The sequence below is a fragment of the Oncorhynchus nerka genome, linkage group LG16 (genome assembly GCF_034236695.1).
Source record: "Oncorhynchus nerka isolate Pitt River linkage group LG16, Oner_Uvic_2.0, whole genome shotgun sequence".
Lineage (NCBI taxonomy): Eukaryota > Metazoa > Chordata > Actinopteri > Salmoniformes > Salmonidae > Oncorhynchus > Oncorhynchus nerka.
Genome location: NC_088411.1, coordinates 4835385 through 4979563, shown reverse-complemented (window position 1 = coordinate 4979563; position 144179 = coordinate 4835385). Strand labels below are relative to the sequence as shown.

Below are 144179 nucleotides of genomic sequence, written 5' to 3'. Positions count from 1 at the left end.
AATAGAAAACATTCATTACCTTTGACCATCTTCTTTGTTGGCACTCCTAGATGTCCCATAATCACTATTGGGTCTTTTTTTTCGATTAAATCGGTCCATATATAGCCTAGATATCGTTATATGTAGACTGTGTGATCAACAAAAAAAAACAGCGTTTCATAACATAACGTCATTTTTTAAAATTCAAAAAGTCGACGATAAACTTTCACAAAACACTTCGAAATACTTTTGTAATGCAACTTTAGGTATTAGTAAACGTTAATAAGCGATCAAATTAATCACAAGACGAAGTATATTCTATAGCTGTCCGTCTGGAAAAATGTCCGGCTAGAAACTCAACCAAAATATCCGGTCCTAGACCTGAAGAACTGCGCTGCCTTGCATCTGTTTGACCAAGAAACAAATCGTAGGCAAATGACAAGACTCTAGACACCGTGTGGAAGCTGTAGGTACTGCAACCTCAGCCCCATTAATTGTGGTTCACCTTTATCAATGGGTTCAAGTCGCGCAGCAATATATTTTTCCATTTTCAGTGATCAGTTTTTCCTGCGCTTTCCGATGAAACGCACGTTATGTTATAGCCACAGCCGTGATTTAACCAGTTTTACATTTACATTTAAGTCATTTAGCAGACGCTCTTATCCAGAGCGACTTACAAATTGTTTTATAAACGTCTGAGTGTTTTCTATCCACACATACTAATCATATGCATATACTATATTCCTGGCATGAGTAGCAGGGCGCTGAAATGTTGCGCGATTTTTAACAGAATGTTCGAAAAGGGGGGGTAGAAGGAAGAGTTTTTTATAAATTTTTGCTATTTTTGACTTTTGACTTTTGACTTCCTATGAAATCATATTGCAAATGGACAAAACATATGCCTTATGCGCAATTTAAATAAAAAAAATGAAAAAATTATGATAATAAAATTGGACAAAAGTATATTCATACAGTTCTTACACATGTGTAATTGACAAAAAAAATCAAAAGAATTTCGAAAAACGGTCCAGAAAGCACTTTTTTAAGGGGTGATAAGTTTTTGGAAAAAAATTCACTTTTTCAAAATGTTGCTTTTGAATGTTGACTTGGGTTGCATTTGCAATATGAAAAACCATGGTGTAGCGCGCTCGCCACCTGTTGGATTTTCAAAGTGTTACACCTGGCATTTGCCATATGGCATTTGCAATCAACTTTACACGAATCAACGCCACATTGGGTGGTATTGGTTTGTCCAATGCCAATGATTTCCCATTCATTTTTGTCGATTTCAGGGGGGTATTACCTTACATATGATTATGTTAGGTCTGAGCCAAGTCAAAAAACACAGCCATTTTTCCAGCCAAAGAGAGGAGTCACAAAAAGCAGAAATATAGATAAAATGAATCACTAACCTTTGATGATCTTCATCAGATGACACTCATAGGACATCATGTTACACAATACATGTATGTTTTGTTCGACAATGTGAATATTATTATCCAAAAATCTCAGTTTACATTGGCGCCTTATGTGCAGTAATGTTTTGATTCCACAACATCCTGTGATTTTGCAGAAATACTCATAATATTGCTAAAAGATGCAAGTGTTATTCACAGAGTTAAGATAGACTTATCCTCTATGCAACCGCTGTGTCAGATTTTTTTTTAACTTTACGGAAAAGGCCAAATCTGAGAAAGGCGCTCAGAGCACAATCCAGCCAAAGAAATAGCCGCCATTTTGGCGTCAACAGAAGCTAGAAAAAACACTATAAATATTCACTTACCTTTGATGATCTTCAATCGGAAGGCACTCCCAGGAATCCCAGTTCGACAGTAAATGACTGATTTGTTCCATAAAGTTTCATAAAGTCCATCATTTAGCCACTTGTTGTTAGCGTGTTCAGCCCAGTAATCCATCTTCATAAGGCCCGAGCACTTCCTCCAGACAAAAACTCAAACTGTTCCGATACAGTCCGTAGAAACAAGTAAAGGATGTATGCAATCAATCTTTAGGATGTTTTTAACATAAATCATCAATAAGGATCCAACTGGATAATTTCATTGTCTGAAGAAAAGCATTGGAACGAGAGCAAACACTGTCGGGATTGCGCGTCATGAGACAGAGGCTCTCTGCCAGACCACTCACTCAAAGAGCTATTATGAGCCCCTCCTTTATAGTAGAATCCTCAAACCAGTTTCTAAAGACGGTGACATCTAGTGGAAGCCCTAGGAAGTGCAACCTCATCCATATCTCAATGGGATTTCTATAGGCACTGTTTTGAAAATCAATTTCTCACTTCCTGTTTGGATTTCTTTTCAGGTTTTTGCCTGCCATACGAGTTCTGTTATACTCACAGACATCATTCAAACAGTTTTAGAAACTTCAGAGTGTTTTCTATCCACTACTAATAATAATATGCAGATATTAGCATCTGGGACAGAGTAGGAGGCAGTTCAGTCTGGGCACGCTATTCATCCAAGAGTGAAAATGAGACTCCCTATCCCAAAAAGGATATCTTGAAAACTTGATGATTGCTGACATGTAAAACATTGTGGGACTATATCAACAAAGAACTAATGAAACAAATACCAAAATATTGTTTTGGGATGTTTTCCTTTAACTATTCTTAACCCACAGCTAACCCACTCCTCCTAGGCTGTCATTGTAAATAAGAATTAGTTCTTAACTGACTTGCCTAGTTAAATAAAGGTTAAAAAAATCCTGACTGGTCTCATCACTGGCAGCCTCCAACTGAAAGGCACTACAGAGGGTAGTGCTAATGGCCCAGTACATCATTGAGGCCAAGCTTCCTGCCATCCAGGACCTCTATTCCAGGCGCTGTCAGAGGAAGGCTCTAAAAATTGTCAAAGACTCCAGCCAGCATAGTCATAGACTGTTCTCTCTGCTATCGCACGGCAAGCGGTACCAGAGCGCTGGGTCTAAGTCCTAAGTGTAAACTGCTTCTACCCCCAAGCCATAAGACTCCTAAACATCTAATCAAATGGCTACCCAGACTATTTGCATTGCCCTAAACCTTTTTACACCGCTGCTACTCTCTGTTGTTGTCATCTATGCATACTCACTTCAATAACTGTACCTACATGTACATACTACCTCAACTAACCGGTTCCCCCGCACATTGGCTCTGTACTGGTATCCCCTTTATATAGTCTTGCTATTGTTGTTTTACTGCTGCTCTTTAATTACTTGTTACTTTTATCTCTTATTCTTGTCCGTATTTTTTTAAACTGCATTGTTGGTTGAGGGCTCGTAAGTAAGCATTTCACTGTAAGGTGAATAAGATATTCACTTGCTAGAAACAGAAAAACTCCATCCCCCCCAAACAATGTGAATATCAAACTCACGAAAAAGGATAATTGACCTCAGAGATATGGACGAAGAACTGATGTCCACTAGAGAGGACAAAAATGAATTGCTGCGTTTCCGGAGGATACGCAGCATAAATAAATATATAAATCATTGATTGACACAATCCTCGACCACTTGACCACTTATCAGTTTCCGGGTTCTGAAGGAGAGAGGACCGTCTTTTGCTCAAACGAGAATCTCACTAGGATTAGGCCTAGTTTATGTTTGAAGATTTCATAGGCCTAATGTTATCAGCTGTCCAGTAGATTAATTGCAATCTTATTTTGCCTTACTACCTACAGACTGATGAGCCTACAAATTATTTTCCAGCTCTATTATGAGCACGCCACATATCATCAGTGGTTTCCACAAATCTAATCACCTATTACATTTGACGCAGGACAAGTTTTGCTATTCTTTCACTGTTTCTTGACAGAGTCAGTTAGGTGGGTCTTAGGTCGCCAGTTTGTCTGTGTATTTTGAGTTGTTTGTAGCCTATTTTGTTTACTTTTGAGTTTGTTTAATTAGTTACATTATTAGGGAAGGTTTGTTATTGAATGGCCTACTGTTGCAACTGCGAAGCTTGGTCAGAAGAGGGCGCACTCTACCCACGTGCATGCAGTTGTGGAACTTCACTCAAAGGAAGGTGCCAAAAATGAAGCGAGGCAAAAGCCGGAGGCTGACATTTTCTTAAAGGTGTCCGCTGCAGGGAACCCAAAACGCTGGACAACGAAGCTTTGGAAAAGTCCCTGGAGGTTGTTTTTGAGACACATTCAGTAATCCAAGTGCAGCAACACAAAGGACTGCAGAGCACCCCCCGTTTGGATTCCCTTTGACAGCAAGTGAGTGTGTGTTGCCTGTTCTTACTCTTTCTTTCATTCCTCCTTTAATGCAGCCTAATCGGTCCCTACTTGTAATTAGAGTGAAAATCTACCTAGATTAGTGCCTGCCTAGTTTAAGTTACATTGTCCTGGACAAATGGGACAGTTACAGTGGGGTGGAGATGTTTGAGTGGTGCATGTTTCATGCTGTCAGCATGCATCGGTTCATAGGCCTACTTATCTACAGTATTAAATGTTACTGCTTGTTAAATGTTTACTGCATGGAGACCAGGCTAAACTACATCATGGCACACTGTTTAGTAGCCAAATTCCTATTCAGCGTATGACTGCTTGGTTTAAATCATTGGCATGATCACCCATGTAATTAAATTGTTGTTCCATCATAAGGTAATGATTGGGGTGGACAGATTGATGGGTCAGCAGTTTAGTGTTAAGGTGCTTTCAAATGATTACAGAACTATACAGATGTAATTAAATTAATTAACAAACTAAGCAGATTTAAAACTACATTATTTTTTACAATAAAAACCTCAACAAGTTTGTAAATCCTTGTAAGCCATCTATTCCTTCACAAATACACTGCAAGATATCATATTATTGTGACAGAGATAAGGTCAAATTAGTAAATGCAAAAAGTAGATGGGCATTTTTCTTGATCATGGTTTTGTAGATGTGTGTATATAAAACAAAATATCGATAAAACTTAGAGATTAAGGGCCTATATAGCAAATATACAGCTTTAAATGTATCATTTATCAAGTTTTACATTATGATGAGAGGGAAAGTATTTAGATTAGTTAACTGACAAAAAGGAGAAGAGGGGAGTGATAAAAGAGAGGCAAATGTGAAGGAATTTTAGAGTGAAGCAAAGAAAGCAAAAGCAGAAGGGAGAGGGACAAGAGGAGATGAATAGCAAAGGGCCCTTTATGGAGTGGAAGAGGAATGAGGAGAAATTAAAGGGTGAAAACATGGAAAGAATGTCTTCTTACGGCTGAAATCCCGTTAACGGGATCGATTTGACAACAGCCAGTGAAAGTGCAGGGCGCCAAATTCAAACAACAGAAATCTCATAATTAAAATTCCTCAAACATACAAGTATTATACACCATTTAAAAAAAATACTTGTTGTTAATAGCACCACAGTGTCCGATTTTCAAAAAGGCTTTATGATGAAAGCATACCATGCGATTATGTTAGGTTAGCGCCTAGTCACAGAAAAACACAGCCATTTCTCCAGCCAAAGAGAGGAGTCACAAAAAGCAGAAATAGAGATAAAATGAATCACTACCCTTTGATGATCGTTATCAGATGACACTCATAGGACTTCATGTTACACAATACATGTATGTTTTGTTTGATAAAGTTCATATCCAAAAATCAGAGTTTACATTGGCGCGTTACGTTCAGTAGTTCCAAAACATTCAGTGATTTTGCAGAGAGCCACATCCATTTACAGAAATACTCATCATAAATATTGATGAAGTATAAGTGTTATGCATGAAATTAAAGATACACTTCTCCTTAATGCAACCGCTGTGTCAGATTTCAAAAATACTTTACAGCGAAAGTACACCATGGAATAATCTGAGTACAGTGCACAGAGACCAAAACAAGCCATACAGATACCCGCCATGTTGTGGAGTCAACAGAAGTCAGAAATAGCATTATAAATATTAATTTACCTTTGATGATCTTCATCGGAATGCTCTCCCAGGAATCCCAGTTCCACAATAAATGTTTATTTTTTTCTCGATAAAGTCAATAATGTATGTCCAAATACCTCCTTTTTGTTTTTGCATTTCGTTCACAAATCCAAATTCATAAGGCGCAGGCACTTACTCCAGACGAGAAGTCAAAACAGTTCCATTACATATCGTAGCTTCTCGGCCTTAGTAGTAGGTAGTTTACTCTGGGCACCTTATTCATCCAACCTACTAAATACTGCCCCCCAGCTATAAGTTATAAAACATTATAAACCGGGTAGTTTGGGTCATAGATAGGGTTGGGTGATACTGTTTTCATTTTTTCATATTCATGGTCGATTCATGATATATATCTTGATTTTCTATGTTTCTGTAATTAAGCTTTGATGTACAATAAAAGGTCAAATACACTGCATTTCAAACAGTCAGAAATAATCAAGGCTTGTGAAATCATACCAAGGTTAAGTCTAAGCTTTTAATTTTACCCCCTTCTTCTCCCCAATTACGATCTTGTCTCATCGCTGCAACTCCCCGACGGGCTCGGGACAGGTGAAAGTTGAGTCGTGCGTCCTCCGAAACATGACCCGCAAAGCCGCACTTCTTAACTCCCGCTCGCTTAACCTGGAAGCCAGCTGCACCAATGTGTCCGAGGAAAAAAAGTTCAACTGACGACTGAAGCCACCATATGGGTCCCCCAGTCACGTCCGGTTGTGACACAGCCCTGGGATCGAACCCCAGGTTGTAGTGACAATGCAACATTGCAATGCAGTGCCTTAGACTGCTGCACCATTCAGGAGGCATGACAAAAATAGCTTAATCTGCCTTTTGTCAATAATCACTGATCTGACATTCAAGACTATCATTGAAAATGCCATTTTTGTTACAAATTTAACCAGAAGCATGCATAATTCACATGGACTAATAATCACTAACATCTTGTAGCAGGCATTGTAGAAAATTAACACAGGTCTCATAAACAATCTCTCAAGCACAAGCCCAGGTGCTACTGAGTAACCAGTTCATCTTTATATTCCAAAATTAGACAACTTTGATGTATTTGCTAGCTAACAGATTCATTGTTTTGAACACACCCTTCTGTCCATCTCCTACTGATTGAACAGCATGCTAGCCTGTCCACTTTGTTCAGATATAGAAATCAAATGGCCTACGTTATTTCTCAGAATGAGAATGAGTTGCCAATTCCTTTTAGAATTGTGTTTTATGGTTATTGCACATTTATAAAACACAGATTAGATGCCTAGTATATTCCGTCTTTGGTTAAAATGCTGCTAGCGGTATGTGGTACATTGACACGCTCGACAAACTGAGTAGAGCATACATTTCCCAGAATCAATGTTCATTGATAGGACTACTTCCTTTTAGTAGTGTCTGCTCTGCACGTAATTTGAGGAGTTGAGACATGAAAAGGGTATCGTCAGAAAAGTTAATTTCTCTTCTATTACAGTAAAATAATTGTGTTTCGGTGTCCATATGACCAATTCTGCTGGACCAAACCTGAAATAGCGAGTTGAAACCACTTGTCGGAAAGGAAGAAGTGATCTCTCATCTTTGTTGTTTTGAGTGGCAGGGGAGGTGCTTGGCCATGTGTAAATTGGGAAAGTGCACACAGCACAGAAGGAGTGAAGGAGACGAGACCAAAAAGACAACATGAGAACAAGCGGATTTACTGTAAATGCTAATAACAAATATATATATATTATTGCCTTTAAGCATTTGGAATATTGCGCTTAAACATACATTTTAATGAATCAAGTCAATTTGATATATCGCCCAGCCCTACAATAGTCCTGGATGTTGATTGGCTGAAACAGCATTTCAGCCGTGTGAAAATCAAACAATGCACGACGGGTATGACGTAAATATACTTGTTTCCTGTTCTACTTATGTTGGAAACCTGTTTATAATAGCAATAAGGCACCCCAGGGGGTTGTGGTTTATGGCCAATATTGCTTAAATAGAATGGAGGTTATTCATGCATTCACCTATAGTTGTTAACTATGAGCCTCTCACCCTGAGAAGAAAATATAGGGGGAAGGGAGGGAGATGAGACTGGTTTAAATGTCTCTGTGGGGCAAGGAAAATAGGAAAGAATATACACTTTTTCTGCCCTCTGTATTTATTTATTTACTTCTCCTCCACCCCTCTAAACCTGTCCACTGTGCTCTATTCCACTGTTTTATGTACTTCTCCTCCACCCCTCTAAACCTGCCCACTGTACTCTATTCCACTGTTTTATGTACTTCTCCTCCACCCCTCTAAACCTGTCCACTGTGCTCTATTCCACTGTTTTATGTACTTCTCCTCCACCCCTCTAAACCTGTCCACTGTGCTCTATTCCACTGTTTTATGTACTTCTCCTCCACCCCTCTAAACCTGTCCACTGTGCTCTATTCCACTGTTTTATGTACTTCTCCTCCACCCCTCTAAACCTGCCCACTGTACTCTATTCCACTGTTTTATGTACTTCTCCTCCACCCCTCTAAACCTGCCCACTGTACTCTATGCCACTGTTTTATGTACTTCTCCTCCACCCCTCTAAACCTGCCCACTGTACTCTATTCCACTGTTTTATGTACTTCTCCTCCACCCCTCTAAACCTGTCCACTGTACTCTATTCCACTGTTTTATGTACATCTCCTCCACCCCTCTAAACCTGCCCACTGTACTCTATTCCACTGTTTTATGTACTTCTCCTCCACCCCTCTAAACCTGTCCACTGTACTCTATTCCACTGTTTTATGTACTTCTCCTCCACCCCTCTAAACCTGTCCACTGTACTCTATTCCACTGTTTTATGTACTTCTCCTCCACCCCTCTAAACCTGTCCACTGTACTCTATTCCACTGTTTTATGTACTTCTCCTCCACCCCTCTAAACCTGCCCACTGTACTCTATTCCACTGTTTTATGTACTTCTCCTCCACCCCTCTAAACCTGTCCACTGTACTCTATTCCACTGTTTTATGTACTTCTCCTCCACCCCTCTAAACCTGTCCACTGTACTCTATTCCACTGTTTTATGTACTTCTCCTCCACCCCTCTAAACCTGTCCACTGTACTCTATTCCACTGTTTTATGTACTTCTCCTCCACCCCTCTAAACCTGTCCACTGTACTCTATTCCACTGTTTTATGTACTTCTCCTCCACCCCTCTAAACCTGCCCACTGTACTCTATTCCACTGTTTTATGTACTTCTCCTCCACCCCTCTAAACCTGCCCACTGTACTCTATTCCACTGTTTTATGTACTTCTCCTCCACCCCTCTAAACCTGCCCACTGTACTCTATTCCACTGTTTTATGTACTTCTCCTCCACCCCTCTAAACCTGCCCACTGTACTCTATTCCACTGTTTTATGTACTTCTCCTCCACCCCTCTAAACCTGCCCACTGTACTCTATTCCACTGTTTTATGTACTTCTCCTCCACCCCTCTAAACCTGTCCACTGTACTCTATTCCACTGTTTTATGTACTTCTCCTCCACCCCTCTAAACCTGCCCACTGTACTCTATTCCACTGTTTTATGTACTTCTCCTCCACCCCTCTAAACGTGTCCACTGTACTCTATTCCACTGTTTTATGTACTTCTCCTCCACCCCTCTAAACCTGCCCACTGTACTCTATTCCACTGTTTTATGTACTTCTCCTCCACCCCTCTAAACCTGCCCACTGTACTCTATTCCACTGTTTTTGTGTCATTCAGGACCAAAGTGTGAGCATAATTCTCTCTCTGTGTTCTTTACTATCAAGGTGAATATTTTCTGTTGCCCATTGAGCTTCTCCTCTCTGTGTGAGAAACTGTCTAGAGGTAGACCTAAGGCTCATACATCAGAAGTGGGTGGCAGGTGTATTATGGATCAAGGATTCATGGATTCCACTCTCTGATTTAACCCTTTACACCAGCACTGTTTGATCCTTCCTAAGACAGACAGACAGACACACAGAGCTATCTCTTTAACTCATGTTCAAACGTTTATAATGTACGATTTTCTTCAGGGTTAAGAATATTAAAATATTTTTTAGTTCAATTAGTTAAAAAGGAACAAATGGATCAGTGGTATACCTAATACTGTTACACCCAGTGGATGGTACATTAAATAAGGTAGGAATGTTGATCATTTTACAATGGAGTTAGGACACGCTAAGGATTCGAACGAACCACATGGGGTGCAGGCCCACAAAATAACGGTGTGTGCAATTATTCATTGCTACAGTACACCTGCAATAACACACCTGGCGGAATATTATGTGTGCGGTGAAAATGAACGGTTTAGAATGAAACCAAACACGCAATTGTGCGCTGTTAAAACCAACCCGGTTTTTAATGAAATAATGAACGCATACTCTCGCTGACAAAGTATATGCCAAATAATATATGGCCTATTAACAAATTAACCACGAGGAATAATGGATGACCTAGAGGGGGTCCGTATTGATGGATTGCAGTTATTCTTACCCCTAGCCATAGTGAGACATTGTGGGCCTGAAGGTACCGATCTGGAATAGGCCTATAGAAAATGCCTCTAATATCTGAACATTTTCACAATAGGTCTGTTCTTGGATCATCAACCAAAGACCGTCGCAGAAAACAATATATAATACCCGTTTATTTAATAAGGTTCCCTGTTCCCTTGAATGTCATAATACTCATGTCCTATTATGTGGCTGTGCTGGCGTTCCTTTTAGCATCCTCACAGTATCACAACTAGTAAAGCATCTGAGGTAGAGCTGCAGTATTTGCTGGTTGTAAAACTATACACGTTGTTTCGTTTAGATATAGCTCTTCGTTGTGTTATTTAGCCTACTACACGTTATGTTGAGGCAAAGAAAAAGTTGCCTTATTATTTCAAAATGATTTACTCTCTCTCTCGCTCTTTGTGGTCGCCAGACGCTCTTGCGCGCAAGGGTGAGAAAATCTGCAATTGATTTTAATGGGGAGTAGCCTACTTTTCAACACTATGGGTGCATTGGTCTCTTTTCACTTTGTCTGAACGGCGCGGGCGAGTGCAGTGTCGCACCCCTGTACTGTGTACTTGCTCATTATATCTGTCGCTATTTGGACAGTACAGAAGAGCCTCTGTTTCTTAACGGCTTTCTATAATGTAGCCTACCTCCGCAGAACGCTCGAGACTGGGCAGACGGGACTCGTCAGTTGTGTTTGGGAAGTTTATATTTTCTTCCAACAGATGTGCATTTTTTTGTATTGTTTTGGACCTCAATCATTGCACCGTGTTGTCGTTTTAAGATTCGCCAATACACCGGTCTTCGGTAAGTTTGATAGTGTCAATTTCACGCATTTAACAGGTGAGTTTATGAAGTCAATTTCAGTCATTTCCAGTAACCTTAATGTTTGTCTGTCTTCACATGCTCTATTATTTAGCTCGCTTTGGGATTTTTTCTTTCTTCTGATATATTATAAGGCTGAGTCACTATGCGTAAAGCACTGTTAATTACGCAGTTGGCGACTTAATATTTATAAGACCTCAAGTATTGAGTGAATTCAAGTAACATTATTTCATTCTTGCAGTACGATTTCTAGTTATTATTAAGATATCGTTATTAGCTTGAAATGATGGCGCAACAGCCAGCCTATAATTTGTTCAGATAAAAACGGATTACTGTTATTATTATTGTTGTTTATAGTCATAATAGTATAGTGTAGTAATATTACATTCTCTGAGAGAACCTCTGGACGCACTGAAATGGAAAGGCTCGGAGGACAGGTGGGCGAGGAAAGAACGTGGGGCGGGAGATCTAGCGCCCGGTGTGAACTCTCCTCGGTGTACAGCTGCCGGGTGGGTCCGAGGAAAGAGCAAGAAAAGCAGCATAAGCAATATAGGTTACAATAAGTAGGCTATGGAGTCCATGTGTTTTAATAGCTCTCCGATGTAGGCCAAGCAGCGATGCCAAACCAAGCAGCACTTCTCGGATCCCGCATTCGACTGTACACCATATGCCAAGTCTCCCAATGCGTTTGTCAATTCTGATGTTTTCCCTTTACACCACTACATTCGTATAGACAAACGCATTTAGGCCAATGAAAGATTGGGAAGTTATATTTTCAAGTCTAAATGCTGATACCAACAAGTGTAAACCCGATCAGAATGCTAGTGAAAGGAATTGAAGGATAATATTGATTTGCTTCCCGCTTCTGGTTGAGATCAAGTCAGAATTGAAGATTGCTTATGAGATTATTTTATATATATGAATCCAAGTATCTTAGAAAATAGTAATGCATATTAAAAAAGACTCAGGAAATTACTTGGCGAGTTGTCTTGTCTTGACAAGCTTTATTTGGCTGACATGGCACTGAGCATGAGTCCTATGAAACAAAATCACCTTGCAATTATAATTCGGAGGCCTAACTTTTTATCAATGCACAAATCATTTAGCCTGCATATGACGGATTGGTGGTAAAACGCAGACAAGCTGCTGGGAGAAAGGCACACCACAACTGCAATAGATTCCTTATATTAAATGCTTGAATTGAGCTAAAGTGTGCCTCTATTAGAGATTAGTGTCAACCACTTCACCCACGTATCCCCATTCTCCTGGAATGTTGCTGGGAGCTGTCCTGAAAGACGATGTTGTTGATGCAACCTTTATTTGTTCACTCAGATCAAGAAAACATTGATATGGTTTTAAATGTGGTACAATTATTACCTAGATTTTCTTTTGTCGAATGCAACAACAGCACTTATTCACAGAGAATATCCGTAATTTCATTGGTTTATAAATGAACCACGGTCTTTTAATTGCATCATGTTATGATCCATCAATAACACACAGCCAAAGACTGCGCCAGGAGCTACCAGGGCTCAGGCACACGGTTGTGTAAGCTAATCCACAGGAACTTACTCCAGGAGGTTTATAAACTCCTTCTGGTGGTGTGGTGTGTGTGTGTGTGTGGCCGTATCTTCTGGGAGTGTGTGTGTGTTGCCGTAACGTAAGCAGATCATTTTCTCTTTGCTTTGAAAGGCAGGATTCCTCGGGACTCTTGGCTCCGTCCACCTGAACGAGTAAAATCAACACGTCCAATATATTTTTCTTCTCTGGTTTGAACAGCTTGATGGGGGAAAGGAATGCTGCTGATTCTTTTTCCCCCTCTTGTTTTTCTCTTATTTCGGTGGGCCTGAGACAGCTGTTGGTTTGCAGAAATACATATTTGTAATCCTTAACAAATTAAACAAGCTGATTGGAGTGTTAAACTAAGTCCCACACACTGGACTGAACTTTGACCTTTTATGGAAGAACAGTATCGCCGATTCATTTGATTCATATCTGAACATTTTCATTCATGAATCAATTATGGCCTTACCAATATAAACAGCTTCTATGCTAATTAAGGCTATTAAGGCTATCACACTGTTAAATAGCCAACACTAGCCGGCTTCCACCCGGGTACGCAACACTGTATCTATATACATAGACTTGGAATCACTTGCCGCTTTAATAATGGAACATGAGTCACTTTAATAATGTTTAAATAATGTTTACATACGGTTTTACAAATTCATATGAATATACTGTATTCTATTCCACTGTGTTTTAGTCAATGCCACTCCGACATTGCTCGATCTAATATTTATATATTTCTTAATTACATTATTTTACTTTTAGATGTCTGTGTATTGTTGTGAATCATTGGTAGATATTACTGCATTGTTAGATACTACTGCACTGATGGAGCTAGAAACACAAGCATTTCGCTGCCCCTGAAATAACATTCTGCTAAATATGTGTATGTGACCAAACATATTTGATTTGATTTGAATGCCAATGTCGTTCTCAAATCTACTGCAGTGTTTTTATGCTATGTCTACCTAATGGTTTGACATAGGCCTTCTAAAGTAGAGTTTCACTAGGCCTCAGAAGGAGGGGGGTCAAAAAGGGGCGGTCCCAATTCTATTTGTACTTAAATGGATATGCTTCTTAATCCGAAATTCCGAGCACCCTCGGAAATCGAATTAGCATAATCAAAAAATCCCCATAAAAATCTGTCAGTTTAAGCTAGAGGTATGATTTTTTTTTTTTTTAATTGGATGAGTCTCATCTGCAGCATCCGCCTATGTTGAACTTCTGCATCTGCGGTAATAAGTGACAGAGTGGTGTTTGTCAGACCATGAGATATCCCAAAAATGGGGTTTCTCTCAAAATCATCTGTAGCGTGCGAACGGTTTGGCCTATAAACCATTATGACCCCTCTATGGAAAGATGAGGCTCTCACGAACACGATCATATCGGTTGTTTTGCTCTAGGAAGCCAACATGATTCGTCTGAAGGTCCCATGGTAACAGTTGAAAAATGAATGGAAATATACAGTACCAGTCAAAAGTTTGGACACACCTACTCATTCAAGGGTTTCTTTATTTTGACTATTTTCTACATTGTAGAATAACTGCAAAGATATCAAACTATGAAATAACACATATGGAATCATATAGCAACCAAAAAAGTAACAAATCAAAATATATTTAATATTTGAGATTCTTCAAAGTAGCCATTCTTTGCCTTGATGACAGCTTTGCACACACTTGGCATTCTCTCAACCAGCTTCATGAGGTAGTCAACTGGAATGCATTTCAATTAACAGGTGTGCCTTGTTAAAAGTTCATTTGTGGAATTTCTTTCCTTCTTAATGCATTTAAAGCAATCAGTTGTGTTGTGACAAGGTAGAGGGGGTATACAGAAGATAGCCCTCTTTGGTAAAAGACCAAGTCCATATTATGGCAAGAAGAGCTCCAATAAGCAAAGAGAAATCACAGGCCATCATTACTTTAAGACATGAATGTCAGTCAATGAAGAACATTTCAAGAACTTTGAAAGATTCTTAAAGTGCAGTTGCGAAAACCATCAAGCACTATGATGAAACTGGCTCTCATGAGGCCCACCACAGGAAAGAAAGACCCAGAGTTACCTCTGCTGCAGAGGAGAGGTTCAATAAAGTTACCAGCCTCAGAAATTGAAGCCCAAATAAATGCTTCAAAGAGGTCAAGTAACAGACACATGTCAACATCAACTGTTCAGAGGAGACTGCATGAATCAGGTATTCATGGTTGAATTGATGCAAAGAACCCACTACTAAAGGGCACCAATATGAAGAAGAGGCTTGCCTGTGCCAAGAAACATGGCTGTTGGATGGTGAACTTTCTCCCCAGTCTGAGGTCCTGAGCGCTTTGGAGCAGGCTTTCATCAAGGATCTCTCTATACTTTGCTCTGTTCATCTTTCCATCGATTCTGACTCGTCTCCCAGTCCCTGCCGCTGAAAAACACCCCCACAGCATGATGCAGCCACCAATCTGCTTCACCATATGGATGGTGCCAGGTTTCCTCCCGACGTGATGCCTGGCATTCAGGCCAAAGAGTTAAATCTCAGTTTCATCAGAACAGAGAATCTTGTTTCTCATGGTCTGAGAGTCTTTAGGTGCCTTTTGGCAAACTCCAAGTGGGCTGTCATGTGCCTTTTACTGAGGACTGGCTTCTGTCTGGCCACTGTAACATAAAGGCTTGATTGGTGGAGTGCTGCAGAGACGGTTGTCCTTCTGTAAGGTTCTCCCATCTCCACAGACAAACTCTGGACATCTGTCAAAGTGACCATTGGGTTCTTGGTCACCTCCCTGACCCTTCTCCCCTGATTGCTCAGTTTGGCTGATGGGCCAGCTGTAGGTGGAGTCTTGATGGTTCCAAACTTCTTCCATTTAAGAATGATGGACGCCACCGTGTTCTTGGAGACCTTCGATGTTGCAGACATGTTTTTGTACCTTTTCCCAGATCTGTGTCTCGACACAATCCTGTATCTGAGCTCTACGGACAATTCTTTCGACCTCATGGCTTTCTTTTTTGCTCTGACATGCACTGTCAACTATGGGACCTTATATAGACAGGTGTGTGCCATGTCCAATCAATTGAACCACAGGTGGACTCCAATCAAGTTGTAGAACAATCTCAAGCATGAATAATGGAAACAGGACGCACGTGAGCTACATTTAGAGTCTCATAGCAAAGGGTTGGAATACTTATGGAAATAAGATATTTCTGTTTTTCATTTGTAATACATTTTCAAAAAAAACTAAAAAACTGTTTTCGCTTTGTCATTGTGGGGTATTGTGTGTAGATTGATGAAGAAAAAAAAAGATTGAATCCATCTTAGAATAAGGCTGTAACGTAACAAAATGTGGGAAAAGTCAAGGGGTCTGAGAACTTTCCGAATGCAGCGTATTTATAGCCTAAAGAAAAATGACGGTCTTCATCCATAACCGTCCGTTACACGTCCCATTACGTCACAGCCCTGCTTTTCAGTCTGGAGGGGTGTGTGTCAGTGCCAGCTGGATTTCCCTGTTTTAACTTCTGCTTGTCAGTGTGAAGCCTCGCTCTCCATCCCATAGGATGATCCCGGGCCAAGATTCCAAAGCTCAATTATTCGTCAGTGTGACAACTCGCGCGCCCTTTCCCTTGGGATGATGCCGAGATTGCAAAGCGCCATCCCATCACTCCCCATGCCCTCCCAAGTCTGCATTTGTCAACCGCACACATTTCCTCCAGATGCAGAAGGATGTGTGTGTGTGTGAGGTCTGTGCTTGTGTGTGTTTGTTCTCAGGGTGCTATCTAAACCATTTTAAGGTTTAACAGTTGTTTTATCTCAACTATCGATAAAGGAAATGCCACTAGTGTACACATGCAGGTGTTTTAGTTCTATCCGAATTAATCCAATACTTCCCTCATATCTTCTCTTCTCCTCTGGCCCTGGGGGCTGCCATGGCAACATGGAGCAGACCAGCTTGATGGACTGGGAGGGCCACTCTCTCGCCTCCCGGCCATGCTCTGCAGTGTACCATTACCCTGCTCCAGCCTGAAAAATTGACTTCACCATCGAGCCTTGTGAGGAAAGGGAGGGAGAAATTGGGACGAGGAGGAGGAGGTGGAGAGGGAGGAGAAGAGACAAGGGGAAGGCTTGGTTGTCCGATGATTCAGCCCCCGCCTTCAAAAGCCCTGGTACCCCTGATAATGTATGGGTCTCCATGTGTGTGAGTGAGAGCGCATGTGTTTGTGCGTGTACATGTGTGCGAACGCTAATAGTATTTTGAACTCTTAATAAAAAATGATTTGTGGTTTCCCCCGACAGTTCAAAGTGGCCCAGCTAGCTTCTGGCTGTGAGAAGTCTCTTGTGCAATGGAAAAGCAGTTTTCCTGTCGGAGGGCTCGGGGAGAAACCGCAAGGCTGCCTACCACAGAGCCAGGCATCAAAGGGCTTTGGAGCACACACCTCGACACCCCTCTCTGGAATAGGCCTATATGCCTTACATGAAGTCGTCACTGATGTCTCGAGATTGTGAGATCTTCATTTGGAAGATCCCGAAGGGAAGTATTCCTCACCTCTCTGAAGTCTCACACAGCAGTGGGTGTCTGTCATCAGTCCCATTTGAGTACACATATAGGGGGAAATACACACTAATGAAAAAAGTACCCAATTGTCATACTAAAGTTATGATACCTTAATAGAAAAAGTCTGAAGTCAAAGTGTCACCCAGTAAAATACTACTTGAGTAAAAGTAAAGATAGCTTAATAGAAAACGTCTCAAGTCAAAGTGTCACCCAGTAAAATACTACTTGAGTAAAAGTAAAGATACCTTAATAGAAAACGTCTCAAGTCAAAGTGTCACCCAGTAAAATACTACTTGAGTAAAAGTAAAGATACCTTAATAGAAAATGTCTCAAGTCAAAGTGTCACCCAGTAAAATACTACTTGAGTAAAAGTAAAGATACCTTAATAGAAAATGTCTCAAGTTAAAGTGAGTCACCCAGTAAAATACTACTTAAGTGAAGTCTAAAAGTATTTGATTTTATACTTAAGTATCAAAAGTAAATTTGTAATTGTTCAAATATACTTAAGTATCAAAAGGAAAAGGAAAAGTACAAATCATTTCAAATTCCTTATATTAAGCAAACCAGATGGCGCCATTTTCTTTTTTTTAAGTGAAAAGCCAGGGGCACACTCCAACGCTCAGACATCATTTACAAATGAAGCATGTGTGTTTAGTGAGTCTGCCAGATCAGAGGCAGTAAGGAAAACCAGGGATGTTCTCTTGATAAGTGCTTGAATTGGAACATTTTCTAGTCTTGCTAAGAATTCAAAGTGTAATGAGTACTTTTGGGTGTCAGGGAAAATGTATGGAGTAAAAGTACATTATATTATTTCGAATGTAGTGAAGTAAAAGTAGCACAAAATAGATATAGTAAAGTAAAGTACAGATACCCCAAAAAACGACTTAAGTAGTACTTTAAAGTATTTTTTACTTAAGTACTTGACATCACTGGAAATACAGTATGTTAACTTTATATAAAAGTGGATCACACTTTGACGCTGGCTATAATTTATTTTGGCAAAGTCTAAACCGCCACTACGTTATGAAATGAACAAGCCTCTATCTCCTCATTAACGAAGGAACATTTCTCCAGGATTCCCGTATAAAGCATAAAAGTATGTGTTCTATGAAACTCAGGGATGAGCTTAAGCCCTTGTTCTTGCCCAGACTCCATGTTGAAATCTGCATGTCCTCAAACCCAGATGGGCCTTTAGGCAACATTTTAAAGTTTGACTGGCAATATTCAATTGTCTCTCTCTCTCTCTCTCTCTCTCTCTCTCTCTCTCTCTCTCTCTCTCTCTCTCTCTCTCTCTCTCTCTCTCTCTCTCTCTCTCTCTCTCTCTCTCTCTCTCTCTCTCTCTCTCTCTCTCTCTCTCTCTCTCTCTCTCTCTCATTCTCTCTCTCTCTCTCTCTCTCTCTCTAACTCTCCCTCTCACTCACCCACTTACTCATCCAATCTCAATAAGCTCCAAGGAGGAAACCACTTTAGACTAGTGAGTGTTGGTGGAGTCTGTTGAGAGTAGGATGACATTTCCCTGACACTGATCTAAGGTCAGTTGTGTTGTCTAACCCAACCTCCCCCTCTTTGCCCCCTAATGTTTGACACGTGAGTTGACATTGTGCCACGCTCGCGGTCTCATATCCTTCCCCTTCCCCTTCAAACCCTCCTCCTCCACTCCACAGACTGTTACTCACAGACCAAAAACACTGAATTTACAGAAATATCTAATGAACAGAAAATACCCCAAACATGTGATATCAGCAGTTTTGCCTCCCTTTGTAGTGGCGTGTAACACAGAGAACCCTAAGTTTAGTACAGCTTCCTGTCTGGATCTATGAGAAGTGGCCTGACCTGAGGTTCTGCCTCCTCTCCTTTCCTCTCCTCTTAGTAGTTCTGGATCAGGTTCTGTTGTTTTACAACTGCTGGCCAGGAGAGCAGGCTGGGCCGCAGTGGCTGCATTCCTCTCCTGGGCGTTCTTGCTCTCTCAGAATGATGAGAAGGAGGGCGAGAAAGAAAGAAACGGATCGCTGCCCCTGAAACCCACCTTCAGTGGCACACTGTGTGTCTGAGCTATAGTCCAGGGCTGGGGGACAGTGGGACAGTTCCCTCAGATTCAGAGCAGACTCAAGGCTTTTCTGAATTTGTCAGTGATGCCCCTGCTAAGGACACACTCGCTGTGAGAGTTGACCCCCTTTTGCCTCCCCCTCTCGCTCTCATTCACTGCTAATGAATACCAGAGAGCCACACTGAGACCCCCTAATTTTCTTTCTTTATTTAACCTTTATTTAACTAGGCAAGTCAGTTCAGAACAAATTCTTATTTACAATGAAGGCCTGCCGGGGAACAGTGGGTTAACTGCCTTGTTCAGGGGCAGAACGACAGATTTCACCTTGTCAGCTCAGGGATTCGATCCAGCAACTTTCGGTTACCGGCAAAATGCTCTAACCACTAGGTTACACCCCCCTCCATTATTGGATTTGGTTTCTGCCACTAGTACCCTTTTACTTGTGGACTGTCAGTCACGTTTTTTTTACCCAGTGTGTGTTTGTGTGTGTGTGTGTGTGTGTGTGTGTGTGTATGTGTGTGTGTGTGTGTGTGTGTGTGTGTGTGTGTGTGTGTGTGTGGGGTGATGACTCTGAACCATGATAGACGGTGCACAGTGCCCTCTTGTTCACCAATTTAAAAGTCCTCCACAGTTGCCACAACTTCTAACAGACCAATCAGGGATTACTGTACATTGGGCACTGTGACAGACAGCCAGTGGGGCACAGGGCCTCCTCCCAGGGTCATCTGAGTGGAGGATCCCCAAGGAGCTCCATTCAGCCTCATGGTGAGGGAGCCACCTTCCCAGCACACTGCCCCAGCATGGGAGCCTCTGACTGGCTACGAGGTGGCTCAGCTGTCCCTCTAGTTCTCCTTCCCCGGTCCATCACGCCCAAGCCAAATGAAGCCTCTCAGCACCTCTCATTTTCCTAATCCGTGTAGTCTGCCAGAATAGCCACACGCTTGAAAGAGATACAACTCAACATGGGATGATCTCATGGTAAAATGGCAGAGCTGAAAAAAACTTCCCCCGTAATCTCTCAACCGGGACCACCATATTCCTCGCTCACTTAAACCAAATAAAATGTTATTAGTCACATGCTTCGTAAACAAGTGTAGACTAACAGTGAAATGCTTACTTACGGGTCCTTCTCAACAATGCACAGAGAAATAACATTTTGAAATAACAGAAAAATAAAACATGTAATAATAAATTCACAGTAATGAAAATGTGTCTATATACAGGGGTACCAATGCCGAGTCGATGTGCACGGGTACAAGGTAAATGAGGCAGATACCTACAGTGCTGTGAAAAGTGTTTTCCCCCTTTCTGATTTTTTGCATATTTTTTAAACTGAATGTTATCATATCTTCAACCAAAACCTAATATTAGATAAAGGGAACCTGAGTTTAAAATATATAAAAAATATATATTATATATAATATATATATATAATATATATATAAAATATATTTACAGTACAGTGCATTCTGAAAGTATTCAGACACCTTGACTTTTTCCACATTTTGTCACATTACAGCCTTATTCTAAAATGGATTAAATAATTTTTTTCTCATCAATCTACACACAATACCCCATAATGAGGTATACCCCAAACATTTTTGCTTATGTATCAATAATAAAAAACCTAAATATACATTTGCATAAGTATTCAGACCCTTACCTCAGTACTTTGTTGAAGCACCTTTGGCAGCGATAACGGCATTGAGTCATCTTGGGTATGACGCTACATGCTTGGCACACCTGTATTTGGGGAGTTTCTCCCATTTTACTCTACAGATGATCTCAAGCTCTATAAAGTTGGATGGGGAGCATTGCTGCACAGCTATTTTCAGGTCTCTCCAGCGATGTTTGATCAGGTTCATGTCTGGGCTCTGGCTGGGCCACTCAAGGACATCAAAACAAATTTGGTTAGCAGATGTTAATGCGAGTGAAGTGAAATGCTTGTGCTTCTAGTTCCGACCGTGCAGTAATATCTAACAAGCAATCTAACAATTTCACAACAACTACCTTATACACACAAGTGTAAAGGAATAAATAAGAATATGTACATATAAATATATGGATGAGCGATGGCCGAACGGCATAGGCAAGATGCAGTAGATGGTATAGAGTACAGTATATACATATGAGATGAGTAATGTAGGGTATGTAAACATTATATAAAGTGGATTTGTTTAAAGTGACTAGTGATACATTTATTACATCCAATTTTTAATTATTAAAGAGGCTAGAGATTTGAGTCAGTATGTTGGCAGCAGCCACTCAATGTTAGTGATGGCTGTCTGATGGCCTTGAGATAGAAGATGTTTTTCAGTCTCTGGGTCCCAGCTTTGATGCACCTGTACTGACCTCGCCTTCTGGATGATAGCGTGGTTAACAGGCAGTGGCTTGATGATCTTTTTGGCCTTCCTGTGACATCGAGTGCTATAGGTGTCCTGGAGGGCAGGTGGTTTGCCCCTGGTGATGCGTTGTGCAGACCTCACTACATTCTGGAAAGCCTTACGTTTGTGGGCGGAGCAGTTGCCGTACCAGGCGGTGATACAGCCAGACAGGATGCTCTCGATTGTGCATCTGTAAAAGTTTTGAGTATTTTTGGTGACAAGCCAAATATCTTCAGCCTCCTGAGGTTGAAGAGACGCTATTGCGCCTTCTTCACCACGCTGTCTGTGTGGGTGGACTATTTCATTTTGTCTGTGATGTGTACGCCGAGGAACTTAAAACTTACTACCCTCTCCACTACTCGATGTCGCGTCGATGTGGATAGGGGGGTGCTCCCTCTGCTGTTTCCTGAAGTCCATGATCATCTCCTTTGTTTTGTTGACGTTGAGTGTGAGGTTATTTCCTGACACCACACTCAGAGGGCCCTCACCTCCTCCCTGTAGGCTGTCTCGTTGTTGTTGTTAATCAAGCCTACCACTGTAGTGTCATCTGCAAACATTATGATTGAGTTGGAGAAGTGCATGGCCACGCAGTCATGGGTGAACAGGGGGTACAGGAGAGGGCTGAGAACGCACCCTTGTGGGACACAAGTGTTGAGGATCAGCGGGGTGGAGATGTTGTTTCCTACCCTCACCACCTGGGGGCGGTCCCTCAAAGTCCAGGACCCAGTTGCACAGGGCGGGGTCGAGACCCAGGGTATCGAGCTTAATGACGAGTTTGGAGGGTACTATGGTGCTAAATGCTGAGCTGTAATCGATGAACAGCATTCTTACATTGGTATTCCTCTTGTCCAGATGGGTTAGGCCAGTGTGCAGTGTGATTGTGTCGTCTGTTGGCCTATTGGGGCGGTAAGCAAATATGATCCTTGACTAGTCTCTCAAAAGCACTTCATGATGATGGAAGTGAGTGCTACGGGGCGATAGTCGTTTAGCTCAGTTACCTTAGCTTTCTTCGGAACAAGAACAATGGTGGCCCTCTTGAAGCATGTGGGAACAGCAGACTGGGATAGGGATTGATTGAATATGTCCGTAAACACACCAGCCAGCTGGTCTGTGCATGCTCTGAGGTTGCGGCTAGGGATGCCATCTGGGCTGGCAGCCTTGTGAGGGTTAACACCGTGTCAGTGGCACTGTATTGTCCTCAAAGCGAGCAAAGAAGTTGTTTAGTTTGTCTGGGAGCAAGACATTGGTGTCCGCTACGGGGCTGGTTTTCTTTTTGTAATCCGTGATTGACTGTAGACCCTGCCACATACGTCTCGTGTCTGAGCCGTTGAATTGTGACTCTACTTTGTCTCTATATTGATGCTTAGCTTGTTTGATTGCCTTGCGGAGGGAATAGCTACACTGTTTGAAATTCAATCATGTTTCTGGTCGCCTTACCATGATTAAAAGCAGTGGTTCGCACTTTTTTTTGTGCGAATGCTGCCATCAATCCATGGTTTCTGGTTTGGGAAGGTTTTAATAGTCACCGTGGGTACAACATCACCGATGCACTTGCTAGTAAACTAGCTCACAGAATCAGCGTATACATCAATGTTGTTATCTGAGGCTATCCAGAACATATCCCAGTCCACGTGATCAAAGCAATCTTGAAGCGTGGAATCAGATTGGTCGGACCACCATTGAACAGATCTGAGCACGGGGGTTTCCTGTTTTAGTTTCTGTCTATAGGCTGGGAGCAACAAAATGGATTCAGAGACTTCAGAGACTTCAGAGACTTGTCCCGAAGCCACTCCTGCTTTGACTTGTGCTTAGGGTCGTTGTCCTGTTTGAGGGTGAACCTTTGTCCCAGTCTGAGGTCCTGAGCGCTCTGGAGCAGGTTTTCATCAATGATCTCTCTGTACTTTGCTCTGTTCATCTTTCCCTCATCTTTCCCTAGTCTCCCAGTCCCTGCCGCTGAAAAACAACCCCACAGCATGATGCTGCCACCACAAAGCTTCACCGTAGGGATGGTGCTAGGTTTCCTCCCAACGTGATGCTTCGCATTCAGGGCAAAATCTTGGTTTCATCAGACCAGAGAATCTTGTTTCTCATGGTCTGTCTTTATGTGCCTTTTGGCAACTCCAAGCAGGCTGTCATGTGTCTTTTACTGAGGAGTGTCTTCTGTCTGGCCACTCTATCATAAAGGCCTGATTGGTGGTGCTGCAGAGATAGTTGTCCTTCTTTAAGGTTATTCCATCTCCACAGTTGAATTCTGGAGCTCAGTCAGAGTGACCATCGGGTTCTTGATCACCTCCCTGACCAAGACCCTTCTCCCCAGATTGCTCAGTTTGGCCGGGCGGCCAGCTCTAGGAAGAATCTTGGTGGTTCCAAACTTCTTCCATTTAAGGATGATGGAGGCCACTGTGTTCATTAGGACCTTCAATGATCTGTGACTCGACACAATCCTATCTCAGAGCTTTATGAACTTTATGGAAATTTGTTCGACCTCATGGCTTGGTTTTTGCTCTGACATGCACCGTCAACTTTAAGACCTTACATACACAGGTGTGTGCTTTTCCAAGCCATGTCCAAATAATTGAATTTATCACAGGTGTACTCCAATCAAGTTGTAGAAACATCTCAAGGATGATCAATGGAAACAGAAGCTACATTTTGAGTCTCATAGCAAAGAGTCTGAATAATTATGTAAACAAGTATCGCTTTGTCATTATGGGATATTGTGTGTAGATTGCTGAGGAAAATGTTTTATTTAATCAATTTTAGAATAAGGCTGTAACGTAACAAAATGTGGAAAAAGTCAAGGGGTCTGAATACTTTCCGAAGGCAAGTTCATATACTTATTATATTTATTTAATTAACAAGTTATGCAACACCCAATTACACTTTCCCCTGTGTGAAAAAGTAATTGCCCCCTTACGCTAATTGTTGTGCTATTTGTTTTCTCAGGTTCCCTGCATCTAATATTAGGTTTTGGTTGAATATTGAATAACATACAGTATCAAAAATGTGCAATAGTAGAGAAAATTTGAAAAACTAAATACTTTTTCACGGCACTTTCCATGTAACTGGTAACAAGTTTACAGATTATAACTAGTAGCAGCAACGTATCTCGCTCTCTTTTCTCTCTCTCTCTCCACTCTCTCTTCCTCATATTTTTGTTCTATCAATTGTTGATTGAACCTCTTAGTCTAAACCTATTGGAACCATTCCAATCCCATAAATAGGCTGATACTGTAGTCCTTGTGACATTGCAAATCCTTGTTTCCATGTTGCTTAATGTCATCGGCTGATCATTTGGCACCTATTCCATACACATAAAGGCATATATCAACCTGGGGAAATACATTGGTTAACCTCGCAGTACTCTGTAAAGCATCTTGCTCCGTTCCTGAACCAGTAAAGCATCTTGTCATGAGCAGCATAAGATTGAAACTGGCCATTTCAGTCCTTACTGAATGACTAGGCACTTTAGCCAAGTGGGTAGAACTGCTGTCTTTTGAGTAGGTTTGTGTTTTTAGGTGATAGATTTGAATTGAACCTGTAGTACATGACATGTTGAGTGCTCCACTTTGTAACAAGTAGCCTCTCCTCAGTAGTTAGCTGTAGCTATAGCTAGCTAGCAGAGTGTTTCCGTGTGGTATTCCCTACTCACAGACATTCACACAGCTGTCGCTACTTCAACCACATTTAATGAGAGAGTGTCTGCCCCTGTCGAGGATTACGTGTGGCTTGGGAAAAACGCAGTCGAGGCTGAGTGGAGCTGAGAATTTCTTGCTGGAGCTCAAACTTACCAAGTGTTTCATAGAGGTCAACATGCTATGTCTTTTAGCTGACATCTGAGCTGAGAAGTTTGCGGAATTGGCACGTACACTTGTCTTCGAAGGTTCAACAGAGAACAGTCAAGTGGAACAATGTCAGTCAGTGACGTTTCCATACTGAGCACAGCTTCTTGTTCAGAGCTAGACTAGAGTGGCTATGTGGTGGTTATCTTGAGTTGTTAGCATTAGTGTAGGTTTTTACTATCGGATTATGTTTTGAAAAGCTAGCACATAGTTGCTTGTCTTGGAACTCCCTCTCCCGGATCCGGGAGAATTGTCATCAACTGACACTAACGCAACGGACAAAAAATATTACTAGAAAATATTTATATTCATTAAATCACAAGTGAAATATATTGAAACACAGTTTAGCCTTTTGTTAATCACCCTGTCATCTCAGATTTTGAAATTATGCTTTACAGCCAAAGCCAGACAAGCATTTGTGCAAGTTTATCGATAGCCTAGCATAGCATTATCCTAGCTAGCAGCAGGCAACTTGGTCACGAAAATCAGAAAAGCAATCAAATTAAATCGTTTACCTTTGATGAGCTTCGGATATTTTCACTCATGAAACTCCCAGTTAGACAGCAAATGTTAATTTTGTCCCATAAAGATTATATTTTTTATAGCCGAAATACCTCCGTTTGTACTTCACGTTTGGTTGAGAAATCCACCGGAAACTGCGGTCACGACAACGCCGAAAAATATTCCAAATTAGATCCATAATATCGACAGAAACATGGCAAACGTTTTTTATAATCAATCCTCAAGGTGTTTTTCAAATATCTATTCGATAATATATCAACCGGGACAGGTGGCTTCTTAGTAGGCAAGAGAGAAACAATGGCCGCACCTGTCTATTACGCACAAAACACTCTGAGAGTCTCCAGCTGACCACTGACGCAATGTAGTCGTTCAGGCTCATTTTTCAAAATAAAAGACTGAAACTATGTATTGTGACACTAGACACATTAGGGAAGCCATAGAAAAAGGAAACTGGTTGATATCCCATTCACTGCTCAATAGGGACGCTGTCACGTTCTGACCCTAGTATTTGTGTTATTTGTTTGTTTGAATTGGTCAGGACGTGAGTTGAGTGGGCATTCTATGTTTTGTGTTTCTAGGTTGGTTTTCTGTGCCTAGTATGTTTCTCAATCAGAGGCAGGTGTCGTTAGTTGTCTCTGATTGAGAGTCATACTTAGGTAGCCTGGGTTTCACTGTTGTTTTGTGGGTGATTGTTTCCGTGTCTGTGTTTTACACCACACGGTACTGTTTTCGGTTTCGGTTATTCACGTTACGTTTATTGTTTTTGTATGGAGTGTTCAGTTTATGTGTTTAAATAACAACCATGGACACTTACCACGCCGCATATTGGTCCTCCGATCCTTCTCGCCTCTCCTCTTCAGACGAAGAGGAGGAAAACCATTATAGATGCATAGGAACGCAGAGCATTCTAAATAAGAGTCCCTTCCTGATTGGATTTTTCTCAGGCTTTTGCCTGCAATATCAGTTCTGTTATACTCACAGACAATATTCTTACTGTTTTGGAAACTTTAGAGTGTTTTCTATCCTAAGCTGTCAATTATATGCATATTCTAGCATCTTGTCCTGACAAAATAACCCGTTTACTTTGGGAACCTTATTTTTCCAAAAATGAAAATAGTGCCCCCTAGTTTGAAGAGGTTAAGTGTGCTTTTCAGGGAGCTGTACATGTGGAATTAGACCGGCGGCATGCTTGTTCCGTCTCTGTTTAACCTATGCGTCTCATCTGCCAGACGTGCTTGAGAGCATCAAACCCCTGTAAGAATCTTCCGGCAGAGCTGTGTTTTGACTGCACCATATTTAGTCATTCACAGGCCACCAGACCAATACTGTCCTCCTCCATCTGAATTGGTCTCCCTCCTTTTTTCTCTCTCTCCCTCCCTCTACTTCCTAATTTCATCTCTTTTACTTCCCCCTCATATCATTCTCCTCTCTGCCTCTTTCAGTTATTTATTTTGCTCCATCATTCTGACACTTTGTACCCCTTTGCTCTCTCTCTCTCTCTCTCTCTCTCTCTCTCTCTCTCTCTCACTCTCACTCTCACTCTCACTCTCACTCTCTCACTGTCTGTCCCTGTAATGGTCACTCCAGCCCCCTCTCTATTCTCCCCCTATCTCTTACCTCTCCCTCTCTCTGATGGACGCAGTGCTGAGGGAAGCTGGACCGCAACGCTAATGAGATGATAATTCCATCAGAGTTCTCCTCCTCTGGGCCTGCCCTGGCTGCCTGGTATGCCAGCCAGACTTTGATGTTGCCACCAATACTTCCACCTGCGCGCCCACTTTAGACTTCCCCCTCAGACATGTCCCATTGATCAATGTTTCCGTCCGTCCGGCCCTCCCTCCAAATAACTTATGAACCACCTTGGTTCCATTTCTACTCTCTATTTTTCATGACATGGAATTGTATTTTTTTACGTGAGGTCTACAGGTTTTTTTAAAGACTTTTGGAAGATGCTTGGATGGCTAGTTGAGAGATTTCCATTCCGTACTTCAATTTGGCCTTCAGTACTGTTTAATGTTTGGTAAGTGAAAGAGTTGGTTTTGTAAAATGTCTGGGTGTGCTGGTGCAGAGGAGTCAGGCTCAGGACAGCAGAGATGAGTAATAAAAGTAACTTTACTCAAAATGACCAAATACATGTAGTAGTCCAAGCCCACACAAAAGGACCGAAATACAGAAAACAAACACACACAAAAACCATGGGGAAAACAGAGGGTTAAAGAATGAACATGTAATTGGGGAATTGAAACCAGGTGTGTTAAACAAAGACAACACAAATGGAAAATTAAAAGTGGATCGACGATTTCTAGAAGGCCGGTGACGTCGACCACCGAACGCCACCCGAACAAGGAGAGGGACTGACTTCGGCGAAGTCGTGACAGGTTTATTTATTTCTGTGTTGCCTTTCTTGATCCAAACACTGTTCATGAGAAAGGCAAATCATATTTTACTTTATTTCCCTACTGAAAAATCCTAAGAACTGATCCGTGAGCAGTATAAATAACGGACAGTAAGTGCCAGTGGATATGTGTCACGGGATACTAGGAGTGGTGGGTTGGAATCAGGCGCAGAGCGCAGGGTTCTGTATATCGTGAATTTGTTCTCCGGCAAACAAACGGTCACGCCAACACACAGGGCGCATAGAATAGACCAGCTCAAACACAGGACAAAACAGTCCGGAGAATACACACAAGAAAGCCACAATCCAACAGAGTAACAAAAACAATCCCGCACAAAACAAGGGCGGGACAACCTACTATATATAGGGAAGCTAATTAAACTAAAATACACACAGGTGAAACTAATAAGACAAAACCAACAGACAAACGAAAAAGGGATCGTCAGCGGCTACTAGGACGGTGACGACGACCGCCAAGCACCGCCCGAACAGGCAGGGGAGCCAACTTCGGCGGAAGTCGTGACAATATGGTTCAGCCATCACAGGTCTGTCTGGCAAGAACAAATTCAGATATTTTTAAGACAGGTTTATTCCAGATATAATGGGTCCTTTAAAAAAAAGGCCATACATTCCAATTAAAAAGGCCATACATTCCAATATAAAACGTCTCTATGCACCCCTAGCTTGTCCCATTAACTAGACTCAAACATTATCTCAGCCTATCATGGCTTAGCTATTACCGTATCTCAGTGCCTCTCCCCCTTTCTAGTCAGAGTGAGTCAGATCGCCTCATGAGAATGTGTACAGCTGACAAGAGTGTCCCTAAGTTTTACCTCAGCTTGACGTGTTGCGTGTGTATTTCAAATACCAAACCACACACACACACTCTATCTCCAGTTATTCATTAAAATCCACCCCCATTTATACTGGGTAAATATGAACTCTAAACAAAACACTAGACTTCAAGGGGATGACATAGGACTACTAGTGTGTGTTCATCTACCAGGGCAGAGAGGCATAGGTGTAAAGGAGCCAGACAAGGGAAACCCCAGTCCTTGAGTGTATCTGGCCACCCTGTCAGAAACGTAGAGTATAGGCATCTGGCCACCCCTTCAAGAAGGTTCTGGGCCTACTGGGAAAGACAACTGGGGTCCTAGCATAGCAGGAGACTGTAAAGACTCTAGGAGATCAGGGAACTGATAGCTAAGATGCTCTGGGCATACTGTGGCTATAGACTGAAGACATAGTAGGGCAGAGTGAGGTGCCTCTTACAACAGGGGACGTTAGGAGGGTCTCCCGAGGCGAGAGTTGGAGGGTATGGAGGGAGCGGGACACTAGAGACTGGAGATAGCAAGGTACTAGCTGGATTGGCCTCTGTTGGCCACCCCAAGGTGGTGACAGGCAAGTCCCACCAGGCAGGGGCTGACATTGCCTGAGCAGACTGAATCCATGTGGGGGCAGGCAGACACCACTGGATGGTGGCAGGCATTCATTCTGATACGTCGGCTGGTGTTGTGTGCTCTTTCAGGGTGAGATCTGGTAGCTCCTACGTCCCTGGAGAAGGCTTTGGGACCACTGTGAGGGACTCTACGTCAGAAGTTGACTAGGGCACATTGGTAGGGTGCTCCCCCAGGGTAGAATCTGGCAGCATCTCTGGCCCTGGGGAAGGCAATGGAACCACAGTGGAGACCTGTTGGGACGCCATTGGTAACAATAGCTTAATTAACACTATGGGCTACTGTATATTTAAGCTTAAACTCTATTGGACCAGTTAGGTTCACTACTGGAGCAGTAGGGTGAAATGAAAACCACACAAGTGAATCATTTAGGAAAGGAATGCCGGCTTGTATTTTGTAAATATTTTTATTTACAAAATACAAGCCGGCATCCCTTTCCTAAAATGATTCAAATATTGACATGTGAAATTTGTACAATGAGCTCAATATGAATGAAATACATCAATAGTACAATAGACTGAGATATCGGCCATATTTCAGGCATATGGTTTACCAGGGTGCACCCAACTTTATCTTATTCTGAGGGTCTCTCAGAATTCAATGTTCAAAGTTCAACAGCAATACAATAAACATAAAAACACAACCCAATCCACAAATACTGACTTAAAAACCACTATGACATGGAATCAAATGTGAGTAACTCTGCCTATCAATAATAACTGTAAGGTGTTTAAGTGTAGCATGTGCATGTATAAACAATCCCACTGCAATGTATGATGCAATCCTACCACAGCCTAGTATGGCAGTGCCAATTCAGTGTACTCTAACGAAAATCAAATCAAATGTATTTATAAAGCTCTTCCTACATCAGCTGATGTCACAAAGTGCTGTACAGAAACCCAGCCTAAAACCCCAAACAGCAAGCAATGCAGATGTAGAAGCACGGTGGCTAGGAAAAACTCCCTAGAAAGGCCATAACATAGGAAGAAACCTAGAGAGGAACCAGGCTATGAGGGGTGGCCAGTCCTCTTCTGGCTGTGCCGGGTGGAGATTATAACAGAACATGGCCAAATGTTCAAATGTTCATAGATGACCAGCAGGGTCAAATAATAATAATCACAGTAGTTGTCGAGGGTGCAACAGGTCAGCACCTCAGGAGTAAATGTCAGTTGGCTTTTCATAGCCGATCACTCAGAGTATCTCTACTGCTCCTGCTGTCTCTAGAGAGTTGAAAAAAGGTAGCACGTCTGGGACAGGTAGCATGCCCGGTGAACAGGTCAGGGTTCCATAGCCGCAGGCAAAACAGTTGAAACTGGAGCAGCAGCTGGGGAAAGCAAGGAGTCATCAGGCCAGGTAGTCCTGAGGCATGGTCCTACTGCTCAGGTCCTCTGAGAGAGAAAGAAGAAAGAAAGAATTAGAGAGCATGCTTAAATTCACACAGGATAAGACAGGAGAAATACTCCAGATATAACAGACTGACCCTAGCCCCCTGACACATAAACTACTGCAGCATAAATACTGGAGATAAGAATAAGACATCTTTGCATGCAAATGTTCTTATTGACTTTCTGGGTTTGGGCGGCTTGCCATCCTTGGTGGAAACTGAATCCTTACTTAAAAAAAAAAAAAAAATCCTGGCTTCAATCTTTCCCTCAATCCCTCACAGCACGTTTGTATAGATAAGTGAGTGTTAATATTCAATTCTCTCTTTTTCTCAACGATTTGAAACTTAGTTTTTCTTCCATGGAATGGCAGTAGCTCTTCACATTCCATTCTTGCTCTCTTTTATTTGCATGTTGGCGCCAACTGGTGTATAACGTGAGGTTAGGAGAGGGACTAAGAGAATATTGAGTTTGATTGGCTCAAAATAACCTGCTCGTCATGCAGCTTCTGACAGCTGATTTGTAATAGCTGTCAACTTAAGGCTAGGCGTCCCGCCAACGGGACACCTGTCGACAATTTCTGATGAAATTGGAGGACACGCAATTCAAATAAATAATCGTACAAATTATGGATATTAACATCTAGGTACATACAAGTGTCTTAAATTGGTTAAAAGCTTCAATTATTGTTAATCTAACCGCATTGTTCGATTTACAATAGGCTTTTCAGCGAAAGCATGCCATGCGATTGTTTGAGGATGGCACCCCACATCAACATATTTCTCAACCAGCACAGACTTCATAAAATCACAAATAGCCATTAACCTCTTGCTTCTACTCGGGACGCTTGCGTCCCAACTAGAGCTCTGGAAATGCAAATGCGCTACGCTAAATGCTAATAGTATTAGTTAAAACTCAAACGTTCATTAAAATACACATGCAGGGTATCGAATTAAAGCTACACTCGTTGTGAATCCAGGCAACAAGTCAGATTTTTAAAATGCTTTTCGGCGAAAGCATGAGAAGCTATTATCTGATAGCATGAAACAATACACTACAACACAAAAGATCCGCAGGGGACGTAAACAAAATAATTAGCATTTCGGCGTTACACAAACCGCACAATAAAATAGAAAACATTCATTACCTTTCACCATATTCTTTGTTGGCACTCCTAGATGTCCCATAAACACTATTGGGTCTTTATTTCGATTAAATCGGTCCATATAAAGCCTAGATATCGTTATATTTAGACTTTGTGATAAACGAAAAAAACATCGTTTCAAAACGTAACGTCATTTTTTTTAAATTCAAAAAGTCGACGATAAACTTTCACAAAACACTTCGAAATACTTTTTTAATGCAACTTTAGGTATTAGTAAACGTTAATAAGCGATAAAATTCATCAGGAGGCGATGTAAAGATCATTAGCTGTCCGTCTGGAAAAATGTCCGGCTAGAAACTCAACGAAAATATCCGGTCCTAGACCTGAAGAAATACGGTGCCTTGCATGTGTTTGACCAAGAGTACAGTTCCCGCTCAGCCCAGTCAAAACTGTTCGCTGCTCTGGCCCCCCAATGGTGGAACAAACTCCCTCACGACGCCAGGACAGCGGAGTCAATCACCACCTTCCGGAGACACCTGAAACCCCACCTCTTTAAGGAATACCTAGGATAGGATAAAGTAATCCTTCTCCCCCCCCCCCCCCCCCCCTTAAAAGACCTAGATGCACTATTGTAAAGTGGCTGTTCCACTGGATGTCATAAGGTGAAAGCACCAATTTGTAAGTCGCTCTGGATAAGAGCGTCTGCTAAATGACTTAAATGTAAAATGTAAGAAAAAACTCGAAGGAAATGACAAGACTCTAGACACCGTGTGGAAGCTGTAGGTACTGCAACCTCAGTCAATTAATTGTGGTTCACCTTTATCAATGGGTTCAAGTAGCGCATGGATATATTTTCCCATTTTCAGTGATCAGTTTTTCCTGTGCTTTTCGATGTAAATGCCGTTCTGGTAAAGCCACAGCAGTGATTTAACCAGTTTTATAAACGTCTGAGTGTTTTCTATCCACACAGACTAAGCAAATGCATATACTATATTCCTGGCATGAGTAGCAGGGCGCTGAAATGTTGCGCGATTTTTAACAGAATGTTCAAAAAAGTAGAGGGTAGAAGGAAGAGGTTTTAAATAATCACTTACTTTTTGAAAATCTTCCTCTGATTTGCAATCCAAGGGTCCAAGCTACAACATGTATGGTCGTTTTGTTAGATAAAATCCTTCTTTGAATTCAACATGCAGAAAAAGAATCCAAAAAGCTACCGCTAAACTTTGTTAAAACAAGTCAAACTACGTTTCTATTAAATCCTCAGGTACCCTAAAATGTAATTAAACTAAAATATTGCATATGGAAAGTAGTATGTTCAATAGAAAAGTTAAATTAGCTAGTGCGCGTCCTCTTCGTCGCGCACCTACAGACTGATTTCCAACTCGGTGACTCCCAGTACCAAAACTCAAACTTCTTCCTCGTTTTGGAAGAAACAAGCCTGAAACATTGAACAAAGACAGTTGACCTCTAGTGGAAGCCATAGGATTTGCAATCTGGGAGGTGGAATTGCATAGGACCCATAGCGTTCCATTGTTAAAGCATGGGATGTCAACAAAAAAATATTCTGGTTGGTTTTTCTTTGGATTTTCTCCTACCATATCAATTGTGTTATAGTCTCATACATTATTTTAACATTTCTACAAACTTCAGTGTTTTCTATCGAATGGTACCAATTATATGCATAACCTGGCATCAGGGCCTGAGCAACAGGCAGTTTACTTTGGGCACGTCAGTCAGGCGGAAATTCTGAAAAGAAGACCTTAGCCCTTTTAACATATCAATAGCAATATAGTATAATATGATTGGTTACTGGAATCTCACTAGTAACGATTAGTATTCAACATTAGTTGACCTGCGTTACACATGGCTGAAGTAGGTTTGAGCACCAGGCTCTGCTAACTCCTCTGTCCCTGGAGAAGGCGGAGGCTCCATGCCAGGAACAGGTGTAATAGGATCCACTGCTAACTTGAGCTCCATGCTCGGAGCAGACTGGATCGGAATGGCTGGGGTCGGCTGGAGCACAGTTATGTGGTGGTTATGTGGTGCTCCCCCCAGGGTAAGCTTTGTTAGTAGAGACCAGGGCGGCTGGCGACTCTGATGCTGATGGTGAGGGCGTTGTCAGGGGCTCATGCTGATGAAGGTGCTTTAGGCTGGCGAGAGTGGAGTGACGCTGCAGGGTGTAAATCTGCAGCATCCCCTGATAGTGAGCCACAACAGCTGGCAATGAACAAGAAGGTGCTTGAGAAAGGGGACGTGAGGACTGGTCAGACTCCACTTGGTCGGGATGGGCGTCCCTTTTGGTGACCAATGGTGGTGATCTTCTCCTCGTGGTAGATCCATTTCATGTATATTTTCATTGGATGTGCTGGGACGAGCCTGTGGCACTAGAGGCTCAGCTGGCTGTGGGGTGGTTTGGCAAGTGTAGCCTTGAACGGCTCCATCTGTTTGAGCTTCTGCTTGGCCTCAAGTAGCATCAGGTCAAAGTTGAGAGCTGTGCTGCGGCGAAGGCCTTCAGACCTCTCGCTGATAGGATGCAACCAGTCTTCTGCCAACTGGTCACCATGATCAGGAAAGTGTCATTTTGTGCCTTGACTTGTCTGCTCGTCTTTGTCAAGGGAGAGAAGACTGGGATGAGTTGAGTGGTGACCAATAACTGGACACTGTAACATCTTGAGCTGTGGTAGCTGATGATATCTAGCTCAAAGGACCATGAAAAATACTAAGGTTTGATCCGGGAGGATCATGAATAACAGGCAGTACTGTAAGTGCCAATGGATATGGTTCAGCCGCCACAAGTCTGTCCGGTACAGATGTCTTCAGAACAGGTTTATTCCACATGCGTCGACCCGACACGCATGCGTCCCATCTAGCCATCTGTAAATGCAAATGCACTACGCTAAATGCCAATAGCACTCGTTAAAACTCAAACGTTCATTAAAACACACATGCAGGGTACTGAATTAAAGCTACACTCGTTGTGAATCCAGCCAACAAGTCAGATTTTTAAAATGCTTTTCGGCGAAAGCATGAGAAGCTATTATCTGATAGCATGCAACACCCCGAAATACCCGAAGGGGACGTAAACAAAATAATTAGCATAGCCGGCGCTACACAAAGCGCAGAAATAAAATATAAAACATTCATTACCTTTGACGATCTTCTTTGTTGGCACTCCTAGATGTCCCATAAACATCACTATTAGGTATTTTTTTCGATGAAATCGAATGAACAGTGTGTGATCAAGGAAAAAACACAGTTTTAAAACGCAACGTCATTTTTTTAAATTAAAAAAGTTGGCGATAAACTTTCACAAAACACTTCAAAATACTTTTGTAATCCAACTTTAGGTATTAGTAAACGTTAATAATCTATCAAATTGATCACGGGCGATGTGTATTCAATAGCTCCACGTCTTGAAATCATGTTCAGAAATTTCTACTCCAAAACATCCTGTCGGAGACCGGAAGGAATGGGCTCTCTCGTACTCGTTTGATCAAGAAACAAAGCGCAGGCAAATGACAAGACTGGCGACATCGTGTGGAAGCTGTAGGTCTTGCAATCTCAGCCCCATCTAATTTGCTTTCCAATAGACAATACATGCAAGTGGCGCATTGATATATTTTCCAGTTTTCAGTGATCAGTTTTTCTTGCGCTTTTCGATGAAACGCATGTTCTGTTATAGTCACAGCGGTGATTTAACCAGTTTTAGAAACGTCAGAGTGTTTTCTATCCACACATACTAATCATATGCATATACTATATTCCTGGCATGAGTAGCAGGACGCTGAAATGTTGCGCGATTTTTAACAGAATGTTCGAAAAAGTAGGGGGTAGACTTAACAGGTTTTAATGAATAACTGGAGATACAGTAGTGTGTGGTTTGGTATTTGAAATGCAAACGCAACAAGTCAAGCTGTAGGAAAACTTAGGGACACTCTCCTAAACTGTACACATTCTCACTCTGACTAGAAAGGGGGAGGGGCAATGAGGTGCGGGATTCGCTCAAATGTGATTGGCTAAGAAAGTGGGTGATTCTAACTAAGGAGACAAACTAGCGGTGCCTATAGAAATTCTATATCTGAATGCTTGGTGTTTTAAAGAACTACAACATTGTTAGGGAATTAAAGGTAAACCACTTTCTTATATTTTCACAAGAATGCATTTTTATTTGCAAGCAAATTCAAAATAAATCTTAGACAAAGCTGTCGGAAAACAGAAATTAAAATTGTTTTCTAACTTTCCTGGTAATAATCTTAAAATGAAGATGAGTCCTTCAACACCTCTTTCTGTTCTTACCACACGCACGCACACACAGTCCTCCAGTCAGAAGAGATGCCAAATGGTCAAGGCTTAAACACTTGAGCAGAAAAGAGTGCCCCTCTTTCTCCAGTGTTCTGAGAGTTGCTAGCTGTGGACCCTCTCAAAACGAAAAGGTACAGAACATGACTTTTTCGACTAATTTTAACTTGCTCCGTCTGCCTTCCTCCTCGATTGAAGTGCATGGTAGAAGCAGGCTTTTGTTTTGATTAGGGAGGAAAGGCCCCTGGCCATATACAGTACATATCTTCCCACTGGGAACAAACTGGTTGAATCAACGTTGTTTCAACTACATTTTCTAAACTATTGTGATGTGGAATCTACGTGGAAAATACATTGGATTTGAAAAAAGTGTTGTTGTTGTGAGGGTGGAATTTCAACTACAGGATTACGTAATTGTAACGCATTTTCAATATATACAAATCTTGTATAAAATATGTTGAACTTACCTTTGAAACAACATCAGATCTTCAACGTTATATCCACTACCGGAAAGAAAACAGTACGCTGGGCAGCTTCTTCTACTGGGGTGTTGATCTATCTACAGCAATCCTTTGGCCTCCCATCCAGGGTTTTAACCAAGCCCAGCTTTGATATTTGATATCTCTTAATAACTAAATATAGTCACAGTTGCTGTTGAAATCATTCAAAAGGGTAAGTTTAACAGAGCAAATGAAACGTAACAGTACTTTATAAGTCATATCATAAATTATACTATTTAGACCTATATAGTACTTTGCAAAGTGATCAACAGTTATTGTTTCAATTCAACTCAAGATTCAATTAAAAATAGACAATACATGTAGGCCTATAGCATTGGTTGATTTCAAATGTAATCAAGTTAATCATTAATATGTTGGATTAACATTTCCATCTCAGAAAAACATCATTTGATTAGATTTAGTCCGAGTCTTTAACTTGAATTCTTGTTTGAGATGGAGACGTGAATCTAACATATCAATTATTCATTTGTAGACAAACTGAACTAAGTCAGTGGCACAAATGATTAATCTCCTTCAAATGTTGATATTTGGTTGTCTTGACAACCAAACACAATTCAACATCATTCTCAAATTCAATAATGTAAATAAATAGCCTATTAACTTGTTGACAAGTTGCTAAATTATACGTTTGATTCACATCTCCAACCAAACCAAAAACAAAAGTTAAAACTTCTTTAAAGGATCCATCCCTTTTTTCCCCAATTTTCACCTACAATGACATACCCAAATCTAACTGCCTGTAGCTCAAGACCTGATGCAAGGATATGGATATTCTTGATAAGATTTGAAAGGAAACACAATGACGTTTGTGTAAATGGTGCCGGAGAAGAAGGCAGACGTTTTACATGTCCCCATCCGATTGTGTTTTTATTTGCATTGTTTATAAGTTGTTTTTTTACTTATTTTTTGCATAATGTTGCCGCTACCGTCTCTTATGACCAAAATTAACTTATGGACATCAGGACTGCGATTACTCACCACAGACTGGCAGAATCCTTTTTTCATTTAACGAGTCTGATGAGCCCGACGCGAACGATATAATGCTTTCTCGGGAACATGCCCAGATCCCCGTGATTTGCGTGAAGAGGAGGTGGAGAAAAAGGGGTCAGAGGGCGGGCTTCCTTCTGAGAATTCGTGGGCGATCGAAAAAAAACAACACTTCCTTCCATTCTGCTAGCAAATGTGCAATCTTTTAAAAATAAAATCGATGACTTACTGCAAGATTAAACTACTAACAGGACATTCAAAACTGTAACATCTTACGCTTCACGGAGTCGTGGCTGAACGACGACAAAATCAACATGATGATGTATTTTTGTAAACAACAGCTGGTGCATGATATCTAAAGAAGTCTCGAGCTATTGCTCACCTGAGGGAGAGTATCTCATGATAAGCTGTAGACCACACTATCTACCTAGAGAGTTTTCATCTGTATTTTTTGTAGCTGTTTACATACCACCACAGTCAGAGGCTAAGAGAGCATTGAATGAGCTGTATTCTGCCATATGCAAACAAGAAAAGTAGCCAGGGACTTGTAGGGAAACTTCAATCCGTTTTAACACATTTTTATCAGCATGTTAAATGTGAAACCAGAGGAAACACATTTCTGGACCACCTTTACTCCACACACAGAGATGCATACATAGCTCTCCCTCGCCCTCCATTTGGCAAATCTGACCATAATTTTATCCTCCTGATTCCTGCCTAAAAGCAAAAATTTAAGTAGAAAGCACCAGTGGCTAGATCTATAAAATAGTAGTCAGGTGAAGCAGATGCTAAGCTACAGGACTATTTTGCTAGCACAGACTGGAATATGTTCCAGGATTCCTCCGATGGCACTGAGGAGTACATCACATCAGTCACTGGCTTCATCAATAAGTGCATCGATGACGTCGTCCCTAGAGTGACCATACGTACATACCCCAACCAGAAGCCATGGATTACAGGCAACATCCGCTTTCAAGGAGTGGGACTCTAACCCAAAGGTTTATAAGAAATACCGTTATTCCCTCAGATGAACCATCAAACAGGCAAAGCGTCAATGCAGGACAAAGATCAAATCGTACTACACCGGCTCTGACGCTGGTCGGACATGGCATGGCATGCAACCCATTACAGACTACAAAGGGAAGCATAGCCGAGAGCTGCCCAGTGACACAAGCCTACCAGACGAGCTAAACTACTTTGTTAGCTTTGACGAAAATAACACTGAAACATGCATGAGATAACCAGCTGTCCCGGAAGACTGTGTGATCACGCTCTCCACAGCTGATGTGAGTAATACCTTTAAACAGTTCAACATTCACAAGGCTGCAGGGCCAGATGAATTACCAGGACGTGTGCTACTAGCATGCGCTGACCAACTGTCAAATGTCTTCATTGACATTTTCAACCTCTCCCTGTCCGGGTCTGTAATACCAAGATGTTTTAAGCAGACCACAAAAGTCCCTGTGCCCATGAACACCAAGGTAACCTGCTTAATTGAATACTGACCCGTAACACTCACGTCTGTAGCCATGAAGTGCTTTGAAAGGCTGGTCATGGCTCACATCAACACCATTATCCCAGAAAACCTAGACCCACTCCAATTTTTATACCGAACTCAACAGATCCACAGATGATGCAATATCTATTGCACTCTACACTGCCCTTTCACACCTGGACGAAAGGAACGCCTATGTGAGAATGCTATTAATTGACTACAGCTCAGTGTTCATCCCCATAGTGCCCTCAAACCTCATCAATAAGCTAAGGACCCTGGGACTAAACATCTCCCTCTGCAAATGGATCCTGAACTTCCTGATGGGCCGCCCCCAGGTGGTAAGGGTAGGTAACAACACATCCGCCACACTGATCTTCAACACAGGAGCCTCTCAGGGGTGCGTGCTCAGTCCCCCCCTGTACTCACTGTTCACTCATGACTGCATGGCTAGGCACGACCAACACCATTAATATGTTTGCCGATGGTACAACAGAGGTAGGCCTGATCACTGACAACGACGAGACAGCATATAGGGAGGAGGTCAGAGACCTGGCCTTGTGGTGCCAGGACACAAACCTCTCTCCCTCAACGTGATCAAGACAATGGAGATGATTGTGGACTATGGAAAAAGAAGGACCGAGCACTCCCCAGTTTTCATCGACGTGGCTGCAGTGGAGCAGGTTGAGAGCTTCAAGTTCCTTGGAGTCCACATCACCAACAAACTAACATGGTCCAAGCACACCAAGATAGTCGTGAAGAGGGCACGACATTACAAATTCCCCCCCAGGAGACTGAAAAGATTTGGCATGGGTCCTCAAAAGGTTCCATAGCTGCATCATCGAGAGCATCCTGATTGGTTGCATCACCGCCTGGTATGGCAACCGCCTGGTATGGCAACCGCCTGGTATGGCAACCGCCTGGTATGGCAACCGCCTGGTATGGCAACCGCCTGGTATGGCAACCGCCTGGTATGGCAACCGCCTGGTATGGCAACCGCCTGGTATGGCAACCGCCTGGTATGGCAACCGCCTGGTATGGCAACCGCCTGGCTTCCGAGCGCAAGGCACTACAGAGGGTAGCGCAAACGGCCCAGTACATCACTGGGGCCAAGCTTTCTGCCATCCAGGACCTCTTTTTTCACCTTTATTTAACCAGGTAGGCAAGTTGAGAACAAGTTCTCATTTACAATTGCGACCTGGCCAAGATAAAGCATAGCAGTTCGACACATACAACAACAACAGTTACACATGGAGTAAAACAAAACATACAGTCAATAATACAGTAGAAACAAGTCTATATACGATGTGAGCAAATGAGGTGAGATAAGGGAGGTAAAGGCAAAGTAAATGGTTGCAAAGTAAATACAATATAGCAAGTAAAACACTGGAATGGTAGATTTGCAGTGGAAGAATGTGCAAAGTAGAAATAAAAATAATGGGGTGCAAAGGAGCAAAATAAATAAATAAATAAATAAAATAAATACAGTAGGGAAAGAGGTAGTTGTTTGGGCTATGTACAGGTGCAGTAATCTGTGAGCTGCTCTGACAGCTGGTGCTTAAAGCTAGTGAGGGAGATAAGTGTTTCCAGTTTCAGAGATTTTTGTAGTTGGTTCCAGTCATTGGCAGCAGAGAACTGGAAGGAAAGGCGGCCAAAGAAAGAATTGGTTTTGGGGGTGACCAGAGAGATATACCTGCTGGAGCGCGTGCTACAGGTGGGTGATGCTATGGTGACCAGCAAGCTGAGATAAGGGGGAACTTTACCTAGCAGGGTCTTGTAGATGACATGGAGCCAGTGGGTTTGGCGATGTGTATGAAGCGAGGGCCAGCCAACGAGAGCGTACAGGTCTAAATGGTGGGTAGTATATGGGGCTTTGGTGACAAAAAGGCAGGGTAGGATAGATATAGGTCTGTAGCAGTTTGGGTCAAGAGTATCCCCCCCTTTGAAGAGGGGGATGACCACAGCCGTAGAAAAATGCTTATTGAAATTCTCAATTATAGTGGATTTATCAGTGGTGACAGTGTTTCCTATCTTCAGTGCAGTGGGCAGCTGGGAGGAGGTGTTCTTATTCTCCATGGACTTTACAGTGTCCCAGAACCTTTTTGAGTTAGTGTTTGCAGGAAGCAAATTTCTGCTTGTAAAAGCTAGCCTTGGCTTTTCTAACTGCCTGTGTATATTGGTTTCTAGCTTCCCTGAAAAGCTGCATATCACGGGGGCTGTTCGTTGCTAATGCAGAACGCCATAGGATGTTTTTGTGTTGGATAAGGGCAGTCAGGTCTGCGGAGAACCAAGGGCTATATCTGTTCCTGGTTCTACATTTCTTGAATGGGGCATGCTTATTTAAGATGGTTAGGAAGGCATTTAAAAAAAAAAAACAGTTATCCTCTACTGACGGGATGAAATCAATATCCTTCCAGGATACCCCGGACAGGTCGATTAGAAAGGCCTGCTCACTGAAGTGTTTCAGGGAGCGTTTGACAGTGATGAGTGGAGGTCGTTTGACCGCTGACCCATTACGGATGCAGGCAATGAGGCAGTGATCGCTGAGATCTTGGTTGAAGACAGCAGAGGTGTAATTAGAGGGCAAGTTGGTTAGGATGATATCTATGAGGGTGCCCGTGTTTACGGCTTTGGGGAGGTACCTGGTAGGTTCATTGATAATTTGTGTGAGATTGAGGGCATCAATATTGTAGGATGGCTGGGGTGTTAAGCATGTTCCAGTTCTATACCAGGCGGTGTAAGAGGAAGGCCCTAAATATGGTCAAAGGCTCCAGCCACCCTAGTCATAGACTGTTCTCTCTGCTACCACATGGCAAGCGGTACCGGAGCGCCAAGTCTAGGTCCAAGAGGCTTCTAAACAGCTTCTACCCCCGAGCCATAAGACTCCTGAACACCTAATCAAATCACTATTTGCATTGCCACCCCCCTCTTTAACACCTCTGCTACTCTCTGTTGTTATCATCTACATATAGTCACTTTAATAACTACCTACATGTACATAATACTTCAACTAAACGTGTTCCCGCACATTGGCTCTGTACCGGTAACCACTCTGTATGTAGTCTCGCTATTGTTATTTTACTGCTGCTCTTCAGTTACTTGTTACTTTTATTTCTTACTCTTATTTGTATTTTTTAAAACTGCATCGTTGGTTAGGGGCTTGTAATTAAGCTAATAACATTTTGAAATGCAAGTAAAGGGCATAATGATTTTTCTAGCCCAGGCACAATTTAGACTTTGGCCACTAGATGGCAGCACTGTATGTGAAAAGTTTTAGAGTGATCCAGCGAAATCCTGCGTATCTATACAGTATGTTGTATCAAGACTGCCCACATGTACCTAATTGTTTTATTCATACATTTTCAAGTTAATAATTGTACACGTACCCTCAATCAATAGCATGGTATTATTTCACTGTAATAGCTACTGTAAATTAGACAGTGCAGTTAGATTAACAAGAATTTAAGCTTTCTGCCCATATCAGATATGTCTATGTCCTGGCAATATTTTTGTTTCTTACAACTTCATGCTAATCACATTAGCCTATGTTAGCTCAACCGTCCCGTGGATCGGTCACCGATCCTGAAGAAGTTTTAAAGAATAGGATTTAGCCAGTGGCTCAGATTACACTATCCAAGCATTAGATATCATTTAAATGATATTTGGTTGCATTGAAAACCAAACACAATTCAATATTACTTTTGTAATACAGAAAATAGCTTAAAGTTTAAAATGACTAACACATCCATGGCCACATGTTAGTCCTGTTTCCTGTCTCTCTGTGCCAGTTCATCTTGTATGTTCCAAGTCAACCAGCGTGTTTTTCCCATGCTCCTGCCTTTTCTGTTCTCTTTTACTAGTCCTCCCGGTTTGATCCTTGCCTGTTTTCTGGACTCTGTACCCACCTGCCTGACCTTTCTGCCTGACCTCGAGCCTGCCTACCACACTGTACCTCCTGCACTCTGAACTCGTTTTGACCTTTTGCCTGTCCATGACCATTCTCTTGTCTACCCCTTTTGGATGTAATAAATATCGAAGACTCAAACAATCTGCCTCTTGTGTCTGCATCTGGGCCTTGTGCCCTTATATCTACTGTAACTATAAATGTCTTATGCACCATAACTTCAAATAAATCAAATAGCCGCCTGTCCCTTTTTAACCTTTTCACTCGTGAGTTCCAAATATCTCTAACAGTTGCCCCAGCGTGAGTTTTCTTTGATGCGTGTGATGTCAGAATGCACTCACTGTTCCAAAATGTGATTGTTATGCAATAGGACAGTTAACCCTCATACATAATAACACATTTATAGTTACAGTAGGCTAACCTTAACATGTGACAATTTATGTTTGAGGCTTTACTGAGCCTTCAAGAGCCCAATCACTTCCCTAGTGTTTCCTTAGATCAAGTATGAAGACATTGTGCATCTCTTGTCAGAACCGGCCTTGTACAGACTTTTCCCCACAGCACATTTTTTGTCTGGAACCTGCATTGCCTTCATTGTTTTCCTTACAAATTGGACTTTGGACATGTATGCATTCCTATCACAGTAAGTGGCTTATTTTATGTATATTGCATTTTTGTTTTTACTTTTTCACACCATTTCTCTGTATGGATCATAATGCATTTAATGTTTTCAAGTACTGGTGACAAATCATGCATTCCGATAGATTGTAATGGAAACATATGATGTGTGTAAAATACTTTTTTGAATGTTGTACTGATTATGATGAGCTAATGCTAAGCTTTTTGCTGGCTGTGTGTGGCGCCATGTTTGTTGACATCATACAATGCATTCTGGTTGTCACGTAAACTTCTGTCAGACAAAAGATGTTATAATAAGGGATAGTTCAATCGACTGACTTATAGTGCTTTGAAGACAACTGTGATCTCTGAAAAATACTAGGTCAAACTATGACCTCAGTGATCTACAGGTTGGAAAGTTGAAGCTCTAGTAAGAGGCCCGAGTTCCCAAGGTGAATGGGAAAAAAAAATATCCCAGTCGGAGCTAGTTTTTTTCCGAGTTCCCAGTTGTCTTGAATACACTGTAGTCAGAAGTCAGAGATTTCTGAGTTCCCAGTTGTTTTGAATGTGGTATCAGATTGTAAACCCTTTCCAAGGGTTTTATTTTTATTTAGCGTATAAACTCCAGTGTTTGCCCCCCATTTATTGATACCCCTCCCCATCAAAGTAATATTTCCTGCATCATATCCCCCCCACGATACCTTTCCCATTTCTAACCCATGGACTTGAACCCCCCACAAAACCACCTAAGATGGTTTCATCCCTGTTTAGCTTTCGTGCTACGGCTAGGCAGTAGGCTTGTGTTTGGTGTGATGGTCTGTGAGGTGATAACGTTTTATTTGCTTTGTGATTTGTCAAAAACAGTACATGACTTGTCAAGTCATGTGCTCTGGTTCTTGTAGACACTGTAACAAGTACATTGAAGGTTTGTAATATGCTTAAAAGTTGCTAAACTAACTTAATATTTTTTGGACAATGGGCGCAGCCATCTTTGATTTAGTTCATTTGCGTTTTAAAATGGCATTCTGGGATTCGGGAGTTTTCGGGAAGTCAAACATAAACAAACATGGCTACCATCGTGAAGAATTTAGCTGCTGTTAGCTTAGCTGACACGCATCTCTTTTCTAAACAACATTACATTAGTCCCTTGTGCTCACCAGAGATGTGGTACATTGTAAACAAGTCTAGCTGTTAGGTCACTAACTTCTGTTTATTTTTTTTTGTCCGCGCAACCTGATATTTGGACTGGTTTATGGAATGAGATTGGCTGTGGATGTGTTCCATGTGATGCTTGGATGATGAAGATGGCATTTATATTTTACAATAAATGTAACGTCTGCATCCAAATCACACTCCCAAACACTTGGGACGCAGCCCACTTTCCAGCTCATTCTCCAGATCCCAATCGCCGGAATTCTAATCGCCTGTTCAGACACCTGCATGTCATCATCCCACACTATTCAGTTCAGTTCCTTGCACCCCAGCACTGTGAGGTATTGTTTGTTTTGTGACACACTTTCAGAGCTCTGTTTTTCCCCATCCTTCTCTCCTCCCGTGTATGAAAGTTTTTGCCTGCCTCACTCACGATGCCTTTTGCCTATTCCCTGCCTGTACTGTTACCATTTTTGGACCTACTGTGTATGACCTTCTGCCTGCCCCTGGATCCAGCTACCTGCCTCCCTCTATGGTCCCTTTCATTAAACACCTGCTGCACTCTGCACTTGAAACCAGTTCTCTGTCTCCCTCGTGTTCATTACAATAAAATGTGAACTTGAGGAACAAAGTTGTGAAGCCCTTTATTTCCCATCAGTACAAAACATTGTTTAGATGCTTTTTGACAACAATGCTGTTTAGACACATTTGTTGCATCATACGTTCTGTTGCTACTGTTCCAGTAACATATTTGTGATCGTACACTGCAAGGACCGCTCAACAATGATCACAAATACGTGATCGTACACATCAAAGGGTTAATGGCTGGGCAACGGCACACATTCAACAAATAAATGCTTGTTTTAAATAAACGCTAGGTCTAAATTAATTGTTTACGAGGTTACCCTGAATTACCATGACTTGTTAGGGGATTGTTTGATTTTGTTATATTAAATAATTCAGTAATGACTCAGATAAAATGATGGCAATCATCCGTTTTTATCGCACGTCAGAAACTGCTAGCCATTGGCTGCTAACAGCTGAAAACTACTAGCTAACTGACAAACATAAAAACAATAAAAACTTCAGAAGTACAGACCCTTAGAAATCGTCTGATCGTCCTCTAGTGGCGAAAGTAAGAACTGACAAATGCAGTCATAGGAGAATAGTAATTCTGTCAAGGAAGCTTATTTACATTTTTTTATACAGGCATACTAACACAAAATAAATGTGACACAGTGAGTAAATGATAACGGATTGGTGCAGGAAATGAAGAAATGTATATAAATGCTGGAAGTGAATGCTTGAGTTAAACAATGAACTATGCAAATGAGCAAAAGCTGTGCACATTAAGGAAATGGATGCCTGGCCCCAATAGAAGCCTGTCTCTCATACGCGCCTGTTGTATTAAGTGATTTAAGTAAATAAATGCCCAGGCTATTCATTTAAGTTTTACGGTAATCATAGGAAGTGTGCATGTTCAAGAAAGCATGCAAAGGGCACAGGTCTGTGGAGATCTTTACAATTGCTATAATAATCAGTGCAGAATCTCGAACAGCATTGATCACTTGCACTATGTACTTTTAATGTAATATCAACTGCAATCCAGGTCATTTGGTGTTGCTATTGAATAAAGCACAGTGGTAACACATTAAGTTGTTCTATAAATACAAAATATCTGACTCTGTATTCCTATCAGAACTTTGTTGTCCTTTTAAGTGGTTGAAAGCGCAGTGGTAACACATTTAGGTGTCCGCTAAACCAAAAACCAGACATTGTTTTCCATTGGGGTTTGGTTGCTCTTTTAGGTCGTTGAAAACATTGGGAATTCAATGAACTTCTGGCTGACTTTTTGAGTGGGTGAATAAAGGTTGATATCTCATTGGGAACATTTCAATTTGGAAATTTGATCCGTGGATTTTCTCCCTCCATTTCTCTCTCTGCCCCACATCTCTGCTCTCTCTCACACATCTGAAATCAGGCTGATGGGACTTTTGATATATGCAGAAAATTGCCACCATATTGACTTTCTATAACAGTGACCATGTTGGAAATAAAGCTTGTAATGTGAAAACTATTTTGAAGATGCATACTTTCAGTTTTTCCGAATTCACTTTACTCGTGTATAAGAGGGCGGCTTGCCCAGATCAAATACCCCACTGGAACTACATTTTAAGCTGTTTACACGTCCTAATAATTCTATTGCTCAGAAAACCAGATGTTTTAATCGGTATATTTCGATTTTGACCTTACACCGATTTAAGACGAGCAGAGTAAGGCATTTACATTACTATTTCCATACTCTGACTACTGTCGTAATCAGTTTCATATTGAATTATTAGTGTGCATGTAAACGCTGAGATTTATAGAGAACCTTCAGTCCAAACCAATGGCTTTGTTACAGCAAGCTCTGCCAATGGAATCTGTAAAGAACACATTGGCGCCATCGTAGCCTACATATAGCAGCTACCATGGTATATGTTCAATAGGCATATAACTTTGCAATTGCCAAGTGGGGAAATAAATACTATATTGTGTTTAACACTGTGTGCAGCTAGTTATTCCTACTCTGTAAAGCTGGATTGAGAATGATAAGTGGTTAATACCTCCAAAGGAAGGCACATTACTTGGTCCTATTTAGTTACCTTTTAGGTCAAAGTTTTTATTAACTATTGAATTGGTTATTGGCTAAGGTCACGTGCGGCTGATGGCTCTGCCTGCATATTTTGAAGGGGGGGGATTATTGGGTGACTTCTGACGCGTGCACCACTGAAGCATGACCACAATGCCTTGCCACGAACTGAATGGAGGTGCTGAAAGAGTGGCGCCATTGAAATTCAGAGCACAGTCGCTCCAATCCGGCCCCTAACGTCTCTCTTTATATGGTTATTCTCTTTCTCCTTCTCTTACTCTCTCTTCCCCCATCTCTCTCTTCTCTTTCCTTCTCTCACTCTCTCTCTCCTCCTTCTCCTATCTCTCCTCTCTCTCTCTTTCTCCCTTTTGCAAGGTTTTAGTTAATGAAAACACTCCATTACTCATCATAAGGTTCTGAGGTGTTTTGAAATGTAGCTGATATGAGTAAGCTTGCGCATATAGTAGGATTGAATTGACGACAATAGGATGACTGGATGTGTTTGGGACAAATGGACGTGTCAACAATGACATGAGAATAACTACATTACGGAACTGTGAATATTTTCATCAATAAGCGTGTCAAAAATGTTGCTTGTTGCTTTGAATCCTTTTATGGCCACGATGGCACTGATCTTTTTCTTGCTTTTCTCTCTCTTGGCACAGATTGCGGTGGTCACGGTCACCCTAAAGGAAGGGTCTGTGAGCTGGGATTCTCTCCTTCCACTCCCCCTCACACACACACACTCCCTCGCATAGACACTCTGCAGAATGAGGGAAGCCTGGAGGTGCTTGCTGGGACTGTGCCTCCTGGCACGCTCTGCCTCCCCCGCCTCCCCCCACGGTGCCGCCAACCCCTTTGCTGGGCAACAGATACCCCCAGATCCCTGCTACGATGACGCAGGCGCCGCCCGCCGCTGCATCCCCGAGTTCATCAACGCCGCCTTTGGCAAGGAGGTGGCCGTGTCCAGCGTGTGCGGCTGGCCGACGTCGTCGCGCTCTTGTAGCATGGTGGAGCACGGTGAGGAGCGGCCTTCAGTGCGCACCTGCCAGATCTGCGACGCAGCGGACCCATGGCGTGCCCACCCGCCCTCCTACCTCACCGACCTCAACTCGGCCCACAACCTCACCTGCTGGCAGTCGGAGAATCTGCACACCTCGCCAAACAACGTCAACCTCACCCTGTCGCTGGGAAAGAAGTTTGAGATCACCTACGTCAGCTTGCAGTTCTGCTCGCCCCGCCCAGAGTCATTGGCAATCTACAAGAGCATGGACTATGGCAAGAGCTGGACGCCTTACCAGTACTATTCGTCCCAGTGCCGGCGCATGTACAACCGGCCTAACAAGGCGGCCATCACAAAGCAGAATGAGCAGGAGGCCCTTTGTACCGATGGCCACACTGACCTCTACCCACTTTCCGGAGGGCTCATTGCCTTCAGCACTCTGGACGGGCGGCCCTCCGGGAAAGACTTTGACAACAGCCCTGTGCTCCAGGACTGGGTATCAGTCACCGACATCCGTGTGGTCTTCAGCCGGCCACAGCTGCCCCGCGAAATAGGGACAGGAGAAGGGGCAGGGATAGGCGGGGGAGGCCAGCCGGACGAGGACCCAATGGTACCGTCCACGTCTCTGCCGGCGTACTTCTACGCGGTGGGGGACTTCCAGGTGGGCGGGAGGTGTAAGTGCAACGGGCACGCCTCACGCTGCCTCAAGGACAAGGAGGGCAAGCTGGTGTGCGACTGTAAACACAACACGGAGGGGCCCGAGTGCGACCACTGCAAGCCCTTCCACTGCGACCGGCCGTGGCAGAGGGCCAGCACCCGTGAGGCCAACGAGTGTTTACGTGAGTCCCAGGTCTATTCAGCATTTTCTATCTGTTTTGATTGTTCTTTTAAATTCTGCGCTTTTCCACTCTTTTCACTCTCTTATTTTCCATGATTTATTTTTGGGATCAATTCTTTATTGTTGACCCTTGTTGGTTAGCAGGTATCTGCACAGTAAATAGACATAGTAATTCCTAATATAGTAGCATTCATAATGTTAGTATGGTTTTACAAAGAGATGCCATCAGCTTTGCCCACATAAATCAGTGACATGGGCAGATCTGACTCGGTATCTCAAAGCTAATGACATCAGGATGCTTATACAGTGCCATAGGAAAGTATTCAGACCCCTTGACTTTTTCCACATTTTGTTACGTTACAGCCTTCTTTTAAAATGGATTAAATAAAACATTTTCCTCAGCAAGCTACACACAATACACCATAATGACGATGCGAAAACAAGTTTTTAGACATTTTTGCAAATGGCAAACTTATTTACATAAGTATTCAGACCCTTTGCTATTAGACTTGAAATTTAACTCTTTCCATTGATCATCCTTGAGATGTTTCTACAACTTAATTGGAGTCCACCTGTAGTAAATTCAATTGATTGGACATGATTTGGAAAGGGAAACACCTGTCTATATAAGGTACCACAGTTGACAGTGCATGTCAGAGCAAAAACCATGCCATGAGATCGAAATAATTGTCCGTAGAGCTCCGAGACAGGATTGTGACGAGACACAGATCTGGGGAAGGATACCAAAACATTTCTGCATCATTGAAGGTCCCCAAGAACAAAGTGGCCTCCATCATTCTTAAATGGAAGACGTTTGGAACCACCAAGACTCTCCCTAGAGCTGGCCGCCCGGCAACCTGAGCGATCGGGGGAGAAGGGGCTTGGCCAGAGAAGTGAGCAAAAACCCAATGGTCACTCTGACAGAGCTATAGAGTTCCTCTGTGGAGATGGGATAACCTTCCAGAAGGACAACCATCTCTGCAGCACTCCACCAATCAGGCATTTATGGTAGTGGCCAGATGGAAGCCACTCCTCAGTAAAAGGCACATGACAGCCCGCTTGGAGTTTGCCAAAATGCACCTAACGACTCTCAGACCATGAGAAACAAGATTCTCTGGTCTGGTGAAACCAAGATTGAACACTTTGACCTGAATTCCAACAGTCACGGCTGGAGGAAACCTGACACAATCCCTACAGTGAAGCATGGTGGTGGCAGCATCATGCTGTGGATATGTTTTTCAGCGGCAGGGACTGGGAGACTCGTCAGGATGGAGGGAAAGATGAATGGAGCAAAGTACAGAGCTGTCCTGATGAAAACTTGTTCCAGAGCGCTCAGGATCTCAGACTGGGGTGAAGGTTCACCTTCCAACAGGACAACGATCCTAAACACACAGCCAAGGCAACGCAGGTGTGGCTTTGGGACAAGTCTCTGAATGTCCTTGAGTAGCACAGCCAGATCCCGGACTTGAATCCGATAGAACATCTCTGAAGAAACCTGAAAATAGCTGTGCAGCAACGCTCCCCATCCAACATGACAGAGCTTGAGAGGATCTGGAGAGAAGAATGGGAGAAGCTCCCCAAATACAGGTGTGCCAAGCTTGTAGCGTCATACCCAAAAAAGACTTGAGGCTGTAATCGCTGCCAAAGGTGCTTCCACAAAGTATTGAGTAAACGGTCTGAATACTTATGTTAATGTTATATTTCAGTTAATTTTTATATTTTTTATACATTTAAAAAATGCCTATAAATCTGTTTTTTTTGGTCATTATGGGATATTGTGTGTAGATTGATAAGGAAAATATACATTTTAATCCATTTTAGAATATGGTTGTAATGTAACAAAATGTGGAAAAAGGATCTGAATACTTTTCAAATGCACTGTGTGTGCTAGTGTCAACATCATTTTGTATATTATCCCTTGACAGTAAGGTATATGAATACGCACAAAAGGGGAGGAAACTAAAGGAAGACAAAAAAATCATTATTAAAGAATAAGGTGTTGTTAATGGAGAACTCCCCCCCCCCCCCCCAATAACTAGAAATGTATTATATATTATATTTATTATACAATTTATACACACCCATACATATACTTACAATGACTGTGTAAGCATGGATGGGAATTCTTCAGTACTCAGTTTTAATAGAATAACTTTTGTGATGGTCTATTGATTGGATTTACCATACATTGTTATCTTGCAACTTTGTAGAAATTATTATAGAAACATCATTCAATTGTCTGGTCTGTGCGAATACTCATCATTCAATTGTCATCATGTTGGAAGGACCATGCAAATTTAATGCGACTGAGAGTGGGGTCTACTCTCTTCATTATCGTTCTACACTGAGTGTACAAAACATTAGGAACAACTGCACTTTCCATGACATAGACTGACCAGTTGAAAGTTATGATCCCTTATTGATGTCAACTGTTAAATCCACTTCAATCAGTGTAGGTGAACTGGAGGAGACAGGGTAAGAAGTATGTTTAGACCTTGAGACAATTGAGACATGCATTGTGTATGTGTGCCATTCAGAGTTTAAATAGGCAAGACACACAATTTAAGTGCCTTTGAATGGGGTATGGTAGTAGGAGCCAGGCACACCAGTCAGAGTGTGTGAAGAACAGCTGGGTTTTCCACGTTCCCATGCGCATCAAGAATGGTCCACCACCCAAAGGACATCCAGCCAACTTGACTCAACTGTGGGAAGCATTGGCGTCAACATGGGCCAGCATCCCTGTGGAACGCTTTTGACACCTTGAAGACGAATGGAGGCTGTTCTGAGGGCAAAAGGGGTGCAACTCATTAGCAAGGTGTTCCTAATGTTTTGTACACTGTATATCCAGACCTATTTATCTCTCTCTCCTTCTCATCCTGTCTCGCTCTCTCCCTCTCTTCACCATTCTGGGTCTCTCTCTCTCTCTCTCTCTCATCCTGTCTCGCTCTCTCCCTGTCTCGCTCTCTCCCTCTCTTAACCATTCTGGGTCTCTTTCTCTCTCTCATCCTGTCTTGCTCTCTCTCTCTCTCATCCTGTCTTGCTCTCTCCCTCTCTTCACCATTCTGGGTCTCTTTTTGACAAGTAGCATAATAATATTTTCTATTTATTTATGTTTACAAAACATTTGAAAGCAACACATGAATTAGTCATTTTCCGTATGACTATTTATAATCCCCGAAGTGAGGACATTTTCTCCCATTTTCAACAAATCTTTCCCTAATGCTATCTTAAAAAGTTCCTTTGATTCATTCTTCATCTCTGTTCTCTCCGAAGTTGCTGTAATGTTCTCAGCATTGCAGATGGAGAAAAGAGAGAGTTCAAATGAGATTTGACTACATTAAGGCTAGATGTGTGTGCTGCCTGAATACACCAGATGACTTGCTGCTTACACAAGTGAAGATGAGGGTGAAATGTTCTTGTGGAGTTACATAATGCCAAATGCAACCCATCCCCAACCCTACATTGCTCAACAGACTTTACAGTGCACTGAATCTCAAATCAAATAAAACATTAAATAAAATTGTATTTGTCACAGTGAAATGCTTACTTACAAGCCCTTATCCAACAATGAAGTTTTAAGAAAAATACCCAAACAAATAAGAAATTCAATAATTAAAGAGCAGCAGTAAAATAAAAGTAGCGAGGCTATATACTGGGGGTACCGGTACAGAGTCAATGTGGGGGGGCACCGGTTAGTCGAAGTAATTGAGGTAATATACACTACCGTTCAAAAGTTTGGGGTCACTTAGTTGCAAAATGAATAGGAACTATAGTCAAGACGTTGACAAGATTATAAATAATGATTTTTAATTGAAATAATAATTGTGTCCTTCAAACTTTGCTTTCGTCAAAGAATCCTCCATTTGCAGCAAAAATCCTTGCAGACCTTTGGCATTCTAGTTGTCAATTTGTTGAGGTAATCTAAAGAGATTTCACCCCATGCTTTCTGAAGCACCTCCCACAAGTTGAATTGGCTTGATGGGCACTTCTTACGTACCATACGGTCAAGATGTTCCCACAACAGTTCAATAGGGTTGAGATCCGGTGACTGTGTTGGCCACTCCATTTCAGACAGAATATCAGCTGACTGCTTCTTTCCTAAATAGTTATTGCATAGTTTGGAGCTGTGCTTCGGGTCATTTTCCTGTTGTAGGAGGAAATTGACTCCAATTAAACGCAGTTCACACGATATGGCATGGCGTTGCAAAATGGAGTGATAGCCTTCCTTCTTCAAGATCCCTTTTACCCTGTACAAATCTCCCACTTTACCACCACAAAAGCATCCCCAGACCATCACATTGCCTCCACCATGCTTGACAGGTGGCGTCAAGCACTCCTCCAGAATCTTTTCAGTTTTTCTTCCTCTGTCCAGTGTCTGTGGTCTTTTGCCCATCTTAATCTTTTCTTGTTATTGGCCAGTCTGAGATATGGCTTTTTTTTTGCAACTCTGCCTAGAAGGATAGCATCCCGGAGTCACCTCTTCACTGTTGACTTTGAGACTGGTGTTTTGCGGGTACTATTTATTGAAGCTTCCAGTTGAGGACGTGTGAGGCATCTGTTTCTCAAACTAGACAATCTAATGTGCTTGTCAGTTGTGCACCGGGGCCTCCCACTCCTCTTTCTATTCTATTTCTGGTTAGAGACAGTTTGCGCTGTTCTGTGAAGGGAGTACTACACAGAGTAGAAGGAGATCTTCAGTTTCTTGGTCATTTCTTGCATGGAATAGCCTTAATTTCTCAGAACAAGAATAAACTGATGAGTTTCAGAAGAAAGTTCTTTGTTTCTGGCCATTTTGAGCCTGTAGTCGAATCCACAAACGCTGATTCTCCACATACTCAACTAGTCTAAAGGCCAGTTTTATTGATTCTTTAATCAGCACAACAGTGTTCAGCTGTGCTAACATAATTGCAAAATTATTTTCTAATGATCAATTAGGTTTTTAAAATGATAAACTTTGATTAGCTAACACAATGTGCCATTAGAACCCAGGAGTGATGGTTGTTGATAAAGGGATTTCTGTACGCCTATGTACAGTAGATATTCCATAACAAATCAGCCATTACCAGCTATCAATAGTCATTTACAACATTAACAATGTCTACACTGTATTTCTGATCAATTTGATGTTATTTTCTTTTAAAAACAATGACATTTCGAAATGACCCCAAACTTTTGAACGGTATTGTAAACATTTTGGTAGAGTTATTAAAGGGACGTAAGCATAGATAATAACAGAGAGTAGCAGTAGCTTAAAAGCGTGAGGGGGAGCAATGCAAATAGTCTGGGTAGCCATTTGATTAGATGTTCAGTAGTCTTATGGCTTGTGGGTGGAAGCTGTTTAGAAGCCTCTTGGACCTAGACTTGGCTTTCCGGTATTGCTTGCCGTGCGGTAGCAGAGAGAATAGTCTTTGACTGGGGTGGCTCGAATCTTTGACCATTTTTAGGGCCTTCCTCTGACACCGCCTGGTATAGAGATTCTTGATGGCAGGAAGCTTGGACCCAGTGATATACTGGGTCGTATGCACTATTCTCTGTAGTGCCTTGCGGTCAGAGGCCGAGCAGTTGCCATACGTGGCGGTGATGCAACCAGGCAGGATGCTCTCGATGGTGAAGCTGTAGAAACTTTGAAGATCTGAGGACCCATGCCAAATCTTTTCCGTCTCCTGAGGGGGAATAGGTTTTGTGGTACCCTCTTTACGACTGTCTTGGTGTGCTTGGACCATGTTAGTTTGTTGGTGAAGTGGACACAGAAGAACTTGAAGCTCTCAAACTGTTCTACTACAGCCCCGTTGATGAGAATGGGGGTGTGCTCGGTCCTCCTTGTCCTGTAGTCCACAATTATCTCCTTTGTCTTGATCACATTGAGGGAGAGGTTGTTGTCCTGGCACCACCACACAGCCAGGTCTCTAACCTCCTCATTATATGCTGTCTTGTCGTTGTCGGTGATCAGGCCTACCACTGTTGTGTCATCGGCAAACTTAATGATGGTGTTGGAGTCGTGCCTAGCCGTGCAGTCATGAGTGAACAGGAAGTACAGGAGGGGACTGAGCACGCACCCCTGAGGGGCCCCCATGTTAAGGATTAGGTTGGCGGATGAGTTGTTACCTACGCTTATCAGGATGTCCAGAATCCAGTTTCAGAGGGAGATGTTTAGTCCCAGGGTCCTTAGCTTAGTGATGAGCTTTGATGGCACTATGGTGTTTAATGCTGAGCTGTAGTTAATGAATAGCATTCTCACATAGGTGTTCCTTTTGTCCAGGTGTGAAAGGGCAGTGTGATCTGCTTGAAACGTGTTGGTATTATAGACTCGGACAGGGAAAGGTTGAAAATGTCAGTGAAGACACTTGCCAATTGATCAGCGCATGCTCTGAGTACACGTCCTGGTAATCCGTCTGGCCCTGCGGCCTTGTGAATGTTGACCTGTTTAAAGGTCTTACTCACATCGGCTGCAAAGAGTGTGATCACACAGACTTCCGGAACAGCTGGTGCTCTCATGCATGTTTCGGTGTTACTTGCCTCGAAGCGAGCATAGAAGTCTGGTAGGCTCATGTCACTGGGCAGCTATCAGCAGTGTTTCCCTTTGTAGTCTGTAATAGTTTGCAGTCCCTGCCACATTCAACGAGCGTCGGAGCCGGTGTAATATGATTCAATCTTAGTCCTGTATTGATGCTTTGCCTGTTTGATGGTTCGTCAGAGGGCATTGCGGGATTACTTATAAGCTTCCGGGTTAGAGTCCCGCTCCTTGATAGCAGCAGCTCTACTCTTCAGCTCAGTGCGGATGTTGCCTGTAATCCATGGCTTCTGGTTGGGTATGTACGTACAGTCACTGTGGGGATGACTTCATCGATGCACTTATTGATGATGCCAGTGACTGATGTGGTCTACTCCTCAATGCCATCGGAAGAATCCCGGGACATATTCCAATCTGTTCTAGCAAAACAGTCCTGTAGTTTAGCATCTGCTTCATCTTACCACTTTTTTATTGACCGAGTCACTGGTGCTTCCACCTTTAATTTTTGCTTGTCAGAATCAGGAAGATAGAATTGTGGTCAGATTTGCAAATGGAGGTCAGCTTTGTATGCATCTCTGTGTGTGGAGTAAAGGAGATCTTGAATGTTTTTCCCTCTGGTTGCACATTTGACATGATGATAGAAATTAGGTAAAACAGATTTAAGTTTCCCGTCATTAAAGTCCCTGGCCACTAGGACCACCGCCTCTGGATAAGCATTTTCCTGTTTGCTTATGGCGGTATACAGCTCATTGAGTGCAGTCTTAGTGCCAGCATCGGTCTGTGGTGGTATGTAGATATCTACGAAAAATACAGCTGAAAACTCTCTAGGTAGATAGTGGGGTCTACAGCTTATCATGAGATACTCTACCTAAGGCGAGCAAAACCTCGAGACTTCCTTAGATATCGTGCACCAGCTGTTGTTTACAAATATACATAGACCCCTAGCCCTTGTCTTACCAGAGGCTGCTGTTCTATCCTGCCGATGCAGTGTGTAACCCACCAGCTGTATGTTAATCATGTCGTTGTTCAGCCACGACTCGGTTAAACATAAGATATTACAGTTTTTAATGTCTGGTTCGTTGGATATATGTGCTTTTAGCTCATCCAATTTATTTTCCAGCGATTGTACATTGGCCAGTAGTACGGATGGCAAGGGCAGATTAGCCACTCGTCGGCGGATCCTCACAAGACACCCCAATCTCTTTCCGCGACCGGGTGTCTGGAGGAAATCCCTCTCGTCCGACTAAAGAGAAATTCTTCGTCCAGTTCAAGTTGAGTAATCGCTGTTCTGATGTCCAGAAGCTCTTTTCTGTCATAAGAGACGGTAGCAGCCACATCATGTACAAAATAAGTTTCAACAAATAAAAAATAAAAAACATAATAGCACGTTTGGTTAACTTCTTGCGTCGAGCCATGCCGGATCCGGTAGCGTAATCATAGCCTCAAGCTCAATACCATAACGCAACGTTAACTATTCATGAAAATCGCAAATGAAATTAAATCAATATGCTAGCTCTCATGCTTAGCCTTTTGTTAACAACACTGTCATCTCAGATTTAAAAAAATATGCTTCTCTACCATAGCAAACTAGCATTTAGCATTTAGCGTTAGCATTTAGCATTAGCATTTAGCGTTAGCATTAGCAGGCAACATTTTCACAAAAACCAGCAAAAACATTCAATAAATCATTTACCTTTGAAGAACTTCGGATGTTTTCAATGAGGAGACTCTCAGTTAGATAGCAAATGTTCAGTTTTTCCTGAATTATTTTTTGTGTAGGAGAAATCGGTCCGTTTGGTGCGTCACGTTTGGCTACCAAAAAAAAACGAAAATTCAGTTATCCAAACGCCAAACAATTTTCCAAATTAACTCCATAATATCGACTGAAACATGGCAAACGTTGTTTAGAACCAATCCTCAAGGTGTTTTTCACATATCTCTTCAATGATGTATCGTTCCTGGAAGTATCCTTCTCCTTCTGTATCAAAAGGTAAAATGAATGCCACTGGGAATTACGCACCAATTTAGACAAAGGCCACCGGATGGCCCCCTGGCAAATGTAGTCTCTTATGGCCAATCTTCCAATGATATGCCTACAAATACGCCACAATGCTGCAGACATCTTGGATGAATGGCAGAGCGCATAAGCTCGTTCACAGCATATTCACAGCCATATGAGGAGACGTTAGTAAACACAGCGTCAAAAATCCTTTTCATTTCCTGTTTGAAGTTTCATCTTGGTTTCGCCTATAGCATTAGTTCTGGGGCACTCACAGATAATATCTTTGCAGTTTTGGAAAAGTTTTGTCTTTCCAAGGCTGTCAAGTCCATGCATAGTCGAGCATCTTTTCGTGACAAAATATTGCGCTTAAAACGGGCACGTCTTTTTATCCAATAATGACATAGCGCCCCCATAGGTTGAAGAGGTTAAGAGCCCATGAAATGGCAACCATCCTCTTTGGCGCCATCTTACTGCAGCAGCAATATTTGTGATTTCTGTTTCATTAGCTCTATAAGCAGGACTCCTCCACACTCAACCCAACATGATGTTTTCTGCACTCCCCTATGAATAATGAATGTCTTAACAGTGAATGACAACAGCTCCAAGAATGTCATTTGGCAGTGATTGCCCTTACCTCAAGACGCATAAAAAAAACACCATAGACACTCTGAAAGCTTACCAAGTCAAATTGTAGTCATTTTTGTGACCTTGTTCATGTTAACAGATTACATTCTATGGGATTACTGTGTCATTTGATCATGTGAATGTGGATTTTTGATATGTCAAAAAAATAATCAGCATTTCTCTTCAAAGGGACATTACACCATACAAAAGTATGTGGACACCGTTTCAAATGAGTGGATTCGGCAATTTCAGCCACACCCATTGCTGACAGGTGTATAACATTGAGCACACAGCCATGCAATCTCCATAGACAAATATTGGCAGGAGAATGGCCTTACTGAAGAGCTCAGTGACTTTCAACGTGGCACCGTCATAGGATGCCACCTTTCCAACAAGTCAGTTCGTCAAATATCTGCCCTGTTAGAGCTGTCCTGGTCAACTGTAAGTGCTGCTATTGTGAAGTGGAAACATCTAGGAGCAACGATGGCTCAGCCATGAAGTGGTTGGTCACACAAGGTCACAGAACAGGACCGCCAAGTGCTGAAGAACGTAGAACGTAAAAATGATCTGTCTTCGGTTGCGACACTCACTACCGAGTTCCAAACTGCCTCTGGAAGCAACGTCCGCACAATAACTGTACATCGGGAGCTTCATGAAAGGGGATTCCATGGCCGAGCAGCTGCACACAAGCCTAAGTTCACCATGTGCAATGCCAAGCGTCGGCTAGAGTGGTGTAAAGCTCGCCGCCATTGGACCATGGAGCAGTGGAAACGCATTCTCTGGAGTGATGAATCACGCTTCACCATCTGGCAGTCTGACGGATGAATCTGCGTTTGGCAGATGCCAGGAGAACCTTACCTGCCTAAATCCATAGTGCCAACTATAAAGTTTGGTGGAGGAGGAATAATGGTCTGGGGCTGTTTTTCATGGTTCGGGCTAGGCCCAGTGAAGGGAAAGCTTAGTGCTACAGCATACAATGACATTCTTTTTAAAAATGTTACCCCTTTTTCTCCACAATTTCATGATACCCATTTGGTAATTACAGTTTTGTCCCATCGCTGCAACTCCCCTGCGGACTCAGGGGAGGCGAAGGTCGAGAGCCATGCGTCCTCCGAAACACAACCCTGCCAAGCAGCACTGCTCCTTGACACACTGCTCACTGAACCCGGAAGCCAGCCGCACCAATGTGTCGGAGGAAGCATCGTCCAACTGGCGACCGTAGTCAGCTTGCAGGCACCCGGCCCGCCACAAGGAGTCGCTAGAGCGCGATGGGACAAGGAAGTCCTGACTGGCCAAACATCCCTTAACCCAGACAATGCTGGGCCAATTGTGCGCCACCTCATGAGTCTCCCGGTCACGGCCGAATGTTACACAGCCTGGGATCGAACCCATACAATGACATTCTAGACGATTCTGTGCTTCCAACTTTGTGGCAACAGTTTGGGGAAAGCCCTTTCCTGTTTCAGCATGAGAATGCCCCCGTGCACAAAGCGAGGTCCATACAGAAATGGTTTGTTGAGATCGGTGTGGAATAACTTGACTGGCCTGCAAAGAGCCATGACCTCAACCCCATCGAACACTTTTGGGATGAATTGGAACGCAGACTGTGAGCCAGGTCTATTCGCCCAACATCAGTGACCTCACTAATGCTCGTGTGGCTGAATTGAAGCAAGTCCCTGCAGCAATATTCCAACATCTAGTGGAAAGCCTTCCCAGAAGAGTGGAGGCTGTTATAGCAGCAATGAATTCCTATGATTTTGGAATGAGATGTTCGACTGGCAGATGTCCACATACTTTTGGTCAGTAGAGTATTTCACGAGCATTCTACAAGTAATTCTGTTACAGTATGCCAGAGGTGATAGCGCTGCTGGCCTGAAATCATATTGGGCGGTGCCAGATCTGCTTATTAAGGGGAGAGAGAGTGACAGGGCCAGGGGAACAGAGTCGGGCCATTGCAGTGCTGGGCCAAGAAACGTGTATTTTTCTATTTCCACCCTAGTCTGTCCCCTGACCCCCCCCCCGACCCTCAACCCTGTCCTCTCACACCCACTTCATACCCAAAGCTCTCTGTTGTGTCTCATAGGGAACACTCCCCAGCCCAGCACCCCCATTCCCTCTAACTTCCCCCACATCTGCACCACTCTTCCTCACTGTCACTGTCTCGCCCTCTCTGCTCCCTGTTGTCCAGCTCTTTTTACTACACTCTTACTTACTCTCAACCCTCTACCACCACACGCGACTCTATCCCATAACACTAACTCCCTCACTGTTCTCCTCTCCCCACCCCCACCACCCCTCTTCAGGAAACGTTATGCCTGGGTTGATATGTCACCTTTGTCCATTACTCTCAGACTGAATTCCTGTGTGCTCCAGCAAACACTTGCATGCTATACCTGATCACAGAACAGTGGGGACACCAAACCCACGTTTCATTCCAACATGTCCCTAATTCCATTGTTCCAAAAGGCCCTTTAGGGTTCATTCTAGAATGTCTCCACCCCAGTGTTAAAAAGGTCCCCACGGCACACTAAAGCTCATTCTTAGTGCTCCCTCCCTTTGTTTTTTATTTTTAAATTTTCTTCATGGCGCTGCAGAAAGCAGTGGGACGAGCAACAACCCCTGTGGGACACCACCGTCTGGGCAGCAGCAGCCGTCTGTGGTGCTGGCCAAGGTGTGTGTGTTTGTTTAGTCTGGGAGAAGGTGTGAGACTGCCAAATTTTTAGGAAGACGGGGTCCCCCAGGTATCACCGGAGCCCTCCTCTGGGCCGCGGGGCTAGGGATGTGTTTGGGGGAGCGCGCTGAGGTCATGATCCTCTGTGGGGTGATGACAAGGTTAAGCTGATGGGGAGATGCCCCAGGGGATGCTGGGTTTAAAGGGGAGTTCAAGAAGGAGAATGGGGTGTCAGGAGCAGGTGGACAGAAAGAGAGACTGACCAACAGAACATTCCAACCCCCCCCTTACTGACTACCATGAAGTAAATGTGTTTTATTATATTCAAACAAAAAGTTTTTTTTTGCCATTGATACCATTGGAAACCAGCACTACTATGTTGCTGAAGTATTCGGCCCCCTTGAACTTTGCGACCTTTTGCCACATTTCAGGCTTCAAACATAAAGATATAAAACTGTATTTTTTTGTGAAGAGTCAACAACAAGTGGGACACAATCATGAAGTGGAACGACATTTATTGGATATTTCAAACTTTTTTTTAACAAATCAAAAACTGAAAAATTGGGCGTGCAAAATTATTCAGGCCCTTTACTTTCAGTGCAGCAAACTCTCTCCAGAAGTTCAGTGAGGATCTCTGAATGATCCAATGTTGACCTAAATGACTAATGATGATAAATACAATCCACCTGTGTGTAATCAAGTCTCCGTATAAATGCACCTGCACTGTGATAGTCTCAGAGGTCCGTTAAAAGCGCAGAGAGCATCATGAAGAACAAGGAACACACCAGGCAGGTCCGAGATACTGTTGTGAAGAGGTTTAAAGCCGGATTTGGATACAAAAAGATTTCCCAAGCTTTAAACATCCCAAGGAGCACTGTGCAAGCGATAATATTGAAATGGAAGGAGTATCAGACCACTGCAAATCTACCAAGACCTGGCCGTCCCTCTAAACTTTCAGCTCATACAAGGAGAAGACTGATCAGAGATGCAGCCAAGAGGCCCATGATCACTCTGGATGAACTGCAGAGATCTACAGCTGAGGTGGGAGACTCTGTCCATAGGACAACAATCAGTCGTATATTGCACAAATCTGGCCTTTATGGAAGAGTGGCAAGAAGAAAGCCATTTCTTAAAGATATCCATAAAAAGTGTTGTTAAAAGTTTGCCACAAGCCACCTGGGAGACACACCAAACATGTGGAAGAAGGTGCTCTGGTCAGATGAAACCAAAATTGAACTTTTTGGCAACAATGCAAAACGTTATGTTTGGCGTAAAAGCAACACAGCTCATCACCCTGAACACATCATCCCCACTGTCAAACATGGTGGTGGCAGCATCATGGTTTGGGCCTGCTTTTCTTCAGCAGGGACAGGGAAGATGGTTAAAATTGATGGGAAGATGGATGGAGCCAAATACAGGACCATTCTGGAAGAAAACCTGATGGAGTCTGCAAAAGACCTGAGACTGGGACAGAGATTTGTCTTCCAACAAGACAATGATCCAAAACATAAAGCAAAATCTACAATGGAATGGTTCAAAAATAAACATATCCAGGTGTTAGAATGGCCAAGTCAAAGTCCAGACCTGAATCCAATCGAGAATCTGTGTAAAGAACTGAAAACTGCTGTTCACAAATGCTCTCCATCCAACCTCACTGAGCTCGAGCTGTTTTGCAAGGAGGAATGGGAAAACATTTCAGTCTCTCGATGTGCAAAACTGATAGAGACATACCCCAAGCGACTTACAGCTGTAATCGCAGCAAAAGGTGGCGCTACAAAGTATTAACTTAAGGGGGCTGAATAATTTTGCACGCCCAATTTTTCAGTTTTTGATTTGTTAAAAAAGTTTGAAATATCCAATAAATGTCTTCCACTTCATGATTGTGTCCCACTTGTTGTTGATTCTTCACAAAAAAATACAATTTTATATCTTTATGTTTGAGGCCTGAAATGTGGCAAAAGGTCGCAAAGTTCAAGGGGGCCGAATACTTTCGCAAGGCACTGTACACCGTGCCCTATAGTGTTTAAAACTTCATTAAGGTCATTAAAATATACTTTTAATCCAACTTCTGGTTCTGAACTGAATCAACAATTTGTTCCGTGGAGTGAGCCAAGTGTTAGTTTACTTACAGTGATAGGGATGGTGAGTGGGCATTGGTGTGACAGTGATGATGCTGTTATGGCTATGGCATGCTGGTAGTACAGAGTTACAAAGATGTATTACCAAGATGATATGGTGGTATGAGAGCCTGACTGGCAGGTCATGGTATGACAGTGTGATGCAACAACTCTTAATGAAGGTGACTGTTTAATATTAACTTCGACCAAAAAAAACGGACTTTGACTGTTGAATCTCTGACCGTAACTATTCATTCTATGACATTGTAGCCCTCCAGTCCTGGCTCTCTACCTGTGATAGCTCTGCTCACCCCTACCCTGCCCTGCCCTGCCCAGGTTAGCTCTTTCCCCAGCCAGTCCTTTTGCTCTTCCCTCTTGCTATTCCTTCTCATTAGTGTTGACCGGTGGTCACCAACCGGGCGATCGTAACCAAGGCATTCCCAGTCGATCAGCAAACATTTCTGTAAAAAAACAACAACGATAAAGCCTTGCGCTCCTATTTTTTTGTATTAGTTTTGTGTTGCAGTAGGTGCACTTGATTCAGCAGCCCTAGTACCGGGAAGGCAAAGCGTTCCCATTTTGAACTATTTCATGTGTCTGAAGGTAGAACTCCGCCTACCCAGCAGGCCCAGAAAGCAAATCAAGTTCACCTATAGGCCTACCGCTGGCCAATCAGATAGCTCACATCACTGTGTCTGACCAGTTCCCTCGAGCCATAGGCTGTAAAAAGAGGCCTCGGATGGACAGGAAAGTTGATACTGTGAGATTTCAAAACTTTTAAAACCCTGACTAGAGAGACTCAACGAATACAGCAACGAGCTGCTGTTTATATGAGTAAGTTCAGTTCTTACTGTCAACACTTTGTGCAACACTTTTATAAAGTATCAAAAAATGTGCGTTCTTCCTACTTCCACTCACGCTACCACCAGCACTGCAGCTGCAATGAATGACTACAGCAAAGTGTTCCAATAAGCTTGTGTTGTTATTATTAGCAGCTTGTGTCTTTTTTAATATAAAGGAATATTTAACTTCCTCTGGTCATAGAAGTAACTACATGTATTGGTGCATGAGGCAGAAATAATGCAGTGTGACTTGAATATCCCGTCAGCTGGAAGACCGTCTCCTTTCTCTCAGCGGAAGGAGGGAGAGCGGAGGGACGGTGAGTCGGGTGACAGGCAGCTCTCCCCCTCCCCTCAGACTGACCATCGGATGTAGGCCATCAGTCCAGTAAGAACAAAACAGTATTATGCTCACTCAGCCTCACAAGTCATACAACAAATTATTTATTACCACCTGCGTGACTATACCTAAAGGTTTTTCATATCATTTCAAAATGGTTTGAGAAGAACAACATTGGCAAGGCAATTCAAGCATAGCCGATATAAAGTGAGCCTATAGTCTACTGCACAAACCTCATTGCTACAGAACTATGTTTAATTGGTTAATGTTGCAAAAAGGACCTGAGCAGTAGATCTCGGCTTGCATTTCGACTTTGAAAGTGATCTGGACTCAGAAAAGGTTGGTGACCACTGGTGTAGACAATAGTCTACACTCCATGCCTGGGTTGTGCTAGGCTCGACCCTCTGTAAACCAGATGTCCACACTGGGAATAACAGTACAGGTCAGACCCCACCAGATCTAATGGAAACAGACAGGACATGACCAGACACTCGGGGGATGAAGCACACAAACCAAGCATGGAGCACATTACTTCTAAAATATGCCTAGCATTTGTCTGAAAGGAGGTCATAAAAATGTGTCTAGAGCACTGCCGGTAATGTAAAGTAACTATCCCCCCAAAAATATACATACAGTTGAAGTCAGGAGTTTACATACACCTTAGCCAATTACATTTCAACTCATTTTTTCACAATTCTTGACATTTAATCCTAGTAAAAAAATCCCTGTCTTAGGTCAGTTAGGATCCCCACTTTATTTTAAGAATGTGAAATGTCAGAATAATAGGAGAGAATGATTTATTTCAGCTTTTATTTCATTCATCACAATCCCAGTGGGTCAGAAGTTTACATACACTCAATTAGTATTTGGTAGCATTGCCTTTAAATTGTAAAACATGTCAAATGTTACAGGTAGCCTTCCACAAGCTTCCCACAATAAGTTGGGTGGATTTTGGTGTCAGGTTTGGAGACCTTGCTCGCACACGCATTTTCATTTCTGCTCACAAATGTTCTATAGGCCTAGGAACAGTGGGTTAACTACCTATTCAGGGGCAGAACAACAGTTTTGTACCTTGTCAGCTCAGGGATATGAACTTGCAACCTTTCGGTTTCTAGTCCAATGCTCTAACCACTAGGCTACCCTACAGTGAATTATAAGTGAAATAATCTGTCTGTAAACAATTGTTGGAAAAATTACTTGTGTCATGCACAAAGTAGATGTTGTAACCGACTTGCCAAAACTATAGTTTGTTTACAAGAAATTTGTGGAGTGGTTGAAAAACAGTTTTAATGACTCCTGCCTAAGTGTATGACTTCAACTGTATTATCATAGTATTTCTTGTTATCCAACAAGATGGTTACATTTATCACAATATGACTTTTTGTCCATATTGCCCAATTCTAGCACCTCCCCACAATTTGTTTTTTCATAATTTATCGCAGATGTATTATTATCGCAAAAAAATGTCCATTTATCACAATATGGATTTTGTCCAAATCACCCACCTCTAATTCCTTCCTAATATTGAATTGAGGGCACTTAAATATTTTGTCTTGCTCATTCACCCACTGAATGACACACACACACATGTCTCAATTGTCACAAGGCTTAAAAATCCTTCTTTAACCTGTCTCCAAGTGACATCAATAAGGGATCATAACTTTCACCTGAATTCACGGGGTCAGTCTATGTCATGGAAAGAACAGGTGATCTTCATGTTTTGTTTACTCAGTATACACTAGAGCAATATTAAGGCAAGCTTGACTTGGAAGTAGGTGTTTGAGAGAGAGAGAGAGAGAGAGAGAGAGAGAGAGAGAGAGACAGAGACAGAGAGAGAGAGAAAGAGAGAGAGAGAGAGACAGAGAGAGAGAGAGACAGAGAGAGACACACAGAGAGAGAGAGAGACACACAGAGAGAGAGAGAGAGGGGGGGGGGGTGATTTTGGAGGAGAAAGACTTTGTAGTGATTATTGACGTTTTATTGACAAAATCTTTCTGTCTTCAAAGGGGGCTCAGTATTTTTGGTGGGTCTCTGTTTTTTTGTAAACTATTAGCTGGAATTAGGGGATTTGACAGATGGGCTGCAAGAGAGAGCAGGGCGGTCCAGGAGGGTGTGTGTGTCTCGTTGGGCTCTACTTATGTCAGACCCAGACCCAGCACAGACACATCCCCTGGGACAGAGCAATAAGTGCTAAGCAAACATATCTGTGTTGTACTCTGGAACCTCTGAAGGAGCCCCAAACGCCAAAACCGGCAACTCGTTTCTCCTTCCTTCCTTCTCTCTTTCTCTCTCCTGGTCACCTCTCCTCTTCCACTCCACCACATATTCATCACAAGACATTTAGACACCAGATCATGATTACTTAATTTTCACACACAAACACATCGGTTCAGGTTGCAAGGTCACATGGAATCTTAAAAACATAGCGCGTTAGAATGTAATAACTTATAGTCACTTCTAGGCATGAGATGTATGTGTGTGTATGTCTACATATTTCCACTTTTGGAGGGAGACCTATAGGTGTCAGTTCTGATGTTGGGCCCTAGAGGGCACTGGTGTGTCCGTGAGTGTCCATGTGTCAGACAGACACCTTTGGCTTTCTCTGGGTGCCTGTGTTGTTGTCACATGCATGTTGCCACGTTCCCGCTTTCACCTCTGCTGTTGCCCGGGGCTCACTGGGACCCGACACTTCATTTACTTACAGCGTGATGGCCAAATGAATTGGGCTGAGGGAGGGTTGTGGGGTGGGGATACCTCCTGTGCCTTCAAATAATCACACGGGTGAGGAATGTTGCTCCAAAATCAGCAGCTCTATGAAATGGTGTCTTTTGGGTGGTTAGCCTGAGCCACTGTCGGGGGCATGTATGGCGAAGCTGACAGCGCCTTTGTGTGTGTCTGAGTGGGGCATAAGGTAAGGGTGCAGTAGAGGTTTCCCTTATTATTGGTGGTATGTTTGGTCGTTTAGTAGTTTTCCTTTTGGAATTGTTTGACTTTGTTGATTGGATGTGTCTGATTAATTTGAGTGGTTTGTCGAGGTTTAGTTGGTGTTTATTTTTCTATTAAGCCATTATTTGGTTTTATGGCAGCAAGAAAAGACACTCAAACACTAAAAACAATATTTTAAGACAGTCATATCCACAGCATCAGCAGAGTAATGTTGGAACCCTGGGAACCTTCTGTGAATGCTGGCAGCGGGGTGTGTGTGTGTGTGTGTGTGTGTGTGTGTGTGTGTGTGTGTGTGTGTGTGTGTGTGTGTGTGTGTGTGTGTGTGTGTGTGTGTGTGTGTGTGTGTGTGTGTGTGTGTGTGTGTGTGTGGTGTTTGCGTGTGTGTACATGCGTTTTGTGTATGTATGGGTCTGTGTGAGCCACATACTGTATAATCTGGGAGTGTGATCTGAGATGTGCTGTTTCATCCCTGTGCCAAGGTAAGCTGCTGGGCTGGGGTTCCAGCTAGCGTGCCCATCCGCCCAAACTCCCATGCCCCCATCCCACTCTGTTCCACAGATGTTTGCAATCACGACCATAGCTGCCCAACATTGGGGTGATCTGAGCCGTAATTGAATCTTGTCAAAGTCTGTGACCTCCCCCAGCGTAGAATTTACTCTATGGGAGTTAAGTTTTTTAAGGATTGGGTATACTATGTTATGCTGAATATGTATATATATATTTTTTTATCATCTTAATATCATAAAATGTACTATATTTCTAATGTGTTTCAGTTTGGGACTTTTTCTGTTTGAGGTCTCTGTGGAGTATTCCTTTTAAAGCGTTCCTGGTCAAATATGTGGGTTTGGGCTCCTAGCCATTGTTCATCATGGCAGGAGAATCTGTGGGTCTATGGAGAGCAGAATATATCTGCCTGAAGAACGTAGATCTGTCCACCTGTGCTGTCAAGGCTGTTTCATCCGTGTTTTGGATTGCTGTGTCCATAGTCTAATCTATAGCTGAACGGTATACTACAAAAGCAGGATCAATGAGTTAGCCAGCTAACTTGCCTTAATGTTCTGAAATCAATTTAATTTTCTTTCGAAGGACTAGCTTGTAATGGGCATGGAATGGTCTAATTGACTCAACAACAAAAATACAAAGTTGCTCTTTCCAGAACCAGAAAATCAATAGTTATTTCTGGTTGTTTATCAACGTCAGCTGGCTAACGTGTAGATCCTGCTTTGTAGTATACCTCTCTGGTCTCTGTGTATGTTTGTACATACTCTCTGTCGATAGTTAACTCTAGAATACTTGATCTACAGTATATATAAAGGTGTACACAGTATCTTTGAGATGTGTGTCTGTGTCTGTCGTGTCTGACCTGACGGATGCAGATATTTGCAGACTGGTTTTTAAATGTGGAGCACTGGAGGTTTCAGGCTAAAAGACTCATCCCTTCCCTGATATTTTCCCCTCCTTATGGAACAGCTCCACTGGGACGCTCAAACCTAGTTCTGCTTTTTCAGTTTGCTGTGCAAAACTGTCAGCCTCTTCTCTCTACTACAGGGCTTTCGATGTCTCTATGAAAAACGGTTGGTGGGCGAAAGGGGATGGACAGACACGGGCATATTCAAGGCTCAGAATGTCACAAAAGGGAGTAGGGGTACATCTATCTTTAGCTGTTGAGGTGAGATGATGGATTGATGAAGACTGTGGCTGTGGAAAGATCAAACCAGGGTCAAGTTCAGTACAATACAGAATGAGTTTTGAAACGGAGGAGATATTACCTGATCCCATTCAGAATGTTCATTTCAGTTTTCTGTTCTCCAGGTGTTGTGAACATATGTCACTCCAATGCCACCCAGATGGTGGAGAGAGGAGGGAGGGTGTTGGTCTGCCCATAGGGGGTTCAATTGAGAAAGGGGGGGGATAACTAGTCAGTTATACAACTGAATGCCTTCAACTGAAATGTGTCTTTCGCATTTAACCCAACCCCTCTGAATCAGAGAGGTGCGGGTGGTTGCCCTAAATCGACATCCACGTCTGCTGAGTGGTGGGCTGCGGGCCGAAAATAGACATGATCTATTTAGAAATATAAAAGGTAAACAATAGCTTTAGGGTCTTTAAACAATAGCTTTTTCGTAAGCAATCATAAAATAACACTTTAAACATTAATGACATTTACATTCTAGCAGATGTTCTTATCCAGCGCGATTTACAGGAGCAATTAGGGTTAAGTGCCTTGCTCAAGGGCACATCAAACCAGCAACCTTTCAGTTACTGAGCCAGTGCAGCAACCACTAGGCAACCCTGAGGTCAATCAAATTGTTCATCAAATTGTAGCCATATAACTTGACACCTAACAACACATTCTGATTTCCAGATTTTTTAAAATTTTATATCTGTAATTTTCTTCTGTCTCTCTGTTTTTTTTATCCCCTTACCACCTTTCTTCCTCGTGCCATCTGGCCAGGCAATCTGCTTGTTTGAGGTCATGGTGGTCTGGCCACCACATCGCCACATGTGGCTGTCTGTGTCTCTCTTTCTTCTAATTTCTCTCTCTCTCTCTCTCTCTCTCTCTCTCTCTCTCTCTCTCAATTTCAACACACCAGTCTTGTGTCTGTCTTTTTTGCAATCTTTTTCTCTCCCCATCTCTTTCTCTCATTCTCTCTCTCTGTTTCCACATACCGTTATCCTGTTTCTCACTCTCCTTTTCAGCCCCCATCTTTCTCTCTCTTCTCTTTCACTCTCTTTTTTTCTCTCTCTTCATTAGAATATCTCAGTCCTTAATAGTCCCACTTTCTGTTCACTGCAACACTTACATTTACATTACATTTAAGTCATTTAGCAGACGCTCTTATCCAGAGCGACTTACAAATTGGTGCGTTCACCTTAAGACATCCAGTGGAACAGCCACTTTACAATAGTGCATCTAAATCTTTTAAGGGGGGGGGGGGGTGAGAAGGATTACTTTATCCTATCCTAGGTATTCCTGAAAGAGGTGGGGTTTCAGGTGTCTCCGGAAGGTGGTGATTGACTCCGCTGTCCTGGCGTCGTGAGGGAGTTTGTTCCACCATTGGGGGGCCAGAGCAGCGAACAGTTTTGACTGGGCTGCGCGGGAACTGTACTTCCTCAGTGGTAGGGAGGCGAGCAGGCCAGAGGTGGATGAACGCAGTGCCCTTGTTTGGGTGTAGGGCCTGATCAGAGCCTGGAGGTACTGAGGTGCCGTTCCCTCACAGCTCCGTAGGCAAGCACCATGGTCTTGTAACACTTAACCCCTCATGTCACTATGGCTTGACAACTTACCTATACCATTTGCCTTAACACTTTAACCCTTCACTTCTTCACCTGACCCACAGCTTACAGTTAATATCTCTGAATATGATCCATCTTTCCTAAACAATTTCCAGTATCACCTAAAGCCTTAGCATCCCATGTGTCCTCTAATGCCAAATGCAGTGGGTATCATAATTATTCACCCCTTCTTGGATTTTTATGTTATAAGTATTTACCCCCCTGAGTCAATGCATTTTGGAAACACCTTTGGCAGCATATTACAGATGTGAGTTGGTGTGATGAGTCTCTAAGAGTTTCCACACCTGGATTGTGCAATATTTGCCCATTATTCTTTTCAAAATTCTTTAAGCTCTGTCAAGGTGTTGGTGATGATGGCTAGACAGCAATTTTCAAGTCTTGCCATAGATTTTCAAGCACATTTAAGTCTAAACTTGAACTTGTCCACTCAGGAAAATTCACTGTCTTCTTGGTATAAAACTCCAGTGTAGATTTGGCCTTTTATTAGGTTATTGTCCTGCTGAAAGGGGAATTATTTTCCCAGTGTCTGGTGGAAAGCAAACTGAAGCAGGTCTTCCTCTAGGATTTTGTCTGTGCTTAGCTCCATCCTATAACTTTCTATCCTGAAAAACTTCCCAGTCTTTGTCAATGTCAAGCATACCCATGCCATGATGCAGCCACCACCATGCTTGAAAAAAGGAGGCAGTTACTCAGTGATGTGTTGCGCTGTATTTTCCCAAAGATAAGGCTTTGCATTTAGGCTAAAAAGCATTACTTTAGTGCCTTGTTGCATACAGGATGCCTGTTTTGGGATATCTTTATTCTGTACATCTGTGTTGTTCCTTTTTCACGATGTCATTTTAGATCATTATTGTACCTCAGTTCAGAAGGATGTGGATGATGACTCTATCTTTGTTGTGTCTGCGTGGTTTAATACATAATCCACATCGTAATTATTAGAGAGAGAGAGAGTCAATGAGAGAGTCAATGTCTGATTTGTTATTGGTACCCATCTACCAATATAAGCCCTCCTTTATAAGGCTTTCAAAACGCACGCTGGTCTTTGTAGTTGAATCTGTACTTGAAATGTAATACTTGACTGAGGGACCTTAGATGTTGTATGTATGGGGGACAAAGGAAGCGGTAGTCATTCAAAAAACATGTCAACCCCAATTATTTCACGCAGAGTGCATGTAACTTATCATGTGTTTTGTTAAGCCAAATTTGACTCCTGATCTCATGTCATTGCCTTAACAAAAGGCGTTAATACCTTTGAAACAGTATATTTCAATATTTTCACTTTGACATTCTGGGATATTTTGTGTAGATCAATGACCAAAAAAATAAATCCATTTCAATCTCACTTTGTCACACAACAAAATGTGAAAAACTCCAAGGGGAGTGAATACTAATGACACCCAGAGTTGATTACATGCTGTCTTAATTCTCATTGGAGATGCTGTTCCAAAACGGTTATCTTTCTTATCTCATTGTATCAGTCCTACATGGAGCGAACATGATTGTGTAATAGGTTCCCTGCCTGTCTGCGCATCACTGGTTCTTTCCAGTGGAAAGAAATAGAGAGAGAGATGGGATAGAGATAACAATGTTTATACGTGGTGAGGTGAAGTGGACTAGAAAGACCAGAGCTTAGCAGACTCCCACTGGCAACATGACCCAATCTGGCAACCCTCCAGCCTTATCTTGTTCAACTCTTCGCCCTGTTGGTGCCATCCAGAGGGAGGGAGGAAAAGGGAAAGTGAGGGATAAAGTAGGATGTAAAGAGAGAAAGAGAGAGTAGGATGTATAAAAGAAAGGGATACTGTAGAAGGAGGGATGGAGGGAGGAGGAAGGAATTAAGGGACTCCCAATTCAAAAGGACTCCCTAGAACTGGCTCTTAAGCCGACGATGTTTGGCTAACCGCAAAATGAGGGGAGGGAGAGTCAAGAGGATGGAAGGGAGACCCTGAGACGTGCCAGGTGTGTGTGTGTGTGTGTGTGTGTGTGTGTGTGTGTGTGTGTGCGTCTCCCACCCCTCCTTGTGCTACTGGGACAGAAGTGTCTCTCTTAGATAAATTATAGATATGGGGCTGTTGAGAATCCTTTAAGAGGTCTGTCGTTTCCCCAGGGCTTTAGGCCCTAGTAGTGTCAGGTGTCTAGCCTTAGTCTACACTCACATAATCTAGTCTTCCATCTTTAGTTTCTGGTCATTGTGGTTGTCTGATATGGTCTTATGTCTCTCTGCTTTCTGGTGTTTAGCTGTGGTCTTCAGTGTGTGGTCATTAGTTTTGATCTGTGTGTGTGTGCATTTTTGTTTCCGTATGGGTGTGTGTACACTGGACCTGGCCCTAATGAGAAGATAAATAACCTGGCTCCTCCAGAGCTCTAGAGCAGGTGGCTGGACCAGGCCACGCGGAACAGAGCCCATACACAGGCAGGGGCTGTGGCCATACCCCGGACCTGCCTGCAGTCTGGCACACACGGACATGCAGGTGTAGGGCAGCCCCCAATGTGACTCTTTACACTATATGCAAGCATTCTCTGTGTTATCTTGCCATCCCCCAATGTCACACTTCTAACAAGTAGAGTTTATGTTGTCTTTACAGGTCTGGAGGTCAGATATCTGATTGGAGGTTAACTTTACAGTAATACCATTGGTCAACAAATCTGATTTTCAATCCAAACAACTGTTATAAAAGGGTCTTAGATTCATTGTTCTCTCTTTTTTGTTCCCAATCTGCGCTGGTGAGATACTCACTCATTCTTTCATTCTCCCTCTCCCATGAGCCATGGGCCATGGCACAGGTTACTTTTTCTCTCTATACCCCTCTGTGATCATGCTTATGATAATGCCTTGTAATGCTTGTTAATGCTACGTAACTTCAGCTTTATGCCTTGCGTGTGAATCCATTCATTTGACCAAGTAATTCAATAGACTTGTATTAGAATTCCATTCTCAGACATTTCTTGTTACTGTAACTCAATTATATATTCTGTTGCATATTGCTATTTATGGTGTAAGATAAATATTTGAATAGGTTAATTGGGGCTCCCGAGTGGCGCAGTGGTCTAAGTCACTGCATCTCAGTGCTAAAGGTGTCATTACAGACTCTGGCTTGATTCCAGGCTGTCACGCCCTGAGTATTCTTTGTTTTCTTTATTGTTTTGGTTAGGTCAGGGTGTGACATGGGTGATGTATGTGTTTTTTGTACTGTCTAGGGGTTTTGTAGGTTTTGGGGGTTGGTTACTATCTAGGTGTTTATATATGTCTATGGTTGCCTAGATTGGTTCTCAATTAGAGGCAGGTGTGTATCGTTGTCTCTGATTGGGAACCATATTTAGGCAGCCATCTTCTTTGGGTATTTTGTGGGTTATTGTCTATGTCTAGTTGCCTGTACTAGTATTATTATAGCTTCACGTTTGTTGTTTTGTATAGTTTGTTAAGTGTTCTTCGTCTTCATTAAAAGCATGTATTCATCTTACTTTGGCCTTGGTCTCCTCCATACGACGAACGTGACACAGGCTGTATCCCAACTGGCTGTGATTGTGGATCCCATAGGGCGGCGCACAATTGGCCCAGTGACATCTGGGTTAGGGTTTGGCCGGGTTAGGCCGTCAATGTAAATAAACATTTGTTCTTTAACTGACTTGCCTAGTTAAATAAAGGTTAAGTAAAATCAATACAATTGCATTGTCTTATCACTGGTTGCATGTGGGGTAAATATAATATACACATATTCAATATTACCCCACCAGTAAATGGTTACACACACACACACACACACACACGCACGCACACGCACACACACACACACAGAGGATGGCAGGTTCCCACATAGCAAGGAGGGGTGGGGGCTCCTTTTTTCAAGGACCAATCTTAGCAATGGGATTTGGGTTTGTACAAGCATCCATGGCTGGGCACACCGGCTTGGCTCGGGCCGGGCGAAGGACAAATGAGGTTAGATTTATCCCTAACATATGGGGCTGGAGTTGAGACATTGCACACTCGATGCAATTGAGTTTTATTCGGATAGCACTATTTTACGAGGCAATTTATCATAGGACGCTTGACAAACTCATTCATAGGCTGAAACAGTTTGTTAAGACACCTGCTAGCTCAGCTCCAGCGAGGGAGCGCAACATTTGTCAATGAACGTCTGCCATTAAGAAAACATGCCACAGTTCATCCTTACCTATTTTTTGCGTACAGCTAAGGATGTTCTCTAAAACGCACTAATCTGTAGTTTGTGTACTTTGCACATTAACAAGACACATTAACAAGGCTATAAAGGTGTGTTACAAGACTGCTAAGTGTGGTAGGAGAAAAAATAGTGATATGTGGGGTTTGATATGGTAATCAGACTGAAATAATGACAGACTGATATAAAGCATTTGGAATGAGTGGAACCAATTAGGACCCACTGTGAGAAAATGATGGAGGCAGCTGTTCTCCCTAGAGCGAGGGGGATGAAGATCTCAGAAGAAAAATACATGTTCTCTTTAGCTCTCTCTCATCTTACTCCCTCTGCACCTTTCTTTTCTGGGTTGTACTTTATCTATTCGATCACTTTTTGACTTCATTTTTATTTTTCTCTCTTTCTCTCCTCTGTTCTTCATGCTATTTCTTCATTCTTCAGCAAACGTATCATCTAATTTATTGGACACCAGAGGACTTCTAGCAGACCGTGGGAGTACAATGCACGCTACTTTGCTCGCTAATATTTCAGAATAAGCACTGTGCTTGCGTGGGTTTAATATTTTACAGAGAATCTACCAATTTTTCCTACTAAAAAAATTGCAAGAAATGGCTGGGCAACCCGGTATTCCCGTTCAAACCAGGAGTGCTATTTAAAAGCATATACAGTCGAAGTTGGAAGTTTACATACACTTAGGTTGGAGTCATTAAAAGTCGTTTTTCAACCACTCCACAAATTTCTTGTTAACAAAGTATCGTTTTGGCAAGTCGGTTAGGACATCTACTTTGTGCATGACACAAGTCATTTTTCCAACAATTGTTTACAGACAGATTATTTCACTTATAATTCACTGTAATAGAATTCTAGTGAGTCAGAAGTTAACATACACTAAGTTGACTGTGCCTTTAAACTGCTTGGAAAATTCCAGAAAATTGTCATGGCTTTAGAAGCTTCTGATAGGCTAATTGACATCATTGGAGTCAATTGGAGATGTACCTGTGGATGTATTTCAAGGCCTACCTTCAAACTCAGTGCCTCTTTGCTTGACATCATGGGAAAATCAAAAGAAATCAGCCAAGACCTCCACAAGTCTGCTTCATCCTTGGGAGCAATTTCCAAATGCCTGAAGGTACCACGTTCATCTGCACAAACAATAGTACGCAAGTATGAACACCACGGGACCACGCAGCCATCATACCGCTCAGGAAGAAGGCGCGTTCTGTCTCCTAGAGATGAACGTACTTTGGTGCGAAAAGTGCAAATCAATCCCAGAACAACAGCAAAGGACCTTGTGGAGATGCTGGAGGAAACATGTACAAAAGTATCTATATCCACAAAAGAAAAACAGACTACGGTTTGCAACTGCACATGGGGACAAAGATTGTACTTTTTGGAGAAATGTCCTCTGGTCTGATGAAACAAAAATAGAACTGTTTGGCCATAAGGACCATCGTTATGTTTGGAGGAAAAAGGGGGTGGCTTTCAAGCTGAGGAACACCATCCCAACAGGGAAGCACGGGGGTGGCAGCATCATGTTTTGGGGGTGCTTTGCTGCAGGAGGGCCTGGTGCACTTCAAAAAATAGATGGCAAGTTAAACAATTTAAAGGCAGTGCTACCAAGTACCAATTGAGTGTATGTAAACTTCTGACCCACTGGGAATGTGATGAAAGAAATAAAAGCTGAATAAATCATTCTCTCTACTATTATTCTGAGATTTCACATTCTTAAAAAATAAAGTGGTGATCCTAACTGACCTAGACTGGGTATTTTTACTCAGAGTAAATGGCAGGAATTATGAAAACTGAGTTTAAATGTATTTGGCTAAGGTGTATGTAAACTTTCAACTGTAATACTAGCGAAAAAAATACAATTATTTAACCACTGTAAATGGAGAAATACATTGCCCTCAGAAATTATTCACCCCCCTTTTTGTGTTTTGTTGTGTTAAAAATTGAGATTAAAAATGATTTAATGTTTTTTCTTTTCTAACAATTTACTCAAAATACTCTGTCAGTGGAGGAAACAGTAAATGTATTTCAAGGTTATTTAAGTCAAAACTGTAACAAGGCCACTCAGGAATATTAAATGTCATCATAGTAAGCAACTACAGTGTATATTTGACTTTTTAGGTTATTGTTGAAAGGTTCATTTGTCTCCCAGTGTCTGTTGGAAAGCAGACTGAACCAGGTTTTCCTCTAGAATTTTCCCTGTGCTTAGCTCTATTCCGTTTCTTTTTATCAACAACAAAAAAGCTCCCTTGTCGATGACCAACATAATGCAGCCTGAAAATATTGTACTCAGTGATGTGTTACGCACGCCTCTTGGAGGGAACGCAACACCCTGCTACAACTCAACTCCCCGTGGAGTGAAAGATGTATGGGATTGCAGGTGCGGGATGACAGAGGCAGAGAATTTGACCTTTAACAGGGAATTTATTTCCTTCACACAGTCATTTGGGGAAAAGGGGCTGGGTGGAACCAAAGCAAAGAAAGTTAAAGTTAAAGAGCCCCCTATCCTACCCATTTTAGCACCACCTGGTGCGTTAACCAAAATACAGGGGATGGTCTGCCCAGGTCTTACCTAGTGTGTATAGACATAGTAAATACTATGGGTATATGTGTGCCCACAGGACTCTTGCCTAAGCACTCCCAAGGTGCCTTCCCCCCTGGGAACAAAAACAGAATAATTCAAAGTGAACAATTTCACTAATCAAAAACATTGCGTCCTATTGGCGCGCGCACACATACCTCAGAAATAGCAGCTACAAAATACTTAACAAAACCTGTCTCTGAGCAACAACCAACACAGGACATCCAAGAAGCTCTCTTCCTACAAAGGAACGTTGGATTTTAAAGCTATGAAGGAGTCGGTAATTGCCGACAGCTGTATCCCCTAACGAGAGGGCGGGATCAGAACTCCAATCAGCTGCTTTGGACTTCAGGAAGCCATTTCCTGAAATACACACATACACACATACAAACCCACAACCTTGCTGATTAATGCAGTCACTGAGGGGGAAAGCGGATGAGTTGTCATCGAATCTGCGATATCGGGAGGCCTGTTTGCTGGCATTTACTGAGACTTGGCTGGATGTTAGAGTCCTGGACAGAGAAGTGGAGCCGGCTGACTTCACTCTGGTCAGAGCAGACCATGATCTGACCATCACAGGGAAACTTCACGGTGTGGGCGTCTGCCTGCTTGTCAGGGACCAGTGGTGTAAATCGATCCTGGTAAGAGAGAGACTCTGTACCCCCGACATTGAACTGCTTTCTGTGTCACTGCGACCTTTCTATGTGCCCCGTGAGTTCCCTCAATTGTTTGTTACCGTTGTGTACATTCAACCTAAAGCTAATATAACAAAGGCATCAGAGATGATTTATAATCTGTCCCAGAAACTGGAATCCATCTCCCCGACGCACCCAAATTTATTTTAGGGGATTTTAACAACTGTACATTGCGCAAAGTCTTGCGAACATACCATCAGTATGTGAAATGTCTTACTAGGAAAAATAGGACTCTTGATTTGTGCTATGGGACAATACCAAATGCGTTCTCTGCCACCACCAGACCTCCCCTGAGGACATCAGACCACAATGTGGTCTACCTCCGGCCAACCTACTGTCGGCTCCTGGAGAGGGAGAAACCCACAGTTAAAACTGTCCAGATCTGGAATGACAACAGTATCACTTGTCCCCAGGGGTGGTTTGACTGTAGAATGTGGGAGGTATTTGAGGACAGCAGCTCTGATATGGATGAACTCAGAGGTTATTTCAGACTATGTAAACTTCTGTGTTGAGTCAGTTGTGCCTGCTAAGACCTGTAAAATCTTCCCTAACAACAAGCCTTGGGTACCAAAACATCTAAAATCACTACTTGATAGGAAGAAGGCAGTTTATGCTGTGGGTGATAGACAGGCTTTAAGAGATGTACAACGTGAGATCAAAAGACAGATACTGGTGGACAAGGAGGCATACAAGCAAAGGGTGGAGAGGATCCTCTCCTCAGGAAACGCAAGGGTGACCTGGCAAGGGATTAAATCCATGGCTTAGTGCCCCCCACATAGGCAGGGGAAAAACCAGTGCTGACCATGGGAGATATGAGGGCCAGAACATGGCTAATGAACTGAATGTTTTCTTCTCAAGATTTGAATCAGACAACTTTGTGTCGGAGGTAAAACAAATGGAAGCATCATTACAAATGTTTGAGAGAGTTGTTGTTCAACAGTCTGATGTTTTAAAGTTGTTCAGGGGATGTAACACATACAAAAGCCCAGGCCCAGACAAAATAAGTTGACATGTGTTAAAGCACTGTGCTGAACAACTGGCTGGTGTTTTTACAGACATTTCCCAATCCTCACTCAACCAGCAACACGTTCCAGTATTGTGGAAAAACGTAATAATTATACCAATTCCTAAAGCATCTAATCCCACTGTGCTGAATGACTACCACCCTGTCGCCTTGACATCCTTAGTAATGAAATGCCTTGAGAAAATTGTGAAAAGTCATATTCTCAGTGTCACCCAGAAGCTCCTCGACCCATTTCAGTTTGCCTATCAGCCTAGCAGAGGAGTTGATGATGCCATTCTTACCCTCCTTAACATGGTCTATAGACATCTAGAGGGGGCCAAATCCCATGTCAGGGTTCTGTTTGTTGACTTTTCTTCTGCCTTCAACACAATCCAGCCTTACATTCTGGCATAGAGAATCATTCGGGACTTTTTAGACGGGGGGCTGGTTTTGTGGCTGTTGGACTTCCTGAGCCAACGCTCACAGCGAGTCAAAATGGGTCCCCATGTGTCGGATATACGCAATACCAACACAGGCTCTCCTCAGGGATGTGTATTGTCCCCACTTCTGTACATCTTGTACACTAATAGTTGTACTAGTTCCCATACTGACAGACACCTCGTTAAGTTAGCTGATGACACTGCCTTGATCAGCCTGTTGCATGATGATGAGGAACGTCATGGCCCGGTCCTAGGTGACTTTGTAGAGTGGTGTGAGGAATCACACTTGGTCCTCAATACCAACAAGACCAAAGAGATGTGCACAGACTTCAGGAAGCGTACAACACCTACCTCTGAAACATCTATCAGAGGTCAGAATATAGAAATTGTAGAGGAATATAAATATCTGGGTGTCCTTTTGGACAATAAGCTTCAGTGGAGTAAATGTACAGACCTGATCTACAAAAAGAGCCAACAGAGACTGTACTTTCTAAAACAGTTGGGTTCTTTTAATGTAGACTGTACTATACTGACTCTGTTTTACAAATCTTTCATTGAGAGTATTTTAACTTTTTGTATTGTTTGTTGGTTTGGCAATGCCACTGTCAGCCAGAGAAACATGCTGAGGAGGATTATTACCACAGCAAGCAAGGTACTTGGAGTCAAACAGATAGGCCTGGATGAGATCTTTAAGGTCAGGGCCCTCCGTAAGGCTCACAAAATCATTTAAGACCCAAGCCACCCCCTGTACCTGGACTTTTAATTACTCCCCTCTGGGCGCAGGTATAGGGCACCCCTCAGCAGGAAAAATAGAACGAGACAATCATTTGTGCCAGGTGTGATATCCCTCCTGAATAGCTCGGTCGAATGTTCCCATTGACCCCGTAAGGCCATCAGGCTAGTCTTTTCTTATTTAAAAGAAAATGTTTTATTTATTATTTCTTACTATTATTATTTTTATTGGTGTGTAACTGTTATGAAAGTTGTATTGTCAATCTTGTTTTGAATTTAAATGCCACATTAAATGTGTACATGACACTGCAACAAAATTTCCCCATGGTGACAACAAAGTCTGTAAGTAAGTACAACAACACAGAAACTGGGGAACGTAACACTTGTGTTGGATTTGCCCCAACCATAATTCATAACATAATATTCAGGACAAAACTTTAATTATTTTGCCATGTTTTTTGCAGTTTTACTTTAGTGTCTTAAGGCAAACAGGAATATTTGTATACTGTACAGACTTCCTCACTCTGTCATTAAGGATAGTAGGGTGGAGTAACTACAATGGTGTTGATCCAGCCTCAGCTTTTCCTATCACAGACATAACTCTGTAACTGTTTTAAAATCACCACTGGCCTCATGGTGAAATCCCGGAGCAGTTTCCTTCCTATCGTATTATTACTGTATGTTATGGCAAGCCTAAATACATTCAGGAGTAAACATTTCCTTAACAAGTCACATAATAAGTTGCATGGACTCTGTATGTAATAATAGTTGTTAACATAATTTTTTATGAAAACCCCATCTCTGTACCCCACACATACAATTATCTGTATGGTCCCTCAATCAAGTAGAGAATTTCAAGCACAGATTCAATAACAAAGACCAGGGAGGTTTTTCAATGCCTCTTACAGAAGGGCACTGATTGGTAGATATGTAAAAAATAAACTGACACTGAACATCCCATTGATCATGGTGAAGTTATTAGTCACACTTTGGATGGTGATTCAATACACCCAGTTACTACAAAGATACAGGCATCCTTGCTAACTCAGTTGCCAGAGAGGAAGGAAACTGCTCAGGAATATCACAATTAGGCCAATGGTGATTTTAAAATGGAGTTTAATGGTTGTGATAGGAGAAACCTGAGGATAGATCAACAATATTGTAGTTACACCACAATACTAACCTAAATGACAGTGTGGAAGCCTGTACAGAATACAAATATTTGCATCCTGTTTGCAATAAGGCATTAGAGTAATACTGCAAAAAATGTGGCAAAGAAATGAACTTTTTGTCCTGAATACAAAGCATTATGCTTTGGGCAAATGCAATGAAACACATCACAGAGTACCAAACTTGATATTTTCAAGCACGGTGGTGGCTGCAACTTGTTTTGGGCATACTTGAGGCAGCAGGTAGCCTAGTGGTAAGAGCGTTGGACCAGTAACTGAAAGGATGCTAGATCAAATCCCTGAGCTGACAAGGTAAAAATCTGTCATTCTGCTCCTGAACAAGGCAATTAAACCACTGTTCCTAGGCCTTCATTGTAAGTAAGAATATGTTTTTAACTGACTTGCCTAGTTAAATAAAGGTTAAATAAGGAAATACTTGCCAGCGGCAAGGACTAGGGAGTTTTTTATGATGACAATAAACAGAATACAGCTATAAGCACAATTCTAGAGGAAAACCTGGTTCAGTCATCTTTCCATCTTTTCAGCAGGATAATAATCTAAAACACAAGGCCAAATCTATGCTGGAGTTGCTTAACAAGAAGATTGTGAACTTATAGTTTTGACTTGAAAATATATGGTAAGACTTGAAGATGTCTGTCTAGCAATGATCAACAATCAACTTGACAGCTTGAAGAATTTAAAAAAGAATAATGGGCAAATATTGTATCATCCAGGCGTGCAAAGCTCTTGGAGACTTACTCAGAAAGACTCACAACTGTTATCACCACCAAAGGTGCTTCTACAAAGTATTGACTCAAGGGTGTGAATATGTATGTAAATTAAACATTTCTGTATCAAATAAGCAAAGAGAAACGGCAGTTTAAGACATGAAGGTCAGTCAATCCGGAAAATGTGAAGAACTTTTGAAGTTTCTTCAAGTGCAGTCACAACAACCATCAAGCGCTTTGATGAAACTGGCTCTCATGAGTTCCGCCACAGGAAAGGAAGACCCAGAGTTACCTCTGCTGCAGAGGATAAGATCATTAGAGTTATCAGCCTAAGAAATTGCAGCCCAAATAAACAAGTACCAAACACATCTCAACATCAACTATTCAGAGGAGACTGCGTAAATCAGGCTTTCATGGTCGAATTGCTGCAACGGCAAAACAAACTACTAAAGAACACCAATAAGAAGAAGAGACTTGCTTAGGCCAAAAAACACGAGCAATTGACATTACACCAGTGGAAATATGTCCTTTGGTCTGAGTCCAAATTTGATATTTTTGGTTCCAACCCACCGTGTCTTTGTGAGACGCAGTGTAAGTGAACGGATGATCTCCACATGTGTTGTTCCCACCGTGAAGCATGGAGGAGGAGGTGTGATGGTGTTGGGGGTGCTTTTCCGGTGACACTGTCAGTGATTTTATTTAGAATTCAAGGCACACTTAACCAGCATGGCTACCACATTATTCTGCAGCAATACGCCATCCCATCTGGTTTGCGCTTAGTGGGACTATCATTTGTTTTTCAACAGGACAATGACCCAACACACCTCCAGGCTGTGTAAGGGCAATTTGACAAAGAAGGAGAGTGATGGAGTGTTGCATCAGATGACCTGGCCTCCACAATCACATGACCTCAACCCAATTGAGATGGTTTGGGATGAGTTTGACCGCAGAGTGAAGAAAAACAGCAAACGAGTGCTCAGTATATGTGGGAACTCCTTAATAACTGTTGGAAAAGCCTTCCTGGTGAAGCTGGTTGAGAGAATGCCAAGTGTGTGCAATGCTGTCATCAAGGAGAAGGGGGGTTACTTTTTTAACATTTTGAACACTTTTTGGGATTCTACATGATTCTATATGTTTTATTTCATAGTTTTGATGTCTTCACTATTATTCTACAATGTAGAAAATAGTCAAAATAAAGAAAAACCCTTGAACGAGTAGGTGTGTCCAAACTTTTGACTGGTACTGTACATTTTAAGATCAAATAATTCAAAAAAATATTTTGGGTCAACTATAAAATACAGTTTCTGTGAGCTATTTTCTGCTATTCTACACATTTTGCCTGAGAGAAAATGTCACAGTATTTTCATTTTTCAGCAAATTACCTGTATATTGAAATACACTGCTCAAAAAAATTAAGGGAACACTTAAACAACACAATGTAACTCCAAGTCAATCACACTTTTGTGAAATCAAAATGTCCACTTAGGAAGCAACACTGATTGACAATACATTTCACATGCTGTTGTGCAAATGGAATAGACAACAGGTGGAAATGATAGGCAATTAGCAGGACACCCCCAATAAAGGAGTGGTTCTGCAGGTGTTAACCACAGACCACTTCTCAGTTCCTATGCTTCCTGGCTCATGTTTTGATCACTTTTGAATGCTGGCGGTGCTTTCACTCTAGTGGTAGCATGAGACGGAGTCTACATCCCACACAAGTGGCTCAGGTAGTGCAGCTCATCCAGGATGGAACATCAATGCGAGCTGTGGCAAGAAGGTGTGCTGTGTCTGTCAGCGTAGTGTCCAGAGCATGGAGGCGCTACCAGGAGACAGGCCAGTACATCAGGAGACGTGGAGGAGGCCGTAGGAGGGCAACAACCCAGCAGCAGGACCGCTACCTCCGCCTCTGTGCAAGGAGGAGCAGGAGGAGCACTGCCAGAGCCCTGCAAAATGACCTCCAGCAGGCCACAAATGTGCATGTGTCTGCTCAAATGGTCAGAAACAGACTCCATGAGGGTGGTATGAGGGCCAGACATCCACAGGTGGGGGTTGTGCTCACAGCCCAACACCGTGCAGGACGTTTGGCATTTGCCAGAGAACACCAAGATTGGCAAATTCGCCACTGGCGCCCTGTGCTCTTCACAGATGAAAGCAGGTTCACACTGAGCACATGTGACAGACCTGACAGTCTGGAGACGCCGTGGAGAACGTTCTGCTGCCTGCAACATCCTCCTGCATGACCGGTTTGGCGGTGGGTCAGTCATGGTGTGGGGTGGCATTTCTTTGGGGGGCCGCACAGCCCTCCATGTGCTCGCCAGAGGTAGCCTGACTGCCATTCGGTACCGAGATGAGATCCTCAGACCCCTTGTGAGACCATATGCTGGTGCGGTTGGCCCTGGGTTCCTCCTAATGCAAGACAATGCTAGACTTCATGTTGCTGGAGTGTGTCAGCAGTTCCTGCAAGAGGAAGGCATTGATGCTATGGACTGGCCTGCCCGTTCCCCAGACCTGAATCCAATTGAGCACATCTGGGACATCATGTCTCGCTCCATCCACCGACGCCACGTTGCACCACAGACTGTCCAGGAGTTGGCGGATGCTTTAGTCCAGGTCTGGGAGGAGATCCCTCAGGAGACCATCCTCCACCTCATCAGGAGCATGCCTAGGCGTTGTAGGGAGGTCATACAGGCACGTGGAGGCTACACACACTATTGAGCCTCATTTTGACTTGTTTTAAGGACATTACATCAAAGTTGGATCAGCCTGTAGTGTGGTTTTCCACTTAAATTTTGAGTGTGACTCCAAATCCAGACCTCCATGGGTTGATACATTTGATTTCCATTGATAATTTTCCGTGATTTTTGTTGTCAGCTCATTCAACTATGTAAAGTAAAAAGTATTTAATAAGAATATTTCATTCATTCAGATCTAGGATGTGTTATTTTAGTGTTCCCTTTATTTTTTTGAGCAGTGTATATTGCTTTTGACGTGTTCATATGGTATCTGGAGCCCCGACCTCCGGTGGAGCTTTGATGTGTTAATGAATTGAAAAATAGCCCTCTCTGGTGTTCTGTTATCCCTGCTGAGCCTAATTAGAGTGAGTTTGTCTGGTGTCTGTGTGCGTGTGCATGTGCATATGTGTGTGCGTGTGTTGTGTGACTCCTAGTAGCTGTGCACAAAGCACTTCAAAACAAACCCATAAACATTCCAAGTGCCGCAGCAAATCCTCGAGCAGGCACTGAGGTGAAGTTAACACCCCCCCACCTCTCTCTAGATTCCTCTTTCTCATTTCTCTTCATTTCCCTCTTCTCAAGATTTTTTTAAAGAGAGAGAGAGGAATAATGGGAACGTCTTGTTTAAAGTATCAGGTCCAGCTGTAGTGCAAGCAACTGATTCACAACACATAAACACGCTCTCCCTTTCTCAACAGGTCTAATCCAGCATTTGAGATTTCCTCTTACATTGGAACTCTAGAGCTCTAGACCTGGACTTTTTTATTGTCCAGTTTATTCCTATTCACAATGGCAGTTTAGACAATCTGTTGATCCAAATTATTTGTCCATTTTGTGTAGAAAAGTCCTAATATTGAATTGAACATTGAATTCCTCCATGTGAAGGAGGGACGTATGGCAGCATAGGATTGAGGCTGGAGAAAAATGAGAGTGCCAGTGATCCTGCTACAAGGTGTTAATGGACACAGCTGTGTGTGTGTTTGAGACGTTTGATCACAATCTCCATCCCTCCTCCAGTTCGCCCCACCCTCCACACCAGTGTTACTCACTATTCTTTTTAAGGGGGCCCCATTGGGTTGAGACAATCATTCAGAGGGCCGCACAGATCTTTCATTTGTTGAACTTTTTCTTCCAATATTATCAATTATCAATTGAGAACAAATTCAGAGCAATAGAGCACATGCAATTGATTTGATGTACAGCACATCACAAATGTATATGTATACACACACATCAAATAGGCTACATCACATACTGTATATTAGACCCATATTAAGGGTTACTTCAGTAGTTGGATGAGCAAAAATGTCCCTTCTGCTCCTTGACTGAATTCCTTCTAAATGTATAGTCTGTTGTTGCTTGTGAGGCAATCCAGGTGTTTAGTAAGTCTGTTTCTCTGTTTTTGTTTCACAATGTTCATTGTTGAAAATGTAGCTTCACATGAATAAGTGCTGACAAAAATGTCACCTTTTGCACACATTGCTTCAGAAGTGGATACTCTGTGTCTGACACAAGGCTCCAGAAATGGGTAACACCTGATCTTAGTTCACCTTGCAATGTGTCATTTGCCCGCAGCTCCACTACATCATTCTCTATTCCAGCACGGTCAGGACAGAGGGCTGTGATGACTGGGGTCAGAGATGACACTGGCACATGAAAGGGGTTCTCAATGAAGTTGAAAAACTCCTTGTACTCCATCATATCCTTGAATCTTGACTCAAACTCCAACTTCAACTCTTCCAACACATGCACAAATGCATCATAGCTAAAATACTGCTGTATGTCTGGGTTGGATCTGGCGACTGCTCTGAGTTTTGGGAAATTAACAAACTTTTTGAAACGCTGTGACCACACGCAGCATTTTGCCCGGAGTTGTAGCTTTCCCTTGGAGCTGGAGATTCACTGTGTTCAGTTGGCAGGTGATGTCAGTTAAAAAAGCCTTAATATCCACTGTGGATCATCCAGCTCTGGCTCCTCTCTCCCCTTTTTTGCAACAAATTCACGGATTTGAGGGAGGAGAGAAAGAAATCTTTTCAAATCTTGCTGTATTCTGTCTGGTATTCCTCCAGCAACTCCCGGAATTGCCGGTGATTCAGTGCCCTCGCAATAATAATGTTCACCACACGCACAACTTGCTGAATCACATTCTGTAAGTCAGTCTGTGAGTATAGCCACAAGTGCTTCCTGACGAATGATACAATGAAACGTAACAAATTCGGGAATATCCTCTCTTTCTCATCAGGCCTATGAGTCCCTTCTCCTTCCCTGGCATGCTTGGGTTGCCATCAGTGGATACAGATGCCAGATTTGACCAGTCAGTATTATTATCAGCAGAAAATGTAACAAGGACTATCAAGATATCCTCTCCTCGTGTTTGTCCCTGAAGGGGCAGTAAAACAGAAATGTTTCTCTCTGAATTTTTTTTTATAGGTTTGAGGGAAGCGGACCCAAACGCATAATTGGGCAATGTCACTGACATCAGTGCTTTCGCCAAGCGCAATACTAAAACACGGCGTCACGGATATGTCAGTAATCAGTTGCTTACCGATGGCCTCGCTGATGTTGTCTATTCATCTCGTTATGGTCCAGTCTGAGAGTTGCAGTCCCTTAATTTGCTTTAAAATAGCTTCCTTGTTTGTGAAATCGGCATACAATATTTCGGGCTGAGGCCTAAAACATTCCTTGACAATCTCGTATCTGTGAAGGTTTGTTTCTCGTGAGTATCCAAGCAATCTCATATGTTGCCTCTGTCCTTTTCTCTGCCACAGTGCTAGATCTGTCCACCATTTGTTGTTGTCCTTTGAGCTGTCCTTTTGAGTTGTGTTATTTTGTTGTTTCTGAGGTTGCTTCGTGGTGGAAATGTTTTGTCAAAGTGGGCAATGTGTGACTGGAAATCTCACTCTACATTTTCTTGTTTAAAACAATTGACTGCCTTCTGTCAAATAAGACACAGTGAACTAGTCCCATCATGCAGTATAAAAATATACTTGTCTGTCCATTTCTCTTGGAATTTTTGGTGTTCTTCTTGAATCAACCGTATCCTTCTCTTAGCCACTGGAGCCACGTTAGCCACGTTAGCTAGCTGCATTTCCCAGCCGCCATTCTTCCGGATTTTCCTGGCTCTCCAGTGGTTGTTCGTTCATAGATGTCACATTGTTAATAGATTTACAATTTTTTTTTACAGTAAATTGATCCATGTCGACCAGACTGCTAAATTAGCTAATAGCAAACTGATATGTCTCGTTCGCTGTAGCTGAGCAGTTCTATTTCGCCAAACATTCTATTTCGGCCACAGGTGCGCTATACTGCCATCTTTCTGCTGTCCAGGGAACAATAAATATATTCAATGGACATTTTCAGACTACCTGTATTTTTCCACATTTTTGTAAAATGATGGTAAGTGTTTTTATTAAACCTACTGTGGGTGTCACCCGTGCCAGTTCTTCATTATCAATAACATCCATCCATGTGTCCAGACCAATGATGTCATGTCTATGGTCCAAACCCTTCTGTTAAAATGGCTTGAGGTCAAACCCAGACCCCATGCCACCAGCCTCCAAGAACACACCCCTAAAGAGCCAGCAGTAGCGTAGCTTCAGAAACAGGACATGTCCAAGGGGGATTCAAATCCAACTAGTATTTCATTAAATGTAGAATTCCATGGAAATTGGCTGCATAATAACTGGCAGATGGAATTGAGGGAAGGAGTCTGAGAATGTGCTCTGTTCCTGGGGCCTGCGACCATGTAAAACTGGGTGGAGAAATGTCTTCGTTCCCATCTCCCTGTGCCAGGCATTCCTCTTCCGAGGGAAGTAGCATTTGAGAAACAGAATTCCACTGTCGGCTGGTTTAAAATTCCCATTATTATTGATATGGCCTTGAGATTTTTCGTTCAAGTATCTCATGGTCCCATCAAAGGTAATTTTGTTATCAAATTCAAAGCCAAGCTTGACGTGGTGGCAATCTCTGTACTGGATGTGGTTATAACACTGTTCTTGGCTAGAACAAAGAAGTCTGTCACAGTCAGTCTATCACACACTGTGATTGGCAACACTTCATGGCACCATGCTCTCATTCAGTGCAGACTAGAGTTACCAAATGTCCCAGATTGTGCTGGACAGTCCCGCATTATGGCCCTTTGTTCCGCATTTGATCAACAAATTCAAACAACAGTCATTTAGAAAAAATGGTTGAATTGTCCCATATTTGAGTCAGACATTCCAGCCTGTCTCTTGGAGTCACTTTACGATTAAGACAAGATATATATCATAAAGATGTGGTACTGGTGACGTTAATCACTGGTGACGTTAATGACATATGATGTTCTGCTCCGCCCAAGATGAGAGGTAGGCCTATCATTAACCAATGGCATTTCTCAAACCGTTTCAGGTTCAATTCCAGCTAAACTTGGAGAGGACAGTTACGACTAACTAGATCTTCTTACAAAAAGTGTGCTTCTGACGAAGAGCTACAGAAGTGGGCATAAGTAAATAGCCATATTAGACTGAAAGAAATATAGTAATTTTGTCAAACTTGTGAGGCTCTCTAGGCTCATTCGTTGCTCATCCTACATATTTGCTAACTGTTTCACGTTCTCTGAGACCAAACAGAAATGTTTCCTTGGACAAAGATACCCAGATTTTCATAAAACAGTTACTCGCCAGGCAAAAGAGTAGGATAGGTGCAATTCAATTAGCTTCTTTGGTGCAGCGTACCGGTGTAGTGCTGCTGGAGTGTACCGGTGTAGTGCTGCTGGAGCGTACCGGTGTAGTGCTGCTGGAGCGTACCGGTGTAGTGCTGCTGGAGTGTACCGGTGTAGTGCTGCTGGAGTGTACCGGTGTAGTGCTGCTGGAGTGTACCGGTGTAGTGCTGCTGGAGCGTACCGGTGTAGTGCTGCTGGAGTATACGAGGCACCTGCAAGTTCCCGGGCATTTCTGGGGGGAATGGCCCTAGCCCTCACCCTCTGATCCAACAGGTCACAGACGTGCTCAATGGGATTCAGATCCGGGCTCTTCACTGGCCATGACAGAACACTGACATTCCTGTCTTGCAGGAAATCACACACAGAACGAACAGTATGGCTGGTGGCATTGTCATGCTGGAGTGTCATGTCAGGATGAGCCTGCAGGAAGGGTACCACATGAGGGAGGAGGATGTCTTCCCTGTAACGCTCAGCGTTGAGATTTCCTGCAATGACAACAAGCACAGTCCGATGATGCTGTGAAACACCGCCCCAGACGATGACAGACCCTCCACCTCCAAATCGATCCCACTCCAGAGTAGAGGCCTCGGTGTAACGCTCATTCCTTCGACGATAAACGTGAATCCGACCATCACCCCTGGTGAGACAAAACCGCGACTCGTCAGTGAAGAGCACTTTTTGCCAGTCCTGTCTGGTCCAGTGACGGTGGGTTTGTGCCCATAGGCGACGCTGCCTTGCAAGAGGCCTACATCTACTGAGCAAGCTACAATCATATATCTGAATGAGTGTTTTGAAAATGTGCTTTGAAATACTGTGATTTATGGCGTATACCCAGACTATACCAATAATGCTGATTGTTGTACTTCAACCTGTGGCGATGCCAGTTCACCAAATGCTTTTCAACTATTACTGGTTTTTAAGTACCTTGAACATGTTTTGATATATGAAGAAGTAAAGCTATTCTCACTGAACATACAAGATATCTAAAACTTTCTTTATTTTTGCCTCTCTTTTCCCCTTCCCTCATTCCTCCCTCTCGTAGCGTGTAACTGCAACCTGCACGCCCGGCGCTGCCGCTTCAACATGGAGCTGTACAAGCTGTCAGGGAGAAAGAGTGGAGGCGTGTGCATGAACTGTCGCCACAACACGGCTGGACGCCACTGCCACTACTGCAAGGAAGGCTTCTACCGGGATATGTCCAAGTCCATCACACACCGCCGCGCCTGCAAAGGTATGGAGAATACTCCATCTCTCAGAACAGGGTTTATAGCGTAAATGGTCCTTTTCAATTCAGTCGATTCAGGAGATTAATTTACATGTTTTATTCAAAATGGGTATTTATTTACATCAACTGATGTATCACAGTTATAACAGGATTAGTAAAACTATTCTAAGAAGTAGGCTGGCAACCTCACTTCCAACTCTTTGGCTCTTTCCACCCTCCTAGGGTAAAAACAAATTAATACCAAAGCCTCCTTAATTAAGTAAATCATTTTAATCCGTCACAGAAGCTGTTCTCCTGAAAACCCACGTGAAAAATATTACACTGGACCACAAGCCACATTAAATTAGCAGCCAATTGAGTTATTTATCGTGGAAAAAGTGGTGTTTGAATTGTGGAATGTTTAGAATTTGCAGTGAATATTTTTCTGGCAAATTTATACACTGAGAGCTTTTTATCATTTCAAGAACAACAGCCGTTTCCTGCCCTTGTTGCTTGGGGAAATGTGAAAATCAATAGAAGAGGGAGCTGGCATTTATTCTTGAGTCTATAGATTATAGTGAGAAGTTAAGGGATTACTTACAGAGAACTCAAAACAACGTGGATGTTGAGAACTAGCAACACTCTTAGCTGTGAAGGTCTTTTGTTGGAGATTCCATGGTGGGAATCTCCCCTCATTGGCTCCTGGTCAGTTTTCCACTCCGGGCCAACCCAAAACTGAGGGCATGACCCAAGTAACTATAAATGAAAAGGAGTTCCCAATGGTATGATGGCACATTACTATTGACCATATTATATCAATATTAAATACATTTTCATTATACTGTACAGTACAAACTTGCCACAACAGTGATTTATTTGGGGGGGGGGGCACACCCATGCCATTTGTCCACAATTGACCAATTGACCACTGTGACACAATTGACTTTAGCAATTGTTTTTTGGCCTTCACAAATGACAAGTAACATACTGTATAATTACAGGTAGCTATGACTCAGCTGTAACGAAACGTATGTCCTTGTTGCCAATGCAAGACACATCACACACACACAACCCGTGCCTGGGAGTGCTGCAGTGCTCGGGCCCTGGAGGCGATCTGTTTTTCTCAAAGCGGAGCAGTGCGCAGCAGGTCAGACCCGCTCAGCGGTAAAAACTTTATCTCCCTCCCTCCCTTTATCTCCCAGATGTGACGGAAATTAAAGTTCCTGTGGAAACGACCCTCAACCTGGGCGGCTGGTACCATGATTGATCAGACCAATCCCAGACCCTTTTAGGACCTGTCTCTTTCCACCCCCCCCCCCCCCCTCTCTCTCTCACTTTCTCTCCCTCTCGCGAGGATCAAGCTCTCTTCTCATCTATTCTCTACTTCTCTCTGATCCTCTGATTCGTTCTAGCTTTTTCTCTGCCGCAGTGTTCATTATATTTGTCCACATGTGACAGGGCCAGGATAATGGTCAGGGGTTCAAATTTGATCGGTGTCATGTCTGAAGTGGAGGAACGGCAATAAAATACAGGTGTTTAAAAAAATATATTTTATTTTATTTAACTAGGCAAGTCAGTTAAGAACAAATTCGTATTTACAATAACAGCCCAGGAACAGTGGGTTAACTGCCTTGTTCAGGAGCAGAACAACATATTTCTACCTTGAAAGCTGGAGGATTCAATCTAGCAACCTTTTGGTTACTGGCCCAACACACTAACCACTAGGATACCTGCCACCACTATGTTTAAAGGAAGTGAGGAATGGGCGGGTAGGTCTTGAGGGTTGGGGGGGAGGAATGTCTGCCTGCTTCCAATCAGACCTCCTTTGTGGACGAGTGTCCATGTCGGACCTGCAGTGTGTGTGTATGTGTGTGAGTGTGTGCTAATGTGTGTCCGCGTGCTTGAGTGAGTGTCCAACACACACTCTTTAAGGATTGCCAGTTTAATGGACAGGCCAGACTCTGATGGAGGGTCAAGTGGCAGCGTCTCTCCCATCTGCTCCCAGTTACACCCTGGTGCTTAGGTAACACACACACAGGTCCCAACCCCCCTCCACCCCCCATCCGCAGTGCCTCTCCATGGGGTTCCTGCACGCCGGGGCAGCGGCCGCTGCCACTCTCAATCCACGGCTTTATGCTGCTACGTGCATAAAAACAGCCAGTAAATTAAAGAAACTTGCAGGCCATCACCGGTGCGACTGTAACCAGTCTTACCTATGAGGTCTTCAATGTCAGCCCTTTATGTGCCTCCTAACATGTTGTAATGTTGGCATCTATGTTGACTAGAATGAATGGATTTCAAATTCAGACCGTTTAGTGGGTCAGCAGCACTTTCCAACAGAATGCCACAAATCGACTCAATACTGAATGTATTGACACCTCCAAGTAGCTTCTGAAGTGGAGCTAAATCATTTTTATAAAATAACTTTATAGAAAGGGAATTAGGAAATCCAAGATGAGTCATTCCAATACCAAAATGCCCATGCCTATCAGGTTTCAGGTATGACCCAGATGCAGACCGTGTCGAAAGAAACAAAAGTGCATTTCTAATACAAGGGCAGGCAAACGACAGGTCAAAGGCAGGCAGAGATCAGTAATCCAGTGAGGTGGGGAAAGGTATAGAACGGCAGGCTCAGGGTCAGGGTCCGGGTCAGGGCAGGCAGAGGTCAGTAATCCAGTGAGGTGGGGAAAGGTATAGAACGGCAGGCTCAGGGTCAGGGTCAGGGCAGGAGGAGGTCAGTAATCCAGTGAGGTGGGGAAAGGTATAGAACGGCAGGCAGGCTCAGGGTCAGGGTCAGGGCAGGCAGAGGTCAGTAATCCAGTGAGGTGGGGAAAGGTATAGAACGGCAGGCTCAGGGTCAGGGTCAGGGCAGGCAGAGGTCAATAATCCAGTGAGGTGGGGAAAGGTATAGAACGGCAGGCAGGGTCAGGGTCAGGGCAGGCAGAGGTCAGTAATCCAGTGAGGTGGGGAAAGGTATAGAACGGCAGGCTCAGGGTCAGGGTCAGGGCAGGCAGAGGTCAATAATCCAGTGAGGTGGGGACAGGTATAGAACGGCAGGCAGGCTCAGGGTCAGGGCAGACAGGACCTCAAAACCGGGAAGGACTAAAAAACAGGTGCAAGAACAGTCCGGAGCGGGGGAACAAATGCTGGTAGGTTTGACGAAACAAAACGAACTGAGGTAGTCAGTACCATGTGAGCTGGTAATGAGGGAGGGCGTGGTCGGGTGGGGGGGGGGGTTTGGGTTAGTGCTCTGTTCTTCAGACACACATGTGGCTGTTCTGTCCGGCTGGGGTGTCAAAATGCATCTGTTCGTTTGCTTCGTAAATCTGACAGCTCACATTCCGTGCAAAATCCCCACCACCTGACCCGGCTCCAAACTCACGGAAGGCTTTGATTGGCTGTGGTTTGGCAGGGTTTGTAGTAGAGTGTTAGTCTGTATTGAGTGGGGTGACGCACGGGGAGGTTGAAAGTCAAATGTGGGTCCGGACTCAAGGTACTTCTGGTACGACTTAGTTCCTGTTTTGTTCCATGTCTACCATGTGACTTCTCTACTGCCAAACGCTCCGAACTTGTTCCTGTGCCTAGGTGCAGCGCGGATGGGGCCTCCATCTCTTTTTGGGAATTTTGGGCATCCCTGGGATTGGTGCCCCTTTAGACGTGTTAATGAAACACAGCTGATAAGTCCACATTTAAAAAATAAAATAAACCGATTCATACTAAGGGGAACAACAAAACAAGGCCCTGAAGAAAACTCCTGTTAGCAGCTGCCATTCCTTGGCAGGCCCTATCAGAGAATATTTGGTTACTGGGTTTTCCCCAAATGCTTGTTTCGCCATTTCTTGTTGTTTTTATGAAAGTGAGAGGACAATTACCAGCTATCACATTACAGTTGCAGGGATACTTCAGGATTGTTGCAATGATGCCCGTTAACTACCTCCCCAGAGTGTGATGAACTTGTGGATACTATTTTTATGTCTCTGTGTCCAGTATGGTAGAAGTTAGTTGGTAGCATGCTAGCTAACGCTAGTTAGCAACTTCCTTCAAACTGCACGCCCAGACATAAAAATAGGATCCACTAGTTCTGACTCTGGGGAAGTAGATAAAGGACCTCATTGCCAAAATCCCAAAGTATCCCTTTAAGTAAGGCAGTTTGCTTTGGCCATTTTTCAGCTCAGCGAATGTGTTTTCTAATTAAGTAGGGGAAAAGAGGCGTCCTCCCCTATCTTTTCAAGGTTTTTTGGCCAAAAGCTATTCTCGATGCCAGAACTGATCGACAAGATAAAATGTACCATTTCATTATTAAATCATGATTATTTTTTTTATTTTTTTATTTTTTTTGAAAGCATGGTTTTTTATGACTCTGGATAGAGGAACTGCAGTTTCAAGCCAAATCATTTAATCACACCCTTTATAGCAGAATGTTACTGGGATATTAAAGTTTGTGTTTTTATGTGTCAGGATGGGTCACGTCTGTCGAATTGGACCAGTCTAAAGTGTAATGGTGATACTTGATAGTGTGTGGATGGAGAGGTTTATCTTCCGATAGTATGTGTGCGTGTGTGTGTGGTTTCTTAAACACATTCACATTTCTGTTTTAACTGTTGAGCTGGGTTGAGCCAAGGTGAGGTGAGGGAGATTTAGTATTGTTGATGATGATGAGCACACCAGAGGCAAAGTTTGGACCATGTTATCTCTCACCCTCTCCCTTTCACTGTTCTTCCCCTCTGTGTCTCTCTCTTTATTCTACTTTCTCTCTCCTCTCCCTCTTTCTATCGCTTCTCTCGCTCTCAATTTTAACACACCATTTTTCTCTCTCTCTCACACTCTTTCCACTTTCTCTGTATTTGTCCCTCTCCCCTGTTCTGCTTCTCTCTCTCTTCGCCTCTGTCTCCCCTCTGTCACCTTGTAAAGAGCTCTTGGAAGAGAAGAGTTGACTGACATGCCGAGTCTTGTATTCTGCAGCTTTTTAGACATAAAAAGCCCTCTATTGCTCAATGTGCGTTTGGACAGCCAGAGCATACTATGAAGGACAGAGGGACTGGGACTCTTTCTGGCTGGCGTATTTCTGTTGGCACTCGGCGGGCAGCGGGCGGATTTTCGGGAAGCGATGAAACGGCAGAGTGGGTGTGTGTGTGTCAGTGTGTCTCACACACACACACAGGCACCAGCGTAGCACTTGAGAGACTAGACAAATGGAGGCTTTTCTTCCCTGTCCACACAAACATATGCAAACACACACAAATACATGTATGCACTTGCACGCACAAACACACACGTATGCATGCGCACAAACACACCTTTGCAGGGTATTGCCAGGTCCCAAAACCTGGAGGCGACAGTGGCAGTGTAGCCCAAGTGAGCAGAAGTAATCTCAGACCTACAGTCTGGAGGATAGAGGCAATAGACTAGAGGAACACTCAGTCCCGTTGCATCTGGAAAACTGTGGAATTCTATGGCAGATGATGATTAACTAGGATGTGTTGTAATACGGAGCCTATTCATGAAAGGGTTCAAAATGCCATCGTGTTTGAGTCGAGTCACAAATAAACCTTAAAAGTGACACTGAACATCTGTGTGACAAACTATTGATTGTTTCTCAAAATGCCACATCTAACCCCCCCTTGCCTTCTCTCTCCCCCTCTCACCTCCCTCTCCCTCCCTCTCTCCAGCCTGTGACTGCCACCCGGTGGGTGCGGCAGGGAAGACATGTAACCAGACGACGGGCCAGTGCCCCTGTAAGGACGGCGTGACGGGCATCGCCTGCAACCGCTGTGCCAAGGGCTACCAGCAGAGCCGCTCGCCCGTGGCCCCCTGCATCAGTGAGTAGATCACATACACACACACTCATAGCTTGCAGGTCAACCTCACGCACACTCGCAGGTCACATATTCACTTATAGCTCTCGTAGCTCACACATACATACACACACAAGCAGACACATAGGTTTCACAATTATGGGTCACATTCACAAGTCACGCTCAAACAAACTGCTTGCATATACTCGCAGCCACAAACACAGAGGGCCACTGATTGCAAAAACAGTACTTCCACTGATGACTGAAATAAATATGTGCTTCTGTTAAGTGCATGCCAATGACTTTATGACACAGGGGAGGCCCCAAAGCAGGAACACATTCTCATGAGTGAAGCGTCATGTATTGATGAACCATCTTTCAAAAACATCCATCATGGTGTGCATGATTGTTGTGAGTGGCTCTGTGTGTGTAACATAATGGGGAAACCATACCCATGTACGATACTAGAGAAACCATACCCATGTACGATACTGGAGAAAACATACGCATGTACGATACTGGAGAAACCATACCCATGTACGATACTGGAGAAACCATGAACCATGTACGATACTGGAGAAACCATACCCATGTACGATACTGGAGAAACCATGACCCATGTACGATACTGGAGAAACCATGAACCATGTACGATACTGGAGAAACCATGAACCATGTACGATACTGGAGAAACCATGAACCATGTACGATACTGGAGAAACCATGAACCATGTACGATACTGGAGAAACCATGACCCATGTACGATACTGGAGAAACCATGACCCATGTACGATACTGGAGAAACCATGAACCATGTACGATACTGGAGAAACCATGACCCATGTACGATACTGGAGAAACCATGAACCATGTACGATACTGGAGAAACCATGACCCATGTACGATACTGGAGAAACCATGACCCATGTACGATACTGGAGAAACCATACCCATGTACGATACTGGAGAAACCATACCCATGTACGATACTGGAGAAACCATGACCCATGTACGATACTGGAGAAACCATACCCAGGTACGATACTGGAGAAACCATACCCATGTAAGGTACTGGAGAAACCATGAACCATGTACGATACTGGAGAAACCATGACCCATGTACGATACTGGAGAAACCATGACCCATGTACGATACTGGAGAAACCATGACCCATGTACGATACTGGAGAAACCATACCCATGTACGATACTGGAGAAACCATACCCATGTACGATACTGGAGAAACCATGACCCATGTACGATACTGGAGAAACCATGACCCATGTACGATACTGGAGAAACCATGAACCATGTACGATACTGGAGAAACCATGACACATGTACGATAATGGAGAAACCATGAACCATGTACGATACTGGAGAAACCATGAACCATGTACGATACTGGAGAAACCATGACCCATGTACGATACTGGAGAAACCATGACCCATGTACGATACTGGAGAAACCATGAACCATGTACGATACTGGAGAAACCATGACCCATGTACGATACTGGAGAAACCATGAACCATGTACGATACTGGAGAAACCATACCCATGTACGAAACTGGAGAAACCATACCCATGTACGATACTGGAGAAACAATACCCATGTACAATACTGGAGAAACCATGACCCATGTACGATACTGGAGAAACCATGACCCATGTACGATACTGGATAAACCATGACCCATGTACGATACTGGAGAAACCATGAACCATGTACGATACTGGAGAAACCATACCCATGTAAGATACTGGAGAAACCATGAACCATGTACGATACTGGAGAAACCATGAACCATGTACAATACTGGAGAAACCATGACCCATGTACGATACTGGAGAAACCATGAACCATGTACGATACTGGAGAAACCATGACCCATGTACGATACTGGAGAAACCATACCCATGTAAGATACTGGAGAAACCATGAACCATGTAAGATACTGGAGAAAGCATGAACCATGTACGATACTGGAGAAAGCATGAACCATGTACGATACTGGAGAAACCATGACCCATGTACGATACTGGAGAAACCATGAACAATGTACGATGCCCATGTTTAGAGCCACACATGTAATATGGCAGGTACACCTGTTTCATTCCCGGTCTCATTTCTATAGCCAGATAACACCATTGCCTGTGTTTGAAAGAGAAAGTCCGAGTTTTCAATGCCTTTCGCAGCAATTGTTAAAAAATAATAATAATTAGACAATAACCCCAGAAACATTTGCTCACTCTTTGGTCGGGTTGTAAAAGAGAATGTGTTCTCAGTTAACCTGCCCTGGTGAAACCAAGGTAGGGATAGAAAGGTTCCAATTTGGCATCAGTCACACATCATGGTGGTCTGGTCTGTTCTGGTGTAGATCAGTGCTACTCTGAGACCCCAGTACTTGTTTACCGTTCAGGCTTTAGTACAGTCACGTGTGTGTATGTGTGTTGCGTGCTCTGTGAGTGAGTGAGTGTGTGTGTTTGTATGTATGAATCGGACCACTTGTCCACCACCTGCGGGCTGGGGGAATAGAGGGTAGCTTGCCATCGTGCTCTGCCATGTGGTTTGGCACAATGACCCAGACACACACACACACACAACAGACTGGTGTAACCCTGAACAAGCCACAACAGACCATGCTGTACCCTGCTACGCTATGCCACGCCGTTCCACATGGTGCTGTGTTGTTGCTTTCACATTGGTGTTACAGAGCAGATGGTGGAGGGCAAAAAGGAGAAAACAATGGCGCTCACGGCCAACTAACCAACCATACACTTTCCAGGGCCACTGAAGACACCCAATGAGGAGAGTGTGTTTATTGGCCTCAGTGTGTGTGTCTGTCAGCTCATGCATGTACGAAGGCATCTCTTCCCAAAACGCCCTCCATTTTGTTGGTACTATCCATCCGTCCCCGGTCAAGCCCTTCTGCCCCCTAACACAGTAAGACACAGAGACCAGGACTGCTAACGCCCAATTAGTATGATACCACTGCCCCTCATCTCAATATCCCTTTTTCATCTGAATATCTACCCCTCATCTCTTCACCTTCAAAGGACACGCCCACAGCTTACTGTGCCTCTGACCAGCTGCTCTCCTCTCCTCCCTGCCTTTACCAAGCACTCCAAAGCTCAATGCCCTATTTCTTTTTCTTTGTGGGGGTGTCCATAATTTCAAAGCGAGACAACTGCCACTTGCCTCTCAAAACACTCTTTCCAAGGAAGCCCCCTGTCTGTTTGTTTGACTCCAACCCGGTTCATCGTCCCTCTAACTCCCCAGTCAAAAGGCAAGTCCCTCTGGGTGCACGCTAACAATGCTAAGCCAGCGTCCAATTAGCCTGTTGTTATCATTGAGGCAGTGGATTTGTTGTTAGCATTAGCATTTTTTTAAGTTGTATTAGCATTTGTATTGAAGAATTACCCTTGTTTTGGAGGGAATTCCTTAAGGATTGGATTGTTTTGACTGTGGTCGAGACCGGCGAAGGGTTTTGGTTGAGCTAATCAGGCGTATTGAGGGAGTTTGCATCTGTCTAAAGATGTTACTACTATAGGTGGCTCCCTCCTTTGCCATCTGTCTGATATTTCCATTTTAAAATACATTGATATCTTACACAATATGTTTGTTTGGTGCTACAGTTCTCAGAGGAAGAGAATTCGATTCAAAGTATATTTCCACAAAGCGTGTATGCGTGTGCCAATATCACTATCTTTATCCCTGTGTATTTATGTAGATATTTTCAACCTACACCCTTCTTCCTGTCTTCCTCCTATGTCAAATAACTGTGATTGAATTCAGGCATACCGAATCTGCTTGACCATATATGCAAACAGTAGGCATATGGCCAAAGCAATGTCTGTCTACATCAACTATATGGACATACATTTTTTCCATAAAGCTCTTGTTAAAACTCTGTTGTTCTGGACATGTGTTTCAGAGATCCCAGTGGTGAACCCTACAGCCATGGTCAGCAGCAGCACAGAGGAACCGGCAGGTCAGTTACTCCCCCAGGCTCATTTCACACCTGACACCTGTGTAGGAGAAAAGAAACACAGTTTTTTAAGATTTCTGGCATCCCTTTCTAACTGTGTTTCTATGTTGATGTTCCATGACTGCTCTTAATCCAAGTGAGTTGTTCCATTGTCTTAAAACCTGGGGGGGGGGGATTGAGTGTTGGCGACCAACAGTTTGGGTCAATTATCCCCCCTCCCGTTTTTTAACGCTTTTGCCTCGTGGAATCACAGCCCTGTGATTCATCACAGCCTTTAACGACATAACTCAACGCTGCAGCGACCACAGATATACCTCCACAACTACATCAACCCCTCCTCATCTTTCACAGTTGGGTTGAGATACGGTCCACTTTGCAAGGCCCAGGGCAGAAGATATGTGCTGCAAGGCCTGGAAGTTCTCACAACCCACATGAACAAATACTATCGTAGACTATGGTATAAATACTATAATATTCACTGTAGTGTTTTTTCACACTTTACTGTAGTATTCACTGTAGTGTTTTAGTCCCCCCAAAAAACACTACAGTGAGCCAAAGACAGACTTGGTCTCAACTTGAAGGAATTGCAATAGGAGGCAACTTAAAATAACTTCAATGTCTAGCTCGGCCGTGACAGTTGTGGTGTCATCTCATCAGCCCAACTGCCAGACCACAGCTAGCCCACCGATAGGCTTAGCAGTTCCACCTTGCCCTCTGATAAGCTAGGTGGAATTTTCACCACATTGCTTACACCAATCCAATCTTTGCTTGGGATTGTAACCCACACACAATACACACAATACACTGTGTTTCTGCTTCCCTTGGAAAGTGTTTTTCCACTGTGACAAACAAAGATGGCGTAGCAGTCAGACGTCTTGTCGTGTCGTGTCGTGTCCCTTGTATATATTGTTTTTTTTACATATTTTCTTCGCATATCTTTTAAAACATTTAGCTAAACCTCAACTTCTAAATACTCTCCTGCAACCCGCCTCACCCAATGTAGCGTGGATCTGCTTTTTTTCTAAAGTATTTATATTTACTTCGGATCCGGAACCCCTCAACTGAAGCTAGCCAGCTAACTACCAGCTATCAGTCAGCAAACCATTGCTAGCGGTCTTCAGCTAACCGGTCATCAGCTAACCTTTAGCTCGGTAAAGCTCTCGCCAGTTCGAACAACGCGACTCTAACCAGAGCATAACGGACCTATTGTTTTTTTTATCCCCGGATTCCCACCGGATTCCCACCGCAAACGGAACATTTTCAGCTGGATCTTCACAACTAGCTAACTAACTAACCGCAACCCCGGATGATTACTCCTGGCTAGCGTTTCCACCCACTTAGCTTGAAGCTGGCCCGGCCAGAGCTCCTGTGCTACCACTGAAGCATACTCCTGGGCTACAATATCCGGACCCACGACCGGTCCATCGATGTCACCGCATGAAGAGGCATAAACAGACTCACCCCATCGAGACGTCCCCCAAAGGCTAACTTTCTAGCCCTTGCTATCTCCTTGCTTGCTAATTCGGCCTGCTAACTGCTAGCTTGTTTAGCCCCGGTCCGCTAACTGATACCTTGTTTAGCCCCGGCCTACTAACTGTTAGCTTGTTAGCACAGGCCTGCTAACCGTCTGAATCGCCGTGTCCCAACCACTCACTGGACCCATATTTACTTTCAATCTCTTTTCGATTTTTATTTGTTTATACCTTCCGGTAACCTGCCTCACCCAATGTGATACGGAATCGCTATTATTTTTAATTTTTAGAACACACTCAAGAACCTCCAGAAGCTAACCAGCTAACTAGCTACAAGCTATTTAGTCATTGTTAGCCACTGCTAGCGGCTTTTACCTTCTGCACAGCCAGCCAGTTTTTTTTACCTGGATAATACTCGCCAGTCTAGCTTCCCTGCCCCATCCACCGCTGCCCCCTGGACACTGATCACCTGGCTACATAGCTGATGCATGCTGGACTGTCCATTAATCACGGTACTCCATTCTGCTTGTTTATGTTTTATCTGTCCGCCCTAGCCGCACTCAGGCTCTGTGTGTAGTTAATCCGACCCTCCCTGCCTAGTCAACGCCATTTTACCTGCTGTTGTTGTGCTAGCTGATTAGCTGTTGTTGTCTCACCTATTGTTTTAGCTACTGTTTTAGCTAGCTCTCCCAATTCAACACCTGTGATTACTGTTTGCCTCGCTGTATGTCTCTCTCAAATGTCAATATGCCTTGTATACTGTTGTTCAGGTTAGTTATCATTGTTTTAGTTTACAATGGAGCCCCTAGTTCCACTCTTCATACCCCTGATACCTCCTTTGTCCCACCTCCCACACATGGGGTGACCTCACCCATTACAACCAGCATGTCCAGTGATACAACCTCTCTCATCATCACCCAGTGCCTGGGCTTACCTCCGCTGTACCCTCACCCCACCATACCCCTGTGTGTGCATTATGCCCTGAATATATATTACCATGCCCAGAAATCTGCTCCTTTTATTCTCTGTCCGCAACGCTCTAGGTGACCAGTTTTGATAGCCTTTAGCCGCACCCTCATTCTACTCCTCCTCTGTTCTGCAGGTGATGCGGAGGTAAACCCAGGCCCTGCATGGCCCCAGGCACCCTCATTTGTTGACTTATGTGATCGAAAAAGCCTTGGTTTCATGCATGTCAACATCAGAAGCCTCCTCCCTAAGTTTGTTTTACTCACTGCTTTAGCACACTCTGCTAACCCTGATGTCCTTGCCGTGTCTGAATCCTGGCTCATGAAGGCCACCAAAAATTCGGAGATTTCCATACCCAACTATAACATTTTCCGTCAAGATAGAACTGCCAAAGGGGGAGGAGTTGCAGTCTACTACAGAGATAGCCTGCAAAGTAATGTCATACTTTCCAGGTCCATACCCAAACAGTTCGAACTACTAATTTTGAAAATTACTCTCTCCAGAAATAAGTCTCTCACTGTTGCCGCCTGCTACCGACCCCCCTCAGCTCCCAGCTGTGCCCTGGACACCATTTGTGAATTGATCGCCCCCCATCTAGCTTCAGAGTTTGTTCTGTTAGGTGACCTAAACTGGGATATGCTTAACACCCCGGCAGTCCTACAATCTAAGCTAGATGCCCTCAATCTCACACAAATCATCAAGGAACCCACCAGGTACAACCCTAAATCTGTAAACAAGGGCACCCTCATAGACGTCATCCTGACCAACTGGTCCTCTAAATACACCTCCGCTGTCTTCAACCAGGATCTCAGCGATCACTGCCTCATTGCCTGTATCCGCTACGGAGCCGCAGTCAAACGACCACCCCTCATAACTGTCAAACGCTCCCGAAAACACTTCTGTGAGCAGGCCTTTCTAATCGACCTGGCCCGGGTATCCTGGAAGGACATTGACCTCATCCCGTCAGTTGAGGATGCCTGGTCATTCTTTAAAAGTAACTTCCTCACCATTTTAGATAAGCATGCTCCGTTCAAAAAATGCAGAACTAAGAACAGATATAGCCCTTGGTTCACTCCAGACCTGACTGCCCTCGACCAGCACAAAAACATCCTGTGGCGGACTGCAATAGCATCGAGTAGTCCCCACGATATGCAACTGTTCAGGGAAGTCAGGAACCAATACATGCAGTCAGTCAGGAAAGCTAAGGCCAGCTTCTTCAGGCAGAAATTTGCATCCTGTAGCTCCAACTCCAAAAAGTTCTGGGACACTGTGAAGTCCATGGAGAACAAGAGCACCTCCTCCCAGCTGCCCACTGCACTGAGGCTAGGTAACACGGTCACCACCGATAAATCCATGATTATCGAAAACTTCAACAAGCATTTCTCAATGGCTGGCCATGCCTGGCTACTCCAACCTCGGCCAACAGCTCCGCCCCCCCCCGCAGCTACTCGCCCAAGCCTCTCCAGGTTCTCCTTTACCCAAATCCAGATAGCAGATGTTCTGAAAGAGCTGCAAAACCTGGACCCGTACAAATCAGCTGGGCTTGACAATCTGGACCCTCTATTTCTGAAACTATCCGCCGCCATTGTCGCAACCCCTATTACCAGCCTGTTCAACCTCTCTTTCATATCGTCTGAGATCCCCAAGGATTGGAAAGCTGCCGCAGTCATCCCCCTCTTCAAAGGGTGAGACACCCTGGACCCAAACTGTTACAGACCTATATCCATCCTGCCCTGCTTATCTAAGGTCTTCGAAAGCCAAGTCAACAAACAGGTCACTGACCATCTCGAATCCCACCGTACCTTCTCCGCTGTGCAATCTGGTTTCCGAGCCGGTCACGGGTGCACCTCAGCCACGCTCAAGGTACTAAATGATATCATAACCACCATCGATAAAAGACAGTACTGTGCAGCCGTCTTCTTCGACCTTGCCAAGGCCTTCGACTCTGTCAATCACCATATTCTTATCGGCAGACTCAGTACCTCGGTTTTTCGGATGACTGCCTTGCCTGGTTCACCAACTACTTTGCAGACAGAGTTCAGCGTGTCAAATTGGAGGGCATGTTGTCCGGTCCTCTGGCAGTCTCTATGGGGGTGCCACAGGGTTCAATCCTCGGGCCAACTCTTTTCTCTGTATATGCTCTTGCTGCGGGCGATTCCCTGATCCACCTCTACGCAGACGACACCATTCTATATACATCCGGCCCGTCCTTGGACACTGTGCTATCTAACCTCCAAACGAGCTTCAATGCCATACAACACTCCTTCCGTGGCCTCCAACTGCTCTTAAACGCTAGTAAAACCAAATGCATGCTTTTCAACCGTTCGCTGCCTGCACCTGCACGCCTGACCAGCATGACCACCCTGGATGGTTCCGACCTTGAATATGTGGACATCTATAAGTACCTAGGTGTCTGGCTAGACTGTAAACTCTCCTTCCAGACTCATATCAAACATCTCCAATCGAAAATCAAATCTAGAGTCGGCTTTCTATTCCGCAACAAAGCCTCCTTCACTCACGCCGCCAAACTTACCCTAGTAAAACTGACTATCCTACCGATCCTCGACTTCGGCGATGTCATCTACAAAATTGCTTCCAACACTCTACTCAGCAAACTGGATGCAGTTTATCACAGTGCCATCCGTTTTGTCACTAAAGCACCTTATACCACCCACCACTGCGACCTGTATGCTCTAGTCGGCTGGCCCTCGCTACATATTCGTCGCCAGACCCACTGGCTCCAGGTCATCTACAAGTCCATGCTAGGTAAAGCGCCGCCTTATCTCAGTTCACGATGGCAACACCCATCCGTGGCACGCGCTCCAGCAGGTGTATCTCACTGATCATCCCTAAAGCCAACACCTCATTTGGCCGCCTTTCATTCCAGTTCTCTGCTGCCTGTGACTGGAACGAATTGCAAAAATCGCTGAAGTTGGAGACTTTTATCTCCCTCACCAACTTCAAACATCTGCTATCTGAGCAGCTAACCGATCGCTGCAGCTGTACATAGTCTATCGGTAAATAGCCCACCCATTTTTACCTACTTCATCCCCATACTGTTTTTATTCATTTACTTTTCTGCTCTTTTGCACACCAATATCTCTACCTGTACATGACCATCTGATCATTTATCACTCCAGTGTTAATCTGCAAAATTGTAATTATTCGCCTACCTCCTCATGCCTTTTGCACACAATGTATATAGACTCCCCTTTTTTTCTACTGTGTTATTGACTTGTTAATTGTTTACTCCATGTGTAACTCTGTGTTGTCTGTTCACACTGCTATGCTTTATCTTGGCCAGGTCGCAGTTGCAAATGAGAACTTGTTCTCAACTAGCCTACCTGGTTAAATAAAAAAACAATAAAAAAACAAGAAAGATTGTTTATTGTCAATTCATCTCTGCACAAATGGGCAACATACAGGCAAATGTCCCATCCATCCCTCTCTCTCCTCCCGCCCAGCCCACCATAGACGAACATACCTCTCCTCCTTCATAAGGCCCTCAGAAACCCAAAACCTGAAAATGTCTCGCTTTCGTGTGTGCGCGTGTTTGTGTATGTTTAAGGGGGTGGTAGTTGCAATTTGTCCCTGTCACCGCACTGTGAATAGGGACAGGGGAACAAGAGTAACCAGAGCCGCCAATGCATGTGATTGTGTGTTTTCAGCCACGGCCCTTCTGGGTCAATGGGCGATTCATGGGGGGTTTTCCAGGTGAATGCCCATCAGTAAGTGACTCTTCATGGGAAAACACACACTGGCCCTGAGCCAGAGTTTCACCACTGATATCATGGGCTTGCCACTGTACCAGGGTACCATGCACACACATGCAGGAACGCACACACAGATGTGCATATACAGTTGAAGTCGGAAGTTTACATACACCTTAGCCAAATACATTTAAACTCAGTGTTTCACAATTCCTGACATTTAATCCTAGTAAAAATTCCCTGTCTTAAACCAGTTAGGACCACCACTTCATTTTAAGATTGTGAAATGTCTTAATAATAGTAGAGAGAATGATTTATTTCAGCTTTTATTTCTTCATCACATTCCCAGTGGGTAAGAGGTTTACATACACTCAATTGGTATTTGGTAGCATTGCCTAAATGTATTTGGCTAAGGTGTATGTAAACTTCCGACCTCAACGATATATATACACCAGTCTCAATGTCAACAGTGAAGAGGCACCTCCGGGATGCTGGCCTTCTAGGCAGAGTTCCTCTGTCCAGTGTCTGTGTTCTTTTTCCCATCTTAATCTTTTCTTTTTATTGGTCAGTCTGAGATATGGCTTTTTCTTTGCAACTCTGCCTAGAAGGCCAGCATCCCGGAGTCGTCTCTTCACTGTTGACGTTGAGACTGGTGTTTTGCTGGTACTATTTAATGAAGCTGCCAGTTGAGGACTTGTGATGCGTCTGTTTCTCAAACTAGACACTCTAATGTACTTGTCCTGTTACTCAGTTGTGCACCGGGGCCTCCCACTCCTCTTTCTATTCTGGTTAGCGCCAGTTTGCGTTTTTCTGTGAAGGGAGTAGTACACAGCATTGTACGAGATCTTCAGTTTATTGGCAATTTCTCGCATGGAATGGCCTTAATTTCTCAGAACAAGAATAGACTGACGAGTTTCAGAAGGAAGTTCTTTGTTTCTGGCCATTTTGAGCCTGTAATCAAACCCACAAATGCTGACACTCCAGATTCTCAACTCCAGATATTCTAAAGAAGGCCAGTTTTATTGCTTCTTTTATCAGCATAATAATTTTGAGTTTTCAAAAGGGTTTTCTAATTATCAGTTAGCCTTTTATAATTATATATTTGGATTAGCTAACACAACGTGCCATATTGACCTGTTTAAAGGTCTTGCTCACATTGGCCACGTGATCACACAGTCCTCCCGAACAGCTAGTGCTCTCATGCATGCTTTAGTGTTGCTTGCCTCAAAGCAAGCATAAAAGGCATTTAGCTTGTCTGGTCGGCAAGCGTTACTGGGCAGCTCGTGGCCGACAAGCTTCAGAGCCGGTCTAGTAGGCTTCAATCTAAGTCCGGTATGGATGCTTTGCCTATTTGATGGTTCGTCTGAGGGCATAGCGGGATTTCTTATAAGCATCCGGATTAGTGTCCCCCTCCTTGAAAGCGGAAGCTCTAACCTTTAGTTCGGTGCAGATGCTGCCTGTAATGGAGTAAAGGCGGTCTAGAGTTTCCCCCCTCTGGTTGCACATGTAACATGCTGGTAGAAATGAGGTAAAACCGGGCTCCTGAGTGGCACAGTGGCTTAAGGCGCAGTGGTCTAAGGCAGTGCTAGCTGTGCCAGTCGAGATTCTAGGTTCGAGCCCAGGCTCTGTCACAGCCGGCCACGACCAGGAGACCCATGGGGCGGTGCGCAACTGGCCAAAGCACCATCTGATTTGTTTGTCTGCATTAAAGTTCCTGGCCACTAGGAGCGTTGTTTCTGGATGAGGAATTTCTTGTTCGTTTATGCAGCTCGCGGAGTGCGGTCTTAGTGCCAGCATCGGTTTGTGGTGGTAAATAAACAGCTACGAATTATATAGATGTGAACTCTCTTGGTAGATAGTGTGGTCTACAGCTTATCATGAGGTATTTTACCTCAGGCGAGCAATACCTCAAGACTTCTTTAGTATTAGACATAGCGCACCAAAAGTTATTGACACTGAGCTCTTCAGTAAGGCCATTCTACTGACAATGTTTGTCTATGGAGATTGCATGGCACTGTGCTCGATTTTATACACCTGTCAGCAACTGGTATGGATGAAATAACCGAATCCACTAATTTGAAGGTGTGTCCACATACTTTGTTTTACATATAGTGTATCAAATCAAATGTTATTTGTCACATGCACAGAATACAAAAGGTGTCGACCTTACAGTGAAATGCTTACATACAAGCCCTTAACCAACAATGCAATTTTCAGAAAAATAAGACCTTATATACATACCGTACATACACACGCGCAAGCATATATGTACACAAACAACACTTTAGAGCCCAAGCCCCTATGGTTAAAAGCCAGGGAGCAGGTTGAACCTTCCTTTTCTACTTGACTGGCCGGTTGAACTGCTCTCCCACATCACTAAGTGTGTTTTCTCTCCACTCCTATAGTTCGACATTCAACAGATTTATTCAGCTCTCCCCATGACAGATTCAGTGTGGCCTACTTTATCAATTCATTCAATGCGCCCCTTCCAAAACTCACGCACCCACGCACTCATACCAAATCCTCTCTCTCTTTCACGTACTCACACACACATTAACCCAGGTTTGTTTAACTGTGGTTTATTGAAAGCTGCTGTGAGTGAGAGGTATAGGCACTAGGCAGCTGCTCTGGCCTCTCTCTCTGCTTGTCACTAATAAAAGGTCCATCACTCTGATATATATGGGCCAAGCCTCCCTGACATTTTTACTGGCTCCTCGGCCTCCTCTCTCGTCCTCCTCCCCCTCCTCCTCCTGCCCTAGTCTGTTCCGGCTCTCTCCAAACCCTCAGCAAAACGAGCATATGCGACTTACCCAGAAACCGTTTCTTGGGCCACATTCCTGCAAGCAATCACTTTTATTTAGTTTGGTTTTGGAGTTCGAGACCGCTTCCCTTCACAACTTCTGAATGTTTTCACTTTGAAGGCAGCTAGAGAGGGAGACCAGGGAGTTCGCAGATACCCGGGCTCAGTGTCTTTGCAATTTTTACGCTAGCTGTAAATGCAACCTGGTGTCTTCTGGACTTTTCCATGTGTCCCTTTCAAAAGCCTGAATAAAATGAGATCAGACACCAAGCTCCCTGGCTTGCTCACTAGAAGTCAGGTCAGCAACTATGTGTCCCTCTGTGACCTTTTAAACCAAACCATATATTAAAGTACACCATCCTTTTATAATCACAAACTTTAGGAAAAACTAGTACTGTAGAGGTGGTTTAATGAACATGCTTGACCCTCTGTCCTTTTGTCACAACTCACACTGCAGTGACATCAAAGCCAATAGGCCATTTTAATAGTCATGTGTTTTCTGATGTCCTATATAGATCTCTATGGGTTCAATTTAATCAAATCCGTACTGCAGTATGTATGGAGTCGATCAACTGCAAAAGTTGTTCAACCTCTCTAGTTTACACACCTATGATGCAACCCCCACTAAACATGGTCAAGAGAAACACATCGACCACAGGGCAGCTTCTTCCTCCGTACACGTACAGCGGTCAGCTTTGTGGTCTCTTTCTGGTCGTGGTCTCCCAGCCATCCAACCATGACCACTTCCATACATGCTGTCTATTCTCTGGGCCCCAGAAAGGCAGGAAGACATGTCAAACGGAACACTTTCCCCCCCTCTGTAATATTTCACCGGCCGCGACTCCCCCACCGGTTATTGCAGGGGCTTACATGTGATTTGTCTAAGGTCGTATTTTACTCCAACTAACCCGACCAAACCTAACATTTCCTCTATCCAGGCGCCTGTCTCAGAACCCCGGCACATGTGGTGTGTGTGTGCGTGTGCGCATGCGGCCGTTTGTGTGATTGCGTGTGTGTGTGTGTGTGTGTGTGTGTGTGTGTGTGTGTGTGTGTGTGTGTGTGTGTGTGTGTGTGTTTTGCGGGCCTGTGTGTGGGTGCGTGTGTATGTTTGTGTCTCTTGGTGTGTATGTGTGTGTGCTACGTGCGCGTGATATGTGCATTTAATTGAAAACACTCTTGGTGTGTGTTTTCAGTATGCAAAAGCCTCCTGCGTGTAATGATTCCTAATGTGTATTCCAACTTCTAATGTGAAACAGTCTTAAGTGTGTAATAGTTCTGAAAATGTAACCATGTCACCATCTTCACTTTTTTATCATCTCCAGTGTGTAACTATTGTCTTGTTATGTGCGTAATAGTCCCTATATCTGTCAATGTCCTGTTTTGTGTGTAAGTCTGTAACTATCCCCAGCAAGTTAGACTTCCAGATGTGAGACTGGACTTCCAGATGTGAGACTGGACTTCCAGATGTGAGACTGGACTTCCAGATGTGAGACTGGACTTCCAGACGTGAGACTGGACTTCCAGACGTGAGACTGGACTTCCAGACGTGAGACTGGACTCTAGACGTGAGACTGGACTTCTAGACGTGAGACTGGACTTCTAGACGTGAGACCGGAAGTCCAGACGTGAGACCGGAAGTCCAGACGTGAGACCGGAAGTCCAGACGTGAGACTGCCTATTTGTGTGTGTAAAAGGTACTCTTTCTTTTATCAGCAGATTGTGAGTCATATTGCAAACCAGTGAAAGGGAATCTGAAAATCAACATGAAGAAATACTGCAAGAAAGACTATGGTGAGTGATTGAACAGACGAATACAGCCTATTTATTTATCAAACATGATTGGTGAATATGGTGAAAAAAGAAAGTACCCATATTGGATCTGTGACTTATAACAGTGAATTATCAACCCAGCACTCCAAAACATGATTTTTATGTTATTACTGGCTTTTGAATAGTATTTTCAATAAGTTTTTCATTTGTGTTAGTACTGTACCTGCATCAGTTGTAATGGTTGGTTTGTCTGTGTGTCTCGTCAGCGGTGCAAGTCAACGTGCTGGAAATGGAGACGGTGGGCGACTGGGCCAAGTTCTCTGTCAGCGTGGTGTCTGTCTACAAGAGCCGTGGCGAGCCACTCAAACGGGGCGACAACGTCCTGTGGATTCACATGAAGGACCTGGCTTGCAAGTGTCCAAAAATCCAGATGAGCAAGCGCTTCCTGGTTATGGGCACTAGCGAGACCGGGCCTGGGGGTTCTGTGCCTGGGAGTTCCAGAGCTGGACCAGGGGCCATAGGGGCCACTGCAGGAGCAGAGCGAATAGGGCTCCTGGCCGATAAGAACAGCCTGGTCATCCAATGGAGAGACATTTGGACACGGCGCCTCCGGAAGTTCCAGCGCAAAGAGAAGAACGGCAAGTGCAGCAAAGCATGATGGGAGAGAGAGCAGCACATCCCATCCAACACCACCCCCCACCCATTCTCCTACCCCCCCATGACCCCTTCCTAGCTCTCAGCTAGTTCACAAACACGACCCCATCCCCGACTCCCTAAAAACCCTGAACCCCAAAGCGGGGACACTGCACATTACAGAGACTGCATGTATTTTGCCTGTTTAAGGACCACTTTGTGTATATTATATAACTACTTCATTTTTATTTTGTGCTTTAATCATGGGACTCTTATCTATTGGTCTGCCTTAAAAAGGGACCATTAAAAAGGGTACGAAATGACAACGACAGCAAAAATGTCCACTCTTGCCCCACTCACAACCCCCCCACCCCCCCTTCAGACTGCTTTAGTCCCCCTCCTGTCACCATCTTTTAGTGTTTTGAAACTATCAGAGTTCACATTTCCGTTCTTGTACCAGGAGTATTTATGAAGCTCGGATAATCGGAGAGAGAGAGACTGATTTTTTTGTGTTGTAGCAAAGTCCCTCATGCAGGCTGCAACCAATGAAAAGAAAAACTGCACAACCTCAGCTCGTCTGCCTACTCCACCACTGTTTCACTGTCTCTAAACCCCCACCTTGTTCTACGCAACTGAGATTACTAGCCTAGAGAGGCCATTTTGCCTTGTACTCTTATTCCATATGTTAAGATATGTAGACATCAACTCTCTGCAGTAGCATCTCTGGACCAGACCCCACAACGGCTGCATCCTCGTCCACAGAGGATCGTCACCACAACAAGGGCTGTCCCCACAGGGGCCTTCTCCACCTCCAAACCTCACTTTTACCACCACTGCCATTGCAGTATATACATAACTTCAGACAGAGGCACCTGCTACACTCTAGTCTACACGCTACAGCTGTTGACAATGACCCCACCACTCTCTCACTGGTTCTACAGATCCAGTCATAGACAGACAGTAAGACTGCTTAGAGACGGACTAACTCTAAACTCTAATATTGTTTCTCCTTTATTCTATATTCATGTAATTCTGTTCTCAGATTCCTATACTCCTACCGACCCACTGTCTCACTATCTAAGTGAAGTCCCAGAAACCATGCAACCCCCCCTGCCAGCCCTCACACCATGAGCAGGAAATTGAACCATGCATCATTATCTGACTAAATATATATATTATTCTTTTTTTAGAGAGGGAGAGAGAGACTCCAGCAGAGTGGAAAGTAGCCCGCTTCACAACAGAACAACAGCCAATACCCCAAACTTCAAGAGGATATTATGCATAATGTCTTCCTGTGTTAGTTGATAAAAAGGTCACATGTCATTGTGTGACCAATATGTTTATTATTTCTGTCTTTCTCTTTTTCTACCACTTTTGACGATGTGTCCAATGACGGGCTAGGGATCGTTTGCCAAGAGAAGAGCTCAAAACAAAGAGTGCCATTTCACGAAGTAGAGAAAAAGGTTTAGCTCTACCTTTTCAACTGTAGCTTTTTGACAAAAGAGTCCGGAAACATCTAGGCGACATGTTTTTTGTACATTTGCATGTTTGTGGTTTTGCTGGTCTGTCCGATGCAAAGAAAAAAAGTTACAATAAGCAGAGCAAGGAATTAACAAATGTTAACATCACAATCCAGAGGAAACACCCTTCGTCATCTTGCCGACACCTGACCCCTCTCTTCTGTTGCCAATAATGCATCGGGCTGTGCCTACATTTAATCAAGAAAATGAGAAAATCAGTCCAGAAACGAAACCACAAAGGAACGTCTGTTTGCTCTTAATGCTGATGTTTGTCTTTGACCTTACTTCATTTATTTAAAAAGAGTGTACAACGTAAAGAAATTGTTATGGGGTCATTCTAGTGAGCAGTAATGTAATGCTAGTGGTTGGTTGGCTGCAGTACTATGTTTAGTTTGTCACATTTTCAAGCCCCTCAGAAGTGTCTCTCCCTCTCTCCTTGTCAGGCCTCTGTTCCTTTCTGTTCCGTAACGTGTGTTTCTGTGTCTTAGATAAGTGACAGAAGTCAGCTGCAGTCCTTATTAAGTGGTGTAGGTCCTGTTTCCATTTAGAGTTTTCCACACTGAGTGTACAAACATGCAGGCTCTTTCCATGCAGGTGAAAGCTATGCTCCCTTGTTGATGTCATTTGTTCAATACACTTCAATCAGTGTAGAAAGGATAAAGAAGGATTTGGAGGCCCTGAGATAATTGAAACGGATTGTGTGCCATTGAGAGTGAAGACAAAATATTTCAGTGCCTTTGAACGGGTTATGGTAATAGGAGATAGACGCACCTGTTTACGTGTGCCAAGAACGGTTTTTTCATGCTCAACAGTTTTCTGTGTGTATCAAGAACGGTCCACCACTCAAAGGACATCCAGCCAACTCCATACAACTGTGGGAAGCATTGGAGTCAAAATGGGCGAGCATCCTTGTGGAACGCTTTTGACGAATAGAGTCCATGCCCCGACAAATTTAGGCTGTTTTGAGAGCAAAAGGGGCTGCAACTCAATATCAAAAATATGTTCCTAATGTTTTGTACACTCAGTGTCTATAAATGAGACGATGCCAACTGTAAAAACTACATACAGACACATGGTATGATTGTACTTTCTTCTGAGATCATGTTGTTGCAGCGAAGAATGTTTACTAAATATTGTCAGTCCAAAAAAGCTGAATGGATTTAGAATTTGTTCACACAAATTGTGTCTGTCTAGACTAAGTTTTATGGGTAATGGTTGTGGGTCCTCCTTCATACACTATATATACAAAAGTATGTGGACACCCCTTCAAATGAGTGGATTTGGCTATTTCAGCCACATCCAGTGCTGACAAGTGTATAAAATTGAGCACACAGCCATGCAATCTCCATAGACAAAAAGGGCCTTAATGAAGAGCTCAGTGACTGTCAACGTGGCACCATGATAGGATACCACCTTTCCAACAAGTCAGTTAATCAAATTTCTGCCCTACTAGAGCTGCCCCTGTCAACTGTAAGTGCTGTTATTGTGAAGTGGAAACTTCTAGGAGCAACAATGGCTCAGCCGAAAGTGGTAGGCCCCACATGCTCACCGAACGGGACAGCCGAGTGCGGAAGCATGTAACGCGTAAAACATGTCTGTCCTGGGTTGCAACACTCACTACCGAGTTCCAAAGCAACGTCAGCACAAGAGCTGTTCTTCGGAAGCTTCATGAAATGGGTTTCCATGGCCGGCCGAACAGCTGCACACAAGCCTAAGATCACCATGCGGAATGCCAAGTGTCGGCTGGAGTGGTGTAAAGCTAGCCGCCATTGGACTCTGGAGCAGTGGAAAAACGTTCTCTGGAGCGATGAATTGCACTTCACTAAAAGGCAGTTCGACGGACGAATCTGGGTATGGCGGATGCCAGGAGAATGCACCTGTCCCAATGCGTAGTGCCAACGATAAAGTTTGGTGGAGTAGGAATAATGGTCTGTTTTCATGGTTCGGGCTAGGCCCCTTAGTTCCAGTGAAGGGAAATCTTAACACTACAATGACATTTTAGACGATTCTGTGCTTCTAACTTTGTGACAACAATTTGGGGAAGGCCTTTTCCTATTTCAGCATGACAATGCCCCGTGCACGAAGCGATGCCCATACAGAAATGGTTTGTCAAGATGGGTGTGGAAGAACTTGACCGGGCCTGCACAGAGTCCTGACCTCAATCCCATCAAACACCTTTGGGATGAATTGGACCATTGACTGCAAGCAAGGCATAATCGCCCAACATCAGGGACCTCACTAATGCTCTTTAGCTGAATGGAAGCAAGTCCCCACAGCAATGTTCCAACATCTAGTGGAAAGCCTTCCCAGAAGAGTAGAGGCTGTTATAGCAGCAAAGGGGAACCAACTTCATATTAATGCCCATGATTTTGTAATGAGATGTTTGACAAGCAGGTGTCCACATTCTATTGGTAATGTAGTGTATGTATCAATGTTTGCGTCCTACGATGTTAGTTCAACATTTATGTAGCACAGTGCTTTGAAAACCTATCCAAAACCTATCCATAACCAAAGTGAACTAGGTTGTTTTCCGTAAATGTTGGTGTAATACGTCACTGTATTTCTTAGAACAGTAACGAGGTCAGACAGAACCACTGACATTTCCAAGTAGAAGTAAAGGAATTCCCAGAGATGGAGTTTCACAAAAATGCAGAACCAAATCATCTGATTATTCATGTATTTCCGTCCATGACAAGCTGTCTAACAGGTGTTGCTACAGTAGCCACTATTTCCTGGCCTGATATATGGGGATAGCGTTGGCAGGTTTGATGGATGTCCAGAACCCCTCTCAGACTCCACCCGTAACTAACCTGCTTCCTCACAGGTTTATACTGCACTGTCTACAGTGCCTAGCTGCTCAAGTATGAACTTCAACACTTCATCATATAGCCTGGTCCCTGATCTGTTTGTGCTGTCTTGCTAACTCCTATGGTAATTTGCCATAGGAGTTGGCAAGACCCCACAAACAGATCTGGGACCAGGCTATAAATCATATCCAGCATGACAAATATCACTACATTCAGTTTCCATTTTCTTCCTTTTTGATCTGCGCCACCCTGAATATTGGACTAGAGATACTGTAACGATCTTCAATAAACCCTGCCGATGTTTAGAAATTGAAACGTGCCCCTCGCGAAAGCCATTTTGCAGTCTTCATAGGGTGAGTCACCCCGTTGTTTTACGTTAACAAGCCCAACAGCTTGGTAGTGGAACCGGGGTCCACTACCGAGCTGTTTGTTTTGGTTTTGTCTTTGTTTTTCCTTTAGCAGTATTTATAATGTCCACAGGTAGGTGTGTGTGTGTGTGAGAGTGAAAGAGAGCGAGGGTGTGTGTGAGAGCTTGAAGGGAGAGCGAGAGAAAGTGTGTTTGTGAATGAATGTGTTCGTTAATACCTTCGTTAGTACCTTTTTAAAACAAAGAGATATACACACACATGGAAAGTGAGGAAAAGTGAGTTAAGGTTAAAAAGGTTGTAGGAGAGCGTTTGCCCATTGGGGTATAATATGGAAATACGTACTGAACTGACCATACTTTTTCTGTCATTGTCTTTGCTCAGCCAATTCCTGACCTAACAAGCCAGAGAGACAAACTAAATGATTATACATACAACATTTAGGTACATATCCAAGCCCAAAATGATTGTGACCACAACAGTAGACCTACTGCCACCAGGTGTTATTTAAGCAATAAGGCATTAGGGGGTGTGGTATATGGCCAATATACCACGGCCAAGGGCTGTTCTTAGCACGACACAACGCGGAGTGCCTGGATACAGACCTTACCCGTGGTATATTGGCCATATACCACAAAGCTCCCAAGGTGCCTTATTGCTATTATGAACTGGTTACCAACGTAATTACAGCAGTACAAAGAAATGTTATGTCATACCTGTGGTATACAGTCTGGTATACCACGGCTGTCAGCCATTCAGCATTCAGGGTTCGAACCATAAGACTACTTATGAAATATGTGAAATCTTGCTCAGGGTCATTCAGTGAAATGCTGCCTCCCCTTTCCTCCTCATGACGTTCTGGCCACAGAGTTAACGTATGGTGCACTACTCACACAGACATTGTCCATCTGCCTTGGGGTGTTGCCTTCCGCCCCATGCACCCCCCTTTCATCACTTGTGTTACTATGAAGTCTTCCTTATACATTTTCCTCTGATGCAATGACCACTGACTTTAAATAGTAAATGACAAAATAAATTATTAGTTAATTCAATATTTACATTGTCTGTCTTTGTTTGTGTATCCGAGGTAAACGCAATGCTGTAATTTCGGCCGGGACCCAACGGTCTGTGTGTGTATGCGTTCCCGTGTGTGGTGCATGTGCTCTTATACTGATGACTAATTCCTTTCTGATTTTGGGTGCTGCACGGGGCTGACCATGAGGGTGAGAGTCTGCGCCTGCATCCTGCTCTGGTGTTTTTACTCAAAATGTAGAAAGAAGGGTCGGACTACAGAAAAAGGCAAGACTAGGGAGGGATGTAGTTGGGAGAGGCTGGGTGGCTCCCCATCCAATGCACAGCTAGAGCTGAAGCTTTGAAAATAAACAGTGGCAGCACCCCCTCCCCACCCCCACGTCCATATCAGTCCAGACCGGCCCAGCTACACCTCACCTGGGCCATGGCAGGAAACTCCCCAATCCTCGCCCTTCCTTCTCTCCCCTCCTCCCCCAGCCTCCTCTCCTCTCTCCACCCTCTAACCAAACAAGCCACCTCCATCATTTTGGTTAATTACAAGAAAGCAGTAATTTATCATCACTCTCTCTCCCTCGACCAGAAATATGGCCAGATCTGAGACGAAGACTGACAGAGGCTGTGACGGTCTGGCACACTGCAGCACATCTCCATCTGTGACAGACGTGTCAATCCCACCTTACCCTGTGGCCTGGCCTATCAGCCTCCAGCCCCTATTACTCGCAGAATGAACGATTGGACTGGACCTCTTCTTCTAGGGTATGAGGACCCCTCTCCCCTCTCTTGCCGCTTTCCCAGGGGTTGGCAGACTTGGCTAGACTTGGACTCGGGCTCAGCCCTCCGCTGCCTCCCATAGGGATGACAAATGACGTGCTGAAACCTTGCCCCGCCATACAGGAAGTACTTGCCTGACGTGACATCTCAGACACGTGCCATCGGGCCCTGGTTGGCCTCTCTGTCTACCGGCGGGCTAGACCGACTGATTGAAAACAGGGGCCAGGGAGCTCTGCTGTCACTCTCATGGGGAGACTGGGGTGTTTATCAAAAACAGTACCCAATTTTTTTTACAATAAAATACAGTACCCAAAATACATTGATTGATAGAAACTAACTTGGCTGCTAAAAGACAGTCCCCTCCCCCAGAAACAGTTTTATATTTAGACATTTATCCAGAAGCATCCCTTAATAGAAATGGTAATAGTTCACGGTTTATTAATTGTTTAGTACTAGTGCACACGTGTTGAATAATGGGTTCTCCTAAATGCATTACTAATATCATTAAGGACTCCAGCCATGTCAATCTTACCTCATCGCTCAGGTCTGGCATGGCTTCTTGAGGCCGGACCTTTGGGATACTCACAGCCTCTGATTGGTCGAAGGCTAAAACCCCCAATAGCTCCCGGGGTCCAAACCGCTGCCCTCGAAAGCAACAGTATGTGTTGACATCAGGGCCGTACCATTTCACCTGGCTTACCTTGGCAAATGCTCCAACAAGATGATTGAACATATGGCTATAGTCTTCCCCTCAATTTTATGTAATGGTAAGAATATGGGAGTCATTGTGATTTGGGGGGCACATCCCTGCGTGGGGGTAGGTTACAGGGAGAGTTATGGAGGTGATAGAAAAACATGATATTTTTTTTCAGGATCTTGCTTCTTCTTTTATTTTGCTCTCCGTTCATGATGTCAAGTTAATTGGTTGCTTACAATGTAAGGAGCTTTGTGATCTATGTTTGTAAATAAAACGCACTCCTTTTTTATTATGCTAATTCAATTTCTACGAGGGCACAGCCATCGACTCTAGCGTTAAAGTCACTATTGGCCTCATGGTGAAATCCCTGAACAGTTTCCTTCCTCTCCAGCCACTGAGTTAGGAAAGACGCATGTATCTTTGTAGTGACTGGGTGTATTGATACTCCATCCAAAGTGTAATTAATAACTTCATAATGCTCAACGGAATATTCAATGTCTGCTTTTTAATTTTTACACATCTACCAATAGGTGCGCTTCTTTCGAGCAATTGGAAAACTTCCCTGTCTTTGTGGTTGAATCGGTGTTTAAATTCACTGCTCGACTGAGGGATCTTATAGATAATTGTATGTGTGAGGCACATAGATAAGGTAGCCATTCAAAAATCATGTTAAATATTGTTATTGCTATTAGTCCATGCAACTTATTATGACTTGTTAAGCACATTTTTTTCTACTGAACTTATATAGGTTTGTCATAAAAAAGGGGTTGAATACTCATTGACTCAAGACATTTAAGCTTTTGATTTTTAATGAATTTGTCAAATTTGACATTATGAGCTATTGTGTGTAGGCCAGAGACACATCTTAAATGCTGGCTATAACACAACAACATAGGGATAAAGTCAAGAGGTGTGAATACTTTCTGAAAGCACATGCATGTATGTCTTCAATTATTTTTGCTGGTCACCTAATATTAGCCCCCTGGAAACCACAGAAATGTGGTGAGAAGCCTGTATGGACCAAAGTCATAAATATTCAGTGTCTCCTCTCTCTCTCTCATCTATTCCTTCTTTCTTGAGTAAAAACAGCTGTTGTCCATTGAAGACACCCTGGTTCTCTCTGAACTGACAACATGCGTGACGATGACCGCACCTCTGTTCACACATCTGTCCTCCTTCAATATTTCCATCTTTCCATTTTAAAAACCTTGAAAACATTCTACGCTTTTTTATCTCAGAGGCACCCCTTCAACCCTGTCATCCCTCACAGGTGAACCAACCCTGTCCTTACAGGCTTACGTGCCATACTAATAACGGCAATACTCTAAGTAAATTTTTCCTACACAACTGAACAATGTTTGTCGCATGAAGGTGACTCAGTACATAGCTTTAGTCTGTGTTCCTTTGCTGAGTTTGTTTATTGTTGTGATAACGTGCGTTTTCGGTGTTGTAACGGTTTTCTTCTGTCGAAGGAGAGGAGGACCAAAATGCAGCGTAGTTCGTGTTCAACATGTTTAATAAAAGACGATAACGTGAACACTATACAAAATAACAAACGTGGCAAAACCCGAAACAGTCATATCTGGTGCAATGACACAAAGACAGAAGACAACCATCCACAAAACCCAACACAAAAACAAGCTACCTAAATATGGTTCCCAATCAGAGACAATGATTAACACCTGCCTCTGATTGAAAACCATATCAGGCCATACATAGAAACGGACAAACTAGACACACAACATAGAATGCCCACCCAGCTCACGTCCTGACCAACACTAAAACAAGGAAAACACAAAAGAACTATGGTCAGAACGTGACAGGTGTAGGAGTCAGGCGCAGGAGAGCAGGGACGTCTGAGAAGCGTGTTTATTCATTTAGTCCACCAATACAAAAATGGCACAGACGAAAATACTCAAACTCGTGCAAATATCAAGTACAATCGAGCGCAGTACACACAAGTCTAATCCCGCACAAACTAAGGCAGGCAACAGGTACCCTATATACACACAGAAATAAATGCAAATGAAACCAGGTGTGGAAAGAATCACAGACAAAACAAACAGAAAAGGAAAAAGGGATCGGTGGCGGCTAGTAAACTGGTGACGCCGACCGCCCCCCGAACAGAGAGAGGAGTTACCTTCGGTAGAAGTCATGACAATTGTAGAAAAAAATCTTATTGGGCTATTTATTGAGTGACTGAAGGTGAGGAGAAATGTGAGTTATTTAATACTGGTGTGGTCCTGCGAGGGCTTTGATAAGAGCATTGTGTACGAGCTCCATCCTAGTCAGGTCCTCAGCTTTGTGTTTAATTGGGTTCTGTTGAAAATGGGGATAGCTTTTCCTCTTTAAAACCTGTAGCATTAGATGTTTGTGTGTGTGTGTGTGATTTATGTGTGTGAGCTGTGTGTGGATGTATGTGTGTGTGAATAATCACCAGCAGTGGAAATAAAATAACATGCCAACATTACTGGACTACAAACTGTCTGACTAACCTTTTCAGGAACTTTAATATCCCTTGGCATTGGGTTGCAGCAGCATATCATTTCATCCTCTTTATCCTGTGCCAAACATTTATTCAGACTAAATTATCAACGTTATGTGCTGGCTGCATGATTGCATCATCCTAGCTAGCTAATGTTCGCTAGCTAGCTGTCTAGCAAGGCTACTAAAGATAACGTTAGTAGTTTTTTTGGCTATAGATTGGATCATTCTATATCATTTTAGAGAACGACTAGACTGCTTTTATTAATCCACCTTGTTTTCCATGAACGTGTGTTGGCTCTCTCATGAAGCAGGCAAAAGGGCAGGCAGGAGGAGAGCTTCAGCAAAGAAAGAAACCGAGTGCAGAGTCAAACAAGGAGGTGCTGGTACAACCCAACTATAGTAGATGACAGACTTGGTTGATGAGGTTCTGTAGGCTGTGGATGCACAGGTTGCAAAACGTTTTTATACATTTTTCTATGACCTGAACTAATTGATATATCTGGTAAATGTGTTCGGTGCTCCTGCTTTGAAAGAGGTCTGGGGGCGCCACACCAGATTGAAAAGTACTGGTACAAATGCTCTCACCACACATTTTCCAGCGGCTCTGCCATGCGCTGTGCTCTCCCTAAGGCCAGATAATCAACACTCAGTAACACCGTAGGAGGTTATTGCGTAGGTAGGGCTATTGTTACACTAATATTTAGAATAATCTTTCAGCATGTAGCCTGTAGAATAAATTCACTAAGTCAATGAACAAGTGTTTCTATCTAATCACTTCTTTTCGCTGTTTAGCCAAGTGGTTTCAGCTATACTGTTATACTGTTATAGAAACGGTGTAGACCTACATTCCCTTGTTTAACCGTTGTAGAACAGTTTCTATGTTCTGTCAAATGTATTGAAAAGCTTATGGGAAAAGTGTGTGTATCTGCATCGGTAAGCTAAGTGATTGAAACGCATCAGAAATGTATTGGAAATTTCAGGAAAACGTCAAGGAAGCTCATCAGTTAGCCTATATAGGCCTAATTGTCTGTGTAGAGAAGAGCTGCATTGCTTTTATTTGCTAGACTAACACGAGCACTCCTGTCAATTTAGTTAACATTTCCTAGCCTAATTGTAACCAAATATCCAAACAGAGATTCAATGAAAAAAAATCAGAAGTTGATTTATCAAAACGAGCTCCAATGGTTGTCTCAAAGCAGCACAATGGCACTGTCCCCGTCAAAACTGCTGAAATTACCATCTACTCGACCACACACAGCCATTGTTTTACTTTTATTATGACAGTTGGGTGACTTTGGGAGTTTCACATAACCACGGCTCTATGGACTAAGTGGCGCATTCAGTTGACTACATTTTTTTTACACCATCGCAGTAGCTCAAAGGATTTGGGGCTGGCCCAAAATCCCTAAAGCCTGTTCCTGGTGACGTCCCTGGGAGAGAGCTTAAGCGGCCATCTTGTTTTGGGTAAAGACTTGAGTCCGGATCAGATAGTGAAACTGGTTTTGTTTTTACCAGCCTTTGGATAAAGAGAGGCACAAACTAAACCAGGCAGACTTCAATCACTCACACTCTGGATAGAGAGTGGAACAAACGAAGCCAAACACTCCACTCACTCACACTCTCCTAAACATAGGGTGGTTTGGACCAGAAGAGAGCGATCGAACGAGAATAAGAGAAGTAACTGCTTCCTGACATTTTCCGCAGTAAAGCTGAACGTCAGAGCAGGTGTCAAGGGTTAAAAGTGACTTGGCACTTCAAACAATTTTATACAGAGGAAAACCAAAAAGAATGGATGCATTCTTTAAAGATAAAATAATGGTTAAAAGCCTGGGCAAAAGACTCGCTGGCACAAAAATAGGCATGAATGAACAGTTCCCAAAGGAAATTCAAAGAGAATAGACTAAAAGGGAAATGTGTAGCTCTCGCAGTAGATAATCTGGATTGATAACCAACTGTTCCGAGACACCAAGATCACTCCATGGCTATTCTAAATAGTACAGTATAAAGTTCCCATAGAGGAGTGGAATAATGGAACTCCCGATACTATCCATGGCTATTCTAAATAGTACAGTATAAAGTTCCCATAGAGGAGTGGAATAATGGAACTCCCGATACTATCCATGACTATTCTAAATAGTACAGTATAAAGTTCCCATAGAGAAGTGGAATAATGGAACTCACGATACTATCCATGGCTATTCTAAATAATACAGTATAAAGTTCCCATAGAGGAGTGGAATAATGGAACTCACGATACTATCCATGGCTATTCTAAATAATACAGTATAAAGTTCCCATAGAGAAGTGGAATAATGGAACTCACGATACTATCCATGGCTATTCTAAATAATACAGTATAAAGTTCCCATAGAGAAGTGGAATAATGGAACTCACGATACTATCCATGGCTATTCTAAATAATACAGTATAAAGTTCCCATAGAGGAGTGGAATAATGGAACTCCCGATACTATCCATGGCTATTCTAAATAGTACCGTATAAAGTTCCCATAGAGTAGTGGAATAATGGAACTCCCGATACTATCCATGGCTATTCTAAATAGTACCGTATAAAGTTCCCATAGAGGAGTGGAATAATGGAACTCCCAATACTATCCATGGCTATTCTAAATAGTACCGTATAAAGTTCCCATAGAGGAGTGGAATAATGGAACTCCCAATACTATCCATGGCGGGGATTGTATTAAAAAACAGAAAAACAATCAAATAAAACAATTGATAAAGATACACTATAAGATACAAATACACTATACCATTCATGATATGGAATGTGGTAAAATAATTAGCATTCAACGTTCTATTTAGAGTATTTATAAATAGATAAAATAAAGAATTTTAAGAAAGTACAATTATTAAAATAATAATACATCTCCAAATATAAGGAACTAGAACACAAAAGCCCAAAATTAGGTAGGAATCAACATGGTAGAGATAAAAACACAGCAAACAGAGGACAACGAAGGCACGGTAGGTGGATATGTGCTGGTGCATGTGTGGGGGTGATGTGGTTGTGATGAAAGATGGTGAGTCATTGGTGTTAGGGGGCAGTATTTTCATTTTTGGAGAAAAAAACGTTCCCGTTTTAAACGGGATATTTTGTCAGGAAAAGAAGCTAGAATATGCATATAATTGACAGCTTTGGATAGAAAACACTCTAACGTTTCCAAAACTGTAAAGATATTGTCTGTGAGTATAACAGAACTGATGTTGCAGGCGAAAGCCTGAGACAAATCCAATCCGGAAGTGCCCCAGGTTTCGAAAGCGCTGCGTTCCAATGACTCCCTATTCAGCTGTGAATGTACCATCAACGAGCATACGCTTTCTACGTATTCCCCAAGGTGGCTAGAGCATTGTGACGTAGTTTTACGCATTTCTGTTGAAGAATAGCCGTAGGCGGCCACATTGCGTAAGTGGTCACATGGTGGCTCCGAGAGAGATTCTCGCGTAAAATACAGAGGTAGCCATTACTCCAATCGGTCCTAGTGAAAAACGAATTGTCCCGACTGATATATTATCGAATAGATATTAGAAAAACACCTTGAGGATCGATTTCAAACAACGTTTGCCATGTTTCTGTCGATATTATGGAGCTAATTTGGAATATTTTTCGGCGTTGTGGTGACTGCAATTTCCGGGCGATTTCTCAGCCAAACAGCTATTTCGCCAACAAAAATACTCTTTTGGGAAAAAATGAACTTTGGCTGTCTACCTGGGAGTCTCGTGAGTGAAAACATCCGAAGTTCATCAAAGGTAAACGATTTAATTTGATTTATTTTCTGATTTCCGTGACAAGGTTGCCTGCTGCTAGCAAGGCATAATGCTATGCTAGGCTATGATAAACTTACACAAATGCTTGTCTAGCGTTGGCTGTAAAGCATATTTTGAAAATCTGAGATGACAGGGTGATTAACAAAAGGCTAAGCTGTGTTCCAATATATTTCACTTGTGATTTTCATGAATAGGAAGATTTTCTAGGAAGATTTATGTCCGTTGCGTTATGCTAATTAGTGTCAGATGATGACAATGGTCCCGTTGGGGTGTCACTACAGGTTAAATGAGTGAAAAAGGAAAATGGTTGCAAATGCCAGAGCCCATGTGTGTCTGCGAGCAGGAGTTGTGACAGAGACAGATTTAGATCAGAGACCCACTAAAGTAGCACCAGCCCCTCAAGAGTCTGAGCGTGCCTGTCAGGGTTGATCCAACAAAGCCAAAGCCCCCGGGTGGTTGAGCATAATTTACAAGGAATTTGTCAAAGCTACTAATGAGAACCTTGACAACCTTGTACCTAGCTGGTGGGAATTCTGGTGGAGTACCCCCACCCAGGTAGGGACTGTGCTGGCAACACTAGCTGCAGTAACCCATGGGGAGGGGATCACAAGCGGACAATCAGAGAGGGGGTAAATTATTGTGGCCCTGGCGGTACAAAATAATCAAATGGTCTGATGGCTTAGAGATGCTTTGGAAATGGTCACAACAGGGGACCAGCGTGTGTGTGTTTCAGGGGAAAGGACTGTATCTGGGCTCCATCAGATAGGACTTTACATTGGTTAGCTAAATCTCCCCGTTCTTGCAAAATGTTTCATGCCTTCTCAAACATCTACAACTGTATATGTATTTGCAGATCAAGTCCTCTCTTGAATTGGGCTCATGGATGTAACAACTGTTGAAAATCTGAGCTTTTGGTTGTATGTGGAGGAAGGGTGAGGAGAGTGTGTGTATATGTCCCACATCTGTTGCTATGGGGTAATGATGTTAGGGACAGTACAGGATGAATCACAATGTCATTTTTTTAATGCCGTTCCTGGTTGTAGGTAACAATCCTTCGTATGAAGTGACAACATTATTACGCATATTATTCGGTAATTGTGGAAATAAATTAAGATATGCCAGATTTTTATATATATATATATATATATATAAGTCGGAAGTTTACATACACTTAGGTTGGAGTCATTAAAACTCGTTTTTCAACCACACACACAAATTTCTTGTTAACAAACTATACTTTTGACAAGTCGTTTAGGACATTATGCATGACACAAGGAATTTTTCCAACAATTGTTTACAGACAGATTATTTATTTCACAGATTATTTCACTGTATAACAATTCCAGTGGGTCAGAAGATTACATACACTAATTTGACTGTGCCATTTAAACAGCTTGGAAAATTCCAGAAAAATATGTAATGGCTTTAGAAGATTCTGATAGGCTAATTGAAATCATTTGAGTCAATTCGAGGTGTACCTGTGGATGTATTTCAAGGCCTACCTTCAAACTCAGTGCCTCTTTGCTTGACATCATGGGAAAATCAAAAGAAATCTGCCAAGACCTCAGAGAAAAAAATTGTAGACCTCCACAAGTCTGCTTCATCCTTGGGAGCAATTTCCAAATGCCTGAAGGTACCACGTTCATCTGCACAAACAATAGTATGCAAGTATATAAACACCATGGGACTACGCAGCCATCAACCAGCTCAGGTACGGGACACGTTCTGTCTCCTAGAGATGAACGTACTTTGGTGCGAAAAGTGCAAATCAATCCCAGAACAACAGCGAAGGACCTTGTGAAGATGCTGGAAGAAAACAGATACAAAAGTATTGATATCCACAGTGAAACGAGTCCTACATCGACATAACCTGAAAGGCCGCTCAGCAAGGAAGAAGCCACTGCTCCAAAAACCGGGGAGGCATGCAAGCCGAGGAACACCATCCCAACCGTGAAGCATGGGTGTAACAGCATCATGTTGTGGGGGTTCTTTGCTGCAGGAGGGACTGGTGCACTTCACAAAATAAATGGCATCATGAGGGTGGAAAGTTATGTGGATATATTGAAGCAACATCTCAAGACATAAGTTAAAGCTTGGTCGCAAATGGGACTTCCAAATGGACAATGACCCCAAGCATACTTCCAAAGTTGTGGCAAAATGGCTTACGGACAACAAAGTCAAAGTATTGGAGTGGCCATCGCAAAGCCCTGACCTCGATCCAATAGAACATTTGTGGGCAGGAACTGAAAAACTGTTTGCGAGCAAGGAGGCCTACAAACCTGACTCAGTTACACCAGCTCTGTCAGGAGGAATGGGCCAAAATTCTCCCAACTTATTGTGGGAAGCTTGTGGAAGGCTACCCGAAACATTTGACCAAAGTTAAACAATTTAAAGGCAATGCTGCCAAATTCACATTGAGTGTATTGAAACGTCTGACCCACTAGGAATGTCATAAAAGAAATACAAGCTGAAATAAATTATTCTCTCTACGATTATTCTGACATTTCACATTCTTAAAATAAGTGGTGATCCTAACTGACCTAAGACAGGGAATTTATACTAGGATGAAATGTCAGGAATCGTGAAAAACTGAGTTTAAATGTATTTGGCTAAGGTGCATATAAACTTACAACTTCAACTGTATATAGTACCTGACAAAAGTTTGGACACACCTACTCATTCAAGGGTTTTTCTTTATTTTTACTATTTTCTACATTGTAGAATAATCTTTAAGACATCACAACTATGAAATAACACATATGGAAACATGTAGTAGCCAAAAAAACTGTTAAACAAATCAAAATATATTTTACATTTGAAATTCTTCGAAGTAGCCACCCTTTTCCATGATGACAGCTTCGCACACTCTTAGCATTCTCTCAACCAGCTTCATCATGTGGGGATGCATTTCAATTAAAACCTACACAACTAGATGAGGGGAGTAAATAATATGTGCCTCCAGCTCATTATTCCTCCAGCTCATTAAAATAGACATTCTCGTCCAAATCGAGGTTAGTGATAGCTGTTCTGATGTCCAGAAGCTCTTTACTTTCATAGGAAACGATGGCCATACCCTCCACTGCCAACTGCTAAAGCTATGCACACTCCTAGAATAGGCATAAGCCAATGTATTGGACCCTGTCAGAAAACATGAATTCTATAAGCGAAAAGATAAATGAGTTTCACATTCTGAAATTACATGTACTGTAGATACAATGCATCCGGAAAGTATTCAGACCCCCTCCATGTAATATATGTTCGTAAACTTACCATTAAAATCTACCATGAGGATTGAGTGTCCATCCATATACAGTGGGGAGAACAAGTATTTGATACATTGCCGATTTCGCAGGTTTTCCTACTTACAAAGCATGTAGAGGTCTGTAATTTTTATCATAGGTACAGTTCAACTGTGCGAGACAGAATCTAAAACGAAAATCCAGAAAATCACATTGTATGATTTTTAAGTAATTAATTTGAATTGTATTGCATGACATAAGTAATTGATCACCTACCAACCAGTAAGAATTCCGTCTCTCACAGACCTGTTAGTTTTTCTTTAAGAAGCCCTCCTGTTCTCCACTCATTACCTGTATTACCTGCACCTGTTTGAACTCATTACCTGTATAAGAGACACCTGTCCACACAATCAATCAAACAGACTCCAACCTCTCCACAATGGCCAAGACCAGAGAGCTGTATAAGGACATCTGGGCTAAAATTGTAGACCTGCACAAGGCTGGGATGGGCTACAGGACAATAGGCAAGCAGCTTGGTGAGAAGGCAACAACTGTTGGAATAATTATTAGAAAATGGAAGAAGTTCAAGATGACGGTCAATCACCCTCGGTCTGGGGCTCCATGCAAGATCTCACCTCGTGGGGCATCAATGATCATGAGGAAGGTGAGTGATCAGCCCAGAACTACATGGCAGGACCTGGTCAATGACCTGAAGAGAGCTGGGACCACAGACTCAAAGAAAACCATTAGTAACACACTACATGAATTAAAATCCTGCAGCACACACACAAGGTCCCCCTGCTCAAGCCAGCGCATGTCCAGGCCCGTCTGAAGTTTGCCAATGAGCATCTGGATGATCCAGAGGAGGAATGGGAGAAGGTCATGTGGTCTGACGAGACAAAAATAGAGCTTTTTGGTCTAAACTCCACTCGCCGTGTTTGGAGGAAGAAGAAGGATGAGTACAACCCCAAGAACACCATCCCAACGGTGAAGCATGGAGGTGGAAACATCATTCTTTGGGGATGCTTTTCTGCAAAGGGGACAGGACGACTGCACCGTATTGAGGGGAGGATGGATGGGTCGTGGCTGAGTCTTCCGCTAACGGGATCGATATGACAACAGTGAAAGTGCAGGGTGCCAAATTCAAAACAACAGAAATCCCATAATTAAAATTCCTCAAACAAAGAAGTATTTCACACAATTTTAAAGATACACTTCTTGTTAATCCCACCACAATGTCCAATTTCAAATAGGCATTACGGCGAAAGTACCACAAACGATTATGTTAGGTCAGAGCCAAGTCACAGAAAAACACACAGCCATTTTTCCAGCCAAGGAGAGGTCACAAACATCATAAATAGAGAGAAAATGAATCACTAACCTTTGATGATCTTCATCAGATGACACTCATAGGACTTCATGTTACACAATACATGAATGTTTTGTTCGATAAAGTGAATATCTATATAAAAGAAAGTCTCAGTATAAATTGGCGCATTATGTTCAGTAGTTCCAAAAACATCCAGTGATTTTGCAGAGAGCCAAATCAATTTACAGAAATACTCATAATAAATGTTGATGAAAATACAAGTGTTATGCATGGAACTTTAGATGCACTTCTCCTTAACCTCTTGCGACGAGCAAACCCGGATCCGGTGTCATAATCATAGCCTCAAATGCATTAGCATAACGCAGCGGACATAACTACCCCTAGAAACTTTTCCTATTCATGAAAATCGCAAATGAAATGAAATAAATATATTCAAACACAAGCTTAGCTTTTTGTTAACAACACTGTCATCTCAGATTTTCAAAATATGCGTTACAGCCAACGCTAGGCTCTGCTGGTAGCAGGCAACATTTTCACGAAAATAAGAAAAGCAACCAAATTAAATCATTTATCTTTGAAGAACTTCGGATGCTTTCACTCAGGAGACTCCCAGTTAGATAGCAAATGTTCCTTTTTTTCAAAAATATTATTTTTGTAGGCAAAATAGCTCCCGTTTCTTCATCATGCTTTGCTGAGAAATCGACCGGAAAATGCTGCAACTATAACGCCAAACTTTTTTCAAAATTTGCTCCATAATATCGACAGAACTACGGCAAACGTTGTTTAGGATCCATCCTCAAGGTGTTTTTAACATATATATTCGATAATATATCCGTCGAGGCAATTGGTTTCTCATAAGAAGCGATTGGAAAAATGGCTACCTCAGTATTTTCCGCAAGATTTTCTGCGGGAGACACCATGTGACCACAAGCTATATATGGTCCCTTATGGCCGTTCTTCAATGGAAATGCCTAAAAAGACGTCACAATGCTGTAGACACCTTGGGGAATGTGTGGAAAATGTAAGCTCATTCGTAGCTCATTCACAGCCATATAAGGAGTCATTGGCATGAGGCGGTTTCAAAAAATGCGGCACTTCCTGATTGGATTTTTATCTGGGTTTCGCCTGTAACATCAGTTCTGTCACAGACAATATCTCACAGACAATATCTTTGCAGTTTTGGAAACGTCAGAGTGTTTTCTTTCCAAAGATGTTAATTATATGCATGGTCGAGCATCTTTTCGTGACAAAATATCTTGTTTAAAACGGGAACGTTTTTCATCCCAAAAATTTAATAGCACCCCCTAATGCATAACTGGTTAACGGGATAATTGTCAGCAACAACCACTGAATTGCATAGCGCCACATTCAAATAATATTACTAAAACATTTATATTCATGAAATCACAAGTGCAATATAGCAAAACCCAGTTTAGCCTTTTGTTAATCCACATGTCATGTCAGATTTTGAAAATATGCTTTACAGCGAAAGCAATCCAAGTGTTTGTGTAAGTTTATTGATCGCTCGACAACACATTATGCACACCTAGCATCAAGATGCTTAGTCACGAAAATCAGAAAAGCAATCAAATTAATAGTTTATCTTTGATGATCTTCAGATGTTTTCACTCACGAGACTCCCAGTTACACAATAAATGTTCCTTTTGTTCCATAAAGATTATTTTTATATCCAAAATACCTCAGTTTGTTTGGCGCGTTATGTTCAGGAAATAGAAGCCACTTCCTGGTTTTATTTTCCTCAGGGTTTCGCCTGCAATATCAGTTCTGTTATACTCACAGACAATATTTTGACAGTTTTGGAAACTTTAGAGTGTTTTCTATCCAATAATAATAAGAATATGCATATATTAGCAACTGAGACTGAGGAGCAGGCCGTTTAGTTTGGGCAAATTATTCATCCAAGCTAATCAATACTGCCCCCCAGCTATAACAAGTTAAAGAACCACTCTCGTGGTGCCCCAGTTCCTAATGAGTTAATTGTTACATGATTAATTTAGTCAGGTAATAATGAAACATATTTAGGTAATTCAATAAATAACAGTATTCAGATTAATGTTAAAGTCAAGTCACGACAATGGGCTTATAAGTAAGTATTTCACTGTAAAGGCTATACCTGTTGTATTAGGCGCATGTGACCAATAAAATGTGATTCGATTTGACGAACCTTTCCGTTGACTGAAGGGTCTATATGTCACTTACCTGAGGCTACCTCTTCATATGTGGGCGGTAGTGAGGCTGAGTTATGGTCTGGGCTGAGCTACCCTCCTGTTCGCCACTATTTGTCTTATCTTAGAGTACAGTCCAGTGCTGTGAATGGATGTGTTGGGCTGAGCTGTGTCTGGCACCACTGGGCTGAGCTGGGTTGGTTCTGGCACTACTGGGCTGAGCTGGTTTGGTACTAGTACTGCTGGGCTGGGCTGAGCTGGGTTGGTTCTGGCACTACTGGGATGAGCTGGTACTGGTACTGCTGGGCTGAGCTGGGTTGGTTCTGGCACTGTTGAGCGGGTCTGGGTCTAGCTCGGACATGTTGGTAGGGGCTGTCTGAATTGTTTCCTCTTGCTTGTGTAAGTTTAGGTACTTGCTTTCCTCTCTTTTGCCCTCTCCTTTATATTTTTTTATTGTTGTTTTTAATGATTTGTTAACTAGGTTTTTTAGCTAACAGCAGGTAGCCAGTTGCTAGAAACTCTCTCAGCAAATCCCTAGAAACATGTAAACAACTGTTAGCTTGTTAGCTATCAAATTGAGTTATAAGGATAAAAGTTGTTTTCTGATGTATTTTCTTCTTCTGATTTTATATTCTTAGTCCTTCTTCCTTTTTTTTCAAATGCACTCTTCCTCTAAATCATTTGAAATATGATATATAATTCCAGGGGCGCCAAGTCTAGGTCCAAAAGGCTCCTTAATTTCTTCTACCCCCAAGCCATAAGACTGCTAAACAATTAATCAAATGGTCACCGGACTATTTACATTAACACCCCACCCCACCTCCATTTGTTTTGTACACTGCTGCTACTCTCTGTTTATTATGTATGCATAGTCACTTCACTTATTTTATACTTTAGTTTATTTGGTAAATATTTTCTTCACCAACAGTGCAGTTCAAGAAGAGTTAAGAACCCCAATAGCAAGAACCTTGGTTTAGATTAAAGTCCTTCTCTTCTACCCTTTGGCTCCATAGGATGTGATGTGCTGTACTATTCTATGCTCTGATATGCTATGCTCCCATCTGTTGGCGTTTAGCGACAGCTCTCCCACCCATGTGCTGATCTCCGGTCCATATTAACAAGGCTAATTTGTCTGCCAATGCCCCCTCTGATTGCTACCATGTGATGTCATGTGAAAGGTGAGGGATGCTCACTTATCTGTAGAGAGAGAGAGGGGGAGAGAGTAATAAAGAAAGAGAGCGAGAGAGAGAGTGGGGGGGTGAGAGAGGGAGAAGGGCAAAGGGGAAAAGAGAAAGAGAAGAAGGTTGAGAAAATAAGAAAAAAAAAACAGATCAAGAGAGTCACTTTAGTCACTTTGTCCTTACCTATATGTACATATCTACCTTTCAGGTTCCATGTTCAGGGCCTGAGCTTGAGACCAAACTGATATCTCATCTGACGCTCCTCTGAGACCATACCAGTTGTGTGTCTGTCTGGGATTCTGGAAGCAGGCCTGGATCATGGATGACCACACAGACAGGAGCAACTCTTCCATATGGAGCCTCGGGCTCTGAGATTCCCAAATCTCCAGATTCCCAGTCCCTCTCTGTACTTTTAAGAGCCGAAGACCAGGAGGCTCTCCTGTACAGTACGCACCACAAGGGAGGACCAGGAAGATGAGATTTGTCCGTGCGACAGGCAGGTGAGATGGAGGAAATACGGGGGCACCGTATTGACAGAGACCCACACAGATAAAGAGGGGAGTTGTTCCATCTTCTTGGAGGATTCCTACGGTACTGCCGACGCTCCACTCAGTACAGCCTCTCTTGGAACACTGTACAAACTTCCCCCTCAAACCCCACTTTGGCTAGAAGATGTGGAAGATGCCTTTAGGCACATACCTAGGATCGGCTTACCCAAACCTAAACCACTAGGGATGGAAAATTGCAAAACTGTCCTTAGCTCAGTGGCTAGGGGCAACTTCCTCCCACCTTCCTTCACCACCATAGGAAGACCACTGCATTCAGTCAGAACTCCATTCCAGTAGTAAGACTCTTCTCAGCGAGCCCACACCAACCCAAACAACCTGGGGCTGAACAGCAGACATGACTTGGCTTGGGGCCTGGTGCTCCAGGCCTGTCAGTTTATCCAGCCACTGAGCCAACATTGGACATGGGACTGTGATGTCCAAAAATGCTGATGTAGTGTTAAAAACAGCCAGTTCGCATGTCCAGGTAGTAAGAGCATAGGGGATTTTCTATGGCACGTTATGGACTTAATCGTTCGAACCCTGACCTTGAGAAAGTACTGTATGCCAATCAAAGCTAAGTCTAAACAGAAGTACGGAGGAAGAGGTAGTCAAACTCGACATCAAATATTTCTCGCAGTGGCAATAAACACATTCAGTCCTTGATTTATAAACACAATAATGTATTCAAATAATGTAGGACCAGACTGGAGGCCCGAAGAGAGCGAGATGACATTTTTAAAGGGAAAGTTTCCTGACGGACCAGAAAGCCCCCCTTTCACCAGAGGAAGTCCTGGACAACTGTGGGCCTTGTGTGTGCCAGGGAAAGCAGGAGTCAGGCTCGAGGTTCAACAACACGGAAACCTGTGAAAATACAAGCAGCGCACCAACGTATCAAACCAAATAAAACCACTTCAGAGCGGAGCAAAGAGGAACACTTGCCAGCCAATATCTTTTTTGTTTTACCTTTATTGAACTAGGCAAGTCAGTTAAGAACAAATTCTTTTTTTCAATGACAGCCTAGGAACAGTGGGTTAACTGCATTGTTCAGGGGCAGAATGACAGATGTTTACTTTGTCAGCTCAGGGATTTGATTTTGCAACTTTTCCATTACTCGTCCAACACTCTAACCACTAGGCTGAACCAGGGAGGATGTAGAGTGCTCACAGGAAGGGAACTGGCAAGTGCTAGCGATGTAAATACTAGTCTTTCTTTCACACTGCAGCGTCCAACCAGTGGGGGAAAAAGTACCCAATTGTCATACTTGAGTAAAAGTAAAGACACCTTAATAGAAAATGATTCAAGTGAATGTCACCCAGTAATATATTTGAGTAAAAGTAAAAAAAATATTTGGTTTTAAATATAATTAAGTTTCAAAAATAAATGGAATTGCTAAAATATACATAAGTATCGAAAGTAAAATAATAAATCATTTAAAATTCCTTATATTAAGCAAACCAGATGGCAAAATGTCTTTTTTTTTGACAGACCAGGTTGTACACTCCAACACTCAGACATAATTGACAAACAAAGCATTTGACGAGTGTGTGAATTGTGTGTGTGTGAATTGGACCATTTTCCTGTTGTACTAAGCATTCAAAATGTAACAAATACTTTTGGGTGTCAGGGAAAATGTATGGAGTTAAAAATACAATATTTTCTTAAAAGGACTGTAAGTGAAGTAAAAGTAAAAGTTGACAAAAATATAAACAGTAAAGTAAAGTACATATACCCCCAAAAATGACTTAAATAGTACTTATTTTTTTGCTTAAGAAATGTACACCATTGCGTCCAAGCATTCGGGCTCTGCACACATGCTACATTTAATGCTAGTTGTAGCATTGCTGATTAACAATAAAATGTCATGTAGCGGCCGAACATGGAAAGTATAGTGCATTGATTCCATCTTTCTTCACACGGATGCTACATTTAAGCTAATGCTAGTTGCATCCTAGCTGATTTGCATGTCACGCCATTAACAACACACTGGTCACACCACATCATTTCAATGTGGAAATGTGGGTAATATTTGTCTGAGATTTCAACCTTCATTTATTTACCTACACAAAAAGGACAGCCAGAATTTTGTTGAATTCCCAATGTGTTATCATCATGCTTTCAACCATTTAAAAGCACAACCAAGTTCAAATTGTCATCTAGATGTGTTATTACTGCACTTTCAACTGTTTAAAAGCACAACCAAGTTAAAATGGGAATACAATGTCAGATATTCTGTATTTATACAACAACAGCTTAATGTGTTATCACTGTGTTTCATCAAACAGCACAACCGAATGACCTGGATTGGAGTTGAGATTACATTAAAAGTGCATAGTGCAACTGATCAATGCTGGTCGATATTCTGTGCAGATTTTTATTGCAATTGTGAAGATCTCCACAGACCTGTGACCTTTGAATGATCTGTTGAACATGCACCCTTTCTATGATTACATAAGAAGACATTTATAGTTAGTTTCCTAAAAATGTGGCCAACGGTGTATTCCTCATCTTAAATTGGAATAAATACTAATACATTATAGGCTTAACTTTGGAAAATAGGCTTAAGTTTGGGCTATTTACTGTACTACAAAAGCAATATCGATTTGTATTTGGTTGTTAATGCAATGTAACAAAATATCAACATTTGAAGGCGATATCTTTTGTGCCACTGACTTAGTTTGGCTTTAATTCCAGTTTGTCTACAAATTAATCATTGATATGTTAGATTCACATCTCCATCTCAATCAAAATCGAAGATAAGGAATAGGACTACATCAAAAAAAAACTTTTAATCAAGACCTTGAGACCACTCGGCCTGACAGCACATTTGTCAAATGTCTCGATGAGATTGACACATGGCCCAACCATTGCTCTGCCTAACTTTCATTGAATTCAATCAAGGGTTTACATACAGCAACTACAGTTTTTTAAGGTCATTTGCCTCGTGGATATTACAAGATGAGGTGGCCGAGAGGTTAAGGCGATGGACTGCTAATCCACTGTGCTCTACATGCATGGGTTTGAATCTCATCGTGTAACCAGTAAAATGCTGTACTCTACTATGGCACTGGAAGATTACTGATAACTGATAAGATTCATGTATTGAAGAAAGCTTTTCCAAGTGCAACCTCAATGGTGGGATTTGAACCAACACCTCAACACACCGCATCAAGCACTTGAGACAACTCGGCCTGACAACAGATTTGTTAAATGTCTCGATGGGATCGACACATGGCCCTGCCATTGCTCTGCCTAACTTTCATAGATTTCATTCAAGGGTTTCGATACAGCAACTAGAGTTTTTTAAGTTCACTTGCCACGTAGGTATTACAGGATGAGGTGGCCGAGTGGTTAAGGTGATGGACTGCTAATCCATTGTGTTCTACATGCATGGGTTCGAATCCCATCCTCATCGTGTAACCAGTACAATTCTGCACTTTATTATGGCATTGGAAGATTTTGACTTTCACAAACACTGGTAAGACGGCCGACTGCCACCGCGAGAGCACAGGACTTGGTATCTTAGTGGTGAAGGCGATGAACTACATGTGTGGATCAAAACACCAACCTCTTCACAAAACATATTTCCTCTCTTGCATGGCCCCACATGAATATAGAATCCCTCCACAATCCTAGAGAAACTGATAAGATTCATGTATTGAAGAATAGCTTTTCCAAGGGCAACCTCAATGGTGGGATTTGAACCGACACCTCAACACACCGCATCAAGCACTTGAGACAACTCGGCCTGACAACAGATTTGTTAAATGTCTCGATGGGATCGACACATGGCCCTGCCATTGCTCTGCCTAACTTTCATAGATTTCATTCAAGGGTTTCGATACAGCAACTACAGTTTTTTAAGGTCATTTGCCACGTAGGTATTAGAGGATGAGGTGGCCGAGTGGTTAAGGCGATGGACTGCTAATCATTTGTGCTCTGCATAAATGGGTTCGAATCCCATCCTCATCGTGTAACCAGTACAATTCTGTACTTTATAATGGCATTGGAAGATTTTGGCTTTCACAAACACTGGTAAGATGGCCGACTGCCACCGCGAGAGCACAGGACTTGGTATCTTAGTGGTGAAGGCGATGAACTACATGTGTGGATCAAAACACCAACCTCTTCACAAAACATATTTCCTCTCTTGCATGGCCCCACATGAATATAGAATCCCTCCACAATCCTAGAGAAACTGATAAGATTCATGTATTGAAGAATAGCTTTTCCAAGGGAAACCTCAATGGTGGGATTTGAACCGACACCTCAACACACCGCATCAAGCACTTGAGACAACTCGGCCTGACAACAGATTTGTTAAATGTCTCGATGGGATCTACACATGGCCCTGCCATTGCTCTGCCTAACTTTTATAGATTTCATTCAAGGGTTTCGATACAGCAACTACAGTTTTTTAAGGTAATTTGCCACGTAGGTATTAGAGGATGAGGTGGCCGAGTGGTTAAGGTGATGGACTGCTAATCCATTGTGCTCTGCATGCATGGGTTCGAATCCCATCCTCATCGTGTAACCAGTATAATTCTGTACTTTATTATGGCATTGGAAGATTTTCACTTTCACAAACACTGGTAAGATGGCTGACTGCCACCGCGAGAGCACTGGACTTGTTATCTTAGTGGTGAAGGCGATGAACTACATGTGTGGATCAAAATACCAACCTCTTCACAAAACATATTTCCTCTCTTGCATGGCCCCACATGTATATAGAATCCCTCCACAATCCTAGAGAAACTGATAAGATTCATGTATTGAAGAATAGCTTTTCCAAGGGAAACCTCAATGGTGGGATTTGAACCGACACCTCAACACACCGCATCAAGCACTTGAGACAACTCGGCCTGACAACAGATTTGTTAAATGTCTCGATGGGATCTACACATGGCCCTGCCATTGCTCTGCATAACTTTCATAGATTTCATTCAAGGGTTTAGATTCAGCAACTACAGTTTTTTAAGGTCATTTGCCAAGTAGGTATTAGAGGATGAGGTGGCCGAGTGGTTAAGGCGATGGACTGCTAATCATTTGTGCTCTGCATAAATGGGTTCGAATCCCATCCTCATCGTGTAACCAGTATAATTCTGTACTTTATTATGGCATTGGAAGATTTTCACTTTCACAAACACTGGTAAGATGGCTGACTGCCACCGCGAGAGCACAGGACTTGGTATCTTAGTGGTGAAGGCGATGAACTACATGTGTGGATCAAAATACCAACCTCTTCACAAAACATATTTCCTCTCTTGCATGGCCCCACATGAATATAGAAGCCCTCCACAATCCTAGAGAAACTGATAAGATTCATGTATTGAAGAATAGCTTTTCCAAGGGCAACCTCAATGGTGGGATTTGAACCGACACCTCAACACACCGCATCAAGCACTTGAGACAACTCGGCCTGACAACAGATTTGTTAAATGTCTCGATGGGATCGACACATGGCCCTGCCATTGCTCTGCCTAACTTTCATAGATTTCATTCAAGGGTTTCGATACAGCAACTACAGTTTTTAAGGTCATTTGCCACGTAGGTATTACAGGATGAGGTGGCCGAGTGGTTAAGGCGATGGACTGCTAATCCATTGTGTTCCTCATGGATAAGTTCGAATCCCATCCTCATCGTGTAACCAGTACAATTCTGTACTTTATAATGGCATTGGAAGATTTTGACTTTCACAAACACTGGTAAGATGGCCGACTGCCACCGCGAGAGCACAGGACTTGGTATCTTAGTGGTGAAGGCGATGAACTACATGTGTGGATCAAAACACCAACCTCTTCACAAAACATATTTCCTCTCTTGCATGGCCCCACATGAATATAGAAACCCTCCACAATCCTAGAGAAACTGATAAGATTCATGTATTGAAGAATAGCTTTTCCAAGGGAAACCTCAATGGTGGGATTTGAACCGACACCTCAACACACCGCATCAAGCACTTGAGACAACTCGGCCTGACAACAGATTTGTTAAATGTCTCGATGGGATCTACACATGGCCCTGCCATTGCTCTGCCTAACTTTCATAGATTTCATTCAAGGGTTTCGATACAGCAACTACAGTTTTTTAAGGTAATTTGCCACGTAGGTATTAGAGGATGAGGTGGCCGAGTGGTTAAGGTGATGGACTGCTAATCCATTGTGCTCTGCATGCATGGGTTCGAATCCCATCCTCATCGTGTAACCAGTATAATTCTGTACTTTATTATGGCATTGGAAGATTTTCACTTTCACAAACACTGGTAAGATGGCTGACTGCCACCGCGAGAGCACAGGACTTGGTATCTTAGTGGTGAAGGCGATGAACTACATGTGTGGATCAAAATACCAACCTCTTCACAAAACATATTTCCTCTCTTGCATGGCCCCACATGTATATAGAATCCCTCCACAATCCTAGAGAAACTGATAAGATTCATGTATTGAAGAATAGCTTTTCCAAGGGAAACCTCAATGGTGGGATTTGAACCGACACCTCAACACACCGCATCAAGCACTTGAGACAACTCGGCCTGACAACAGATTTGTTAAATGTCTCGATGGGATCTACACATGGCCCTGCCATTGCTCTGCCTAACTTTCATAGATTTCATTCAAGGGTTTAGATTCAGCAACTACAGTTTTTAAGGTCATTTGCCAAGTAGGTATTAGAGGATGAGGTGGCCGAGTGGTTAAGGCGATGGACTGCTAATCATTTGTGCTCTGCATAAATGGGTTCGAATCCCATCCTCATCGTGTAACCAGTATAATTCTGTACTTTATTATGGCATTGGAAGATTTTCACTTTCACAAACACTGGTAAGATGGCTGACTGCCACCGCGAGAGCACAGGACTTGGTATCTTAGTGGTGAAGGCGATGAACTACATGTGTGGATCAAAATACCAACCTCTTCACAAAACATATTTCCTCTCTTGCATGGCCCCACATGAATATAGAAGCCCTCCACAATCCTAGAGAAACTGATAAGATTCATGTATTGAAGAATAGCTTTTCCAAGGGCAACCTCAATGGTGGGATTTGAACCGACACCTCAACACACCGCATCAAGCACTTGAGACAACTCGGCCTGACAACAGATTTGTTAAATGTCTCGATGGGATCGACACATGGCCCTGCCATTGCTCTGCCTAACTTTCATAGATTTCATTCAAGGGTTTCGATACAGCAACTACAGTTTTTTAAGGTCATTTGCCACGTAGAAATTACAGGATGAGGTGGCCGAGTGGTTAAGGCGATGGACTGCTAATCCATTGTGTTCCTCATGGATTGGTTCGAATCCCATCCTCATCGTGTAACCAGTACAATTCTGTACTTTATAATGGCATTGGAAGATTTTGACTTTCACAAACACTGGTAAGATGGCCGACTGCCACCGCGAGAGCACAGGACTTGGTATCTTAGTGGTGAAGGCGATGAACTACATGTGTGGATCAAAACACCAACCTCTTCACAAAACATATTTCCTCTCTTGCATGGCCCCACATGAATATAGAAACCCTCCACAATCCTAGAGAAACTGATAAGATTCATGTATTGAAGAATAGCTTTTCCAAGGGAAACCTCAATGGTGGGATTTGAACCGACACCTCAACACACCGCATCAAGCACTTGAGACAACTCGGCCTGACAACAGATTTGTTAAATGTCTCGATGGGATCTACACATGGCCCTGCCATTGCTCTGCCTAACTTTCATAGATTTCATTCAAGGGTTTCGAAACAGCAACTACAGTTTTTTAAGGTCATTTGCCACGTAGGTATTAGAGGATGAGGTGGCCGAGTGGTTAGGGCAATGGACTGCTAATCATTTGTGCTCTGCATGCATGGGTTCGAATCTAATCCTCATCGTGTAACCAGTACAATTCTGTACTTCATTATGGCATTGGAAGATTTTGACTTTCACAAACACTGGTAAGATGGCCGACTTCCACCGCTAGAGCACAGGACTTGGTATCTTAGTGGTGAAGGCGATGAACTACATGTGTTGATCAAAACACCAACCTCTTCACAAAACATATTTCCTCTCTTGCATGGCCCCACATGAATATAGAAGCCCTCCACAATCCTAGAGAAACTGATAAGATTCATGTATTGAAGAATAGCTTTTCCAAGGGCAACCTCAATGGTGGGATTTGAACCGACACCTCGTCACACTGCATCAAGCACTTGAGACAACTCGGCCTGACAACAGATTTGTTAAATGTCTCGATGGGATCGACACATGGCCCTGCCATTGCTCTGCCTAACTTTCATAGATTTCATTCAAGGGTTTCGATACAGCAACTAGAGTTTTTTAAGGTCATTTGCCACGTAGGTATTACAGGATGAGGTGGCCGAGTGGTTAAGGCGATGGACTGCTAATCCATTGTGCTCTGCATGCGTGGGTTTGAATACCATCCTCATCGTGTAACCAGTACAATTCTGTACTTTATTATGGCATTGGAAGATTTTGACTTTCACAAACACTGGTAAGATGGCCGACTGCCACCGCGAGAGCACAGGACTTGGTATCTTAGTGGTGAAGGCGATGAACTACATGTGTGGATCAAAACACCAACCTCTTCACAAAACATATTTCCTCTCTTGCATGGCCCCACATGAATATAGAAGCCCTCCACAATCCTAGAGAAACTGATAAGATTCATGTATTGAAGAAAGCTTTTCCAAGGGCAACCTCAATGGTTTGATTTGAACCGACACCTCAACAAACCGCATCAAGCACTTGAGACTACTCGGCCTGACAACAGATTTGTTAAATGTCTCGATGGGATCGACACATGGCCCTGCCATTGCTCTGCCTAACTTTCATAGATTTCATTCAAGGGTTGCGGTACAGCAACTAGAGTTTTTTAAGGTCATTTGCCACGTAGGTATTACAGGATGAGGTGGCGGAGTGGTTAAGGCGATGGACTGCTAATCCATTGTGCTCTGCATGCGTGGGTTTGAATACCATCCTCATCGTGTAACCAGTACAATTGTGTACTTTATTATGGCATTGGAAGATTTTGACTTTCACAAACACTGGTAAGATGGCCGACTTCCACCGCCAGAGCACAGGACTTGGTATCTTAGTGGTGAAGGCGATGAACTACATGTGTGGATCAAAACACCAACCTCTTCACAAAACATATTTCCTCTATTGCATGGCCCCACATGAATATAGAAGCCCTCCACAATCCTAGAGAAACTGATAAGATTCATGTATTGAAGAATAGCTTTTCCAAGGGCAACCTCAATGGTGGGATTTGAACCGACACCTCAACACACCGCATCAAGCACTTGAGACAACTCGGCCTGACAACAGATTTGTTAAATGTCTCGATGGGATCGACACATGGCCCTGCCATTGCTCTGCCTAACTTTCATAGATTTCATTCAAGGGTTTCGATACAGCAACTAGAGTTTTTTAAGGTCATTTGCCACGTAGGTATTACAGGATGAGGTGGCCGAGTGGTTAAGGCGATGGACTGCTAATCCATTGTGCTCTGCATGTGTGGGTTTGAATACCATCCTCATCGTGTAACCAGTACAATTGTGTACTTTATTACGGCATTGGAAGATTTTGACTTTCACAAACACTGGTAAGATGGCCGACTGCCACCGCGAGAGCACAGGACTTGGTATCTTAGTGGTGAAGGCGATGAACTACATGTGTGGATCAAAACACCAACCTCT

The 144179-nt window shown here is 43.0% G+C and overlaps 1 protein-coding gene across 1 annotated transcript; it reads left to right on the top strand.

Moving 5' to 3' along the window:
* The first annotated feature begins 48675 nt into the window (after positions 1 to 48675).
* LOC115117009 (netrin-3-like) lies at positions 48676 to 118272 on the top strand. Its single transcript, XM_029645459.2, has 6 exons — positions 48676 to 49875; positions 91233 to 91421; positions 97064 to 97213; positions 101131 to 101187; positions 111846 to 111923; positions 112169 to 118272. Exons 1-6 carry the CDS (start codon positions 48804 to 48806, stop codon positions 112558 to 112560), a joined length of 1938 nt encoding a protein of 645 aa, XP_029501319.2. The 5' UTR covers positions 48676 to 48803; the 3' UTR covers positions 112561 to 118272.
* The last annotated feature ends 25907 nt before the right edge of the window (positions 118273 to 144179 follow it).

What these genes read in the sequence shown, in the direction of transcription:
- LOC115117009 (XM_029645459.2), top strand. Translation starts at nt 48,804, where the DNA reads ATGAGGGAAGCCTGGAGGTGCTTGCTGGGACTGTGCCTCCTGGCACGC. An exon ending in ACACCGCCGCGCCTGCAAAG is followed by an intron (nt 91,422 to 97,063) that starts GTATGGAGAATA and finishes CCCTCTCTCCAG; the next exon opens with CCTGTGACTGCCACCCGGTG. An exon ending in CAGCACAGAGGAACCGGCAG is followed by an intron (nt 101,188 to 111,845) that starts GTCAGTTACTCC and finishes TTCTTTTATCAG; the next exon opens with CAGATTGTGAGTCATATTGC.